Raw genomic sequence first — 113,729 nt, forward strand, 5'->3', positions numbered from 1 at the left:
TACTGCTTGGATGAGGTCTCATTATCATTCACTTTGAGGCCTTTAAAATTAAATGTAGCATATAGAGACCTAGTGAAGATGTAAATCATTCTCTTCCTTTCATTTTTAGAAAGGTTCTTGGTATATAACCCAGGCTGACCTTGAAGGGAAGAGCTTCCTGCATTAGCCATGTGCTCTCCCACTGCACCACACTCCTCACCCATAATGTAAGTTTTGATATTAGGAATCCAAACTAGGTCTGCTGGAACTCAATTACTTGTTTGTCTTTTGATGCCACCATGCTTTTCTGGTTTTGTAATTACTTTATTTCAGCCTTTCTCATGTGACATGTGATATGATGTCACCTTTGAAACTGTTGCAACATGCTGATAGTTTAATATTGTAAATTTTAGAAAGTTTCATCAAAGAAATGCAAGTTAAAACTGTTTTGAGATTCCATCTTGTCTTAGTCGGTGTTCTAGTGCTGTGAAAAGACATTATGACCATGGCAACTCTTAAAAAGGAAACTATTCCTTTGGGGCTGGCTTATAGTTTTAGAGGATTAGTCCATTGCCATCATGTGAGCATAGCGGCACATAGGCAGACATGGTGCTGGAAAAGTAGAAAGGAGTTCTACATCTAGAACCACAGGCAACAGGAAGAGAGAGAGAGAGAGAGAGAGAGAGAGAGAGAGAGAGAGAGAGAGTGAGAAAGAGAGGTTTTGGGCTTGGCTTGGGTTTCTGAAGCCCCTAACCTCACCCCCCAGTGACACACTTCCTCCGACAAGGCCATATCTAATCCATCTCAAGTAGTGCCACTCCCTAATGCCTAAGCATTCAAATATATGAGCCTATGAGAAACATTCTTATTTAATCCACCACACATCTCCCCCAGTCAGAATGGCTAACATCAAGAAATGAAAAAGCAAGGCTCTTCATCGGAGCTGCTTACAAATTGGACAAGGAAGCTCAGCAACGCAGCTTTTGCTAGAGTGGGCTTTTTGGTCACATAACTGCCTTTGCTTCCTCATGCTCTTATAAGTAACCCCTCACCTGTTCTCCTATTAGCCATGGGACATTAACTTTCTATCACTTGTCTTATTGTATATATGACCTTTCGAACTTCTGAATGACTCTCTGGGCACAACATCAGCAGAACCTCGATGTCAAAAACAAAGAGCATGCCTGAGATGGAGTGTTAAAAGGCTAGGAGGGCATAGTGTTGGGCTCTAATCCCAACAACTTGGAAGGCAGAAGCAGGCACATCCCTGTGAGTTCCAGGTCAGCCAGAAAAGAGAGAGACAACCTGTGAAAATGAGACAAAAATCTAATTGTTGCAGTAGTCAGAAATAAAACCTCAAGCAGCAAGATGAGAGCTCACATAAGCTAGATATGCAGATAGACTGATTAATTATAATGAGGATTCTCCTATAGACTGAGCCTAAATTGTGAAAATTGACTAAGAGTTTACTCCACATAAAATGAAGAAATGCTGACAATTGTGGGAAAAAAGAGGCCTTCCACTTTCAAGAGATATGGAGTGGATCTGAGATTCCTCTTAAGCTTCAAATCTTTTTCTGGGTTTTGTTGGTGTTCAAAAAAAAAAAAAATGGGAAGGAAAGATAGCATTGGTTTTCCAGTGTATCCTCAGCCTTTTGTGCTCCCAGGCTTAATAACCTCCACTGGGCATTCCTTCTACAGCTGTCATGCTGGGTCTCATGAACTCAGAGCACAGCAACCTCATTGTTTATTGCGCCTCTCCTGTATAATTCTCTACATACACATATGGGTGTAACAACAAGAAATAACAAGAGGTTATTAATCTGGAAGGAGTTGAAGGAAGAGTGGGTGGAAGTAGAGGAGATACAGTATCTGTTCTAGGGTTTCATTGCTGTGATGAAACACCATGACCATAAACAAACCTGGGAGAAAAAAAGGTTTATTTTGCACACACTTTCATTCCTTAGTTCATCAGGCAAGGCAGGCAGGGCAGAAAATCAAACAGGGCAGGAACCTAGAGGCAGGAGCTGATACAGAAGCCATGCAGGAGAGCTGCTTACTGGCTTGCTCTTTATGGATTGCTTCCTCAGCTTTTTTTTTTTTTTTTTTTTTTTTTTAGAACCCAGGGCCACCAACCAGCACAGGGATTACCACAATCACAATGAGCTGAGACCTCCCACAAAAATCACGAACTAAGAAAACACCGTCATAGGCTTGCCTACAGTCTGATCTTGAGAGGTTACTTTCTCAATTAAGGCTCCATCTTCCAAAAGCGCTCCAGCTTGTGTCAAATTGACGTAAAAACTAGCCAGCACACTGCATACATATGAAATAAACAACAACAAAACGGCTTCTTAAACTTTAAAAAGAGACAAACATTTTTATCTTGCCTTTTTCTTATTTTCTTTTTCTTTCTTTTAGCCTTTTTCCTTTTTCTCCATCCCTTTTCTTTATATCATTCACCTATTATTTTTATTTTGCCCTAAATAATTTTAAACTTCGCATCACGATCTACATAAATTCTGACATTTTCCATTAAACAGTCATTGGTGGTATATTGGTTGTCTTTAGTCAATTTAAAAAAGAAGAAAAGGGAAAACTTAAGTTTATTAGAACTAGTGGATTTGTTAAAATTCTGTCTCTGTCTCTCCCTCTGTGTGTGGGGGGTATGTATATGTCAGCGTTAGTTCTCTCTTTCCACCTTTATTTTTATTCCCAAGGTTAAACTCAGATCCCCAGGCTTTGGGGGCAATCACTTTTACCTGCTTTCTTATTTTTTCACCCTTGGTACCCTAGTAAATTATGTGTTTGTGTGCAAACACACTTAGAACTGTTTTAGCTTTTACAACAATAAAATGTGTCAGTTACTCAGGACCTCAACTTTGAGGCAATCCAGGAAAACATGCGCAAATGTTTCTTCTCACTCAGCAAGATGAAATTCTAAGATGGGTGTTTTGGAGTAGATGAGAGCGGAGGGATACGGAGTGCACGTCCAAGAAGAGACGGAAAGAGAGGAGCAATGAACCTGAACAGCCTTTAAAACATTAGAGTTTAGTATCTGCCCCCACAACATCAAGCCATTAAACGGCAGCCTAGGTTTAAGTCCTTCCCTTGAAAAGATCACAGTAGGTTTAGCTCAGATTAGAAACTTAAATGTAAAGAAAAAAGTGTGCCTAGGGTTTTGAAATAGATCTAGTAGATGTGACAGCAAACTTACCTAAGGTGGCAGGAAACACGTGTCCAGAGTTAAAAATATTTAAAATGAGATAAAATGCTTAATAAACCTGCTCAATTAAAGACCTACTTTGTCCTGTGGGTAGTGGAAAGAGTAAAGGAAAGGACAGATGACACTTCTTTGGGGAAAATCAAACAATGTCCCAGACTGCACTTTTCTTTCTTTTCCAAGGAAACTGACCCACACAAAATGTGTGCTACTCTACACAGTAATGGTACTTGTTGTTTTGGTGTCTTTGATCAAGAGCTGACTACTGCTATCCAAGGGGTTTCTGCTTGAGACTTAATTTATGTAATGCGATGTACATGTCTAACAGTGTATGGGTGCCCATGAAGGACAGTGGAGAAAAGTGGAGGCAAGGACAGGGGATCCCCTTTCCCTGGTCAGACAGGTGGGTATGAGCCACCAGCCATGGGTGCTGGAAACTGTAAGAGGCCCACAAACCTTAGCATAACTGACTCTGTTATGGAAGTACCGTTCAGGCCATAAGATTCATCAGGCAGACAGCACCACCTGCCAAAATGAAAACAAGAACCTAAACCATCAAAGTCCATAGTTTGGGAAAGTCTTTAAATGTACTAATGTTGCTTTTTTGGCGTCTGTAGTTCTGCTTCTGGCTAACTGTTCTTGTTAGCTGAAGTGTGTCAACCCAGGATATGTTTTTCGTGCTTAAAAGCTTGCCCTGAGAAAGGCTCTGTGTTAGGGATCCCTAACACCCAGTGTCATTGCCATGTAGCTAATAAAAACTTTCTGTTGGCCTAAACCCACATCAGAGAACTCCTCTCTGGTGGGGGTACCCACAACCGCTCTCTACGGCAGTAATAATCTTTTTTTTTTTTTTGAGATTGTAATTATTTCATTTTTTTTCCTTCGCTTTCGTCCTTCCAAAACTCCCACATATTCCTCCAAGCTCTCCTTAAAATCCATGTCTGTGGGTGGGGGAGCTAGACAGATGGCTCAGCAGTTAAGAGCGCTGGTTCTGTGTTGAATTCCCAGCAACTACATGGTGCCTCCTAGCTATGTATAATGGCATCCAATGCTCTCTTCAGCCTGTAGGTATTCATGTAGACAGAGTATTCATACATATTAAATAATAAATAAATAAACTTACAAATGGATGAAACTAGAAAAACTCATCCTGTGCAAGGTAATGCAGATCCAGAAAGACACACACAGTATATACTCACTTATAATTGGATATTAGCCATATAATACAGGATAAACATACTACAATCCACAGAGCCAAAGAAGCCAAGGAGGGCCCAAGGGAGAATGCTTGAATCTTACTAAGAAGAGGAAATAAAATAGAGATAGGAAGTACACAGAGGGAGAAAAGTGGGTGGGAGAGGGGGTGGGGAGGGTAACTGCTGTGGGGATCAGGCATGGGGAAAGCCAGGGGGGGAGGGGGAGGAGAGAAAGAGAGAGCAGAAATCAGTGGTTGGGGAATCTCTGGGACAAGGAAGGCTCCTAGGAGTCTATAGGGGTGACCCTAGCTGAGACGCCTAGCAGGAGGGGTTAAGAAGCCTGAAGTTACCACCTCCTGGAGCCAGGTGGGGCTGCCAGCAGAAGGAGGTGAACGCAAACCCATCCATAAATCCTTCCACCCAACATCTGTCCTGTCAACAAGAAGTGTATGGGTAAATATGGAGCAGAGATTGAGGGAATGGCCAACCAATGACTGGCCCCACTTGAGACCCACCCCACGGTAAAGAGACAACCCCTGACACTATTAATAGTATTAATAATACATTGCTATGCTTGCCAACAGGAGCCTAGCATAACTGTCTTCTGAGAGGCTCCACTCAGCAGATGATGGAAACAGATGCAGAGAACCACAACCAAACAATAGGCTGAGCGCAGTGAGTTCTGTGGATGAGTAGGAGTAAGGATAGGGGAAGCTGGAGGTGTCAAGGACACCACAAGAAGTAAACTGACCTGGACCCATCGGGGCTCATGGAGACTGAACCGAAAGCATGCATGGGCTGGACCTAGACTCCCCTATACAAACATAGCAGATGTGCAGCTTGGTCAACATGTGGGTCCCCTCACAATGACGGTAGTAGCTGTCTCTGACTCTGTTCCTTGCCTCTGGATCCCTTTCCCCCAGCTGGATGCCTTGTCAGGCGCCAGAAGAGTTAATCCTGCTGCAACTTGAGGTGCCACAGTGGGTTGACATTCCTCGTGGGCCTCCCCTTCTCTGAGAAGGAGGGGGGAGAATGCAGGGAGAGGCTGGGGGTGGGACTTGGAGGAGAGGAGGGAGGGGGCTGGGATCAGGTTGTGAAATAAACAGGTAGGTAGATAGATGAATAGATGAAAAGAAAAAAAATCCACGCCTTATTTTTTCATTTATTGTTAAGGCATGCATAATGTATATGTATCTACACACACACACACACACACACACACACACACACACTCACTCACTCACATTTGCCACTGGACAACCACTGTGTGCTCTTTCCTGGAGAAGACCACCTACCCCATCCCCAGGTTTCCCCAGTTTCCCTGGTTCTTTATGTATGTCCGAGGCCTCCTGGGCTTTTCCTTGTCCACTTTGGTATGTCCATTGGTGCTGCCTCTGTTCAGCTTGTGTTTGGGTAGTCATGTTGGGGAGATTTTACGAATCTATCTTCTGACATTACTAGAAGACAGTATCTCCCAGAAAACTTCCTGATCCTCTGGCTCTTACAGTCTTTCTGCCCATTCTTCTGCAATGTTCCCTGAGATTAAGGTGTGGGAGTGTTTTGTAGCGGTGTCTGTTGAGACTGTCTCCAGCCTTCAAAATATTTTTAAGAGAAATTTTGTTGGCCAAATAAAAAAATGGATTTTCTCAGGATCCAAAAAGACTTAATCAGAACATGATGTTTATAACAAAGATTAACAGGACCAGGCATGGAAGTTAACACTGGAGACTTTATAGATCATGAATAAGTGTAATTACTTTGACAATCTTGTTACAATATTAAATGCAAATTAAATGTTTCCTATCACCTGAAAGAGTCAAAGTGATGCATACACACATATACATATATACATATCTATCTATATATAATGTGTACACAAGTATATTAGCATACTTGTTCATTACAGCTGAAGATGAGATTTTTGGTTGTCTTTTTTACATTTAATTTCTGAATATGGTAATTTTTTTTTTTTTTTTTGAGACAAGGTCTGTCTACATAGCCCTGGCTGCCTTGGAACTCACCATGTATACCAGGCTGGCCTGGAACTCACAGATCTGCCTGCCTCTGCTGGGATGAAGGGCTCAGACAAATATTTTTACTGTTGGCTGTTAAGTCCTTTCAGTGCTTATTAACCTGAGAAATTCTAGAACAAAATTCAGGTCAGAATAAACTAATGATGGATATTAAAAATATGAAAAGCAAAAATTATTAACCAAGAAAAAGTAATTATACAATAAAATGAAACCCTATTATGCTGCTTAATTCACAAATTAGTATTTACATGATTGTAATAAGGCAAAACTTGAAGGCAAAACAAAAAAGTTGCATGACTAAGAAACTGAGGGAGACTGCACTAGTGAGAGATAAATTCCTACTTCTCACTCTAGGAGAGCAGATACTACCAGTATTTAAAAAAAAAAAAAAACAAAACAAAACAAAAATGGCCTGGGCATGCCACAACAAACACCCAGGACTGAGTAGCAGAAGCTGCTGTTTACCTATAAGCCTTCCAAAACACCTGGTTTTACCTACAGAAACGACCAGTTAGTATTAAATTTTACTTATGTTTGTTTTCATGTCTACAAAGTCACACTATTGGGCACAGGGCAGATTCTGAATAAGGCTCCTGGAGATTACTAAACTCAGCTGCTCTGCCGATGTTCATGTTGTGTGCTTTTGTTGTTTTGTTCCCAAGGACTGACAACATGCTAGGCAAACCTCAGTTGTCTGTGCTTTTATTTTTAAACTTTTATTAATTACTTTATTCACTTTGTAGCCCCCCCCCCCCGTGGCCCCCTCCTTTCTCCCTTCCCTCCCCCTTCTCCACACATGCCCTCCCCCAGTCCATTGATAGGGGAGGTCGTCTTCTCCTTCCTTCTGATCCTAGTCTATTAGGTCTCATCAGGAGTGGCTGCATTGTCATGCTCTGTGGCCTGGTAAGGTTGCTCCCCCTCATGGGGAGGTGATCAAAGAGCAGCTGCCTGTGCTTTTGAGTACTAAGTCTCAAGTCTCTCTCCCCTGCCATTCCTCCCTTCCTCTCTTCCTGTGTGTGTGCACATGTGGACTCACACAGGTTAGAAGACAGCATCTGGAGTCGGCCCTCAACCTCACCTTGTTTTGAAGTCATGACCTCCATGCAGCTGATCCCGGATTATTCATGCAGCTGATCCCGGATTATGTAGGGATTTTCCTGCCTTCACCTCCCAACCTCCCAGAGGAGCACCAGTGTCACACACACTGCTGCGTCACTGTGCCTAGCTTTACATGAGTTCTGGGGATTCAAACTCAGCTTGTGAGGCAATCGCTTTACCTGTTGAGCCATCTCCCCAGCTCCAATGTTTTTACATGAAAGCCCACTTTGCCCCCAAAGAAGGTATCTATACAGTCATAAATGACAATTGTCTCATTCCACTGCCGGTGCCATCGCTGAGGACCGGAAGGATACCACTGTTACTATTCAGCATTTCTAGAGTGCAACAGTTGAAACACATCAGTCATCAAGAAAGCCAGTGTCAATGTGTGGCTGACCTGGAGCACTGATGGATAAAATAGGTCACAGAGAGGGGGCCTTGGTAAGAAGCAGTGTGTAAGGTTTAAAAACCATGAAGCATGCATGGGACTGATCTAGGCCCTCTGCCTAAACGTTAAGCTGTGGGAGTTCATCTTCTTGTGGGATTCCTAACAAAACAGTAGGAGCAGGAGCTATCTCTGACTCTGTTGCCTGCCTTTGGGACCCTTTTCCCTTACTGGGTTGCCTTGTCTAGCCTTAGTAGAAGAGTCCAGTCTTACTCCAACTTGATATGCAATGACTGGTAGATATCCATAGATGATAGCGCTTTTCTGAAGAGAAACGAGGGGGGAGGGAGGGGACGAGACACTGGGAAGACAGGATGGAGGACAAAACTGCAGTTGGGATGTAAAAATAATTAAAAATAAAAGAATCACCATGGAAACAAAGCTTTGGGTATCTGTGAGGAGAGTTGGGTTAACTGCTAAGAGATCTCCCTCCCTAAATGTGAGCAGCACCATTCCATGGGCTGCGGTCCCAGACTGAATAAAGAGGTGAAAGCAAACTGGAAAAAATAAAATCCTCTTCCCTAAATACTGTGGAAAAACACATTCCCCCACCTTTTGGGACAAGATTCCATTGTGTAGACTTGCACTGACATGGAGTTCACTATGTAGACTAGGCTGACCTCTGACTGAAGTAAATCCTCCCACCTTTGCAGCCTCCCGCAAGTCCTGGAATATAGGTATGCAGCACCATACCTAGCTCTATAGTTCACAGAGTCATTTTTAGCGAAAATATAAAAAGTGAACTAAGAAAACATTGGCACCATCAACAATGTCAAAACCCCACGCTGAAGACATCGTTCTGTTTAGATACAAAACAGGGATACCAACTTCAACAGACCAGGAACCTCTACCTGCTGGCGAGCATGTAGTCAGGTGCTATAAAAGCTGCCAGGAAAGATTGACCCAGCACTGCAGTTTGCATGGTACCATACTGAACTCCCTAGCAAGATGTGTTCACAGGCTTAGTAATGGCATGATGGGTATGGGTACGACCAACCATGTTGGTCTCTATGAAGCTTACTCTATAGAGAATTCATGCCCGGCACTGCAAGCCAGCCACACCGTCAAACTTCCTTCTAAATATGTTCCGCTTTCAAAATTTGGGGAACATTGCAGAAAAGGGGGTGGGAAGAGAGCTGGCAGATGGGAAGAAGTGTGAAAATACTTAATTCAGGGCATGACTTGGCTGATGCACTTATCTATGCAAGTAACCTGTGATTACTTGCACAAAAGCAAAACAATCAAAATTTCAGCACAGATGAGCTCACCCTTGATATAGAAGCTATTAGCAAATGATGGCTAATGAGCCAGGAAGTCGTCCTGCTTTGAGGACATGGGGAGGGAGGTGGTGGTAGATGGATGGTAAAATACATTGTGTGAAATTTTTGAAAAATACATTTATAAAACCAATGACATTCTTACTAAACTTCCTGTGGGAGCTACTCTTCTTGCCATTATTATTATTAAACACTTGAGAAAGTCTCATGTACCCCAGATGGCCTAAAAAATCATCATGCAGTTGCTTCCACTCCAAACTGTGAAGATTACAAGGACACATCCCCTTGTTTAGATTACGTGGTACTGGAGATTGTACACATTATGTTAAAAAAAATTACCAGCTGCGCTACAGCTTCACACAATTGCTACATTAACAAATGTTAATAAAACTTAGTAAGAGTTACTAAGTTAATAATTACTAAGGAAGGCTAGAGATGTAGTTCAATGAAGAGTGCATGCCTAGCATGGACAAGGCCCCGGGTTCAATCACAGCAAGAAAAAACAAAACAGTAAAGCCCACCACTTCGCTTTGGTGACCTCAACAAGCTCCCCACAGCTACAGTCTCACACCCAGATGTCATCTCTCTCACCATGTGTAAGCTCTGACGCTCAGTAATGAATTCCAAGAGCATGATGAAACGCAGGTACGCAAGCAGAGAAGAATTTAGTGTTTCCCAGAGATGCCCTGGCACATGCTTGGTGAAAGCACTTCTCTCTGTACACTTCATGTAACAAACACAGAACGTTTCTGCTTTTCCTACCATGGGATGTTAAAAGATCCTATGTGATATGCTTTGAAATCACGTAAGACACCAAGAACTCAACATCACTCTATTTTCTTCATTATTGCTGACATTTGCAATGACTTTAGTATTTCCAGACTTCACAATTTATAAGCCCAGAGAGAATGACTCCCACCTCTAAGATGTGTATCTCCATCTTAGCCCCTGCAATGCCAGTAAATGTCAGGTTGCATAGCAGAGAGAGGTCAGAGAACACCCATTCAACTGACTTTCACATAGGAAGGCTCATTACGGTGGGCAGATGGAATCACTTGAACCTTAAAGGGTGAGGGCGCCTGAAGATGATGGGGATGGTGACATTAATTGGGCATCTCTTCTCTGTCTTTAAATACAGGAAGGTGACTATGACCTGAAATAAAGTGGCCCAAGGAGCTTCAACAGGTAAGGAAATGGATACTCCTCTAGTGATGGTTTCTCTTGGTTGCAAACTGTCTGTCACCTGAGAATTCCAAGTGCTTGTGGGAACATTCCAAGCTAACAGGACAAGAGTGCTTCCCTCTCATTCTCAGTTTTCAGAGTACAACTGCTAAACACATGGGACTGTACAAGAAAGCAGGGCTTGACTGCAACTCCAACTCTGACCCCAGCAGTCTAACCTTGGGCCATTTCCCAGGTTCCAGATTCCCAAGTTCTACGTTAACCATTCACCTACCAAGGCTGGCCAAAGTTCTCATGAACCATGAATGCTAACAGAATACTTGGCACTCAAGGACTCAGTGCAGCTAACTTTTTTCATTCAACAGCCCATTATTTTTCACTTGTACCTTTAGTCAGGTGTCCGGCCCACCCACAAAGCACACAAACCTGTAAATGTAGATTAACTGACACAGGTGGGATAAGAAACCCATTTCTTCACATTCATATAAACAGTGATTAGCTTTAGGACTGGTCTTGTATGAGGACTTTGTTTTCTCTATCAAGTTAACTTCCAAAATAAAAGTAGACCAAAGTTAAAAATACTTTTATTTAAATGAAAACCCTTCATTTTAGAACTTTCATGATGATGATGATCAATTTCAGAGGCAAAGATGGAAAAAAAGAATATTGCGATCCTTGCAATTCAGACAAAATGTTTTGACTATTTTCTCTAGTAAGAATAGCAAGGTTAATTCAGTTTCAAAAACCTGGTAATGCTCCTTTAGAAACAATTTTCTTAATTTTGTGGAGTTACTGAATTCGTCATGGGTACAAGTAGGTAAGAACAATGGTCACTCTTGACTGGGTCCCGAGTGTTAACATCATCTGGCAGCTACTGCTTTATGTTTTAAACATCAGCACAGGATGTATTTCGGGGTATAGGTAAGTTTAGATCTGAAAGAACAACAGTCTTGTGTATTTTCTATTTCAAGTCAAACTGGCATATTCAATTTTACAGTTGCCCTACAAACAAATCATTTTACAAAAAAAAAAAATTCAAAATACATTTCACTTAGAAGTTCTGCAGTTTTACAATGATTACTGAGTCGTATAACAAAGTTTGATCATATATAACTTTTCAGGAACATAATAGCAACTAAGTGCATAACTGCAAAGCTCCCTGCTGGCAGTTCTAAACACTAGCCTCTTCAGAAGAGATTCATCTAAGACTTAAAACAACCATTCTTCTCTTAGGTGATGTCTGACATTATGCCTACAATATTCTTGGCTGAGTAAAAGAATAATGTCTCAAGGAAAAGAAGCTTTCAAGAACCTTTTTTACTACTGAATTTCAAGTCACACACACAAAGTAGGTGAGAAATTCTTTTATCATATTTAGAATCAAAATATCCCTTAAAATATTTACATTTTACAGTAAAAAGGATAGCAAAACACAAGATCATGTACAAGCTTAAGTATTCAAGTTTCTGAAGAGCCAGAAAGGAAAGGATATGGCCTACCACACACTGCAGTACATGGTAAGAAATGCCTTCAATGAGTGCAGATAAAAGCAATACATGGACTCCTTGGGCTTTTGATTTGTAGTCAAGAATTGCCCCACTAAATAGTTAGTATGGTCTGATTATGAAGTCGCTTGGCGTTTTTGTTGCTCCTCTATACTTCCGTTAAAAACAGTGCAATTGAAAACAAATGTACAGAGTACAGCTTACTTTCAAATTAGTCATTATATAAAGGACATTCACTAGAGGCAGTAAATATATTCCATAGTTAACCATATTTACCAATTAAGGAATAAAACTAAAATTTCTAAGCCTTTATTGCATATTAACAAAACAAATCTTTGAATATACAGCATTGTAAAACTTTCAAAAATATTAAATTCCTGTAAGTAGAACAGTGGTGTGAGTAAGAGATGGTGGGCACTGGCGCAGAGCACTCCGCACCAGCGGTTTACTGCTGGGCAACCACCAATGGTGAAGATTTAAAAGCTGGCACAGTCCTACCAGGCAATCTTATAAAGATACATAGCATGTAACAGTTTTTAAAATGGGATGTTGAAACAGCCTGCAAGTTTCACCTTTTGCTTTTTGCTCTGTCAGTGTGGTCCCTGTCTTTGTGGTATCTCTCTCTGTCCTTCTCCCCTTCTCTATGTTTACTCTTCTCTCTCTCTTTCTCCCTTTCATGGTCTTCACCTTTAGGTCTTTCCAGCTTCTTGTCTGTGTTCTTACTTTCTCTGCTTGCTTTCCCATCTGCTGCTCGATCACTGTGTGATAGCCGCAGCCTCTCCTTATCTTTATGTCCTTCCTCTTTGCTTTTCCTGTCTCTGTCTTTCTCCTGGCTTCTGTCTCTGTGTCTGTGCCTTTCAGATTCTTGCTCCCAATCCTTGTCATGACGCTCTCTTTTCAAGTGGTGTGAATCACTGTAAAATCTCTGACGGTCCCCTTTACCTCTATTAAAAGGCCTATCTGGTTGTTGATCTTGCCTACCCCATGGATCACTATGGCGCCTTTCTGGTCTCCGAATGTCTTTGACCTGATAAAAATTTTGTGGGCCCATGTACCTTGATGTCTGTGAAAGGGGCCCCATCATACGTTGTGGCTGGCCTGGGAGATGAACAGGTGGCCAAGGAACCATGGGATTTTGAGGAAAGCTAAATCCTGGAGGGGGAAGTAATGGAGGCGGCAAATGTGGTGGAAATCCAAACACACTTTGGGGAGGGAAGTTTGGGGGTCCTGGAAATGGGAATCCAGGGGGACTAGACTTGAGGTGCTGGAGGTTGGGCTGCTGTGGCCTCACGGGGGGAAAGTTTGCACTTGCTCTGGGGCTGGTACTCCTGGAAGTAAAATTGATGCTCTTAGAAGGAAATTCTGATTGGGATGTATTTCCAACTTCAAAATGAGATGATGCTGTAGCCGATCCTCTTCTAAACTGGTGGACAGTTTCGATATTTTGTGTTAAAACACCCTCCTGTAAAGGATTGGCATGTTCTGTTTGTGAAGAATTTAAATTTTCTACAGGCAACGAGTTTTGCCCAGCCTCTGAATCATCGCTCTGCTCTACACACGTGTTCTTCTCTACAGAAGGCAACTTTCCTTCTCCACTAATTGGCTCTGCTAAGAGCTCTTTGTTCTGTGATGGACCAGGCAGAGGGTGCTTTTCTCCGTTTCGGCAGCTCTCTGAATCCTTGCTCTCTGAAGCTGTCTGCTGGTTTCGTCCTGCTGCTTGTCTGGGATCCCTTTTCAGGTTGATAAACTGTGGGGATCTCGTGTTAGCAACAAGACTTTCACTGCAGCCCACACTGCCATCTATGACTCCCTTTCCTGTGCTGGGCCTGCATGGAGAATTACTTGAAGTCCGATTATCTTGCAAACTATTCTCTTGATCCGGGAGCAGCTGTCTTTTTAATGCTCTCTCCTTGTTTTCTCCAGCTTCCTCCTGTTTTGGTGGCATTGACAAAGTTGTTAAGAATGCTTCTGTGGAAACATCTGGCGGTTTCCCTCTCAAACTAAGGCTTGCAAAAGGCCCTGGAGAAATGGAAGAGGATCCCAAAGAAGTTTCTTCTACCCCTGAGTTTTTACTTGTAGATTCTGAAATATTTTCTGCTTTAACTGTTACCTCCTGGGCTTCACCTTCAGTCACCTCGACTTTATCCATTTTCTCTACTTTTGGGTTGGCTTGATCACTTATAAAAGGAATTTCTTTAAGAGTGCTTTGTTCTACAACTGGCTGAGCCTGCTCATACACTTGACCAGTGGTACCCAAAAGGCTTTGGAGTATGTCATCCACAGGAAGAGGTTTATTTGCTAACTCCAGAGTAGAAGGTTGACTTTCCCAGCCAATTAGGACCCCAGGAAGGAATCTTAAGGGTTTTGGAGGCTCCTGCTTGGTGACTTCCATTAGAGGTTCGGCTGCTGTTGGCAGGTCTTCCTGAAGAGGCTGTGGGGGCTTGTTTCTCTGCTTGTGTAACACAGCTGTAAAGGAATTGAAAAAGTCATTCTCTTCCTCTGCTGCTTCCTCTGCAGATGACTCCATTTTCCCTTTTTTGTCAGGTGGCAAGGCTATCGGGGTGCTCTCGGGGGTCTCAGCTGTGTGACTGGAACTGGCACTAGCACTATGCTGCCGCTTCAGCTTCTGACGAATGATGAGACCCAACAACAGATTAGGTCTGTGCAGCTCAAGTCCTGAAGAAAATAAGCAAAGAGAACAGTTCTAAGCAGACAGTCCTTTTCAATCATTTCATAGAAGGGTCCAGTTTACAGGCACTTCCCTACAAGCTAGTTAATGGTGGCCAGCCCTGTCATGCACGCTATCTCTGGATCCTAAGACAGAAAGCATCCATGCCTTTTACTTTGAACCTACCCCTCCCACTTTATTTCAGTCTTATTCTATTACCAAAACATATACCTACCAGGTCCATCAAAAGGCACAAGAGGGTGTGGAATTTTATCTGCAGCACCCAAAGGAATAAGGTACATATCTTTAACCTGCTTCATGTTGTTAGCAGCTACGCCATAGCGCTTTCTGCTACTGAAGTACGCAAACAGCAAAGTGTAAGAAATTTGATCTTCTTCAGTTACTGGTGTGAAGCGAACCACACAGATTTCCTATTCAAGAGAATAATAAACAATTGCTTAAATGCAGCTTGGTTTTAAGTACAGTTTATTAACTAGCAATACTCTTATTTTGAGTTTTCTGGTGCTTACCAAATAAGCAGTTCCCCACTGAAATAGAAACTAGAATACCAAAAGGAAACAACTTCTAAGAAAAGACCTTTCCTGGTTTAATGATGGTTTTGTACTATCTGAAAACTTCCCATAACAAACTGAGACCTGCCAGGGCATATGCCTACAGACCTGTAACCCCAGTCACCTGAAAGACTGAGAAGCAGAAGGATCACAAGTTTAATGCCTGCCTGAGCTACGTAGTGACTTCAAAGTGAGTCTGGGCAATTTAGGAGAGGCTGTCTCATGATAAAAACTGTCTATGGAGATAGCTCATCAGTAAAACATTTGCCTAGTATGGGTAAGGTAGGAAGACAGGGAAGAAAGAGAGACGGGCCCAAGGCATCTATCTGGGCACAATGAAATTGTTCAAGGTTACACAATCATCAGTGGCAAAGCCAGTGTTGAAATCCAAGTCCTTTGGTATCTGCACAATTCCTGATTTCTAGGGATATAAATTCTGTGTTCTGCATACACTGAAGTAACAGTGTCCCAGACTACCACACAGCTATATCATAGAAGGTGGTTCCTTGCTTGAGAGATGGCTCACTGTTCTTCTGAAGGTCCTGAGTTCAATTACCAGAATGTCTGATACTGTTTGCTGGTGTGTAGCTGGTTCATGCAGACAAAGTATCCATTTACATAAAATAATTAAATCTAAAAGAAGGTGGTCCCTTATTGTAGGAGATGCATCCTAAGACATCTCAATAAATGCCTGAGATCACAGACAGCACTACATATATGTATATATTTTACCTATCATAAAATATAAATTATTTTATGTTTAGCATATACATATATATGTGTGTATACACACACACACACACACCCATATATATATAGCATCATTAACTTCATGCTTTGAGGGAATTATTAAATAAAACAAGATACGTAGTATGAAGGTAGCATACACAGTCTGACTGGACACAAAGGTGACCCACATCCACAACACGGAAAATATTTCTTTTATCATATATCTTACAACTGAAACCTCAGAAAGTGGAAGTAAATGATAAGAGAGGCTTAAATACACACAAACATGCAAACCTGATAACCCAGCCCATGGAACTTGGACACAGGAATAAAGCGGGCTTGGTTTTGAGAAGACTCCAAACACAAACATACAACAGATCGTAAGTTTTTAAGGTGACTGGCTAACTCAAGAAATTTCTTGCTTATCTCTGGGGTTCTTGGCTTTATTCCAAATAAAAAGAAAATCATAACTTGGTATTACTTTAGTAATTGCGATTTCTTCTTAAAGGAAGTCAGTTAAAATGAAAAAGGCCTGCTTCACAACAAAACTTAAGTTGACACAAGAACAAGAAAAATATCAGTGAGCTAAGCTATGGTTCTGCGTCCTAGATGGTACATACAGGTTTACAACTCCAATCTGAAGATTACATATGCTTTCAACTGTGAAACTTGAGAGGCCCACATCTAGGAAATCCCACACCTGTCTACGGTGGTAAGATGCAATCAAAGGCAGGTATCCTAAGAATTCTGTATGAAATTACTTTCAGTTATGTTTATAAGGTTTATGTAACCTATAAATGCCTTTCATATTTATACTTGGATCTCCATTCCCAGGGTATCATCTTATGTATATGCTAAAACTTCAAAATTCAAAAAAGTTCAAAATCTGAAATATTTCTATCACAAGCATTGTGGATAAGGGATATCCAAACTGTCTTAATAACATCATATTCCTAATATATCTAAAGCTACTATTATGTTATACATCATTTCAAGCTGAAGGCATGCTATTAAGTACACACACACACACACACACACACACACACACACACACATATAGCAGCCAACACAATAACTTTTTTTTTTCCTTGCCATGTAGACCAGACTGGCCTCAAGAGATCTGTTTTTATCTACCTCCTGAGTTCAGTAACCTTCTAACTGCTTTGAGGTAACATATATTAATTTAATTTAAAAGTTTATATTGTGGGGAAAAATCTTTATCAGTTTAAGACTCTCCCTTTTGGGAAAGAGAGTAAGACAGAGAGGAGAGAGAGAGAGAGAGAGAGAGAGGGAGGAGACAGAGAAAGATAAAGGAGAAAGAAAAGAAAGAAAGAGAAAGAAAAGAAAGGAAGGAAGGAAGGAAGGGAGGAAGGAAGGAAGGAAGAAAGGAAGAAAGGAAGAAAGGAAGAAAGGAAGAAAGGAAGAAAGGAAAAAAGAAAGAAAAGAGAAGAGAAAAACTTTTACAAAGGAAGGATTTAAATTATTCTGGTTCAGTACTATTCCCTTGAGTTTAAGAAACTACAGAAAATATATGGAGAACATGGAAGAAAAGAAATATTACTATGATGGAGGTAATGATTATCTCCCAATTTATAGTCTCCTCTTTCTCCTCTTCCTGAACCTTAATTTCAGGCTGACACATGACCACCCAGTAACAATTCCATCTTCCTGTTCCCTTGGCAGTTGCATACAGCTGTGTAAATTCTTGCCAGTTACAACTCAGGTAAAGAGATGACTGCAATTTCTGGGGTTTACCTTAAAACTTGACAAACTGCCCTTGCCCTCCCTTATCCCCATCTGTTGCTGATAAGCGAGTTTTGAATATTTTTGCCTGATGAAGGCAAGCACTCTTGGAAACGATAAAGTGAAAAGAAGCAGCCCACTTCCCAAATGATCCTACAAACCTGAGCCCTAAGCCTGGCAGCATCCTAACCAACAAAGGGGACAGGCCTCTGCAGTGTCGGGACCACTGGGGTCAGAGCTTTGAATACAACAGGTCAATCTCATACTTGATATAACACAGGTCCTTCCACAGTGTTGACAGTAGCTACAGAGGCCACACACCAAAAGGCAGAGAGTCACTGCTTTGAGTAAATGGATTTACTTCAGTTTATGTGTTCACATGTGGATTCCAGGGGTCAACCAAAACATTATTTCTAAGAAGCTGTCCACATTGTTCTAAAAAACAGTCTGTCGCTGGGACCTGGGCTCTAATTAGATTCTAAAAACATTTCACATATAAAATGTGAAATGTTTTAAAATTTTACCCACCTTGGTGCCTGATGCTTTTATTTTTTCCACATAATCCCAAACTGTCTGAGGTGATATCCTGCCACCTACTTGAATACTATCTGGTAGATCCTATGGTTAAAAAAAAAAAAAAAAAGAGCCGTTAACAAATAGAACGTCTGCATTACAATATCAATGATTCATACATGTATACCTTTGAGAGTGATTTGAATCATAATAAAAGCATGTAAACAGGGCTGAAAACATAGTAGAACATACACTCAGCACTACAACTCAAGGTTCAACCAATCCCCAGAACACACAGAAAAAACTACATCAGAAAACAAGATTCAGTAGACAGCAACTGAGCTTATCTCAAACACCAACTTCAAGTAATTAATACTGAAAATGTAGTTACTAAGGTGGGTACTGTTAGGTACAAACAGAGTCTCAACACTATGAACAAAAATCTGGTCACTCCAGGTCAGAATAGACAAGCACAAGAAAAAGAGCCACTGGCCAGCACACACAGCACAGTGTATATTCAGTAGGAGCAGCACATTAAGAAACTCAATGTCTCTACTCTGCAGTGCTTGTCTATGGCAGTGGACAGGGGCATTACTTTCGTTTTTTGAAACAGGGTCTCATGATGGGGCTCTCGCTGTCCTGGAACTCACTATGTAAACCAGGCTGGTCTTGAACTCATAGAGATCTTCCTGCCTCTCCTCCGTGTGCTGGGACTAGCAGTGTGTGTGCCACTATGCCTGGTGATTTTTTCTTAACTTTGTTTTTTTGAAGCATTCTTAATTATTAATAGCCGAAGTTCTGATTTTATGCAATTTAATTACAAAGCATATTTTTGCAAAGAAAAAATTAACTCTGTAAGAACACACAACACTTTTTCTTATGGTTTTTCAAGACAGGGTTTATCTGTGTAGTCTTGGTGTTATACACAAACACCCCCCCACACACTATACACACACACACATATATAATTAATCACAACCATTAATGATAATTAAAACTTTATTCAGGCTATTTTTTCATTTCTGTGAAGACCAAGGAAAAGTCATAAAAGTAGAATTAAGTTTATTCAATTCATTATTTGTTTTCAATATTTTGAGATTTTAGCCCCAATAAAACTAAACTAAAAAGCAGAGATGGAGTTCCAGAAAGTAACCACATTCAAACTATGGCACTGAGAAAAAAAAAATGTCTTTATTCAACGTTAAACGGTCTAAGTGTCCAAGACGTAATTATCCATGTAAAAGAAGAATTAGCTTCAAAATGATCTAAAGAAAATCTAAAAATTTTAAAGCTTTTTTTTTTTTCTTCTAAAAAGACCATCACTGGCCCATTTAATTTCTCTGTAACAATATTCACATCCCTAAATATCTGGCAAAGTCAACTGTGTAACAGTGGCATTGTGCAGTAACTAGAAACAACGGTAATGTAAAAGGCCATGACTGTAGCTTGGCCTGCGGCATGCACACAGGACCCACAGGCTGGACACCTAGAACCAACAAGGAGGAGAGGAAGAGGAAGACTGACACAGGAAAATTTCAGTCTAATCAAAAAACTCACCTTAACATTACAGAGAATGACCACGTTTTAGACTTTTTGAAATCTAAAATGAATTATTTCAACAACATTGTCTTTATGGTCAGAAGACTAAGAATAAATGAAAAAGCTAAGCTAATGTAACAAACAAACAAAAATAATGTATACAATTCACATCTACTATTTGTCTTTGGTATAGCTGTAAAATGTCACATCTGATCACTAGCCACAGTATTATGCTACTGCTGTTTGTTTTCTATCATTTAACAGTTTCTTCCTGTGGATACACAGCCAACCACAGGTCAGTGGTCTTCTGAGACTGCCAAGCTTTACTTCTCAGTCTAAACAGTGACAAAGACAGGTAGGTACTATAGGCCTTAAACATGAACAGTGTAGGAATTCCATTTCTTAACAATGAAACACCTTTTTCATAGGCTGTATTTGCCATAAACTTGCCAGTGTTTTATGTAATAAATGGGTTAAAAGATTTTTTAAAGCTATTATTAACCTTATGTCACCCTGCCCACTGTTTTCAGAAACACAGGCAAATCGATGCAAGAAAAGGCAGGAAAGTTTACAGTACCTCTGTCAAGTACTCAGGGGATCCAGAGACAGGATAGGCTTTGGTAACAAATTTTGCCACAGATGGCATATTGATAAAACCTTTCCAGATGAAGTTCAATCGAGCCAGGAAGGTTGACTCAACTTCCACAGTTCCGGGCATCTCTGGACTAGAAAAGGATACTAAAGTTAGCAACCACATCAGCCAGATGGCTCAGTAGGTATATAACTGCCACCAAGCCTGAGGACCTTGTACCCACACAAAGGTGGAAAGAGAGAATCAACTCCATAAAGTTGTCCTTTACCCTCCACAAGTGCTGTCCAACATACACGCATAAATGAACGTGAATGAATGAGTCCATTTTTTTATAGTCTTTAAAATTATTTTATGTCAAAAAAGACCATCAATAAATGGTGATAAAAATAAAAGCTATCGATCAATAAAAGGTCTGCATTTTCAATTTATAAATTTACAATCACAACCACACAGTCACGCTTTACAAAGACATCCTTCTGAACTCGCCTGAGGTAGACAAGGTTCAAAGATGTGCATGCGTCCACACAACCAGAGCTGGATGCCCTGCTTCTTGGGATCAGCACATTTAAACCCCTTGCTTCTGGTTTATTTGTAAAGATTTACTTGCTTTTATTTTATGTGTATGGAGTTTTGCCTGTGTACCGTGTGCACATCCTTGCATATGAAGGCAGAGGAAGTTGTCACATCCTCTGAAACTGGAGTTAGATTATGAGGAAGGTAGTGGATCCTCTAAAGATGGAGTCAGATGGGTATGTGCTGTCTTGTGGGAGCTGGGAATAGAACCCAGTCCTCTGGTAGAGCAGCCAATGTTCTTAAATCCTGAGCCGCCTCTGCAAATCTCTTAAATCTAAAATCCATTCCAAATAAATTAACCCTCAAAGTCCTATTCATTTATCTCAATTGGCCTAGAGTAGATTTAGTTACTTTCTCAAAAATCCCCAAGAAATGTCACTTTTCTGTAGCTGCACTTTTATAAGTACAATTAAGCAATGATTTTTAATAGAATTATGACTGAGAGGAAAGCTACCGTGGAGTAGGGGAGAATGCTGATTTGGGAGACTCTTGTTTTTCCTCCTCAAAGAATTCAGAAGCCAGAATATTTGTAGTGGAAGACAGTGCATCTGCTATACTTTCTGCTTCATTGTCTGAATGTTTACGTGCTCCTCCGACAACAACTTTCACATTTTTTGGAGAAAGATCATCTACAGGTGGTGCCATTCGACCTGAAGCCAAGAGACATCAAAATAAACTTGTTACCTGCAATTTAAAAAATTTCATTCACTTTTACTTTCTAAAGTGATCTGAATTTATCTGATTCGATTATTGAGTAACATTTCCTATAGTAATATATATCTGCAATGTTTTCTCATTGCAAGTTGTTATACCTATTCTGAGAACCAACAAGAAATTTACCAATGACAACCCTCTTTTAGAGAACTAAGCTAACTGAAAAGCACTTTACAGCACACTGTGGAGGGTTCTACCGGTACTAACTCAACACCTCTGACCATTTTATAATTATTACCAATATTTCAATAGAAAACAGAGATTGAATGCGAAGCTGATGGTGTTTGCCCTCACTTATTAATGTAAAATCAGGAAAAGATATTAACACACTAATCAGGCATGGTGTGGTGCACGCCTTTAATCTCAGCACTCAGGGAGACTGAGGCAGATCTGAGTTTGAGGTCAGCCTGGTCTACAAAGTTAGTTCCAGGACAGCCTGTTATACAGGGAAAATGCTGAATGAATGAATGAATGAATGAATGAATGAATGAACCAAAGAGAAAGAAAAAAGAGAGAGGAAGGAACGAACAAACGAACGAAAGGAAAAGGAAGAATCACAAAACCAAAAAAGAAAATGTTAACAAACTAAAATAAATCTGACTCCCTGATGAATTTTTTTTCTAAGATACTGATCAAGAATAAAAATAAAAATAAATTGTATTTTACTTGGTCCTAACTTTAAATGCATAATACAAAGTTAAGTTTCTAAACATTAAGAATACTATAACTTTTAGAAAATGACACTCATTTGGGATTATACTATCCAAGAGGAAAAAACAAACACCCAAAACCTATAATATTCTGAAAATATGCAAGTCCAGTAGTCTTCATCAATCGTTCCCATGTGCCACTGTTGAGCTTACCTTCCTGTGAACATGGAAAAGCATGGCTGTCTGCTTTTCCATTTGTAAAATGGATATACTCTTAAAACAAAGGAGTGGGTAGGTATTCCACCATCCAAACTGGGAAAATAAAACCCACCCTGGTTAAAAACACAAGTACAGAAACACCCCTTAAACAATATGCACAACATTAGATCAAGCAAAATTCCCAACCTATGCATATTTTGCAGTTCAGGTCAAAGAGATGCTGTCTGTGTTGAGCAGTGGTGTCTGTAGAGGTGGCGTCAATCTCTTCCTTTTGTTTCTCAGAACCATCTGGCTTCTCCAATGACTTACTGGCTGAAGGCTCCTAACATAAGTGAAAATAAAAATTTTCAGCCGATAAAATCTGGCATTAATATTTAAAATCAATTTGTTATTTCAAAAAAGTGAAGTCATTATATTTCTAAAGTTGTTTTTTTTTTTTACTTTCTTTTAAAAACATTAGTTGTTACTCAGAGCAAAAACTCAAAACAACTCATTCTTCCAAGCTTTTAATGAAACTTCAAGTTATTTTTTTCATTGATACTTGAAAACAAAGAAAATTGAAACACTTTCTCCACCTTGGTCTACTCATTTCTCATTTTTCTATTATTCAAGAGAAAACAAATCTGAATGTAATTAAAGAAAAGTTGCAACAGTTCTCAGATTATACTATTTACAGAGCACTGAGGAATTACCGTATCAAATCCTTCAAGCTTCTAACAAGCCTTTAACAGGCGCCTTCATATAATGTATGCGATCTACACACTGAGAAAGGCAAACACATTGGTTCTTTACCTGAATCTCCATGGCTGCTTCCTGTTCTTTCATTGGGGCATCGCTCTCAATTTCTATCTCACCTTTGTGAGTTATTTTTGTGATTGGTCGTCTTTCCACTTCTCTTTGCTCCTTCTCAATCATCTCTATGGTCTAACAGAAAATATTTTAAGAAAATTAAGTATGTGCTTTAGTTAATGAGGACCTAAATAATGAATTATAATTAAGTTGTACCTTGTCTCTCATATAAAACACAAAGACTCTTATGGGCTGACAAATCTCAAGAATTCACCTCTATGTCACAGCCATGAGAGGCTCACATTAACATTCTGCAAGGAGACAGCTGAAAGGCAATGCTCAGAATAGGGAAACACTGTATTTATACTTGAAATCTGCAAGTGCCACAAGGAACCAAGAACTAACTTCACTCATGTTCCTCATCTGATATTCTACTATAGCACTCCAATTCCAGCTTAGTCAATGATTAAAACAAAATCCAACCAGGCAGCCCTTCTACTGTCTCTGGGTCTGCTTAGAAACACTAGTAATTAACAGCCACCAGAAAGGAACTCAGCAAAAACATAAGAAAGTTAGCAAGTATAACAAGATAGAGAGAGGCAGTGTGGGTGTGTCTGTCTTTGTGTGTGTATGTGTGAAATAGAGCATGGAGGAGTAAGGACTGTTAAGGTCTGCTCATTTATCTTGTTAGTTGTAACATCCATTAAAAAAGTCAGGTAGGACCAGTGAGACTGTTCAGGGGGTAAAGGCCCTTTAGCAAACACACCTGGAACTCTGAGTCTGACCCTTAGAACCCACGGAAAGGAAGAAGAGATCTACTCACAAACTTGTCTTCGGACATCCACAAACAATGTGTCATGACACACTGCTGTTCTCCATCATTATACACTCAACACTAACAAGTAAAATTATTTCTTAAAAAAGAAATCAAGTAGATGGGAGGAGATGAGAGAGAGGAGGAGGGAGGGATTGGGAGGGGTTGAGGGTGGGGCTACAGCTGGGATACAAATCGAATAATTATAATAAATAAAAAATTATATTAAAAAATCAAGTAGAAGGTCCAAGAAAACAAGAACATGGCCTCAATTGCAAATGCAGCCAAATTTTAGAGCTCAGGCAGGGAAGTGCGTATTTGGGATGCTGAGGGAAAGATGATGCTAACGTTATCTCAAAATAAAGAGGAGGCAAGATTACATGGAATCAAGCCAAAACACTGTATTAACAGGTGTTCTACAGCACATGAAGGCCTCTGGACCTTCAGACTTCCTCTGACACAGACCAAGAAGTTTAATATCTAAGATGCAAACAAGCAGCATGCACAAAAGAATCAAGTAAATTGTTCAGGGCAATGCAAACCATACATAATTATTCCCTAAAACAGGCAGCTAATGGCTGTATCTGGCAACAAAGCTCCAAGGCTTATACTCCCTTAGTCTTGTTGGGCATGGCGGTACAAGCAGCCCATATCTAGCACACAGAGAGCACTAAAGCAAGGGAAGCACAAGTTCAAGGTCAGCCTGGGCTAGACAATGAAATTCCTTAAAAACCGAAAAAAAAAAATCAAAGAACTTTTAAATTATTCTTTAATAAAGGCACTGCAAGCTTAAATCTGCACTTAAAAATTCCTGGCAGTTGTGACTCTGAGAAATTTTTATTTTAAAAATCTTATATGGTATACATATTACAACACTCCAGTTTGATCTAAGATAGTACCATATAAATGTAACAGTATTTCTATGCATATTTACACATGGCAATTCAAGTTATCTTCCTGGCTTTCTTCAGAAATTTTGCCCATTAAACTTGACAGCAAAGGATTCTAAAGTTTTACAATGTTTTAGAATTAAACCATTTGATTCATTAAAACTTTAATGTTCATAAATGTAAACTAGCTACTAAGAGCATAGGCTGGTTAACAATTATTTTCCAATTGTTCTGATTTGCCAGTAACAAATCATAAAGTAATTCTATAATCTGATTAGAAAAAATGAAAACAAAACATGCAGAGACAAATAGAATATAAGAATTCAGGAAGCAGCGACTAAGAGGCTCAAAGGTTAGGGCATTTGCTGCTCTTACATAAAGATCTGAGTTCAATCAATGACTGGCTCTTTGACCTCCCCACCTCCCAAGGGAGGAGCAGTACTGTTAGGCCACAGAGGAGGACTTTGCAGCCAGTCCTGAAAATACCTGACAAAAGGGAGTCATATGAAAGGAGAGGAGGTCCTCCCCTATCAGTGGACTTGGAAAGGGGCAGGGAGGAGATGAGGGAGGGAGGGTGGGATTGGGGAGGGGATGAGGGATACAGCTGGGATACAGAATTAACAAAATGTAACTAATGAGAAAAATAAAATTAAAAAAAAAAAAAAAAGATTTGAGTTCAATTCTCAGGACCTGCGTTCAGTTCCCAGAACCTGTATGAAGGCTCACAATTGTTTGTAACTCTAGTTTTCTAGGATCCAAAGCTGTGCTGGCTATTTTTATATAAACTTGACACAAGCTACAGTCATCTGAGAGGAGGGAACCCCAATAGAGAAAATGCTTCCACAAGATAAGACTGTATGCAGACAAGCTTGCAGAACATTTTCTTAAGTAGTGATGGAGGGGAGAGGGCCCAGCCCCACTATAGAAACACAACATGAGGGGACACCCCTGGGCGGATGGTCCGGCGTTCTATTTGAAAGCAGGCTGACCAAGCCACAGGAGTAAGCCAGTAAGCAGTACCACTCCATGGGCTCTGCATCAGCTCCTATCCCCAGGTTCCTGCCCTGCTTGAGTTCGTGTCTTGGTTTCCCTCAATGGACTATGACTCAGGATATGTAAACCCAACAAATCCTTTCCTCCTCAAGTTGGTTTGGTCCTGGTGCTTCAGCACAGTAAGAAAATGTAAAGACCTATGCCCTCTTCTGAGGGCAAGAAGTGCACAGGAAATACACACATACAGGTAAAACATTCATGGATAAAATAAAAATAATGGAATCTTTAAAAAAAAAAAAAGTTAAGTAGTCTGCCAGTAGTCTCAGCAACTGAGAATGCTAATGTAAGATCACTTGACCCCAGCCAGAAGAGAGGGGAGAGGAAAGGAAAGGGGAGAAAAGTGGGGCTGGGTGTAGAAAATAGGCATTGAAAGAATAAAAAGCCTGCTTTACTTGCACTCTGTATTGACTGATCTTGGTATAGTTTTGTCCCCATGGTTAAAAATGCTCTGTTAGCCAAGGCGAACACAAAGTTACAGATGTCCTTACGTGTCTGTTCTCCCTTCGTCTCCACGCAGCTAACTCTTTAGAAGCTAGCTCTTCTGGACTCATCCTTATAAGATGATCAGGGGTTACTTCTCCTTTCAGTACTTTCTTAAATAGTATCTACAGGATTTAAAAATGAAAAGACACAAACATTTAGAAACAAAAGAAGGCTGTCCTCTGTGAACTTCCAATACATAAACTTTGACACCTGTTAATGAATACTTAATATAATTTATATATAACCTAGTACACACAGCCTAGCAGCTTTATATTCTGGAAGAGTAAAACATATCCTATATAAAATTCAACTTGATGGCAGCGTGGTGGTCACAGATGTAGTCCCAGCACTCTATCCTGAGACTAAGGTAAGAGGATGAATCATAAAACCAGCTATACAGTAACATCCTGTTAAGAATCTGGGCACCCCCCCAAAAAAAAAATTAACATGAAAAAGCCAGTACAATAAAATCTGTTCATTAAAAATAAACTGCATCAAGTCTACCCCAGGACAAATTATAACTACTCTACTTATAGTAAGGCACTGAATAAAAAGCTTTAATCTATATACTGATGTTTCTGATTTTAGAGATTTTTATAACTGAATCCTGCAGGATTGAGTGAAAACCACAGCAAAGAACTAACTGCAAGGAAAACAATCTTCATTTGATTACTGAGGAAAGTTTCTGGAGTATATATTTCAAAAAGTTCTCGGTTCATGAAAGACTATACAATGTAGATTTTTCTTCAATAAATAGTTGTTGAAAATACTTCAATCAAATATTGTTGCTCCTAACTGTTAGGGAAATTGGTCCCAGAAACTTCCCGAAGTATTTTAAGTCATTGAATGTTTAAACTGCCAATGATGTACTATTGTACTATATGTAATATTACATGTAGAACGATGGACTACACCATACATGATTCCATATAAAGTTGTGTGTGACATAACATTTTTGGCATCTGCTAGTCTATGCAAACAATGATATACAATTAAGATATTACTGCTTAGTGAGAGAGATGATGGTTTAGGTGCCTTGGTCTATGTAAAAATGCTCTGATGTATGCACAATGACTGTATCACCCAATGATGACTTCTTCCTGTATCAGCAATTGTTAAGTGTCATATGATAATAGCTTAAACTATTTCGATACTTAACGTATTAAGAGATGTGTACATATTTGTTATATGTAACAATGGACCTAAGTAAATATAACACACAAAAATATTTAGAACTCAAAAGTGTTCACTGTATAGCTTTTGCTTGGTATATACAGTATAGAACTTTGTGTGTAAACACACACACAAATATACATGCATGCATACATACAACACAAACACACAACTTTCAGATTTTTGCTAAGTCTAAAACAAGAAATCCTAAACAATAATTGTGAGCAATAATGTTTACTCCATAGCTAAAATAAATTTTAAAATAAAGTCCTGTTTAATTTAGTAAAAATATTTTAAAATACTTTTCTGGGGGGTAAGGAGAAAGTCTCTCTATGCTGCTCAGGCTGTCTGGGAATTCACGGCTTAAATGATCTCTCTACCTCAGATTTCACAGACTGCTGTGATATGAAGCATGTACCACCAGGCATGGATTTTTGTTTTTAGTTTATAACTAAATGTGACTTAGGTTTTGAGTGAGCACTTACACTCTTACTTACAGGTTTATATTAAAATATTAGGCTTATCAGAGATTTAAGATTACTGAGGAATGTATTTTTTATTCATTCAACTGGGCTATGCAAGAGACAGTAAAGGAAAGAAAATGCACATAAATCCAGACAAGTGGTTCAACAGACTCACTACACACTAATGTACAGGATTCAAAATTAGTAGCAAAAGATTTTATTAAAATGCTATCTTCTTGGGCTGCATATGCAGCTCAGTTGTCCAGAGACAGGTAAGTTGAGCAATGTGCTTCGAGCCTGGAATCCGGGCGCTCAGGAGTTGGAGGTATAAGAGCCATGACTTTAAAGTCATCCTGAGCTACATCTAAGTTCAAGACCCTGCTCCCCTTCCCTGCCAGTCAACAATTACGTTCTTAGTGAGAAAAAGGGCTCAGCTGTAGAGAACAAACTCTGTGACATGAGGGCCTGAGTTGAATGCCAGCACTGTAAGCAAAGTGAACACAGGATGTTGTCTGAGCTACTTAGGGGTGCTCCACATTTTCAGTGTGACACACATCATCACATTCACAGCCATTTAGAAACGTACTCAGACTATGGACCTCCTGCACAACATATTTGTGGAGTCTAAATCAGGAGGCAAATCTATAGTCTCACTCCAATTAGAAAACTGAAGAGCTATTTTATAGCATTCTTAAATCCCTATTCAGCAAAGTTGCAAGCATAAACATTTACAAGACCAGTGAGACGGCTCAGGGGGTAAAGGTGCTTGCCGGCAAGCTTGATGACCTAACTTCAATTCTCTGGACTCATGCCAGAGAGAGAAACAGCTCCTGAAAGTTGCCCTCTGACAAAAGAACCCAAGTATATGCGTGCCACATGCACACATGCACACTCTTACAAAATTAAGTGAAGTTTAAGAAAATTCACAGACAAAACAAATTACTTACATTGTTTTTAGGGTCTTTTAGATTGAACATCAAGCTTCTATATTTATTCTTATACTTGGCGTCTGTGTCTCGAAAAAAAGAGAAAAGTTCTTTTTCAATTTTTGTGGCAACCTTTGCTGCCTTTTCCTCTGGGACCTTCAAATTTGAGTCTGTAAGTCTTAAAATGAAAACAATTCAATTATTTTCAAGTACATGGAGCACATGCCATTCAACCATCCGCGATAGCAACACATTACCTTCTCATAAGAATGTCTTTTAGAGAATGCCGGACGCTCTGTCTGATCTGATCTGCAGAAGGCTTGGAAGCAGCAGCAGGGGGGTGCACATTAGGTCCGCTCTTTTCAACTTTCTTCTTTTTTGTCTCTTGCTTCTCATGAGTACCTAATTTTAAAAAGTAGCTAAACTTATTAAACTGTTTTAAAAGACACTAAGTTTAAACCAAAACAGACTAAGCACTATTTAGAAATAGTGCCAGAGCCCACAGTCCATTATTCAAATAGTCCTTGTGCTAAAGAGCTAATTAAAATGTTCAGTGATCAAAGAGTGCTTCTAAAGCCATAAACTGTATGCACTCATTTCAATACAGGTTTCATAGATACTTATTCTTCATATACTACTGCACCTTTAAAAAGCTATTGAGGAAATCTGACCCAAAATTCCTAACTCATAAGTTAATGATCTGACTGATGAGTTACAGAACAGTCTGGGCTTATGCCTTGTGTTTGACATGTTAGCTGAATGCTAACTCCCTCCATTGGTTCTTCTTTCTGACATTACTGATTTTCATACATCTTTAAAATCTCAATGTCAAACAGCCTACTACTTTGACCTAAGCTCATTTATTCTGGAATCTACTCAGCTAAATAATTTTTTTTTCTATTGGTTGCCATTCAAAATAAATAAATAAATAAATAAATAAATAGTTCCAGGTAGACTGAAATATGGCTCACTGGTTAAGAGCATGTACTGCTCTTCCAGAAGACCAGATTCTGGTATGCAGCACCCACGTCAGGCCACCCACAAATCACCTGCAACTCTGGCGTGGGGGTGGGTGGGATAATCTGACACCTCTGGCTTCCAGGGACACCTGCATTTACATGCACACAACCACACACTGACATGCACACATATACATCATTAGAAAATAATAAAAATAAGTCTTTAGAAATGAATTTGCTATACTACAACTGTCCTTATTACTGGAGCATATTGTGATGCAGATAACCACCATATAATGTATAAATCAGCTTACATGTATCTCATCATATATTCTACAGATGAACACATTTAACCATCTAATCTGGGTGTGGCGGTGCACACTTTTAATCCCAGCACTCAAGAAGGCAGAGGCAGGTAGACCTCTGTGAGTATGAAGCCAGCACGGTCTACAGTGTGAGTCTAGTACAGCCAAGACTACATAGAGAAACCCTGTTTCGAAAAGAATAAACAAACTCCTTCTAAACTTTTGAAACATACATAATTATTATCTAAAGTCATCCTCCTGTGTAAATAATATACCAGAACTCCTTACTTGTAACTCGGCCCATTTTCTGAGATTTCCCTATCCAACTCTCTCCACCCTCTGGCAACCACCAGCTGATGTAACCGTTCTTCTCCTCTTAGCTTCTGTGAAATCAACATTTTAAACTCCACAGATAAGAATAGGACTCTACTGTGTACACACCACGCACCAGCTGACAGACGCTTAGGTAGTATCACTCACCTTCAGTCCTTCCCACAGTAGCCATACCTAAAAAGTCAAACTGCATCCCACAGTGGTTTTGATTTACACTTCCTAAATGACTAGTGGTATTTTTCATGTACGCACTATTCTAACAGTTCTTAAATCCATCATTTTTACTATCTTCATAACCACATTTCCAATGAAAATCAAATTAGATTGCACACTATTTGCACGCCCTTGCATCCTTAGCACTTACTTTCTCTGTTAAACAAGTGGGGAGCTTAATTTTGTGCCCTCACCTATTTATCCCTTCCCAGGAACTCTGATATGCCTTTTGAGACACTTCAAACTCTCTTCTGTTAACAAAACATTCCCCTCTTATCTTCCAGTTTGATTTATTTTTGTCACATTTTATTAAGAAAACACTCTCAGGTAATACTTCTTTTTATCACAAAGTCACCTCTACCTATACCAGCTTTTTTCTCTTACTGCACCCAATATTCTCTACTACTGACGGAACATCCCTAATATGAAAATTTATTGGATACACGATACTCAAAAAAGGTTCAAATCTGAGGAAAAGACATCTTAACACAAAACAGAACAAAAAAGAGCTGAAATTATTGCTCTTGTAGGGGACATGATGCTGTGAAAAGAAATACATGAAACAACACACAAACAAACAAAAAACCCCAACCCTCTTAGGACCAATTAAACTGGCAAAGTTGTGCAACATGTTTGGTTTTAATTTATTTATTTTTTAATTACAGTTAATTCACTTTGTATCCCACCTGTAGCCCCCTCTCTCCTCCCCTCCCAATCCTACCCTCCCTCTTCCCCACCCATGTCCTTCCCCCAGTTCACTGATAAGGGAGGTCCTCCTCCCCTTCCCTCTGATCCTAGTCTATCAGGTCTCATCAGGACTGGCTGCACTGTCTTCCTCTGTGACCTGGTAAGTCTGCTCCCCTCTCAGGGGGAGGTGATTTAAGAGCAGGCCAATCAGTTCATGTCAGAGACAGTCCCTTTTCCCATTACTATAGAACCCACTTGGACACTGAAATGCCATGGGCTACCTCTGTGCAGGGGCAACATATGTTTTTAAATACATAACAATAATGAAATTCTTTAGAAAAAAATCAGGAAATTAACTTCATTGCTAATAGACAAAATAACATACCGACGAATAAATTTACCTAAGAGCAAATTTTAAAACTGTGATAAAAGAACTAACAATACAGAGACTATTATTAATATTAAATTAAAATTAAAATACAAGTTATTGCTTGTTTATAAACTGAAAAATACCATTAAAGTTTTCATCCTACCAAAAGCAATCTACAGTCAATGCAATTCCTATCACAATATCAAAGACATTCTCACCACAAAAATAGGAAAACTACTTCTAAAATTTATAATGAACCACAAAAGATCTCACATAGCCAAAACAATCCTGAGTTAAAAAGCTGAAATCATTACAATATTAGCCAATACAGCACACTACTGACAAAAAAGAAAATGCATTGAGAAACAGAACAGAGAACACAAATCAACAAAGACATATTTACAAACAACTGATTTTCAACCAGGAATTAAGGATACACGTTAGAGAACACACCCTGTTACTTAAGTAAAGATCCCTTAACCTACTGCCACCTTTGCTTCCTCCTACCCTAACACCCGCCACACTCCTGTCAGCACGTCTTCCAAGAGTTCCTTGCTATGAATCTCTCCCGTTCCCCACCATCACACTCTGCCCGATGGTTCTCTGCAAGTATTGTCAAGGCCATGGGTGACACCTGTACTGCTAGGTTAGAGGTTTAATACCGTATTCAGCCAGTTGCTGAGACAGGTCGTCACTTCCCTTTCAGCCCTACAGGACACTTCTCCCCAAATCACAGGCCTCCACCTCCCAAGTCACCCTTGCTGGATCCTTTCCTATTCCTACGTTTAAAACAAAAACAGACAAACAGGCTGGGATTTTAAGGACTCTGCTTCTGCCTATCCATTATCAAATTCTCTACAGCTGCTTTTTACCTGCATCTTTGACATTACAGCATAGCCATGGACTGATGGGCCACACATTCATACAACAGCCCCCAAATCATCAGCTCCATTCATCAGTTAAAGGTCTAGTCAATATCTCTGTGTGAATATCTAATGAAATTTCAGGGTTCTAATGACTGAAGCCGTATTTTTTTTCTAACGCTCCTTCTCAATTTCTTTCTCATCTCATTAAATGAAACTAAAATTCTATCCAATCATCTCATTCCTTCCTCTGCCTTTGACTAACCCATTAAAAGTTGTTAACTCTACTGTAAAAGCCATCTTAATTCGAACACTTCCCCTACATCCACTGTATCTAGGGAATAAGCTACTACCATTTCTGTTACAGGACACGGTTATGTACTCGTAATGAGTGTACTCCTTTCCTCCTATGGACTAAGAGTCTGAAACTACCAAACTTATCTATTACTCCCTTACACAAAACCCAGAGACTTCGCAGACATTCAGAATCATACGGCGCCATCTTCCGTGATTCCCTTGGACTTCCTTCTAGTGCTGCTCCCATGTTTACACTGCCCTATTCAACGCTCCTTACCTGCCATTTTCTCCACATGGATGCTCCTACCCTTAGTGCCACACCTGCTTCTGCCTGAAAGCCTTCATTCACTATGCTCCTGCTCCTAACCTAACTCTCCTTCAGAGAGTTTTGGATCTTCCAAATTTCACAAGTTACCTCCTTCCTTATCAGTCTCCCTGGCTCCCCCAACTGCAACTCCATGGCTCATTTGCACACGTTTTCTTAAAGCCTCTGATATCATTTCCTTACTTGTCAGCTTATTGCCTATCTTCCTTCACGAATATTTAAGTGCCAGGAAGACAAGGTTAAGGTCTTCTGACCCCACTAATAGTTAACTAGTATCCCCTATATTCAGAGCAATGTTTTGTTTTTTTATTACAAACACAGCCAAGTTTCACCTGTCATCACAATGTTCATTTTTTTTAAAAATTTCCAAGATACACTAACCTTCTGTGAAATAAACTAAATATATAGTACATATTTTAATTAGTCTTACTACCTGATTTTGATGCTTTTTCTACTGTGCAAGTAGGAGTTGTAGATTCTTTTGGTATTTTTTCACTTTTTTCTTCTGATGATCTCCGAGGTAAAACGGGTTGCCCCAACTTGCGAAGAGGAGCTAGTTGCCATTTTTTAATTTCATTATCTCTACTGTCGGATGAAGTTTTTCCCTCAGACTCCTGGAAAATATAATTTATTTCCATAAAATAGAAATTAGTATAAAAACAAACCTCAATAACATGTAAGTTAAAGAAATTTAATCTAATTAACATTACAATCTGTATGAAACCAAATACTTTTCAATCCACTTATACTACTTTAAGATGTGCAAAAATAAATTAGTATTATTAAAAAACAGAAGATTCACTCTTTCATTCAAAACCTATTTGTTAAGCACCTTCTGTGTACAGAACACATAATATCCTATGAAGGAGGGAAAGCAAGACAGAGCTCAGGTCAGAAGGGCCTTAGCTGGCTGTAAAATTGAAGAAAGAAGGGATTGTGGATAACTGATGTCCGCATTTGTCTGAACACTTCTAAAGGACAGATAAGTCTCATTAACAGTTAAGTTCCCAGTATGTCAGCAGGCAATTCTAGTTCCTATGAATACCATCAAAGCACTTGCTACTCCATTCCTAAATGGAAACTCACATCGAACTACTAGAAAAAGAAGATCTCTCATAGAAATTAAATCACAACACACTAATCTTAAAAAGCAGGGAGAATAACCATATACAGATACACAAAGTATCAAGATAAACATGGTAACATGTTATTTTCTTTAGTGTAAAAGTCCTCTAATTTTTCACTTATTTTTTTAGTTTTCTAACTAGACTCAACATTGAGAGTAGAAATGTGGTACGGTTTGTTTTGACTTATTTCTGTTTACTACATATAAGTGCTTTGCCAGCATGTATGTTAGTGCACCACATGCATGCCGAGTGCATATGGAGACCTGAAGAAGTGTCAGGTCCCCTAGAGTTACAGAAAACTGTGAGCTACCATGTAAGTTCAAACTGAAAACCTGCTAAACAGAGCTGAGCTCCCTCACCATCCTTCTCAAACTGAAACTTTGGCTTCTCTCCCAGAAATGTGTAGTTTAACAGATCAGAATGGCTGGACCAGGGCTTCCAGTGCTTCTTTCAACTTCTAAAATCAGTGTTTTCTTTACTTTTTAGATGACATATTTGCTTATTCTTATACACTTATTGACACTGTGTTATTTCTTCTGCAGATTCTACTACCAATCAAGGATGAGAAATATCACTGCCAATGAAAGAAAACTGAACCGAATAGGATAATGCGTCCTTTCTATTTTCCTTCTTTTAAAGACAAAATATTTTAAAACTTGTTTAGAAAATACTTTCAGAAGGTGATTTAAAACATCAGGTCAGTCCTGAGTGAGGTATCCCAGGAGCAGAAAGACACACACGGTATGTACTCACTTATAACTGGGTACTAGACCTCTAAGACAGGATAAACATACTAAAATCTGTACACCTAAAGAAGATTGAGGAGGACCCGGGGTAAGATGATCAACCTCACTTAGAAAGACAAATAGGATGGACATTGGATGTTGGAGAAAACAAGTAACAGGACAGGAGCAGAGGGCCTGTGAAAGACTCTACCTAGCAGTGTATCAAAGCAGATGCTGAGACTCATAACCAAACCTTCGGCAGAGTACAGGGAATCACATGAAAGAAGGGGGAGTTAGTATGACCTGGAGAGGACAGGAATTCCACAAGGACCAAATATCCCTGGGCACAGGGATCTTTTCTGAGACTGTTTCTCCAACCAAGGACCATGTATAGATATAACCTAGAACCCCTGCTTGGATGTAGCCCATAGTAGCTCAGTATCCAAGTGGGTATCCTAGTAAGGGGAACAGGGACTATCTCTGACATGAACTCAGTGGCTGGCTCTTTGACCTCCCCACCCCCGAGGGAGGAGCAGCCTTGATAGGCCACAGAGGAGGACACTGCAGCCAGTCCTGAGGATACCTGATAAGCTAGGGTCAGATGGAAGGGGAGGAGGACTTCCCGTATCAGTGGACTTGAAAAGGGACAGGGAGATGAGGGAGGGAGGGTGAGATTGGGAGGGAAGGAGGGAGGGGGCTATGGCTGGGATAAAAAGTAAACAACCTGTGATTAATATAGAAAAATAAAAATTATATATATGTAAAAACATCAGGTCAGGGAAAACCAATTTTAGAAGTCCACAATTCAACAGAAAAAGTAGAAGGAGTGGCTTCCAAGCAAATGAGATCAAAGGTTACAACTTTTTCTGTTAATTCTTAAAGAAAATAATACAAAATGGTTAAAGAATTAGCAGATATTTAGATTGAAAAATTTTAAAACTTAGTAAGCATATGTAGTTCATACAGCCACGTAAACACTGTCCAAAAATTCAAACCTATTACTTTTTGACAGCACGAAAAACTGCAAATGCCAACATCACCTGTTTTCGGCAAAACAGGCCTCCCCCCACCAAAAAAAAAAAAAAAAGGACCTTCAGTTCAACTCATTCGTAGGAAAAAAAATAAAAATGTACATTTTAAATAAACCAGAAGGAGAAATTTCTGAACCTCACTTGGGTCCATGCAAACTTTTTTTTTCTTTATTAATTACTTTATTCACTTTGTATCCCTCCTGTGGTTCCCTCCCTCCCTCCTCCCATCCCAATCCCTCCCTTCCTCCACTGCATGCATGCCCCTCCCCAAGTCCACTGATAGGGAAGGTCTTCTTTTCCTTCCTTCTGATCCTAGTCAATTAGGTCTCATCAGGAGTGGCTGCATTGTCCTCTTCTGTGGCCTGGTAATGCTGCTTCCCCCTCAGGGGGAGGTAATTAAAGAGCAGGCCAATCAGTTCATGTCAGAGAGTAGTCCCTGTTCCTATTACAATGGAACCCACTTGGATATTGAACTGAGAGGGCTAATATCCAGTATATATAAAGAACTAAAGAAGTTAAACTGCAAAAAAATCAAGTAATACAATTAAAAAATGGGGTACAGAGCTAAACAGAGAATTCTCTGCAGAGTATCATCGATGGCAGAGAAGCACTTAGAGAAATGCTCAACCTCATTAGCCATGCAAACTTCTTGAAGTAACAATACATTGTTTGGAAAGCTTACCCGTTTTAAAATTTTGACCTTGTGCTTTACAGTATCATCCATACATTTATTTTTATCATTGGCTACTATGTGCTTCGATGACCCGAGCTTTTCACACTCCATTGTTTTATCTTCACTGTGGGCTTCAAATGCAGTTTGGTCTTCCAAAATATCTGTGTCTAATATGTCAGTCTTTTTATCTTCTTCAGCACAGCATCTTACACAAACATATTCTTTGTCTTCCTCTCCCATTTGCTGTGCTTGAGAAAGACTTAACCCAACACAGTCACCATGAAACCAGTCATCACATCTCCCACAGCCAACCATAAACCTGGAGGAGGAAGAAAAGGGAAAAAGCATTTCTTTTAAACACTTAATCTCAACTAAAAACAGTATTTCATGTTCAGATATTGTTCATACTGTCCATGTATGCAATAGCTCAACGTGGAGCAAGTTCTCAAGGAGTATGAAAATGTAACTTTTAAATCTAGTGACTTCCCTCTCTAGCAGAAAAGAGAGAAGGCACTGTTGGTCATAGGAACGAGGACACAAGGCGGTTTTAAGTGAAGACTGGTCTCCCACCATATAAAAGTATCACAGAACAAAGCATAAAACAGAAACAGTGACAAGTGTGAGATCTTAACCACAATCCATCCAACTCAGAGGCGAGATCCTACAGAAAACTTAAGAGATTTGACTTGAACAAAATGTCAAAAGGAAAAAAATCTGAGTAAAAGTCTCACTCCTATGCGCTTATTGGAAAAAATAAAGTCTCACTCCTAGTAGCCAGTATATATGTAACCTGAATCATTCTGATCCAATGTATCACGTTGATTCAGCAAAGTAATGTTTAACTGTTGGGTGATTTTCTTAGTTAATGCCTATGTGTTTTGGGAAATAAACTCATCTGCACAATAAACACTCCATCTTAACATTAAAACCCACATCTAGGTTTTAATTCTAATCTCCTAAGAGATTCCATCTAAAAAATCACCTCATGAATCAAGCTGCGGCTCACTAAAGAGTATTTGCAACTTCTTCAGAATAAAATGGCTATTCAGACTTCAAGAATACTATCAGCTTACTTGAATATTGAGATTTCATCTCCCTTTTCCTTTTTCAGTCTGGCAATTCATGATATCTCAAGACTACGGGACACTACCAAATATGCCCTAAATTTTTAAAAACAAATGGAATGTTTAAAGTTAATAGCTGGAATGACATGGCCCTGAAGTCCTATTTTCATGTTGGAAATAGCAAGATTAGTGTTATATTTAAGAAGTGTTTTTAGAATGGTGCCAGGTCTATCTTTCCTCTATAGCAGCTCTTTGTTTTCTTCATTCTTGTGTGCATTTCTGTCTGCTCAACTACTACCGAATCTTGAAACTACAACTGGCCATTCTTTATCCTCAGGGATATGACTGTCCGTCTGCTCAACTACTGCCAAGTCTTTCGGAAACTGCAACTGGCCATTCTTTATCCTCAGGGGTATGACTGCTGCCAGTGTTGTCAGTCTTCACCTTCCTTATGACACAGTTGGCTTGAAAAATGAGAATAGGTAGTTTTTTCCTCAAGCCAAGAGAACATTTAAATAATGTAACATTTACTTATAACAAAGTTTCTGTTTGAGATTTGTGATGGTTCTGTGATGTTTCAACAACTGGGTTGTTCCAAATGCTAGGGATTGTGAAGAATACTTTCATATTTAATACTCTTCTTTCCTTGCTCCATGAGTGCACACAGTTATTTCCTGAAACCAACTGTCTAGTCCAAACAGCCTTAATATTCAGAAGGAAAACGAGTTGTCACTTCTCTTCTACAACCACAGCTGCGTTGACTTCAAAGCAAGCCTGCAATGGTTTCCGTCTTAAATGTCAGACTATGTAACACTGTAAAGTATTTACAAACTTCCATGTGGTAACGCGGCCACCTCACTGATCTATCATTATAAAATTTATCAGGAGTCATTTTATCATCTCTGATTTCAAGTTTACTTTGGAAATGCTTATACTTAATTGTTGACAGCTTTGAAAAACTAAACTGTCATATAAAGATGTCATCTTAGTACTTAAGGTTTGGTTTTTAAAACAACATATTTAGATACGACCTTCTACAAAACAATGGTAGCAAACTCCCCAGTGTCCTGGGACCAGGGGTACGGGTGAGGTCTACTTTAATATAGTCAACTACTCCTAACTATTAACATCAATTTCTACTTAAGCCAAAACTTCTAAGTACCATGAACCAAAAAACAAACAAGTAAACAGACAAAACAAACAAACAAAACCCTGTATGTTTGAAAAGACAGGAAATGAAAGAGACAAATAGGAAAGAAAAGGAAAAGAGGGGGTAGAAATGAACACAGGAAGGTCCCTACTTTCTCTCAGGCTATTAAGCTTTGAAGACATGAGGATTAGGCGGGCATAGTTAGGGAGCAGGGCACAAGATTTGCAGCAGTAGACTAGCCAACAACTATTATTCCATTTCTTGCCCTGTCCTTGAATTTCTAATAAGAGAAATTTCTTTATGAAAAAATTAGGGCTTCTATGTTAAAATAATACTGTACACAGTTTCTGAATCAGTTAACTAAAGCAAATCAGTACATTATTAGTTAAATGGAAAATGTAGCAATACTCATGTCTTTTATGATGTTAACACACAAACTGACAGAAAAAAAATTAAATTACGTCTGCTGAAAGACAACAGAAAGCATCCTATATTTCAAATCCAAATTCTTCTTGGTATGAGTCAGAAGAAATTCTTAGAAAACTTCAGTTGTTAAACTCTAAGAACACCTGCTCTTAAAAAGACATTGGCCACAAATTAGAAGATAGGCCTACAGTTCTGCTAGGTAATTGAAGTGACAGCCCAGAATGTACTGTCACTACATATAAGATTTTATTCAACATAAACACTAAATCATCTTAATAGTCAACCTAATCTTCAAAGAAAAAGTCTACAAAACTTAAAACGAGAAAACCAGAGTCACTTATTCTAACGTAGTACTTCCTCAGAATTGTTTTCTAATTCTATGAATTAATATTGCTAAACTTTGTCCAATCTACAATTAGGGTCAAGAAAATGCATTACAAATTAAATACACAAACATCTCCCTGACAAAGGAGGAAAGAGAAGCCCAAGGCAGGTAATATGAAGAGACTAAGAAAATTTCCACCCAAAATGGCTTCCAGTGAAAATGTTCAAAAATTACATTCAAGTAAAAATAAAAAGGGTCTCATTTTTTAAAGAATATTCAATAATATTGATATATATCTATCAAAAAAATAAATTAAAGAAAAAACACACTATATTAAAAGACCTACTGTCTAGGATATGTTGTCATGAAGCTCTGTAATACAAAACATAATATCCAACTGGATATATACACAAAAAAAGCTAACTCCAATTGCAATTTGTGAAAAAAAGTACTGATTAACTTTATTTTCACAAGTGCTACTAATAAGTAGCTTTCATGTGACTGGTATGTAAGAGCAAACAATTTCTATATACTTTCTTAATAGATCTGCATTTATACATATAGATCAAAACTAAAAAATTACAGATTATGTAAAAAGCATGCTTTAGGTATTTAATGAATGTTAAGACAACGTAACAAAGTCGTGGTAAGTTAATATATAAGAAAAAAACAAGCAATGACTTGGGTTTCTTTATTCACAGACTGAAAAATACTGAAGGTGTCTGAAGAGCTAATTGTTTCCAATGTACATCGCCCAGATCAATGACACAGGGTCAACACCCAGGCCCACAGCTATCACTGTAAGCTATATTCAAAGAAGAAACAGAGTCCATACTTTATAGAGCAGCCTCAAAGAGTACGTTAAAAAATATTAAACAATGTTATCTTCACTTCACAAAAGAACTGCTGAAGTTATGCAGCTGCAGTAAGCACTGTTGAGCTTGGGTAAACGCCTGAAGACTGCACCATCAGAACAGAATTTACCTATTAAAGAGCTAACAAGATCATACTGAACATGGCTTCCAACTCCACGTCACAGTTGTTCTTAAGTTCCTAACCCAGGACTCTAACCACACATCAGTGTCATCAATTTTTGAAAGATTCTAAAGTGACAAAGGGCTGGCCTTTATTAAAAGTATAATTAACAAGGAAATTTTATCTTTAAGTCTCTGAGATATTAAGAGTAAGCTTAGTAGCTTTGAAATATGTGAACTTATCATAAATGTAAAAAAAAAAACATGAAAAGTATGTGACTGGGATAAAGATAGCATTATATTTAAACACACTAGAGGGCTTGAAAACAGAAATATACTTCTTAATGGAGTGATTCCTGACACTGAAATAGGATATACAGTGAAGACTTCACCACTGTACGGTCAGAGGCAAAAGGGGCCCAAGATCAAGGACAGCACAGGTTATACCCTGAGTTTTCGAAATAGGCTCTCCTGCAGTGTATCTCAAAACAAACAAAAAATTAGAAAACCTCCACGGCACAAAATTTAGTCTAACACCCCCACACTTCCCTCTTACTCCCCAACTGCAATGCTGTGTCTCTGTCTCTAAATTCAGTTTTATGTGATCTGATAGAGGTAGGAAACGTAATGGTCATTTAACTAAACTGTGCAAGTTTTAATTCTTTTTAAGATATAATCATTGACAGAAGTCTCAACAGCAATGTGAATGTTTGATCAGCACCATCTGCAGTAACAAATGCCACTTCATCTCTTCTTTGTCCTTTCTCAAAAAAGAAAGCAAATAAAAACACACTGAGGATGGGAGGGGGGCAATGTGATAAGCTACTAAAGATGGATTCCAAAATAACCCTATAATAAAAATAGTGGTAAAGTCAACTGTACAATTTTCAAGGAGAAGAAGTCACAAATTATTTGCACTACTAAAACACTCCAAAAAGAAATACATATTTTCACTCTATTTTATAATATACACAAAATTCAGCTAGGTAATCTAACAGTTGCTTTTACTATTGAATTTACTTCCAAAATCCAGTATGTTGGCTTTGGAATGGTAGTGATTGGGTATTTCAAGTGTATCATTTAAAAAATAAGAGCTTCAAAAGAAAAATAGCCATTCCATTAAGACCTTCACACTTTATTACTACTTCTGTAGTCAAATAAATGACATATAAGCTCCAGTCCTGAGGCAGTGTAACAATTCTCATTAGCAAAAGAGTTTGGTTTTTATTAGATGCAACAACTACATTTATTTCTAACTGGTTACAATGACAAGTGTGTCCATGCATATCAGCTATTGGTCAGACTAAGCTTTTTAAAATATTCTACAATGATCTAGTTGTAAATTCAATGTTTCTGAGTTTCTATCACTTATCCAGGATTGGTAAGAGACTTTTGGACGTCTCTGCATATTAAATAATTTATTTTCAAATTACAAAGTTCTCATGATGATCTCAATCCTCATCCTTCAAGTTCCTCAAAGTACACACCCATACATACATGCACACGCACACACACCTGTTGCCATGTGGTTTTTTGCAAAACCCACACTGCTTGCTGGGAGTCCACATATATTTGCTTTCAACTGAGGAAGTCTGATCTGACCCTTCTTTTTTTATAGTAGCTATGTTGTCTGGAATGAACAATGGAGGCTCATCCAGAGAAAAACTTCTGCTGCTTCTCCTTTGGCGAGGCTGTAGATTTCTCTCAGGTTTTTTTGGCTTCAGTTTCTCCTCTTCCTTAAGATGCTCACTGCCTGGATGTTCTTGCTCATCCTTCACATGACTAGTGACCTTCACCGCTGGTGACTGTTGCTGGGGCTTATGGCTCTGTTTCTGGCTGGAATGCAGTAAGTTTCCAGTTTGTGCAGGATGATGAGGCTCCTTAGAGCAACTGGAGTGACCATGAAGCTTATCACTAAGAGAATGTGTTAAAGGTTTGGAAACTTGCACTACATTTTGATCCTGGGGTGTTTTTTTGGATACAGAATGAGCTTGGCTTTTTACAGATTTAACCCCAGAATTACAACTCTGACTCTTCAAATCTTTGTCACTTTGTTTTTTTCTCACTTTGACTGGCCTCTGAGAATCACGCTGGGCTTCTGGTCCATCAGCATTTCGCTTCACACTCTTGGCATTAGACTTAGTTCTGCTATGAACTGCTTCTTGCTTCACTGCAACAGTTTTTCGTGGGGTCTCTGAGGTCATGCTTTGCTTAGAATGAGTTACAGATTTTGTGTGTTTGGATTTTAAGTTTTTGGACTCTAAACCACTTTTATCACCCTGAAGATCTGCGGTTTCCTGAGACTCCAGTTTAATACTTTGAGTAATATTAAAATGCTTTGAATTTTGGTCAGGAACATCACAAATAGTATTTTCTAAAGTACTAGTTTCTGGTTCAAAAGCACAAGTATCAACCTCCTCCAGAGTTGATTTACTAAACTCTGTGCTCTGTAACTGAACATCATTAGACTGCATGTCCTCACAATATCCCAATGTTTCCATTTGATTTCTTTGAGGAGAGTCTTCAGCTTTATCAATAACATCTACGGTGTTCTTCAACTCCACATCACATTCAGCTGCTTCATTATTTTCTGTCTGATTTTTTTCTGTACAAGCAGAGTCAGACATATCAGAAGATTCAGGTTCCTCAGGCATCTGGTCACCTTCACAGGTTAACTTTATCTCCTCTGGTTCTTGTTCAAGTTTTCCCACTGCACTCTCTTCTTCAACAGTGTCACCCATTTCACCTGAAACAAGATCATTCTGCTCATCTTCCTTATCTGAAAACTTAAACAATGAGCTACTATCAGTCTCAGTTTTACATTCCATCAGAGCTTCATTTTTCTTCTCTTCTGTACTAGCACAAGTCTCTGAAAGAAGCGAACAATTTAACTCATGAGATGATACATTTACTTCACCCTCGTTATTACATGCATGTCTGGAATCTAGCTCAGCCTCAGCCTCATCCTTCATTTCGACACAAGATGACACTGAAGAATCAACTGAAGATGCTGAGACTTCTGGCACCACATCCACTTGTTCATCATGCCGGTTGCTCCTTCTACTCTCCTTAGGGTGTTCAGATTTCAGTGACGTATAAACTTCTTCTTTACCCTGACATCTTTCTGGTGGTTTCACCCCTAACTTAGGGGTAGATAGAGTCTTCCCAGATGGCTTTTTTGTGCTTAGAGGTGCTGCATTTGAACGCTTGGCAATAGTGCTTTGTCGTAAACTTCTTACTTGTTCTATCATAGGAGGAAAAATAAAATAAAATAACTTAGCTATTTGCTGTGTGTTTTTATTCAATAGTTTAAAATATATCACTTCCTTACTCTGACCTATCAAACTTACCTGATCATATCAATAAAAATTTACTGACAGCTATCCATGATGATCAACTATACAATATATATATATACATACACATATACTATAACATGTTAATTTATGTTTATTAGTCTCCTGAATTCTGTCAGAGGGAACAGAAGTACAAATTTCAGACTCATCTAATTTATAAGGAACATTTTTTCAACAAGTATCTTTTCTATAAGAGATGGAAATCTTTAAAGAAAGATTATCACAAATTTTAAACATCAAATATTTCTGATAATATAAAAACAAGTATAAATGCCAATAAAGTCGTAAACCAACAAAACCATGTATCCTAAGCAAGATCTGCTTCATGATATAACCTCTTAAGACCTCAATCCCCATTTCAATATATTTTCCTTTTTAACAGGTCTTCTGTTACCCAGGCTAAATTCAAACTCCAAGGAGACCTTGAAGTTGATCCTCTTGCCTCTACTTCTCACATGCTGAGACTTAAAGGCTGTTATTAAAACTAGAACCATGGTTCTGTACATTAGGTAGGCACTCTAAAACAACTGAGCTACACACATTTCCAGTCCCTATACTGTTTCTATGCAAAAATTAAAGTTTGCACCAAGAGTATCACATAGACTGCCAAATGAATCAGTAACTTTAACTACAGATATAGGGAAAATATATAAGGAAATACTCCTAACAGAGTCTACTAAATAAGGTTTTCTCCGTTTTTCCTGAGCCTGAAAAATCTTCCTGAAAGAAAAAAAAAAGTAAAAAGAACTGAAAATAAGCAAAACTTGAAAATTTCACTACCTAGAAAAGCAACTCATGAATTAAAATTCAAAATACAAGTATGAAGCTATACCTATCTTGAGTCTCTAAACCAACTTCACGTGAACATCAATTTAAAGTTACTCATTCAAATTAAAATCCAACTACACTAACACTTTCAGTATTTCCCCAACGTGTCACTTATCATCATGATGATCCTCGTATAACTAATACTAGCACTCTTACTCTTCAATATCCCACTGGAAAATAAACTTCCCAGTAACCCTATTCTTTGGGACCCTTTCCTTTCCCTCAGGCCTTGCAATCTCTGAACATCTAGGACACACTCAACACCTTTAAAAAATTATGGGCTGGGGAGATGGCTCAGTCAATAAAGTGCTTGTTACACATGCCCAAGAAACTGAGTTTAGATCCTACCACCATGCTGGAGGTAGGACAGGTACTGAGACAGGAGACCCAAGGAGCTCACTGACCACCAGCCTATTTCAATCAAGGAGCTCCAGATTCACTGAAAGATAGATACTGACTGAAAACATAAGGTAGAAGGTGACAGGAAAAGGTAACTGAAATTGATCTCTGGCACGCACACATGTGCGCAAATTGTATATACAATACACAAAGACAAAACAAATAATAAAACATTGTTTAATGAACTATAAATGGTTCATCACATGCTGTTATTTTAATTAAATTTTTATTTTTTATATTAATTACAGTTTATTTACTTTGAATCCCAGCTGAAGTCCCTACCCTCATCGCCTCCCTGCCCCTAAGTCCACTGATAGGGGCGGTCCACCTCCTCTTCCATCTGACCCTAGTTTATCAGGTCTCATCAGGACTGGCTGCAATGTCTTCCTCTGTGGCCTGGCAAGGCTGCTCCTCCCTCGAAGGGGGGTGTGGGGTGAGGGGGTGTGGGTCAAAGAGCCAGCCACTGAGTTCATGTCAGAGATAGTCCCTGTTCCCCTTACTAGAGAAGCCACTTGGTACTGAGCTGCCATTGGCTACATCTGAGGAGGGGTTCTAGGTTGTATACATGCATGGTTCTTTGTTGGAGAATCAGTCTTGGAAAAGACCCCTGTGCCCAGATATATTTGGTCCTTGTGGAGCTCCTGTCCTCTCAAGGTCTTACAAACTCCCCCTTCTTTCATATGATTCCCTCAAGTGTGCCCAATGTTTGGTTATGAGTCTCAGCATCTGCTTTGATACACTGCTGTGTAGAGTCTTTCAGAGGCCCTCTGTGGTAGGCTCCTGTCCTGTTTCTTGTCTTCTCCTACTTCAAATGTCCATCCCATTTGTCGTTCTAAGTGAGGTTTCTTGTTTATCTTCAAGTACAGATTTTACTATGTTTATCCTATCTTACACGTCTAGTACTTACTTATAAGTGAGTATATACCATATGTGTCTTTCTGCTTCTGGGATACCTCACTCAGGATGATCTTTTCTAGTCCCCACCATTTGCCTGCAAATTTTATGATTTCCTTGTTTTTAATTGCCGAGTAATATTCCATTGTGTAAATGTACCACAATTTCTGTATCCATTCCTTCGTTGAGGGACATCTGGGTTGTTTACAGGTTCTGGGTATTTCAAATAAAGCTGCAACAAACATGGTTGAGCAAATGTCCTTGTTGTGTACTTGACATGCTGTTATTTTAAAAATAATACTAAAAAAAGTTTTATTTTCATAGTTAGGTGACTTTTAAGCTCTGAACCCTATGTATTCTTGAAACCACTGATAAACAGTAAAAAAGAAACAAAAACAAAAACAAAAAAAAACCTGTTAGCGTTGAAGCAACATCAAAGCTAAAAAACAGTAAGTAACATGCAAGGTGGCTCAGGCCTTTAATCCCAGCACTTGGAAGGCAGGAGCAGGCAGATCTCAGTGAGTACTAGGCTACCCTGGTCTACAAAGTGAGTCCAGAACATCCAGGGCTATATGAAGAAACTTTGTCTCAAAAAACAAACAAACAAAAAAAGTTAAGAGTGACATGGTATTTAGCTGATGCTGAACGTATTCTGATGAAATATTATTTTCTAAAGTAATTTACTAAGCAAAGTCACCTTTGCTTAAATATTAAACTAAACTTCCTTAGACTGAAGCATCGTTTCTATAGGCAAAAAAAAAAAAAAAAAAAAAAAAGCAAACCTTTTTAATGTATTTTTGATCTTATTTCTTTAAGTCTCAAGTATACATGTGTCAAGTAACTGATTTTTAAAAGTTGATTAAAATTATGTATCAGGAAAATCATGGTAAGGACAATCTATATTCTTTTAGCCACAATAAAGGATATTTTTTTGAAAAGGTGTGTTTCCACAGAAAACGAAGAACAACAGAGGAAACTATGACACACTGTGTAATTCAAGCAAGGGACAATTAAGTAGTATCTTGAAACAAACACTAAACTGGCAAGTCACCAAATCCACCATTAACACCCTGCCCGAAGCTGGTAGCTTAGCCCCTAGAGCAGTGGTTCTCAACACAGGGGTTTCAAGCCCTTTGAGGATGAGCAACTTACTCACAGGGGTCATCTAAGACCAAAACCACAGGTATTTACAATGCGATGCACAACAGAAGCAAAATTACAGTTAGGAAGTAGCAGCAAAATGATTTTATGGTTTGGGGGTTTACACAACATAAGGATTAAACAATCACAGCATTAGGAAGGTTGGGATCCACAGCCCTAAAAAAGGTGTTTCTAGAGTAGGAGCATCACAGAGTAGCAATAAGAAACACTGATGACAGTTGTGAAGCAAAGAGAATTTAGATAACACTAATAACAGATATCTAATCAGCTTCAGGGCCTTTGTTTCCTTAAACGGGATTGACAGTCACTAGTCAAACACTTTAAGAAATCTGGCTGTGTGCTTCACTGCTCCTCTGCTTGCTCCCCTATGGAATATCAACTTCTGATTTACTGATCCCTCACAACCCTTTCTAACTGTCTCACTGTAATAGCAGGTACTTGTTCTACCCCTGAAACTAAGGATGACAACAAAATGACCATTTCAGGCTAGAAATTCCTGCCTGAATCCTAACTCACTGGCCCAAAAAAGTTCTATCATCCACTTCTGTGAACCTTGCTGGTGGCAGGGTTCTGTCATGTACAGAATCTATGCACATTTGATGTGTACTCAGCTTCTGATTTTTAAAAAATAATTCCTAAATAAAGCAATTTACAAAACGAGGGAAGGAAGCTATCTAAAATGAAAGACAAAGATCAAAACACTAATTTTTTTCTTTTAAAACAAAATGGAGAAACACAACTATTAAAGGAGAGGAAAGCTTTTTAAAACATTGAATATCTTTTAAAAAAGGTATTATAAACTTAAAGACAAAAGCCATTATACAAACACAAATGAATACATTACTATCTTCAGGGCCATTCCCCCAAACAAAATGATAAATGTTTGAGCATCAGAAATGCAAAACTTGAAAGACAGGTCAGAGAAAAATGAAATAATTTCAAAAGCTTACATAAAAAAGATAATATAGGAAAGTATAAGGAAAAATAAAACGAAAGGCCAACATATTTCTCTAGACATGAATTCCAGAACGCAACAGTTGACAAACTAATGGAGATGAATGAAGTTAATGAAAAGATCCCAGCAGTGAACAACAGTTTCTCAGACTCTAATGAATGCTAATCTTAATACATAAAATATGCCAAACACCACTGTTTCCTGTTATGAAATATTTTTCAAATTGTGGAAAACAAATTCTACAAGCTTCCAGCATATACCAATGCAAACCCCCCACCCAAATCAGAGTAAATGTCTTAATAAGTCAGTGAATGAAGTCATACTTTCAAATTCATTCCTACAGTAATTTGTCTTTGCTAAAAAAAAGACAATGTAACAAAAAGCCCACACACCAGGCAAAAGAAACCCCCTGTTAGTCAGGGTTGTCCAAGAGACTTCCAAAATACTATAGCCTATTGCTACTACCCTAGGTTATCACCAGAGGTAGAAGGTTAAGTCCCTATTGCTAAAGACACCATGTACTTCAGAAACAAAGCCTGAGGCCTCTGAAAGCCTCCTCTCTAAGGACAAGGTTTCATGGTGCCATACATGCATCCAATAGAGGAAAGAAGCAACCAACAGTCCTACCCAGCTACGACACCTATGAAACACATCAGCAACTCACACATCACAATAACCCTAAGGATGCAGTAGAGGCACACATAACTTGGCAGTAACCAACAGCTCTCCAGTTGGAATTAAGACCCAGCCAACAAGAGGAAAACGATGCCTGGTATTCAAAGTCTAGCTAGTGAAGTCATGGATCTTGCAGTAGATCCTAGAACCACTACTTTACTAATAATAAATGTGTCCTTATATCCACAGGTAAATGTGACCCCCCCTCAGCTCTCAAGTACTTCTCTTTGTTATGTAACAGAGACCACTACAAAACTGTTGGAGAAGAGTCTTATGCACTAGGTTTCCAGATGCTGATATCAGTGCCCTGAGATCTGGTTACCACCCTGTCACGGGCTTCGTTATGAATGTAGAAACATCTCCTGTAAAGAATGTTCCCCTGCTATCCCTGACTGGCTAATATAGATGCTGAAGCCTGTGACTGGGAAGACGAAGGGTAGTCAGAGATTAGGTTCCTTTCTAGTCCACGAGGACTAGAAAATCCTATGGGCTGGCAGAAAAAGAGGAAGTAATAGAGAAAGGAATAGCATGAGGCAAAATGGACAATGAGCATGTGGCCATGAGGACAGAATGATAGAGCAGAAACCACCCAGTAGTCATCAGATTGACAAGTGATTGGCTTTTTATGTGGGTTTTAAGGGCACTAGGATTAGAGCAGCTGGGAATCTGCCCAGCATAGCATCTACAGCTTAATAATAAATCAGTCTCACTGTGTCTATTACTTTGAAAGCTAGCAGGGTTAAAGAAAACTATTGCTTTATTAATTAGTATTCTACATTAGGTGCCCAATGAAGGACATGAACCCATGACTCTGGGACTGTCTACTCTCTACCAACCAATCCAGCTGGTGTGGGCAATAACTTACATAGAGTCTGAGCAGATGAGGTACACTGCATTTTTATTTTCCCCAGACTTTTCGCAGTCTGGAAGGAACAGGCTAGCTTGGCACCTGTGAACCCACGAGCCAGAGCATTTCACAGGCGCTGCTCCCAGCTGCTGCCTGAGGTCTCAACTCTCACAGGGCGGCAGCAGCTGTGGAGGGGGCGCCAAGCCATTTGGTGAACAAAGCCGGTGGAAACACACAGATTAACTCAACCTAATTCTGGTCCGCTTTTAGGATAAATCCTTGGCCAACCAGAGTTGGGGCCTATAAAACCAGTTCCCAATGACTGCAGATAGACTGCCTCACTGCCAGAGGAGCAGCAGGTTAGAGAGGCGGAACTAGGAAACCAGCAGCCTAAACTGAAGTAGGGAGAGAATTTAACTGCCTGGATTTTTAAAAAATGGAGGGATTCACACAGCCACAGTACATTTTATTCCATTTGAGTTTATTTCCCTTGGCATACAAATAGTGACAATTATAGCTCTATATATCCTTTTTAAGAAAGATCAAACTAAAACAAACTTAGAGAAAGAGAAAACTGAGAGATGGAATGTTAAATTACAAGCAATTAAGAACAGAGGAAAGAAAAGGGCTCTTCCTGATAGAAAATAAAAAATGAATAGCGGCTGGAACTCAAAAGTTCTCTGGCTCTGAGATGTTTGTCAACTATTTCTGGTAAGGGCCTGCCAATACAGTACAGCCACAACTAAATTCCAAGGAATGATGGACAAGCCTTTGCTGTAACAGCATGAGATGGCACAACTGGCCCAAGAATTTTCTTGTTTCTTTGTCTGATTTTTGTTTGAATGTTTTTAGTTTTCCATATAGTGGGAAATAAAAAGAATATTCTATTGTTTGACACTAATAAAACATAGAAATTTTTAAAAGATTTTAAGTAAAATCAGAATGAAACTATAGTCCAAATTTGTTTTCTAAAATTACAGTTACAATGATTTAAAATAGAGATGATATATTTGAACAGGGTGGTGATGGCACACACCTTTAATCCAGCATAGCACACAGGAGTCAGAGACAGGTGGCTGTCTGTGAATTCTAGACTAGCCTGGTTTTCACAATGAAGTCAGGGTGGGACACCCTCCTAATAAGATAAAGCCTCTTACATAAGACAGTCTAGTATTCAAAAGTGTTACTATGTAAGTTTTTTTCTTAATAATGGATAATAATATCCTTATTGATCTAAAGGATGGATACACATCAATATTGGGTTTATATAAGGAGAGGATGATATCAAGCTGCCCTGAGAAGCACGCCAGTCTCCTTAGGAAGCAAAGCACCCAACAGAGAACTGGTGCAAAAAGGCAATTTTGACTTAAAAAAATATATTCGGTGCCAGCACCACGCAGTTTTTATTACCGTTGTTCCATAGTACTGGCATAGAAACAGAATGGTAGATCAATGGAATTGAACAGAAGACCCAGAAATAAACCCACACACTTATGGACAACTCATTTTTGACAAAGATGCCAAAACCATACAGTGGAAAAAAGACAGCATCTTCAACAAATGGTGCTAGTCTAACTGGATGTCTACATGTAGAAAAATGCAAATAGATCCATACTTATCACCCTGCACAAAATTAAAGTCCAAGTGGATCAAAGAACTCGATATAAAAACAGACACACTAAACCTTTTAGAAGAAAAAGTAGACAGGAGAAGAGCCTTGAACTCATTGGCACAGGAAACAACTTCCTGAACAGAACACCAACAGCACAGGCTCTAAGATCAACAACCAGTAAATGGGACCTCATGAAACTGAAAAGCTTCTGTAAAGCAAAGGACATTGTTGTCAGAACAAAACAAGAGCCTACAGATTGGGAAAGGATCTTCACTAAACCTGTATCTGACAGACGGCTAATATCTAGACTATATAAAGAACTAAAAGAAGTTAAACAGCAACAAATCAAGTAATCCAATTAGAAAATGGGGTACAGAGCTAAACAGAGAATTCTAAAGAGGAATATTGAATGGCAGAGAAACAAAGAAATATTCAACATCCTTAGTCATGCAAATCAAAATGACCCTGAGATTTCACGTTACACCCATCAGAATGGCTAAGATCAAAAACTCAACAACTTGCTAGAGAGGATGTGAAGAAAGGAAAACCCTACTCCATTGCTGGTGGGAATGTAAACCTGTACAACCACTCTGGAAATGAATCTGGTGCTTTCTCAGATAATTAGGAATAGTGCACCTCAAGATCCAGCTATATCACTCCTAGGCATATATCCAAAAGATGCTCAAATATACAAGGACATTTGTTCAACCCAGCAGCTTTATTTGTAATAGCCAGAAGCTGGAAACAACCTAGATGTCCCTCGGAGGAATGGATAAAAAAATTGTGGTACATTTACACAATGGAATACTACTCAGCAATTAAAAACAAGGAAATAATGAAATTTGCAGGTAAATGGTGGGAACTGGAAAGGATCATCCTGAGTGAGGTATCAAAGAAGCAGAAATGACACACAGGGTATATACTCATTTATGAGTGGATATTAGACATATAATATAGGATAATCATACTAAAATCCATACACCCAAAGAAGCTAATCAAGAATGAGGACCTTGGGTAAGATGTTCAATCTTCATTCAGAAAGGCAAACGGGATGATCATCGGAAGAGGAAGAAAACAGGAAAACAGGACAGGAGCCTACCACAGAGGACCTCTAAAAGACTCTACCTGGCAGGGTATCAAAGCAGAGGCTGAGACTCATAGCCAAACTTTGGGCAGAGTGCAGGGAATCTTATGAAAGAAGGAGGAGATAGAAAGACCTGGAGGGCACAAGAGCTTCACAAAGAGAGCAACAAAACCAAAAAGTCTGGGCACAGGGGTCTTTTGTGAGACTGATACTCCAACCAAGGACCATTCACGGAGATAACCTAGAACGCCTGCACAGATATATATAACCCATGGCAGTTCAGTGTCCAAGTGGGTTCCCTAGTAATGGGAACAGGGACTGTCTCTGATATGCACTCAGTGGCTGGCTCTTGATTACCTCCCCCTAATGGGGGAACACCCTTATCAGTCTACAGAAGAAGACAATGCAGCCAGTCTAGATGAGACCTGATAAACTAGGGTCAGATGAAAGGGTAAGAGGACCTCCCCTACCATTGGACTGGGGGAGGGGCATAAGAGAAGAAGAGGGAGGGAGGATGGGGTTGGGAGGGGATGGGGCAGGGGGCTACAGCTGAGATACAAAGTGAATAAACTATAATTAATGAAAATTAAATAAAAATTATATTCATATATATATATTCTATTAATCAATGTAAAGACCCAAAGTTAGGCTTGGAGATGAGCATGCTGGCATGCCTCCCACAGCCAAGAACTATTGAGAGCTGACGAGGTGAAATGTCAGGCTGCTTTAGGCAGCCAACCAATGCCCATAGAGACCAATCTCCATAGAAGTAAGGCTCTTACAGAGGACGGGTAACAGTCCAACCTGGCCCAGAGGGGAACAGGAAACAACAGAGGAGGCAAAATACCCGACAGCTTAGTTAAGTCCCAAAACACACAAAGGCTACAATTCCTATGTTTGAAAGGCGAAACTGCCAGTTCCATGTGGAGAAGATGTGGAGTAAAGACAGTCCCTGCATATGTAGAAACGCAGGCCAAAACCTCTAAGTAGGTACAATCTGCCGAGAATGTACTTGAGCACTAAAGGTAGAAAGGAGTTTATTAAGTAAAGTTGATTTAAAAGGTAATGCTTTGGGGCTGCAGAAATGGTTCTGCAGTTAAAACACTGACTGCTATTCTAGAGGACCAGAGTTCAATTCCCAGCACCCACATGGCAGTTCACAGCAGTCTGTAACTACTGTTCCTGGGGATCTGACACCCTCACACAGACATACATGCATTCAAACACCAATGTATGTAAAATAAAAATAAATAACTAAAAAAAAAAAAAAAATAGGTAATACCTTTTCTATTGTTCTGGGTAGCCAGGCAGTCCTCAAGGATTCAAGGCTCTCAAAGGAAAAAGTGGCAGCTCGGCCTGCCACAATGCCACAATGGGGTCCAAGGGCCCAGAGGAGCATATTTAGATGTGATACAGTCTTGTTTTGATATTCATCATGAAAAATGATTTTATGTTTGATTTTATACATCCTCTTTAAGAAAGGTCAAAAATAAAACACACCTAAGTAAAAGAGGAACTGCTAAATTAAATCATTCTACACTTGCAATGGTTTCACAACTAGAGGACCCAGGTTATATTATTTGGGAAGGGAAGCCTTGTGTTTCTGTTATCAGGAAAAAAGGAAAAAAAATAAGTATAAATAAATAAAATGATAAGGATCAGGTTTGACAGAGGGATTTCCCCCTGAAGATCTTGGCTACACAAAAGAGGAAAGAAGTCAAGAAGACCAACAAGACAGGTAACATAAATTGCTGATCCCTCCATATGGGAACAATTCAAGACTGAGACATAAAAATGTCTCCAGCCAGGACTTCAACTGTATGTGGACAATAAACCCTTGGCTACAATATCCTCAAAACTTATCACTCTTTTAAAAGCCACTCTTTTAAATGCCACTCTTTTAAATGGCATAGGTAAATTGATTTTACAGTTTGGTTTACAATCCAGACTGATTTAAAGAAAAACCGATGCCTTTCTTCTGCTCATACAAAGAGCAGAAAACCATCTGGCATATCTCATGTATTTATATTTTTGGACTATATATTACTTATGAGAAACTATATGTTTTTCAGGACAAAAAGAATAGTGACACTGGATGAGAGCTGACAGGATTCATCGTCAGGATGTTGAGATGCTGACACATTATTCCAGTATTCTTGCTTGCTCCAGCCTCAGATTGCTTCAGTTCCTGTTCCTCCAAAGCCTACTCCCAGGACGGCTTCTAAAAAACTACTGGTTCCAGACTTTCAGACTGTTACAAATATTAACAGTCTGAAATTTCTTAACATTTAGAGACTAGTCACCAAATGTTATTGCTAGCTTAATTAACCATTTTTTCCCCAATTTTACTTGGATCCCCCCAAAGTATTACCGTCCCAAATCAGCAAGAAGCAACCTTAAGAAGGACAACATCCCATTTCCCTTAAGGTGGGGTGAGTAGATTTGGTTGTTTTCTTGGACTATGAATGCTTGTTGTCATTTAGGGGAGTTGGTTACAAGTTATTAATGGTCTTAATCAGAGAAAAAAACAAGGTATAAAAACATACTCAGGAATTTCTCTTTTCCTCTTCTCTGTATTTCTTAGGTAAGGAGAAAGTGGTTGAAAAGAAAGAAGGGAGAATATGAAAATTTCTTATAGGAATAAATAGACAAAAAGTAGATTATTCAATCTATGATTCAATTTAGTGTTTTAATTATTATTTAGCTTACAATGTTGTAATTATTGTATACTGATATAGATTTAAGGTTTTCATTGGTATAAATTTTGGTATATTGATACAAATTTAAGGTTACTTTTTGTTATACTTTTGTTATCCACACATATATACACATACACACACATTACATATAATATATTTTATATATATGTGTGTGTGTGTGTTTCTACTCTGGTATGAGTTCCTGTACACATACAATTCATTTATAAATTTTTTTTTCTTTTTTCTTTTCTTTTCTTTCTTTTGGGGTTTTTTTTAGTCAGGGTTTCTCTGTGCAGCCTTGGCTGTCCTGGACTTGATTTGTAGACCAGGCTGGCCTCGAACTCACAGAGATCTGCCTGCCTCTGCTTCCCACAGTGCTGAGATTACAGGAGTGCACCATCATGCCTAGCTACTTCTAGTCCTTTTAAAATCTGCAACTACAAACTGTTTAGTATAATTAAGTAATGCAAGTTAATAGTTGATCAACTCATGGTTATGTCAGTCACTAGTCTAATCTATCACAAAATAAACACTCTAGGTTAAACAAATAGTAAATAGCTAAAAACAAGCAACATTACCTGTTAAGATTTATGACTGATAGTGATTCTATAGATATATAAAAATAGATAAAACTCTTCAAAAACCTCAGAGACCTACAGAATGTGGCATTTAAAGATGTTTTTATTAATTTAAGACCTCTTTGACAATGAGACATGTCAACTCCTGGCAGCATCCCCAGCCTAACTCAAAGTAAGACGACGGGCATCGAAGAACCTCCGTAAGAAAATGGTTTCAAATATGGCAAGGCCCCTGGGCAAAGATATACCCTTGCTTCTATTACAGACAGATTTCTGCCTAAAATGTGCAAACTTAGATGCAGGCCAAGTCAACTGCTGAGTTCTGCCAAGACCTGGTAAGCAAGTCCTTCATAGTTCCTGTTTCATATGTCTGTCATATATACTGGGCCAGAAGGCTGAATATGATGCTTATATATAAAGAGGTAGTGAGATTCTGGGTGGCTGTTCATGCAGTGAACTGTTTCTGTTATTTCTATTATCTTGGAAGCTGCTTGCTGCACTCAGGTACAATTTCATTCCTTCTCAAGTCTCTGATGGGGTTGAAGACCAGACGGTTCTATTTTTTCAATTAAGCTTAGTTGCTTAGGAGTCAAGATGTTTTAAGGTCTAGATAGATGTTTTATGTGGATAGATATAAGATATGATAGAGATTGATTGAGGTTAAGAACTTTATATACACACCAAGATAGATGTTTTCTTCAAGGTTGCCAAATACAGATAAGCTAACCACTGTAAATTAGGACAGACTGATAGTGCAGAAGCTGTCCGGCTGTCAGATTGGCAAGTGACTGGCTTTTATGTGAATTTTAAGGGTACTATGATTAGAATAGCTCAGAATCTGCCCAGCATAGTACCTACAGCTTAATAATAAATTATAGTCTCTCTGTGCCTATTATTTTGGAAGCTAGAGGGATTAAAGAAAACTATTGTTTTATTAATTAGTATTATACAGAAAACACAACCAATCAAAATGCCAAATTGTGGAGCCCAGTTCCAATGGATACATCTACAAAAGAAATAGAGCAGCTAAGGCTCAGGAATCACTGCGGAAAAAGGGGAGGAAAGACTGTTAACAGCCAATGGATGAGGGAGTTTGCTCTAAGATTGTAACTCCTAGTAATGTCAGCAGCTACACCTATAAAGTCTCACCAACATGACTGCTTAAAAATGAGCTGAACAAGGACAACAACAACAGCCATGCTAATATGGACAGGGGAAAGCCCAGGAAGCTTCAATCTTACACAAAGAACTGTAGACAACTGAGAAATTCTGAGAAAGAAAAACAGTATTCCCCAGGAAAGAGCATACCAATTAGTTATCCAACAGAAAATGCTCAGCCCTAACAACTCCTAGAAGTAACATTACACAGACTGAGAAGGATGTATCTGTATATTCAGAAACACATACACATGTACAACACTAATTAATGAAATAAGAGGTCATAAATTTAAAAAGGACCAAGGAACGATGGTTACATGGGAGACTTGGAATGTTGGAACGGGAAGGGAGAAATGATGTAATTATTATAATCTCAAAAAATTAAAATATGTAAGTAAAAAATAAAATTTTAAAATGCTTGTAACACAAATCATATTTTGAAAAACAATCTTTTAAGTCAGATATGACTAGAATATTCCTGTAATCTTAGTACTTAGAAACTAGAGGTGACATAGTCAGTTCAAAGCCAGCCTCAGCTTCACAGGGTGTCTGAATTCAGCCTGAGATGTGAAAGCCCTATGATCCGTTGGGTGGTACATAGATAGGTGGGTGGTAGATACACAGATAACCTGCTTAGCATGTGTATAACCTAACATCCATGTTTTATGCATCTGATTTTCTAGCTTAACCTCTTGGGAAGGATTACCTTGTGCCATTAAACGAGGTGATTTTCTTGGTGATCTCACTGAATTGTCTTCTACTCTGTCCCTCAAATTCCTGTTAGGTAAAATCAATTCTTCTTCATCAATGGTATCATTACCACTTTCTTTAACAACTCCTTCATCCATAATATCGTCAAGACCAACAACTAGAAAGAGACAAAAACAAAAATTATTTAAAAAAAATATTGGGTTTGTTATAAATTTAAAAGCAGTACACGGGGAAAAAGTGTTTGAATGTGATACTGTATAGCCACTAAGTCTACTGCTAATATGTGTAATACTGTTCCTAGTAAGCACCCACATCAATTCCATTTGACAAAGGTCTGCCCTGGGAGGTAACTACTCAGAAGAATTAGCTGATTAGAAGAATCCTTGCTGATTTCACTTCATCTATTATCATCTGCTTTGACGTTGAGAATGTAACAGGCAACTATTTCTGGAATACTCAATTATCTCAATTCTAACTGAGGTAGCACACAAGTGTTCTATGATTTGAAAAGCTCCTAGTTCTAGGTTCATGCCCAAACCAAATAGTCTAATTCTTGCTACAATGCTAATTAGAGACATTATGTTTCATGTGCGGGAATGATACAGATAACTTATGGATGGTAAAATAAATAAGAAAGGACAGAAAAAAGAAAAGTGAAAGTTGTACTTCTTCCCTCAATGTTACGAAAAGCAGTGGGTATTTGCAGTTATGCAATTAAATTACTTTTCCCTAACCAGTAAGACAAAGGCATTAACTGAGGAAAGGATGAAAAGGATGTTAAAGAAAATATTAAGACAGTATTAATATTGCCACTAAGTTTATTTCTATACAAAACAAATGTCACCTTAGCAAATCAGTATGTATAAATAACCTTAAAAGCATACTTGCTGAAATCTTGTACAAAGAATGTTACTGTTTCCATTAGACGGCCTGGATGCAAATCCCTGGCAGAACACGAATGTGGTTATGCCATTTAACCTGTCTAACAGTTTCCTCTAACTCTGAAACGAGAGTAACAGTACCTGTCCTACCTACCTCACAGTGCTGTTGTGAGGATCAAGTGGGATGATGTATGAAAACTCACTCTGTAAACTTTAGAGCACTATACAAATGTTAGTTATTATCTTCATCCTAGGGGTTAGAAGGAACCTCAAGAAGTTATCTAGTCCTCATTCTTTGTATCCAAGTAGAAGAACTTCATTTAAAAGAGCTCAACAAGATAGTGGTCTATCCTAAAATTTAAAGAGAACAAAATTCTTAATAAATATACTTTCAAATGACATAATCTTTTTGAAGAGCAATTGGTCAACGAGTAGATTCACAAAACTGCTCAAACCCTTTCCCAAGATAAACCTAAAAACAGAGGAAAAAGGAACTGCAAAGAAAATGTTGACCAGAAAACTTTCTAATCTTTGATCTCAAGAAGTCATATAAATGAAATGCATATCCATGTACATTTAGACAAGAAAAAAAGCCTGACAGGATACAGATGAAAATATAACATTAACTTTGTATTAATTTTTCTCTATTAAAGGTAAGGATTTACTTTTCTTCTGTTTTCCAAATATTTTACTACCAAGCATGCACTACTCTCAAAGAGTCGATGGTCTTCACTATGCTTTGCACTACAAAATATTTCAGGAAAACTCATCAGGATTCTCTTAAGATACAAGATGATGAGAGAGAGGTGAGGCAGTCCAATGAGGCTATTCTATCACGGTCAAATATTTATGTTATTGCACAGTGAAAAAAGAAAGAAGTTTACATTAAATACTTTAAAAAGTAAATTACGACTTATTCTCTTCTTCATAAAAGCACATAAATTATGCAAGTGTGTGGGCGCACCTGCGTGCATGCATTGGGAAGATGCATAAAAAGCACAAACTGTACACAGTCAGCACCAATTATCTCGAGCAATTTAAGGTGATAACGAATAGCTATTATATGAAGTTCTTCACCTTTCATATATTTATTCTGTCAAAAAAAAATTCTACATTGTAATTTGAAAAAGGAACAATCTGGAAGAATGAAACTGTCCAACTTAAATCCACAGGCCAATGAGTTTTACATATTGTATGTGTGTGTGTGCGTGTGTGTGTGTGTGTGCGTGTGCGCATATGCCATGGTACGTAAGCATGGACAGTTTAATTCAGAAGACAACTTGCAGGAGTCTGTTCTTCCCTTCTACCGTGCCAGTCTGTGGATCTGAAGCTGAGATAGGTTGTTTACAGTCTTTTAAAAAGTCTGAATGGTGGCTCCACTGTGACCCATCTGTCTACCATCACTACTGTAAATGTGTTTGCTTTGCTTGATTCAGTGAGCCTTTGAGTAAACTTAACTGTAATGAAACTGGAAGAGGATACAAAAATAAGTATACTTAGCAGCATTACTTACATACTTATTTGTATTTAGAAACATATTTGTACCTAAAAATCATATTCACTCCAAGGAAGTTAACTTAATGCATGTAGTATACCACAACTTGATAGAGCAAAACTGACAAGTCCATATATACCTCACTGATATTCCTGCTCCCAAAACAAACACTGAGGCTGACCTCAGGCCTCCACATGCATGCACCATCCTTCACACACATGCTTGAGAGCTGAATCATAAAGGTTTTCAATTTTTTAAATTAAAAATGGAGTGACATACTACAAAGTGAGTATAGCAGAAGAACTGCCTAAAATCTGGATTCTGTGACACTCCAATATCTAGAAGTCAGTAACTAAAGCATAAAAATTAAATTGAGACAAACAAGTTAAAAAAAATAAAGATACTTGAGTAAAAAAAAAAAATTTCAAAAAAGCAAAGATCCGTTAAGTTAAATGTCACTAATGGATGAAAGAAAAGATAAATGGCCTTGATCTACTATCATGATAGCTACTGATGTGACCTTAAGAAGTGGTTAACACTGATCCAGACTCAGAAAAAAATATTTTCGGTGGAGGGACAGAAAAGTGCAATACAGATGTTAAAAAAAATAAAAAAATAAAAATACACTTTTACACTTTCGAAAAAAGGAAAGATATGTATATTCCACACCATGTAACTGCCAACTATACCCACAGAAAACGGAAGCAGAAATATAATATCAAAACACCAACTAAGTATCTAAACATAAGACATCACAGAAAGGCTAAAGAATGAACCAAGGGCAATTTCTAACCTACTAAGACACATTATGAAACTAAGGAAAACACAAAAATATGCACATATTTGATTTATAACAAATTACTTTAAGAAAAGTACTTAACAATCACCTTTTCAAATGATTTTTTTTTTGCTTATAATGTGCTTTATGCACCCCAGGTCTTCAGAAAGCTAGCCACTACATGTCTTCCCAAATACTGATACTATCTGTTGTTTATTTTTTTATGTATGCTTGAACACTGATGGGTACCTATGTGCACAGGCCAGGAAAAATTTTCAGCAATTATCTTCATTATGCTTTCAATCTTAGTATGGAGACAGTGTTATCTCACTGAAGATGGAGCTAGCCAAAACAACCAATTCTGCTAGGATGGCAGGCCAGCAATCCCTAGGGATCCTCGGTTCTGGCTCTCTAGAATTGGGATCATTGGCACACATCACTGCACACATCTTTTCAAAGAGCTATCACTTTATTTACTTGCTTTGGGGTATGCCTGGGGGGCACCATGTGCATTGCATGGCCCATATGTGGAAAGCAGAAGACAGTTTGCAGTAACCCATTCTCTCTTCCTACCAATGTGGTGTCAGGGGCCAAATTCAGGCAGTCAGCATTGGTAGCAAGCATCTTTATCCACTAAGCCACTTCAACAGCCCAAACCCAGCTTTTTATGCAAGTTCTGTGGATCTGTGGTGGTCTGAGTGAGAAAGCTTTCCATAGGTTCATGTACTTGAACCCTTGGTTCCCAAATGCTGGTTGTATCAGGAGGTGTTTGGAGGTGTACCCCTACTGCTGGAAGTATGTCAACAGAGACAGGCTATGAGGGTTTAAAGACTCTGGCCATGTTCAGTTTGCTCTATACTTTCTGCTTACATTTGAAGATATGAAACCTCACCTTGTGTTTCTGCTACCATGCCTGCCAATTCCCTAGCATGATGTACCTTCTCCTTCTGGAACGATAAGCCCAAAGCAACCCATCCTTCTGTAAGCTGTCTAGGTCATGGTGCTTCACCACAACAACAGAAAAACAGCACCTGGATCAAAGTCAGGTCTTCATGCATACATGACAAACGACTCACTTCCATAGCTGCTCTTCTTTATGGTACACGCTCAAATAACCCACGACAACTTTCGTTATATAACAGACAACTATAACCATTTATCATCTTACAACTATGCTTGTAAGCTACATGAGGGCAGGAGTGTCTATCAAATAATCACTGCATACTCCAATACAATACAGCACATGACAGATAATAGCATTTTAAAAACAAGTAAACAATACAGTATCAACCACTTTTTAGTCAAAGCAAACCTTAATTCCTTACATATAATTATGCAACTATCAAGAATATTGCTAATGCTTGGAATGTTATTTAATAAGAATTGTGTTACCATAAAATAATAGGTGTTAAATTAAAAAAAAAAAACCCTCAGCCTTTTTATAGAAACATAAACCATTTTTACTTATTAAGTGTCTCATCTCAATGAATCTCTCTGTGCTGTAACTGCTGTAGCTTGGATTGTAGATGGTCCCCTAAGATCCATGTGTCAGAGGCTGGGTCTCCAGGAAGGCTTTCATGGGAGGCAGCAGACTTGAAGAGGTGCAGCCTTGTGGAAGGTCTTCATGGAACTCTGAGTGTGTTCTTGAAAGGTGTTTAGGGATGAAGGTCCCTTCCTTACGCTACTCCTTCCCAGCCACAAACTGAGCTCTTTTGCTATACCACACATTCTAACTATGACATGCTGTTTCTCCAGACCTGAAAGTATAGGGCCAACTGATTGTGGACTGAAACCTACAAAACTGTTAACCAAAATAAACCTTTTCCTTGTGTTATTTCCTTACCTAGGCTATTTGTCACAGTGATGAAAAGTAAACTAATGTACACTGTAACATCAACAGAAGAAAACAGAGACAAACAAGAAAGCCTTCAACTTCTTAAAGGCAAGTATTCTTCCCCTACAAAGTAAAGCTTGAACATTGAACACCGCAGGAAAAATCTTTGATGGTTGTATGTACACACTACATAGAATATAAACTCTACGTGGGTAAGAATATTGTGCTTAAGCCTTCTGATATATGTCAATATCTAAACAATGGGCACAAAACAGCACAGATCCCTATTACCTACCTCAAGAACTTAGAACCTTCATGTTCAACTAATCAACTCAATCAAGAGAATTAAAATACCTCTATTAAATTAGGGAAGTAGTCTCCCCCAGAGCTCAGAGTTAGGAAGCAAACAGTTTAGAAACAGATTAGAAAGCACAGATAAATGAGGGAAAAAAATAACAAAAAGGCTGCTCCTCAAAAAAACATAATTACTATTTTTTAGAATGTATGTCTAGAAACTAAATCTTCTTAAAAACTACAATTGAAAAGATAAAAGAGAGGAGCTTTGACAAAAAACATATCCGCACTGCATTAAAGCTGGAGCAACACAAAACATTTTAAAATGTAAAAAACAAGAAAATCCTGATAACTGCAATATACTGATATGGGCCATACTTCAGGAGAAAAAGGTAAATTATTAAATGTATTTAGTTTTAAAGCAACTATCCCCATCTTGTACCATCTACATAACAGGTTTAGAAGTCTGTACTTCCTCATAACTGTAGTACTTTCTGACTTTTTATGACTGCCACAGTATTAATCCCTTACCAAATTCACCTCAGTTAAGATGCTCAATTCTACAGTGTTACATGCATATAGCTTACTTTTTTGCCTCATATTTCTGTCAATCTGTTTCTTGGCCACTCAATTAGATTAATGGATAGAATATAAAAGATGCTTGATGTTCTAAATGTTTAAAAAAATGAGAAAAGTATCATTCATGAATGATACTTTGCCCAAATACTTGTCTTGGGCTCACCTGACTGAAGGACCAGAAGCCTTACCTACTAAAGCAGTCGTTGACAGTATCACTGATAAAGAATAATGCAAAGGCACTGGGGATATAACACTTGCTTCACATGCATAAGTGTCTGGGTTCTAGCACCAGTACCACTATCACCTTGTATCTGGGAAGGGGCAAGTAATGTATTTTCTAAAACAACTAAATGAACATTTAAAAGTAAAATTTTCAATATACCACTTTTTAAAAGGATGAAAAGCTTTTATAACATACGTTTTTAAATTCAAGTTTACTGAAAATTTATGTGGAATAATTATTTCCTAAATTGTCACAAAAACATTTCTATATCAATGAACACTATTCACTCACTACTCCAGGTCATTTGACAATTTCCTTGTCACCAGTATGCATCAAACTTAGTATCAGAATCGAGCCTAATGCTAAAAAAACATACTGAGCAAACATTATCAACAACTTAATTTTTTTCTTTTTAGTTTTATTTATATATTTATTACAATTTATTCACTTTGTATTCCTGCTGCAGCCCCCTCGTCTCCTCCCAATCCCACCCATCCTCCCTCTTCTCCCCCTATGCCCTTTCTCTAGTCCCCTTCTATCTGACTCTAGCCTATCAGGACTCATCAAGGTTGGCTGCATCAACTTCCTCTGTGGCCTGGCAAGGCTGCACTCCCCAGAGGGAGGTGATCAAAGAACCAGCCACTGAGTTCATGTCAGAGACAGCCCCTGTACCCCTTATAAAGAAACCCACTTGGAAACTGAGCAGCCAATGGAATTCCTTTGAACAGGGGTGTCTAGGTCCTCTCCATTCATGGTCACTGGTTGGAGTACTGTCTCTGCAGGACCCCCTGGGCCCAGGTATTTTGGCTCTGTTGTTTTCCTTGTGGAGCTCCTGTACCCTCCAGGTCTTTTTATCTCTTTTCTTCCATAATGATTCTGGCATTCTGCCCAAAATTTGGCTATGAGTCTTAGTATCTCCTTCTATACTTTGGTGGGTAGAGTATTTCAGGTCTTATGTGGAAGGCTCCTGTCCTATTCTTTGTCTTCTCCCACTTCCGATGTCTATCCTGTTTGCCCTTCTGAATAAGGATTATGCAACTTTCCTAGCGTCCACCTCGTTTAGCTTCTTTTAGGACCATAGATTTTAATGTTTATCCTGTATCATATGGCTAATATCCACTTATAAGTGAATATATATATATATATATATATATATATATATATATCGTATGTGTCTTTCTGCTCCTGTGTTACCTCACTCAGGATGAATTTTTCCAGTTCCCACCATTTGCCTGCAAATTTCATGATTTCCTTAACAACTTAAATTTTCAAGCTAACCTCTTTTTATGAATTTGCTTTACTTTGAGAACACTGCCTATCAGGAAATCTTTCATAATGAAATCAACAGTAACCATATATAACATAAAACAGAGAAAATATATGGCTGTAGCCAAAGTGAAGACAAAGACCTCAAATTTTACAAAAAGCAAAAAAGCACTGCCTCTACAACAGTAACATATACACAGTTAAACAGTCATCTGAATATTAGACATATATCTCACTGGCTACATGTAAGATTAAAAAAAAAAATAAAAGAAAGCTGAACATCAAAACCAAAACCAAGTATGATGATGTGCTCCTATAAAGCAAGCATTAAAGTGGAGCACAGAAACATATGTTCCTGCCAAAAATGACATTCTAATACATACTTTAGATGCATGGAGCCCTTGTGACAATCAAAGGGGACAGTAGGCTCTCTGCATGGGGTTGGCTCTAACTATTTCACCAACATAAACTCTTAAACGTTGACTAAATTCTGGTTTAGTATTTAAATAAAAAAAGGTTTGTTCCTTTCAACAATCTTATCAATAAAAATGTATACTACCTTGCAGGCATTAAGGAAAACTTTAATTTTACTGGAAGAATGCCAGCAAATAAACATGAATTAAAATAATTAGAAAATAACCAATGAATGGCTTTAACTGATGCCAATGGGTACATAAAATCTGTTAGAGGAGAGACTGATGAGAACTGGAGTATTTTACACTAGCAGTTAGTTTTGCAGATGGCTTGTTATCTCAAGTGCTAAGAGATCTGTCTCCTGTCACTTCAGCCTAGTAAACAAACTTAACATAAAGAGTTCCACAATCAAACACGGTAGGATCTCTGACATCATACAATACTAACTACAAAGCTTCACCCATGAAGAATTCTTGTAAATCTGGTTAACCTTAACTCTAAATCATGCTTTTCATCAGCACTTCTAACTTGAAGGAAGTAAAGGAACAAAAGGACAAGCCAGGTGACCTCAGCAACAATTTTTAAATACCTGTAATTTAGGCCATTCTTGGGTTGGGTGGTCTTTCTGTTGTTGTTATTGGGTTTTGTCTTGTTTTGAAAGAAACAGGGTTTCTCTGTCTAGCCCTAGCTGTCCTAGAACTCTTTAGACCAGCCTGGCCTTGAACTCCAGAATTTCGATTGCCTCCCAAGTGCTGCGATTAAAGGCGTGCACCACTGCTGCCTAGTTGGAATGCGTGCTCTCACTTCTTCAAAAAGCATCAGTTTTAAGGCTAAGGGTGGATGTAGTACTTCAAATGGTAAAATTCCTGCCTAGCATGCACAAAGCTCATGATCCTAGCCTTTGGGAGGTGAAGACAGAATATTAGAAGTTCAAGATCAGTCTAGGCTAGAGACATCTCAAATAAACAAAAACGAAACAGTTATCAATAGGAAAGAGTGACTTTCAGAAATGTTATACCTGCACCCTGATTTAAATAAACCAGTTGAAAAGGATTAACTTGGAAACAAATAATAAACTAGAATCTGGATAGCTAACTAGATAATATTATATAACCATTTAGGTATAGAATTGTGCTTTAAGTCCTTCCGGTTGAAGATATTTTATGACTGGACTGGATGAAATCACAAACTTCATTCATGAGTAAAGCAAATAGAACCAAATAGTAACAATGCTGAATCCCAATGGAAGGCACATGTGTTAAAATGACAAACCTTTCTTTGTAAAAAATAAAAGGTATCCTTATTCAGTTATCTAAATAGCATATACTTGATTTCCAGTCCATTTTATTCTAAAACACATTTAAATGAACTTTTAAAAGATATGCAAGAAGATGTATTTTAAAAGAAATTTAAAAATTTGAAAAAGCTAAACAAAAGGGAAAAAATTACTAAACTAACTGATTTGGTGACACACGCCTATAATCAAGTATTTCTACTTCAAAATGGGAAGTGGAATTTGGAGCATTAACGAACAATTCACAGGCCAGCTAGCCTAGAGCCTGGAAGCAGCAGTAACAGATTCCCACCAGTTACTCTCTGACGTTTATAGGTCCACTGTGGCACAGATTTACCTATACTCACATATTCAGAAATTTCAACTAAAATCCTAAAAAGTGGTAAGAACAAAAATGTAACATGAAGGAAATACCTGAAAACAGAATGAGTTGAAACACGTACCTTCAAGACGTTTTTCATAAGGTATTAAAATATATATATCACATGCAGGCATGTTTAATCTCAGCATTTAGGAGGCTAAGGCAGGAGGACTGGCATGAGTTTGAGGCCAGTCTATCTGGTCTACAAAGTAAGAGAAGTCCTGCCCCATCATGTATACTGGGTGTGCGGGAGGTACGTCACCCAGGCAGAATGGCTCAGTAAGTGAAAGTGCGTGCCCTCGAGCCTGAGTCCCTGAATTCAATCCCTGGAACATGCAACAAGAGCTCCCAAAAGTTTTTCTCTCACCCCCATATGCACAACATGGAGTTCACACACTATCTAGCAGTATAATATATACATATACATACACATAAATCAAGACGTTTTAAAGTCAGTGGCAAGTATTTAACAGAATATAGGGGATCTATTTATCCACACAAACACAATTTATCTATTAATCGACAAATGTATATACACATCAAAACTATTAAAGGCAGTGTCCAGTATTTAGCAAAGTTCAGGGGATAACATATGAAGTCTGTATACATTAAAATCATACCCTAAATGAGAAAATGTCGGTTTTATAAAATCCCTTATATAAGATTTATTTTTAGTTCTTGTATGTAAGTGTGCTATGTGAGAATTTGTTTGTACACATGTGGGTGTCCTCGGAGACAAGATGGGCTTCAGATCCCCGGAGTTGGCGGTACAGGCAGATATGAACTGTCTGACATGGGTGCTGGTAACTGAACTCACTCGGGTCCTCTATGAGCAACCAAGTGCTCATAGCTGCTGAGCCAACTCCCTACTCCTCTATACAGCAGCTGTCAAAGTATACACAAGAAGGTATCCCCCCGACCTAGAAAAAAAACTTTGATTAATTTATCTAAAAATCTAAAACAAATTAACTTTCCCAATATTTAATCAAACTAACACTGGCACCCTTGGTGGCTCAGCCACATGATGTCTAGGGAAAAAAAACACTAAGAATCAGAACTTCCTAGAGGAGAAAATTTGATGCCTAAAAATGTTTGCCTTCAGTGTTGTACATTAAGTGTTATTAATACACAGTTCTCTATATTAAAAAAAACTTTATAAGCAGTAGATTGTTTTCACTAATAGACTGGGAAATGACCATTAAGATATATCACAGCGAGTTTCTGTATTAATTCACAGCAAGGGCTTTAAAAGAGTTCTTACATTTTATTTTACAAATGAGGCCAGTATGACAAATATAATGGTCTCTCCTTCTATGAAATGGTCTAAGCAGGAAGTCATATTGAAAAATAAATGTCCTTCATATATTCCTTCCATAAAAATGACGTTTTAATAATGCACAGCAAATGGTACATTAGTGACTGTCTCTACTCCCAACTCCCTGGAGGCAGAAGCACAAGAATCAGAACTGAAGCCTGCTAGGCCGCCACCTCAATACAAGGCCACCCTGGGCCACAGAAGACACTGGCTCAAAAGATGAAGTACACAGTAGCCAAGGAAGTTATCTGACACGGACCTCTGGTCTCTAAACACACACACACACCTCCCCATACTGACAAGTCCACGAAGAATGAAGCCTCAAATAAGCAAACAGTAATGCTGGCTCACATTATCTTTAGAATTACACACTACAATAATTCCCTTTCTCCCTAAATCATGGGGGGGGAGGGTAAATGCTTATGAGCCATTAAAAAGGTGAAAAATAAAATCAGCATAGAAAGTCTTAGACAAGTGAAGCAAGCCCACTCAGAAAACAAGCCAAGTAGTCCAAGCATGCTGGGTGACACGTGAGCGGAAGAGGCATCAGTACAAAGCACCAGTGACAGGTATGCTTGAAGCTATAGTGACTGCTCAGGGTCACTCAACCAACCTTTTGTAACTGGGTGCATGCCACTCATAGAGACCACAAAGCAGTTTATATTACTACTGATGTGATGGCTACTCTCCAGGCTGTGCTGCACAGAACTGCGATGTCAAATGTTTTCAGTCTCAGGTGAACCTAGCCCTATCTAAAACTGTGGTCAGTACTCTCTGAGTCCACATAACTTCCTAAGTCAGAACTTAGAAGTAAGTCTACAACAGCAACAGACAGGAAGGATGAAAGGCTAGGAAACAGGGTTTCTGGGGTCAGCAGGAAAGTAGGGAATGTTTTTAAGTCTGCAAAGTGGGGAATCCGGGTGTTCAATGAGGCTTTCCTTCTTTAAAAACAGGACCTGCTGCAAAGCCAATAAAGTACATTGAACACAAGAACAAAACAAATGAACCACGGGCAAGGCTCTGAAGCAAGACTCTTCCTGCACTGGAGGGTGCAATGCTGCTGGGTTGCCAGTCCTCATATCACCCTGTCTCTAAGCAAATCTCTTTTCCAGGCAGCATCCTTAAACCCTAACAGAATAAAGGACTTAAAGATTTATACAGGCATTGTTCTTCTCAACAGGAAAGAGTTAATAACTATGGACATAATTAGACCAATATTAAAAAATTTAGAAAAACATCTCATGAAGCCTTCGAATTATAAAAAAATTAAAAAAAGCAAACAAGGGCATAAATAGTTCAGCATAGAAAAACACTGAACACACAAGCATGAGGGAGTTCAATGCCAAGAACCCACAGAAGGCTGAAGGAGAAAACAGACGACCAAGTCATCTTCAACCATGACCTGTGCGTCACGGCATACACATCCACATCATACACACGCTCACAAAATAAATCACAGACTGCTTGCTGCTCTGCCCAAAAATGCCTCTTACCTGCACTCATGAACAAGTACTCTGGATTCTTTTTCAGTTCTGTGCTGGTGAGTAGTTTTATTTGGAGGAATTTTTGTTGTTTTAACTATGAAGCCCAGGCTGGCCTCTAACTTGCAGCAATCCTCTTGTCTCAGCTACCAGAGTGCTAAGGGGCACCAAGTTCAGTGTCCATACAGCTTTTTTCTTTATTACATTTATCTCATGTATGGGCACGGCAGAGTGGGTGCATGTAAAGGTCAAGGGACAACTTGTGGGCATTGTCTCTCTCCTTCTACCATGTGGGTTCCAGGGACTGAACTCTGGTCTTTAGGCTAGACTGTGAGTACCTTTACTCACTAACCCCCATAAGCCTTGTAAATTCCACATTAACATGTATAAATATAAAATTACCAAACAATTAAGTTAAAGTATTCTCTTTTAATTATACAAATAGCTCTGAATATGTGAGATATCAGTATGTTCAAAGTAGTATATGCAAGTATAAGCTTATTTAAATTCTAAGTTGAGAATAGAGTATAAAAATAAAATTGTGGGAGTTAGAGCGAGAGACCATTGGTGAAGGTCATGCACTGTTCTTCCAGAGGCCCAAGTTCAGTTCTTAGTACCACATCGGGTGCCTAACACGCACTTGTAAATCCAGCTCCAGGAAGATCAAACAGTTATGACTTCTGATGGCATCTGTGCTAACATGCAGATTCTTTTTTTTTTTAACTTTTATTAATTACACTTTATTCATTTTGTATCCCCCCAAACACCCCGCAGATTCTTATATACAGGCACATAGATACTTGCATTCATGCACACAACTCATGAAAAAAAATCAAAGAAAAGAAAAGAGAATGACGTACTAAAAGAGTTAAGGCTGTCAAAATATAATCTATATATATATATAAAACAATTTCAGTGTGTTATGTTGACTCCTCCAAACTAGCATTGGCTGTTGTCCATTTAACACAAGAGAGCACTTTTCACATTTTGTCACTGGAGTTGGCATCTATTGTCCAGAAAGGGGTTACAGGAAATTAGCTTTACCAGGAAAAGGGGGCCAACATTAATTTAGCATTCAACAATGTCATCATTTTCCATACAAAGAAGTTCATAAATGACTTCATGACAGTTTTCCTCTCCTAGCCCTGCATTTGATAACGATTACAATGCATTTAGAGCAAAACTTAAAGTCTGTAACAAAAGCATCGGAACTAGCAGAAGGAGTATCTGAGAAAGGAATGTACAGCAGAGCACCAGAAATTTCAGCTGAGAAATCCGGGAGATTCTCCAACTAATCCATAAAGATGAAAGATGAGAGTATGGGGAGACACACCAAGGAATTAAGGAACTCCAAAAGCAGGTAGGCAGCACTGTGGGGGAAATGATGGCACTCTGCAATGCTACCTTAACTGGGAAGAAAACCCCAAGGTTTTCAATCTTTGTTCAACCAAAGATTGTCAGCACAGGAATTCACTCTGTAAGTTACTACTTTAAGACTGTGTTGTAAAACAAAACTCATGACCAAGCTGCATGTCCAGTACAAGCCCATCTCCTCTTTGCCTCTCCTCTCCTGTACACATTAGAGACCCTCAGATCACTTCTTGGCCCTGTCTTTCTCAAGGACAGCACAGCAAACTCCTAGTTAAACAAACGATCCTATTAACACCTTTAAGTTTTTACAATTTCATCACTATGCACAAAAGATAACAAATAAAACATCACTGTTTTAGCACCTCCCAAGCAGTATCACATAACTTATATCTAGAAAAAGCTGTTTAAAAAATAGCTTAAAATCCATCTGGAGAACTAGGACATACTAGGTAGTCTTCATTAGTTTCACAGTACTGCCTTTTTAAAAAGCCTGTGTTAAAAATATAATAAAATCTATGTTCCCTGAAAGCGTATTGTTAAAGACTGTCACTTATTAAACATTAAAATGAAACTCTGGATAGAAATTCCAGTTTAATGTCCAAAGTAACTTTACCCAAAGCACTAGGTTTTGCACCTTTACAGGGGGTTTCAACGCTTCTGTTAGAATCTGTGGCAGGGCCAGTGGCAGCACTCCTGCTGCACCCTGCTTACTGTCTGGCCTCCTGGTCCCACACCCTCTCCTTTCTTTGGTTTATTATTTTCAAGTCAAGATTTACTAAGTGCTACTTCTCCACTGCCTGTATAAATAACATCAATAATATATACATTTATATAATATACACATTGTTCATAGAATCAAATTATTTCATTGAATTTATTGTCTTTAAATGATTTGAAGTAATCATGTAATATGGGATTAATATACATATGGGATATACATAATGTATATATAGATTAAACAAAGGAATGTTAAGTATACAGGCTCTAGGACTTGACTCTACTTTTGTACAAACAAACCAGATCACCCTGACCCATGGCTGCTGATAAAAATGCACAAGAGTACCAGGACAAAAAAAAATAAAGCATCAAGATCATGACATTAGTCGGTGCCTCTGACCTCTTCCAATTCCACATAAATAACAGACAAGTACACCTTAGCTAGATATCTGCATGCACAGTGAACTATGGGAATAAACTGGAGCAATACAGATTATTTATTGCTTTTGTAGTGACACAAAACAAATCTGTTCTTTGGAATAAAGGGTAAGATAAGGTCCTTGGCTGGCGCCTCAGTCTCTGCAGGACCACCTGGGCTCACATATTTTAGCTTTGTTGGTCTCCTTATGGGGGGGAGCTCTCCTCCTCTGCCATCTGCCCACAGCTTACCAAGTCTTATCAGGGCTGCCTGGATCCTTTTCCTCTGTGGCCTTTCAGTGAACTAGGGGAAGGGAATAGGGGAAAAAGGGAGGGAAGGTGTGACTGGGAGGAGTTGAGGGAAGGGGCTTCAACTGGAATATATAATGAATAAATTGTAAAGAAAATAAAAATTAAAAAAAAAGAAAAGATAAGGAGCCAGGCATGGTGGCATACGCCTTTGATCCCAGCACTCAGGGGGCAAAGACAAATGGATCTCTGTGAGTTAGAGACCAGCCTGCTCCCAGACAGCCAAGACCACAGAGAAACCCTATCTCAAACAAGCAAATAAAAACAAATAACAAACAAAAAAAGGATGGGATGAGGGACTTGTATTTCACCATTCAAGTCTGCTTGCTGAAATCACAATTTTGAGAACTAATTTAAGAATTCTTGGTATAACAACACAGCTCAGGAACATTTGAGCCACAGCTACACTACTCTTCCAACAAATGAATGTTAAATACAGAACTAGCCTTATGAAACATACTGAAGACAATTCACCAAAAACCGCTATTTCTGTATTAAATGCTAACTCCCTAATAACTGAGGCAAATTTTTATAGTCTGGTAAATGGCTTAACACAAAACTTACATTCAATAAATGAATGCAAATACTTCATTTTAAACAAAAATACTGTGCTTAGGAGGCTAAGGCAAGACTGTGACAGTTTCAGGGATAGCCTGGACTACACAGTGAAGACAAGGGTAGGCAAAGCTAAACCTTTATTCTTAAATACTATTTGCAAAAGGCTCTTGAAAATACATACATATATATATATATACGCACATACACACATATATATATATACATACACATGTGCATGTGTGTACGTGTGTGTGTGTGTGTGTGTGTATTATGAGGAAAGAGAATTAAGCTGTACCTGAGCAACAAATAAATGGGGGATTTTTTTTTCCTTGTAGCTAACTGAATTCTACTCTGAAATAATAGTTGCCTGACACACAATGTTTAGGAGAGTTTGCTATACTCTTTTATCCACTGGTACTTATTAACTGCATATATGTAAAAACATCTATTTGCACAGCCATCTGAATCACTAACTATTCTGTTTGTCTCTTCTCCTCCAACTCCCACTCAGTCTTAATAATTATGAGACACTGCAGACCCTAATAAATCATCCCTAAACCCAGTCTTTAAATATATATATAAACAGAGCCTCTTTATCCTTCTAAAAAACATATTTTAACACTTCATCCTAATTGAAAATAAGTCTATAAATGAAAGTTGAGAACCAGCTTTAGAGCCCTGATTACAAGAGCATTCAACTACATAAGAAGCAGAAAACTGAAGACACTATTATCATCTTAGTACTGTGGCTTTTTTAGTAATGAACTTGGGAAATTAACCAAATAGAAGCCTGTTTATAACTGCTGTGGTCAAATGAAATGCTCCCCCGACCCCCACAAAAAAAGACCTGCTGTATTTGAAGCACTGTAGTTAGAAGCACTATTCAGTTCCAGGAGGTTACAGAACCTTTACGAACCCTGGCTGGAGAAAGTCTATCAGTGGGGCAGGCTTTGAGGGTTTAAAGTCTCACCCCTGCTTCCTGAGTGCAGCCGAGGGATGATAAACCTACGCTGGCCCTCAACTGCCATGCTTTCCCTGCCATCGTGAACATCAGCACTCAACTACAAGCCAAAATAAATCTTTTCTACCTTAAATTGCTCTTGGTCCTGGCACTTTACCACAACAACAGAAATGTAACTGATACAGTTACTATGCATACTGCTACAGCTCTTAAGGTATCCTTAAGATACAATGAGATATGGCCAGAAATCTCTTCTACCCAGCACCTGGTACATTAACACAAAAGCACTAACCATCTATCAACCTCTTTCATAGACATCCTCTGTGAAAGAACTAGGGGCTTTCTTTATAAACTGCCTCTGCCTGCAAGCTCAACGTAAAAACCCTGCCTCAAAATTTCTGAGACTAAAATTACTTTCATGAACACAAATACGAAACAGTAATTTAGAAGTAAGTTAACATGTTTGCCAATTTTGGTATCTTGATATGATTAATTAATTGGCCAGGATCTGATATGTATTCAGTTAAACAAAACTGAGTGTAAGCATTCTTTTAGAGAAGATAAACATTTAAACTTTGAATAAAACAGATATCCCCCTCAACTTCATTACCTAACAAGGACTATACCCAAACACTGATTATAAGGAAATAAAAACCTTTCCCTAACCTGAAACTGGCCAGTGGGAACTAGGAGAGATACTACTTACTAGTCAACGTTTCTCAATATCCTCTTTAGTGTTTCCCCAAGTAACTGCAGACCATCTAGCCAACAACCCATTATTCCACAGTCAAACAGCACTAATTTCTCTACTACTATTATTTAAAAATAAAAATTAAAAAATAAATCAAAAGAAGTGGATGCCTAGCACAGTGGCGCATGCCTGTGATCCCAGCACTCAGGGAGGCAGAGGCAGGTGGATCTCTGAGTTCGAGGCTGGCCTGGTCTACAAAGCTAGTCCAGGAAAGCCAATGCTACAAAGAGAAACACTGAGAAAGAAAGAAAAGAAAGAAAGAAATGAAGAAATGAAAGGAAGAAAGGAAGAAAGGGAGAAAAGGAAAAAGGGAGAAAAGGAGGAAGGCAGGGAGGGAGGGAGGGAGGGAGGGAGGGAGGGAGGGAGGGAGGGAAGGAGGAAGGGCAGGAAAGGGAAGGAAAAAGGAAAGGGAAAAAAAGGAAGGGGGAGGGGAAGAAGGGAAGAAAAAGGAGAAGGGAAGGAAAGAAAAGGAAAAAGAAAAGGGAAGGGAAATGAAAGAGACAGAAGGAAGGAAGAAAGGAAGGAGGGAAGGAGGGAGGGAGGGAGAAAGGGAGGGAGGAAGGAAAGAGGCTTCTGACTGAACCGAGTATCTCAAAAGGACAAAAAGAACTGTGAACCAATCCCCTGACCGAATGGCAAATAATGAAATTTAAAAAATCCTAAACGGGAGAACTTTACCATTTCTGTAAGTGTCCTTCAGATTCTTTTGCATGTCTTAAGAGTGTATATACTATATACATATGGAAACAAAAAAATTCATTGACTACAGACCTACAATAATTACAGCCAACAAATTAATGAGAACATTTCTACTCAGAATAATTAACAAGTATTCATAAATAATCCTCAAAAATAAAGTAATTTAAGTCTTTACTTAGAAAAAAATGTTCGCTAAAACTAAAGCTTTTTTACATTAGTAAAAACAAAATCAACAAAAATTATCATTTTAAGAGATATTTCAAATAGCCAGCAGAAATACTAGGATAACTAATGAGCCAGAATTTTATAAGTAAAAATGTTAAGCAAAATCATTCTGATTCCAGACCCTTCAAAACATTATCAGTGGTAACTATAATTCCAACAAGCGCACAGGTATGAAATGTTTTTCTTCTGAACATAGACTAAACTAGCCAACAGTGTTCGGACAAGCAAAAATTACCAAAGTACTTAACAGTAAAGATATATACAACAACCCAGACACAGGCACCAAAGTAAAAAAAGAACTTGCGCAGCACATACACAAAACAATTGTAAAATTTTAGAACATTTGGTAATACAAGTAAATAAAGTGACCTATGTGATAACAACACAATATAAATCATTTCAGAGATATATCATTAATAACATGTCAATTGAAAACACTTCAGTAATAAGGAGTGATTGAAATGAGAGTCCTAGTAACCAAAGTTGAAGTCTTCAGAGCTGAGTCAACGGGAATCCAGACATTCCAAACCTTCAGTTACTATATAAATTTAAAATACTGGACAAAAAAATGTTAAAAAGAAATAGTAAATATACTGACAACATATTTCAGGAGCAGTCTAAAGGCATCAGCACATAAGCCTGTAAATTACTCCAGGAAATAGTCAGGTGTTTTCATGCCCTTTACGTTTCCCTTGACTTTGAGACAGGGTCTTCATATGTAACCGAGGCTGGCTGTGAACTTAAAAATCCTCCTGCCTCAGCTTCAGAAAGCTGGGATTATAAGCATTCAGCTTTATAGCCAATTCCAAAGACACTTCTCATTGAGAATACTTAGCATGACAAGAAGTTACTCTCCTTACTCTTTCAGCTGCTTCAGCTACAAATACTAGAATAGTGCTTTCCAACTGTTCAAGTGACATGAGAATTTCAGAAGTCTACGTAGTCACTTATATAGAGCAGCAGGCTAGACTTATACCTAGTGACGAGTTATTTGCCTGGCATGTGCAAGGCCTTGGGTTCAATCTCAGTAAATATACAATAAATAATACCAGTTAAAAAAAAAAAAAAAAAAAAAAAGGCCAGGCACAGAAATCCTCTACTCAGACAAAAGGATTGCATGAGCCCAGGAGGTAGAGGCCAGCCTAAAGCAACACTTGAGACCCAGACTCATAAAAACAACTTTGTAAAAAATACATAAAATTAATTCTCATAATTTATTTAACCAAATATCTTCAAATATCTTGCCTTATATATCTTGCCATATATTGAAGTTAATGAAATACTTTGCAATCAAATACCCAAACTTTAATGTGCATTTTACAGCACATCTCAACTAAAACTAAACTAACTTGGAGTAATAATTATGCATGGCTAGTGGTTAGTGTACAGGACAGCGTAGTCTAGAGTTCTTTGTCTGGTCTTAAGACAGACATATAAAATATCAAAGTATATGTAATTTGAGCCAAGAAAACTATGAAAGCTTAAGACAGATGTCAACTCAGCCTTCATCCCTGACTCTAGCAGGCCTGTGTGACAGTGTCCCATTTGCCAGGCAACCTCTATTTCTAGCATGAGTCCCAATATTCACATGTTAAAATGACATAATTACTAACAGCAACCCTCACAAACATCCATGTCATGTGACAAGTTACATGGTCACTGTACCTACATCCATAACATCCTTGAAAATAGCTCTATACACTGCTTGGAAGAAAATTTACATGAAATTCTCTAATACTGATGCCTGGAAAAGAGACACTAAATTTAAAGGAAAGAACCCTAAATTCACTACACTCATTTTTAAAAAAGAAGAGGAAAAAAGATGCTGCTGAAAAGTCTTTATTTTAAATTGCAGACTTAAAAAAAAAAAAAAAAAGTAAGAATTACCTGTTGAACAAGGCATCTGGAAATTGGGATCATTGCTATCCAAAACAGGCAAACAGAACTGGTTACTTGCAGATCCTAGCATAGGATCCTTATCGCTGAGCATGTTCTTCAGCGAGTCCTCTAAGACATTTTGACTTGTACTAAAATCCTCACAGACTTCATTCTCCAGGTTGGATCCTAGAAATAGGGCATCATCTAAGTGTTCAGTAGGAATTAAATGATTAAATGTATCAACTATATCCATGAAGACTTCTGTGTGTCTTTCAACCCTATAGAAAGACAAAAAAAATACCATAAGAAATAAAGCTATCAATTGAAAATCACCTAATACCAAATTATTTTAATAATTTTGAATCTAAGAACACAGTTCTGAATTTGTTTTTTAAAAAACCCTCACTGTGTTTTAGAATATACATATGGAAATGTGGAACAAATTTTTACTGAATGACCTTTATCATGCATGTAGAATATTTTTTTACCAGAAATCCTGTTAAACGTTTACTCAATTCATTTTTAGAAAAATAATTATATAGTCCGTTAACTTGACATATTTAAAAGAATTACATGGTTTAAACCATAAAACTGTATGTTTTTAGCCATAACATTTTCATAAAGAATCAAACAATGTTTTTACAATAAGTCCACACAAAATAGCTAAAATTCAGTTATTTAAATCATGGTCCCATAACTACTAAAATCTGTAGAGTAGCCTTGCTATATTTACAAAGTATTAAAATTATTCACATGTAACACAGACAGACAGTTTTGTTTCTGTGGAACCAAAGGAACTGTTAGCTAAACCCAACAGACTGTAAGTTTACACATGCACACAAAGCTGTGCACATACACACACCTCTCCCAGGGCCTTCTTTTGGGAGAAAACAAGATAAATGACAAGAAAACAGTCACATCGCATATTCAAATTTATTTCAGTGAGTTATGTGTGGTTTACACTGGCGTTCAATTAGTCTACCCAAACTGTACCTACACACTAGATAAAGATATTCCAAGGAACTGTCAAGAAGCTTCAATTATCAGAACCTGATTTATGAAAGGGCTTAGATAAAACAACCAGTTAGAAAACCACAACCTAGAATATCTGTACCCCATATTTTTCAAAGGGTACCACTCCTTTTGGTGTTTTTGTTGTTGTTTGTTTGTTTGTTTTGTTTTTTGGTTTTTTTTTTTGAGACAGGGTTTCTCTAAGTATACCCCTGGGTATCCTGAAACTTTGTAGACCAGGCTGACCTTGAACTCAGAGATCCTCCAGCCTCTGCCTCCCAAGTGCTGGGATTACAGGCCTTCCCCCACACACCCAGCTCTTCTACTGTAACTCTAATAAATCTGCCAACTTTCTTAAGTTGGTTTAAGCTCCTCCCGTTAAAAATGAGAAGGAGAGCTGGGTGTGATGCTGCACACCTATGACCCCAAAGTCAGGAGGATGAGGAGCTTGAGGACAGCCTGGGCCACCAGCTACAACACTAGCTTAAAAAAAGCAGACAATATGGAGCTCCCACATACAGCTACTGAATATATATTATACGCAATACTTGGGTAAACAGTCCATCTGCATATGTGTCACTCAATGTTAATATGCTTGCTTTACAAAGGAAGTGCACTTAAATAATGTAAAGGTTTTCCTTAAAGTCATCGGCTCCACAGTCCATGCCTAATACCTACTCACCCTCACTACTGAGCTTAGGAGCAGCAAAGACTTGACTCATTGAAGGCTACGAAAAACAATTTCCGGGCAAGTTAGTAACTGCCGGGGGCTCAAGATAAGGAAAAATGACACAAATGTACTAAATCTTAATTATTGTAATAGGTTTAGAAATACCCCATCATTCTTCAAATGGAAGATGATGATGAGTTCAAGCCTTGGCTACATAAAGAGAAGCCTGAAGCCAGACTGGGCTAATAAAACCCTGTCTCAACATACTTTCCCACGCCAAAAGTGAGCAATTAAAAATATGAAGAGAGGCAGGCAGGCAGAAATTAATCGTACTGAACTTTTTAAGATAAGCCATAATTTCCAACATGATTCTTTAATCCAAACTGTATGCTTCACTGAATTTAAAAAGGATTAGCAAGAAAAAAAAAAAAGATTCTATGATCTGAAGTTGAGAAATAGTACACAGAATAAGGTTGTATTTAACAATATTTTTTCTTTATTCAAATATTTATATGTAGCTACCACTGCATGAGACGCCTTTGCAGGCCAATAAGAATGAGACTCTCTTAAGACTGAAAACAAAAAGATTATCAAATTTATGGCTCAAAAAAAAAAAAGTAAATTCCATAGGAAATATCACAATACTAGTACTCAGTGGAACATAACGGAAGCTGATATAAATTAATGTGGCTGCTTTTTTTTTTAATGTGGGTCCTATTAGATTTGCACACAATCCAATAAGGAAAAGAGCAAAATAGTGAACAACTAACCAACAGTCAAGCTATGTTGAAAGTAACATTTACCACCACAAGTATAAAGTAATTTAAGAAATAGGCTTCAGATATTAAGTACTTAGTATCAAAAACAACTCATGCTAGAGCTAAAAGGCTAACTTTCAGCCCTTGGCTAAAATGTGCTGCGCTTTCAGAAGACACAAATTTGGTTCCCAGCACCATGTGCAGCAAGCTCCAGGGAGATGATCTCCATGAGCAGCCAAAGACTAACACAAAATTTAAAATGCACCTTAAAAAATTATTCATACTAAGTAGGAAAACAAATGTTAATTACAAAAACATTAACCAATCTGAAACAGATACATTAATCTAAGTACAATGTGGACTGACTGCAGAACAGAAAAGGTACAGTACTGGAAAAGCTGGTAAACTGAAACAGTATTACTTCAGTTAATAGCTTTCTGGTTGCTCTGAGAGAGGCACTAATCCTACATCCGAATTCAGAGATCAACGGAAATGAATTAGAACTACTACTGGGTATGCAGGAACTCTCATTCTGCTTTGCACCTTTCCTATAAATCTAGAAGTATTCCAAAATAAGACAGCTTTAAAACAAGAGAATATTGAGGATACCAAGTAAGGTAAAAGACAAGAACAAGCAGTTGTAATTAAAAAGATATTTTCAGTATCTTTGGGAATTATATAGCTGCTTGATACAAATTTCTGTCTTTTACACCAAAGTTTTACTTAAATACTTCCTTACATTTGGTATTTTAAGCAAAACACAGATCTATCATCTATTTAAAATGGCTCATGAAATACATACAATTAAATCATTGTCAGTAATTTAAGATTACACACGCTAAAATCCAAGAGGATTTCAGGGTTCAGAGTCACACCTATTATTTACAAACAACAATGTACACATAGCTGTCCCAGAATTGGATAATCTTAACTCAAACTATTCATTCATTCAATCACTCACACATTTTCTAAACATCTACAAAGCGAAACCAACCACTGTCTCAAATTTAAGGAACTCATAATCCAGGATAGATTACAAACAGACAAATACAATAAAATATAAATGTCAATAGACGTATCAACATTGGAAGGATACTAATAGGATCTACTAACAGGTGAAAACCCAGGAGATAAGAAGATGTGTAACCTGAACCCTAAAGGTTCAGAGGATAGAGCAAAAGAAGAAAAAACAGTGCTAACTATGAACATTTGAGTTGCATCTACTGAACCATTTATAAAGACTCATAATTAAAATTATAAGTACTAATGCTGTATGTGAGTAAAATTTAATCTGAACCCGAAGATATTTCCAATTATAAAATACTTAATCTAACTTTGAGAATTAGACTGCAGTTAAATTTATATTACATTAAATAATACCAAAAAATATTATTGTTTCAGATATGAACAAAATGGGAAAAAATTACAAAGTGTCAAAAATATTACTTTAAAAAAACTGACTTTATGATTTGATTTTAAGTGTCTCACTTTTAGATGAATCTAGAAGCACAGGCTAAAATCCCACCCACTTTGGCAGGCAGATGCAGCACAATTACAAGTTCAAAGCCTGCCTGGGCTAACTGTGTTCAAGACCAGCCCAGGTAACTCAGTGAGACTGTCTGGAGGTACAGGTCAGTGGTAGAGTTCTATCTCAATATCAAATATACCAAAAAAGTCTAAAACAGAAATCTCTAGGCAAACCTACATAAAATATATTCATCCTCTATTAATTTTTTTTTTAAAAACCTAGCAATATCACTAGTATCAAAGTTAAGGGACAGAGAGCTGGGTGTGCGGACATGCTTGTAATTCCAGCACTAAGAAGGAAGGGGAAAACAGAGTTCAAGGCTAGCTTTAGCTTGGAGGGCTGGAGAGATGGCTCAGAGGTTAAGAGCACTGGCTGCACCTCCAGAGGTCCTGAGTTCAATTCCCAGCAACCACATGGTGGCTCGCTAGACGTCTATAACGACATCTAGTGCCCTCTTCCCAAGTGCAGGTGTACCAGCGGACAGAACATTATATACATAATAAAAAAATAAATCTTAAAAAAAAAAAAAAGATTGGAGACTGTAACGAGCCTCCGCTGTCTCATGTAGTCTATACATGTAAGAGGAGCCATGATGTGGCTGGCTGTTTAAATGAGAATGGCCCCCAATAACGGCTTGACTGCTTGAATACCTGGTTCTCAGTTGGTTCTCCTGTGGGGCCTTGCTGAAGATGGTGTTAGTGAGGGTGGGTGGGCTTTGAGCTTTTACAAGCTCCAACCACTCCTAGTTACCTAGCTCTCTCACTCTCCGGCCACTTCCTGCTCCTGCTTTGGGATCAAGATGTCACCTCACTGCTGTTCCTGCAGCCATGTCTTGTTTCTGCCATCATGGACTCAAAAGACAAGTCAAATGCTTTATATTTCCTTGGTCAAGGTGTTTTGTCACAGCAATAAAAAAGTAACTAAAACACAAAGGCATTAAATACCTATAAAAATTTTTAAACAGTCATAATAATTAGAAAGGAGCATTTCATATGTCCATATATATATATATATACATTTTATATGTATGCATTTTATATGTCTTACTACTAAAATAACATTTTAATGAAAACCTAAAAAGAAGTAGTGATCAATTATGTATGTGAGAAATCAAGACAGACCAAGAAGAAAGCAAAGCCATAGAAAGGGACCACACTTGATACTTTCCAGCCCTAATGTAATAGTTTAAACTATTTAAATTTGACTTAAACTTTAAATCAAGCAATCTGATCAGGCATGCTTCCCCACACCTTGGGTATGAGACAAGGTGCCTTGTTAATCCTCCTGCCTCTGCCTCCCAATGCTGGGGATTCCAGCCGTGTCATCAGGATCAAATTATTCTTAACTGGAGGCAAGTATACCCACCCAAAAGAACATTTGGCTATGCTTAGGTACCATTACTGTCAGCACAGTTGGGAAGGTATCGAAAGTATCTAATAAAAACACTACAATGCATTCAAACAAGCCCACATGGGGGAGGGGCATTCAAGAGTATGGGCCAAGAAATGTTCCTCTACAGTCTTTTAACAAAATGACTCTAAAATGACTCTTAAAAAAAAATGATTAGCAAAAAAGATAAAACTGCTTGTTAAGAGTAACCAATGGAGAAAAAAAAAAGAGAGAGAGAGAGAACCCAGAGAAACAGCTCATTCAACACTCAATACTTTACCACTACTGTGTAGTTTTTGTAAAATTAAATTCGATGACTGTTTCCTACTCGGGATGCTGTAGTGAGGAGCTCACTAGCTCTATGCAGGTAAGCCTCACAGTCACACCGTCAGGCAGGTACTATGGGTATTATCAATTCACAAGAAAGGCACTACAGCTTACAAGTTACACCTAGTGTTCAGCATAAGCAGTAAAACAGTTTTAAACTCACTTGTATGACATCAAGGTCATTTCTTAAAGACTGATATAAAAGCATTAGGAGACTGCTCAGTGGTTAAGAGCAATGGCTGTTCTTCCAGAGGAGCCAGGTTCGATTCCCAGCACCCACATCCTTATTTAGAACTGTAACTCAAGTCCCAGGGGAGCTGAGGCTCTCTTCTGGCCTCTGCAGGAAGCAGGCACCCATGTGCAGACATACATGGAGAAAAAACACCCATACTATTTTAAATTATTTTAAAAGTTAAAAAAAAAAAAACAAAACTATAGATGTAAACCAAGTTATCCTAAGAAAGTTAAGGATAACTGTAAAATGTTTAGGTACAATCCTACAAGTAACTGTCCTATAGACTTCAAATTCTGTTCCAGTTTCATGAGTTAAAATCCACCAGAAAGACCTCATAAAGGAAAACAAGGATCATTAGGTCTTTGTGAATTTATTCAGTAAAAAGACTAAACAGCACCCTGCCTACAATGATACCAAAGACTAAAAACAGACCTATGAACTTAGAAAAAGAACTAGCATGTAGAAGCTGAACCTGGCAAAATTAGAACTGAACTAGGTAAAAGTAGAAAAAGAAAAAATTCATTTTAAAACTCAGTCATTGTGTACTGTAAGTAGCATTCAGCAGAATTTTGAAGTAAGCAGAGAAATATCATAGCATGAATACTAACAGTCAGAACATACAGTTGGCACTTACTATCAGACCTATAATGTACATGCAATTATTATGTCTCTTCTACAGAAGAGCAAATCAAAACTCAACAGTTATGTGATTTTCCAAAGGTCACATTACTCAATATCCTCAAATTACAATACAAGCAAGCAGCGCTTCTAAATTTTATTTTATGCACTCTCCTTACATAATTTTTGTATAACTTTAAAACACAATAAAATCTGTAAAACTGCTAAACAAGCACCCCACTTTTCTTTCAAAATAAAGCAAAGAATGTGTACTTAGCCACATTATACATATAAAAAAAGGTTCTCCTCAATATATGAACGTGTCATTTGGAGGAAAATAGACTTTCCAGCCTCACAGTGCATTTTTCACCGTTCTGTTTCACGTGTTCGCCCCACACATACTACAGTATTGCACTCGGCTCTTTATACCATCTACCAGGCCATTCAAAACCAATATGCCTACAATCACACCCACACACTAAAACCTCTGTGTGATAATCAAGTCTCCACTATTCTCTTACATCCTTTCCTCAACATGCAAATGGCTTAGGAGCCAGGTGTGGAGGTGCCAACCACCACTCTCAATACAGGCAGATCTTTGTGAGTTCAGGCCAACCACTGTATATACTGAAATTCAGATCAGCCTCGGCTGTGTAGTGAGACCTTGTTTCAAAGAATAATTATTTCTGACAAAGAACTGTCTAGGATTAAACACATAGTGAATGACACTTGGCAAGTCATAAAATGCTTGCCTTACATTTGAGTTCCCTTCTTAAATTGAAATATACTGATTTCCTATCTAATGTCTTTAAATCTTGTTTTCCAGTCAAAACTACATTCCCACAGAGCACCCTGTTTCAGGTATTTTTAATCAAACCAATGCTCTGGTGTATCCTATTACATATAATCAGACAACAAGAATTAAAGAGTATTTTTCTTTCCTTTCTCAAAACTGTAAGAGGAGCCTAAATTTTTAATACTTTACAAGTCATTTTGTAGTTTAAAAAATAAGGTCTCTTAGGTTTCTATAACTGGATCCCAGGATTCTCCAAAGATGCATGCACGGGGGGGGGGGGGCTATTAAGCCCAAGATTAGTTTATTCCAATTATTAATTTTTTAAAGCTTGCAGCCATCTGTCAACAAAAATTCTTGAAATGCAGATGAACAAACATATCCAGCACTGTAAGAAATATTAACTTCTTGAAACTGAAGTAATTACACACATAAAAAGAGAAAAAGAACACTCCAGAAAAAATTTTTGATACAAAATCCAGTGTGTCTATCTGTGTCTGTATATCTGCCTATATATGTATGAATAATTCTACAAAATCTGAGCTCTTAAGATGATTTTACAGCAATCTGTCACTTGTTGCCTTCCAACTTTTGCCAAAAATACATATATCAAAGGCTCTTAAACTTTCTTAGCTGATTCCAAAAGAGAGTAAGTTAAATTTTAATAATGTGGCTTTAAGTTATTAAAAGTTTCAATTCTCTTTCCTGAAATTATCAGTCTAATTCCCAACTCCATTTAACAGACCATTTTTCTCTTATGACATGAGAACATGCAGCACACAAGTGTGCATACATACGCCTGTCCCTACCTACCTAATTCGGTGCGATAGGTAAGCTCCCTGTTCCTTCGCTAGGTTGCAAGAGCACTGTAACAAACTAGGCAAGTGATGCTATTCTAGAAACACCTCTGAAGTGCACAGGGGTCAGGAGAAAACTTCGGCCCCACCACGGGGTATTTACCATATTGACTCGTCACTGCAACATCTATAAAATAACGCTGCACATTTCTGGTCTTAACTCTTTTTACATAGCCCACTTCACTATGCAACAAGGCACTCTGCTGCTGATGAATGACCTGAGTGTGTGGCTTCAGCACAGCAACGACGACCCCTCCACGCCCTACTTAAATTGTTTCTGTCACTGAAAACTGTCATGTCCATTTTAAAATAAGTGATAAAGGTAACGATGAAGGAATCATTGTGAACATAATGGAGAGCGGAGGGGGAAATAAGATCTAAGTATATCAAATGCTTTCTACTTGAACCAACTGGGGTTTCTCTCAACATCTGTGATCTGAAATAGCACTGCAAATTAGAAACCTAAGGATGCTACAACAGAGCAGTTCCTGTCCTTTCCTCTGTCTTTTTTCTATAACAAACACACATCATCTCCAAAACACCGAACACGAGGACTTTTCTAAAAGGCAGGAACTAAGATGCGGGCGTGGAGACTGAAAACACGAGACAAAGTTTGTGCCCGAGATACTAACTAAATAAATACAGCAATATGATTTGCTGTGATCCTTTCTCAAATGTTAGCGTAAAATACGGTAGCAAAATTCACAATGTGGGAAGTGTCCCGGTTGTTCGACCCTTTTTAAAAAGACCTGCCCGGAGGACGAAGAAGAACATGGGGTGGACATTAAAGCAGCATTGCTACTTCCCTCAAACCTCAATCACGCTCTGCTAATGATTGCTCCACAGCAGTAACAAACACACATTCGAACTGTAACGACGGTTCGAAATGCCATTTAGCTACCCAAAGGCAGGGAGAAGGGCCACCGGAGGGAAAGAGCCTCGGGCTGAACTGTCCCACGGTCCCCCACCCCGGGCCCCGTGTCAGATAATCAGTTATTTAGCACCATTAACACGTACTTATCGGCTGGTGGCTCATTACATTACCACGTCCTGTCCGCACGCAGGACTCTCCGGGCTTCCCATTTCAAAGTAGGCAGAGAAGGAGCCAGCCCACCGCCTGGGTCCCCGCACAAAAGCGCGCGTCCCCCGGGGGTCCGCAGCCTCAGAACCCCCAGACGCGAGGGCGGGGACCGGCCTGGGGCGCGGGTCGGCCTCGGCGGGGGACCCCCGGCCTGCCGCCAAGCTCCGAGAGCGGGCGGCGGCCACCGCGCCCGGCCCTGCCCGGGGTCCTGGAACCCGGCCTGGCCCGCGCCGCTCGCCCGTCCGCCCGTCCGCCCGCTCGCCCGCGCGACGCCGGCGGCGGCGGCGGAGACCCGGCAGGCTCGCGGGGCGAGAGCCGAGGCCCGGCGGCCGCGCAGAGGCCGCGCCGCCACCGCCGCTCCCGGCTCGCGGTCCAAACGGCGGGGCAGGCCGGGGCGGGGCGAGCCGGGAGGCCCCGGAGGCCGAACGGCCCGGGAGGAGCGGGCGGCCGCTGCACGAGGAGGCGACGGGGGAGGAGGACGCGGGCCGCCCGCGTGGAAGGGGGGGGAGAGGAGGCCGCCGAGGGCCCGTCCCGGCGGGCGCCGCCGCCACTCACCCGCTCCGCAGACGAGCGCTGCCACCGGCAGCCAGAGGAAGATGGAGGCCGCGGGGCCGCGGAGGAGGGGGCCGCGGAGGGGGTGCGCGCAGGGCGTCGGCGTTGCTGCCTCGGCTCGGGGCTCCCGGGGCCCGCGCCGCCGCGGTGACGACACTACGGCCGGCCTGGGCGCCGCCCTCCCCGTCCGCGCTGCAGTCGCTGCCTCCCTGAGCCCGGGGGTCGCTCGCCTCGTGGAGCCCGTGCGACGCCGCGAGAGCCCGCGGCCATCGGCGTGCGACGGCGGCGGCGCGGGAGCGGGAGCGGGCCGAGTCACGTGACGCCACTGTTTACCGTTCCGGGGGCCGCGGCTGCGTGCGCCGCGCCTGCGCGCTAGGCCCAGCGCGCAGCCGCCCGGAAGGCTCGGAGGGGCGTCCGCGGCCGGGGCCGAGGCGGACGGCGCTCGCCCGCTCGGCTCTGCGGGAGGGCGGACGGCGAAGGCGGAGTGGACCCCGCGCGCCCGCCCACTGCCCGTCCCTCCGGGGTGTGGGCTGGAAACGGAGCCCGCCGGGCCGGCGCGTCCCGGATGGCGCTGCGCCCACCCTCCGGCCGATTAGTTGGGACCATCCCCGAACTCCGTCTGCCTCATTGAAGAAACGTTCTAGGGGGCGAGGCGTGGTTTATCCCGGAGCGAGGGGCCCGGGCGGTGGGATCTTCGCGAGTTCTAGGCCAGCCAAGGCTGCGTAGCGCTACACCTTGCCCGTAACAACAACAACACAAAAGTTCCTGGATGCCCAAAGTTACTCCTGGTAAGCCGTCTTCCAAAGAGGATGGGCCGCCCTTGGAGGACCCCACTGCCCCGTTACTGTTCAGGGGCGCCTCACCCCTCCAGACAATGGCGTGTGTCAGAGTTAAATGTTTCAAATTGTCTTCGTAATTTTGTTGCAGAATCTATCAGAACGTTTGTGACACGCGCTTGCGGTTATTTTTTTTTTTATCATTTTTAATTTTCTTTTCTCAAGTTTCCCTCAATTTTTTTTTTTTAATAACGTGTAGAAGTCCAAAGAGCAAACACGGCGACTCCACCGCAGTTTGTCCAATCCATCCCACTTCACTGAAGTGCTGTGGTCTTAAGTTGCCTGTCAGTCACCGTAACCCAAACGAGCCCCTTAAAGACCACAATTGTGTTTCCTCCTCCAGAGACAATTACTAGGCTGCCACACCGCGCCGGCACTCTACCTTTTAAAACCTCCCAGCAAGCTCACCTCACTGAGATCAGCAGGAGGGAAAACAAGCCGCAGGCTAGGGGTGACCTGCTCTTTACTTTCTCTGTCCTGGGGTTACTTGGCCACCAAAAGCAAACACATTTACAAAGGTGCTTGGGCTGTCCAGATTATGGCGGAGTGCTAGAATGCCGTCCCCTGCCCTAAGTCATCAATCCCTCACTCATGTCTTTGTTTCAAAGTCTTTTTAGACGTTAAAATATTGCGGCATAGCCCTGTCACGTTCACACAAAGATTTCTGATCCAAAAACGAACGGCAACCTTAGTATTTAGCATGGTATTTGTGTTTGTTGTTTCAACCAAATATCCAAAGCTACAGCCGTCTACTACTGAGCTTTGCTTGTTGCTTCTAGAGGTAAACAGGAGTATCTGTCTTTTACCGAAGTCACGGGTCACAAGGAAAAAAGCACTGGAAGTGATTATAACTGCTCACAGGTTCTTTTAAATACTTGTGGGAAAATCAGATAACACTGGCAGCAATAGAAATTTAACTTAACTTGGGAAAAAAGAATTTAGTAGAAAAACAACGCAAAACTAATAGTGTGTGTATGTATTTCGACTGAAAATTATGGAGAAAAAAACAATGACAAGTTGGATCTTGCAAAACATGGACCAAGAAAAACAAAATCCACCGAAAATAAAACCATGGAAAACAGTATAGAATGCAAAAGTCAAAATCAGTTTTGACTGCCAAGTTAAGCAGCCCTATGGGGCTCATCAACTGCCTCCTAAACAGCTGAACTGCAGGTGGGGGACTGGGCTTGCCCAGCCTTAGGCGAGAAAAAAAAAAAAAAGGCTGTGTTTGTCTAAAACACCACTGTTGCCATAGATAGAACAAGCCGCTGCAGGTACCTGTTGGCTGTCCTGCTTGGTGTCCTGTCCTGAATGCTGGAGCTCTCTGAGGCTCTGGGGGCCAGAGGCTTGCATTACACTTGCGGTTGTGACCCTTGCTGGTCCTCCTGCCACCAAGGCTCTCATTTTCCTCTTACTGACTTATGTCCAAGGCACACTTAGGTACACAAGGGAGGCTCAGCAAGGCTGGGAACTCAGAACATTGGTTTCAGTTTTCCAGTGTCTTGGTGCCATAACACAGAAGCCATTTGGACACTCTCTGGGGCAGCTGACACTTTCCAAGGTATACCTGCACCCTGGCGGGTATCTATCACTCAGAACTACACAAAAGATCATACTAGGGGCTGGAGAGGTGGCTCAGAGGTTAAGAACACTGGCTGTTCTTCCAAAGGTTCTGAGTTCAATTCCCAGCAACCACATGGTGGCTCACAACCATCGATAATGAGATCTGGTGCCATCTTCTGGTTCACAGACACACATGCTGGCAGTTACCTGGCAGACGCTCATCAGGAAAAGCTAAACCTTGACCACCTGAGTTCAATCCCTGGTTCTCAGCCTATGGGTCACGACCCTTTGAGCAAACCTCTATCTCCAAAAACATTTAAGTCACAATTCATAACAGTAGCAAAATTACAGTTATGAAGTAGCAACAAAATAATTTTATGGTTGGCGGTCCTCTCAATATGAGCTGCATCATTAGAAAGGTTGTGCCACAGGATATTTCATTGTTGTACATAGAAACCTAATTGTTAGCAAAATATAAAAGCCTACACCGATATTGCGTTTGTCAGATGCAGTAGATGTGTTCTGAAGAAAAGCAGTTTGAGTGCACCTCCAGAGGCCTACATGGGTAAGAATACTAAAGAATGGAAAGTTCCTGCCTATTTTAAGGGAGGTTGCTTGGGAGAGATCTGGTGGTCTTTGCTCTGTGAGCCAAGGCAAAGTCTTTTGGGTAGCCTTGAGCTTCCCTAAGTGTGAAATGGTTCAGCCCCACTGACTTGGCTTGGAGACCTCCCACCATAACAGTGAAGAGGCTTCACCCTGCTAAGGGTGTAGGGGAGCAGCTGGAGACTTCTATACGCAAATGGTCCCTTTCTCCTCTCCCTCCCCATCTCTCCTTCTCTCTCTCAGCTTCAAGAGCCTTTTTAGAAGGATCTCTGGGTAAGAGATAGAGATCCTCTCTTTGGGCTTACAGAAACAACAGAGAAGCAGCTGGCAGGGCACCAGTAAAACAGAATTCTAAAAAAGATAGCTAAGAAGCCCTCTTAGGTTTGGAGCTCAAAGAAAGGCAGTCTAGCTCAGTAGAATGACAGAAAGAGAATTCTAAAGAACTTGCAGTTTGGCTGTAGAATCAGGTTGTGAATACTTTGTATATACTTTAGGAAATAAAGTTACCTCGGCCGAGCTAGTAGGTTTTTACCACAGTTTATGCCTCCTGCCTCTTTATTGGTATAAATATTAGATAATTTAAACAGTTACGAGGTTGAGAAATACTGTAGTAGAAGAAAATCAACTTCTGCAACACATGTGCCATGGCAAATATGTCTCTCCTCTTCCTGCAAAATAAGTAAATATAAAAAGTGTTTTTAAAAGTATAAGATTTGCTGGGCAGAGGTGGCGCACACCTTTGATCCCAGCACTGGGGAGGCAGAAGCAGGTGGATCTCTTTGAGTTCGAAGCCAGCCTGGTGTATAGAGTTCCAGGACAGCTAGGACTACACAGAGAAACCTTATCTTGAAGAACAAAAACAAGAGGGAGAGGGTTACAGCTGGTATACAAAATGAATAAACTAATTAATATAAAAAATAAAAATGTAATTAAAAAGAAAACAAAAAAGTATGACATTTGTGTTGTAAAGTTTTTCTAGATCTTTCTCCCATCCACACATTCACTTTTCCAAACGTGGCTTGCCCTATGTGCCTTCAGCATAATTAATGAGTAAAAGGAAATGCCCTCCTCATTCAAAAATGAATAATTGCCATTATATACCAGGGGTCAGGAGAGGGTCGATAGGAAGGCTATATATCAGATAATAAAGTAAACCTTCATCTGCCCCAGTACTTTTTAAGCCATAGGGACCTTTTTAAAGACTTCAATCACCAGGCCATCTCCTCTGCATTACTTTCCCCACCTACCCACAACTTCTCTTATTTGCTCATTTGTTCATCTAGTCATTCATATAATATATATATATATATATATATATATACACACACACACACACACACACACACACACCAGGAATGGACACAGTTACTCCCACCTGAAGTGGAAGTTTCCGGTTTCTTTGAAGACTTAGTTGAGTCATGTGATGTTTAGCTAGAAGCTGTCTTTTTAGAGGGCACATGATGTTTTGCTGTGAGCGGTCCTGTGCGAGGGCATCCGTGGGTGAACTCTGAAGAGAGGAGATACATAAAGCCCACAGACAGTGAGACATTGCTTTTTGGATCAAGATTGGTGCACTGATCTTCTTGTTTCCACACTTGACTTCCCAGAGAGAAACGTTCCAGAGAACTTCTGGGGCAATCCAACTGAGTCTTGCGGCTTTCACTGACTTGTCTCGATCTTCCGAATCATGCTGATTCCTGTTGTTGCTTGGTGCTGGCCTTTGGACTGGACTGCTGGTATCTGGACATGAAGAATGGACTCACCCCAAGGAACTATTTTTATAAAGGTCTACAACCCCCTTTAACTAATAACCTTCTTTCTCCCCTACCTCAATGGGTGGAAGGGAGGCTTTTAAGAACCCTAATTAAGATAGGTTTGGTGAAAAATCTAAGCCTACACCTACCCTGAAGGAACTCAGAAGAGTGGGAGGGAGGAGCAGTCAACACTCACATGCAGCCTGGTGTGACATTAGTTGGCACAAAAGACAAATGCTTATGTTCTCTCCACCCCGCATAATTTCTGGGACATTCTCTGGGTCTGAGGGTGAGGCTGCCCTCAAAGATGAAAAGAGAGCAGAAAAGTTGGTGTATTTCAGTAATTGTGAAAGATTTGCTCTCTAAATTGTACGAATTGTTAGCCAGTGTTCTCTAGAAGAATAGAATGAATAGAAGATATATATATATACACACGTGTGTGTGGAACTTATTAGAATGACTTGGAAGCTGTAGTCCAGCTAATCCAACAATGTCTAACCAAATAAAAGTCTAAGAATCCAGTTGTTCTCCAGTCCACAAGGCTGGATGTCTCAGCTGGTCTTCTTCAGGGATCCTGAAGAAAAAGCTCTAACACCAGTGAAGGAATGAACTGGTCAGAAGGAGTAAGGGCAACCAGGCAAGGAGCAAACACTTCCTTCTTCCTCAATGCTTTATACAGGCTACCAATAGAAGGTGTGGCCAAATTTAAGGTGGATATATATTCCCACATCAAAAAAAAAAAAAAAAAAAAAAAAAAAAAGCCAGATTTAGAGTGGGTCTTCTCACTTCAAATGATTCAACCAAAAATCATTTGAAAACAGAAACTTGAGTTTAGTTACTTCCAGATGCATCAAGTTGATTAACAAGAATAGCCGTCACAGCCACTATAAAAATAACTATTTTTTAATAAAGTGTTTTTATAATGTCCTTCTACGACAACCTCAATGATAACATTATTTCCTCCTACTTAGTTTTCCAAAACATAAAGTTCAGTGACATAAATTTCTTCGTGTTATGTCTCTGTTTTGTCTTAGAGAGACAAACATGACCTAGATTGCCCATGTTCTTTCAAATGCCATCTCTGAAGCCAATAGCTAGGCCACCTCCTGATGATGTCATCATATTATAAATCTGCTAGGGGATTGATCAGTGTCCTTAGGTCAGAGCTGTCAGAATCTAGTCTTTTACCCTAGGCAACCAGGTTTCACCACTTGATCTTTGGGGCAGCTGTTTCTGAGTGTCAAAAAAAGGAGTGCAGAAAAAGGATGTGCATAAGACCCAAGTGCTTGCTCCTTACCCTTTTGGGTATATGACATAATGGAGCATGTGATGCCAGGCAAGACACCCTTCCTGATTATATCTTGAAAGGGAGAATCTAAAATATACAACTGTGATGTACTACAAAATGAGAGCTTGAATAAGGCCAATGTCTACTCACCAGTCCCTGGGATACTGTTTCAGAGGAAGGATCAACAGCTGAGTTGCCCTCATTTATACAGTAGAAAATCTATAGTTTTTTGTTTTTTGTTTTTTGTTTTTTGTTTTTTTTTTTTTTTTTTTTTTTTTTTTTGCTGCTGTTGTTTGAAGACAGAATCCCAGGCTGGTTTTAAACTTGTGATCGTCCTGCCTGGGCTTCCCAAATTATAGGATTATAAGCAAGCATCACCATGCTGGGTGTTACAGTTAGAATCTCAAATATTTCCATAGGCAGTGGGTGGTGTGGTTTAAGTGGTTGTGGAACTTCTCTGGTGTAAGGCCTGTCTGGCAGAAGCCACTGTCTGCAGGATTATACTCTAGCCTTGCTTCCAGGCTAAACAGAACTGGTTTTGTAAGGCCTTTTCCTCCCGATTGCAACATTCCTTCCAAATTGAAACAACTCCTCCCAGAGGGAAGGAGGCTTAAAGGCTTTCTGAGCCTCTAAGAGGGAAGAAAAGGTCACATGTAAGGAAAACTTTTTTTTTTTTTTTTTTTTGAGACAGGGTCACACTAGTTAGCTCTGGCTGTCCTAGAATTCCCAGAGATCTTCCTGCCTCTGCCTCCCAAGTAAGTGCTGGGATCACAAAGGCATTTGCCACCATGCCCAGCGCTAGCTTGGAAGATCCTTGAGATCCCCTATCCTAGAGTGTAGAAAGAAATAAACAGTTGCTCAGAGACTCTGAGCATTCAAACTGCAGGATAATGATAAATCAGTGTGTAGAGAGCTGTGTTGGGGTGGGCCGTTGGGTGGTGCTGGGTGGTGCGGCTGCTTTGGGTTATCCCTGCTCCTGCTCCTTGTAAATAACCCTGTACCCATACTCCTGTATTACCAATAAAAACACTCACTGGCTCGCCAAGTTGGACACCAGTGCAACTGCAACTTTGGTCTGTCTCGGGCTCCCTTTTTGTGATGAGTACGCACTGTGCTGCTTCTCCCCATGAAGCCCGTCAGCCAACACATGAATTGAAAGCAACTACATCATGCCAGCACAGACTGAGTTGCCTCCACTGCCTTGCCTTCTCTCCTATGACTGACTGAATTCCCCTAAAACATTTAGCAAAAAAAAAAAAAAAAAGAAAAGAAAAGAAAAAAGAATCCTCCTCACTTGAGTTGTCTCTGATGCTATCTTGTCAAAGGTGTTGAGAAAAGTCACGAATATTATGCATTGGATTTCCTTGGGTACCCTTCAGCTTTTTCCTGGCTCTGCCTACTCGTAGTTACTTAGCTACCCAGGCATAAATGAATTACTTAATGATTTTATTTTGTTATAACTTGTAAACTTCATGGCCTGTGAGTTGGCTTAGCAAGTGAGATATTTCCCACCAAGCCTGATAATGTAAAGTTGAACCCTGAGACTCACATGGTGGAAGGCAAGAACAGACGCTCAGAATTATCCTCTGACCTCTACACACAGGCTATGGCACCCTTCCCCCCGCCATGTTAGTATTCATATAAAAACAATGCCATGCACACAACAGATCCGAAATGAAAGAGTTTATTGGTTGGAGATACAAATAAAGAGGAAAGGAAAGAGAGACATGGGGGTGAGAGTGGGGCAACCTGACAGACAAAGGGGAGAGAGAGAAAGGGAAATAAGAGGCAGGGGTCCTTTTATCCCTGGCCCCTGGCACCAGCCAACAATCACAGGTGGGTAAGCAACCTAGGAGTGGGCTAGTGCAACAGCTTGTGAACTAATACCACCCCACATAATCAGTCAATAGTCATCAATCAATAAAGCTATATGCTCTAAAACAGCACAGATCATGGATTTTTTTTTCAAGCTTTTATCCCAAGAACCCATTATGACACATGGCTCCACAAAAACTCAATAAACATTCATTGTCTTGATGACCTACATTCGCCAATAATGGATTTGCTAGAGGACTTTAGCCTCTAGGAAAAAACTTGTACTGTACTTCAAAGAATGGAGGCTGAAAAGCATAATGGATTTGCTCCAACATTTGATGGGCAGAAGCCCCAATTTATGTTCACTGAAAGACTTCATTAAACATGAAGATACAAAACACTGCACTTCTGATACTCAGAAGGCTGAGAATGTCTACAGAACTCAGACAGTGGTAGGAAGTACCAGGAGTATGTTGTTGGTTCCTGTCTTAGTTAGGGTTTCTATTGCATTGATGTCACACCACAGCCAAAAGCAGCATTATTTCAGCTTACAACTGTCAGGTCACAATCCACAGATGAGGAAGGCCAGGGCAGGAACTCATAGTGGGAACCTAAAGTCGGGGACTGAAGTAGAGACCATAGAGGAGTGCTGTGTACGGACTTGCTTACTCATGGCTTGCTTTCTTGTAGCACCTAGGAGTGGCACCACCACAATAGACTGGACCCTGCCACATTAACTACTAAGAAAATGAATTACGTACTACTTTCATACAAGCCAATCTCATGGAGACATTTTTCAAATGAGAGTTCTCCTTCTCAAACAACTCTAGTGACATTAAAATGAACCCACCCAGAATACAACCTCAGGAGTTGACAGCTCTAAAGAGACATGATAGTTCAGTCTAGCCATCACAACAATACTCTTTCTACACACACACACACACACACACACACACACACACGAGAGAGAGAGAGAGAGAGAGAGAGAGAGGAGATTGATTTAGTAATTGCTGACCATATGGGAGAAAAACTGGAATAGAATAACCCAAGCAGAATTTGAGTTCATGAGAAATAGTAATCTTCCAATTAAGGAACACATGGAAACAATTTTTAATATTGATACTCTTTATGTGATCTTTGGAGTAATCCCCCCTTTTTACCATAGAGATGTCAGAAGGAATGTTTGGCTTTAAAATGGTAGCGCTGGCCTGAAATCAAATTTCCATATGTTAAAACTGATGCAGATAGTGTCTCTCTGCCTTTTAGTTAGTTTGGCTAAGGATTTCTCTATCTTGTTGATTTTCTCAAAGAACCAGCTCTTGGTTTCATTGATTCTTTGAATTGTTTTATTTGTTTCTAATTTATTGATTTCAGCCCTGAGTTTGATTATTTCCAGCCATCTACTCCTCTTTGGTGTGTCTGCTTCTTTTTCTGTAGGGCTTTTAGGTGAGCCATTAAGTTGCTTGAATGAGATGTTTCAAATTTCTTCTTGAAGGTACTTAGTGCTATGAACTTTCCTCTTAGCACTGCTTTCATCATGTCCCGTAAGTTTGGGTATGTTGTGCATTGAATTCCTTGAAGACTTTAATTTATTTCTTTATTTCTTCCCTGACCCAGCTGTCTAAATCAGCAAAATCAGAAATGAAAAGGGGGACATAACAACAGACACTGAGGAAATCCAAACAATCATTAGGACTTACTTCAAAAGTGTATGTGCCACAAAATTTGAAGATCTAAATGAAATGGACAATTTTCTTGATCGATTCCACTTACCAAACCTGAATCAAGACCAGGTAAATCAATTAAATAATTCTATATCCCCTAAGGAAATAGAAGCGGTCATCAAAAGTCTCCCATCCAAAAACAGCCCAGGGTCAGATGGTTTTAGCACAGAATTCTACCAGACCGTCAAAGAAGAGCTAACTCCAATTCTCTTCAAACTATTCCACAAAACAGAAACAGAAGGAACACTACCGAACTCATTCTGTGAAGCCACCTTGGTACCTAATCCTCACAAAGACCTAACAAAGAAAGAGAATTTCAGGCCAATCTCCCTTAGGAACACTGATGCAAAAATATTCAACAAAATACTTGCAAATCGAATACAAGAACACATCAAAGATATCATCCACTGTGACCAAGTAGGCTTCATCCCAGGTATGCAGGGTGGCTCAATATATGGAAATCCATCAATGTGATTCACCATATTAACAAACTGAAAGAAAAAAAAAAACAACACATGATAATCTCCTTAGATGCTGAAAAAGCATTTAACAAAATCCAACATCCATTCATGTTTAAAGTCCTGGAGAGATCAGGGATACAAGGCACATATCTAAACATAGTAAAGGCGATATACAGCAAGCCTATAGCCAACATCAAACTGAACGGAGAGAAACTTAAAGCAATCCCACTGAAATCAGGGACAAGACAAGGCTGCCCACTCTCTCCATATCTCTTCAACGTAGTTCTTGAAGTCCTTGTTAAAGCAAAGTTCCTGAGAGGAGGCTAGAGGAATTGCCTGTGTTTTGACAGAAATATTATTGATAAAAGGAAATTTAAAACACTCATGATATTGGACATGCTGTCATACACCTACAGTCTCATCACTTTGGAGGTGAAGGCAGAAGATTAGCCTCAGCTATATGACTCCCTATTTCAAACCAATGAACCAACCAAACAGAAGACCAAACTACTATTGAGGTGAGAGCTAATTTTAGTTTACAACTTGACCCAAAATGAAGCCAGAAATGGTGACTCACACCTGTAATTCCAGCCTTTGGAAGGCTGGATTTCATTCAGCAAGTTAGAAAACCAATAACTGAACAACTTGATAACTATACAATGATATTTTAAGACAATCACTTTCAAAAACAGAGCCAGACTATTAATAATATTTTATAGTTTTTGTTAGTGTGATAAGAATTGGGGTTTTTTAAATCAAATTTAGGGGCTGGAGAGATTGCATAGCAGTTAAGAGCACTTGTACTTGCAGAGGACTCTTGTTCTGTTTCTAGCACCCACATAGATGCTCACAACCATCTGCAACCCCAGTTTCAGGGTATAGGAGACTGTCTTCTGACCTTTACAGGCACCAGGCATGCACACGTTGCACGTACATACATGTAAAATAAAATGTCTTCGGGTTTATTGCTATTGAGAGACTCCACAGCAACTCTTATAAAGAAAAACATTTAATTGGGGCTGGCTTACAGTTTCATAGGTTTAGTCTACAAGCATCATGGTGTCTATAAGCCAGACATGGTTCTGGGGAAGGAGCTTGAGGGTTCTACTTCTTGGTCCCCAGGCAACAGGAAGAGAGGAAGCCTCTGGGCTTGACTTGGGTATTTGAAACCCTAAAACCCACACTTCTCCAACAAGGCCACACCTGCTGGGGACCATTCTTTTGGTTTTCATTGTTTGTCTGTTTGTTTTTTCTGAGACAGGGTCTCTCTGTGTAGCATTGGCTGTCCTGTGTACTCGCTTTGTAGACCAGGCTGGCCTCGAAGTCAGAGAGATTCATCTGCCTCTGCCTCCCAAGTGCTGCTGGGGGCCATCCTTATTCAAATCACTACAAAAGCAAAACAGTAATACACATGAAATAAAAAAAAACTAAAAGTATTTTATAATCTAATTTAAACATACACATAGAAATGCATATGACTTAAACTATGACATCTGGAAATTAGTTTAAACAATTCCAGAAAAGCTAAATAAATTTAAAATTAAGGGGTGGAGAGAGATGATTAAAGAATGTTGTGTGGTAGCTAAAGAAATTCTATTTTGTGTTCGGTATCCATTCTCATACCTAATAGCTGTTTGTTTCTGACTCAAGTTCCTGAAAGACAGTTCTCCATAGTCCCCTTCTCCACATACTCCCCTCCCCAAGTCCACTGGTAGGGGAGGGTTTCTTTTTCTTCCTTCTGATCCTAGTCTGTTAGGTCTCATCAGGAGTGGCTGCATTGTCTTCCTTTGTGACCTGGTAAGGCTGCTCCCCCCTCAGGGGGAGGTGATCAAAGAGCAGGCCAATCAGTTCATGTCAGAAGCAGTCTCTGTTCCCATTACTATGGAACCCACTTGGACCCTGAACTGCCCTGGGCTACATCTGTACAGGGGTTCTAGGTTATCTCTATGCATGGTACTTGGTTGGAGTATGACTCAATTTTTTTGGTTCTGTTGCTCTCCTTGTGGAGCTCCTGTCCTCTCCAGCTCTCACTATACACAAACTTTAAAAAATTTATTTAGATGTAATGTACACATGCACACATACACTCAACTTCTTGGTTTTTGTTTGTTTGTTTGTTTGTTTGTTTGTTTGAAGCTAGATCTTATCAGGTATTCCAGGGCCTCAAATCTCTATCCTCCCGAGTTTTTAGGTGTGCACAACTACACCTAGATTTACATAGCTTTATTTATACAGTTGGAATATAGTAAAAATTGAGAGTCTGCTTCATTATCAATCATATTCCGAGCCCTAAGGGACCATTACCTCTCCTGTCAGACTCTCCAGAATAAAAGGCCGCCACGTCCTTTCCTATACTAGCCATTACTTTTCATAATCTTCTGTTTTCTGAAGACATTCTCAGTCTTGTCATTTACATTTTAAGTGGTCAGCCTAGTGTTTTTAAAACCTGAATTTGGTAATTCGCTATGTAATGTCTCCAAGAGTCTGCTTTTTGCTCATGGAACCTCATTTGAGGGAGTAACTGAATATCTGTTTACTAGCCATTATTATTATTATTATTTTAATGAAATTCTTTGAAGATAGAGAAGCCCCTCAGTTTGTAACAGAATTATGTCACAAAAATCTATCATAAATTGAAAACATCACAAATCAAAATGCAGGTTACTTGTCAAATACTGGTAATAGTTTGGCTATAAAGTAAGTACCATCCCAGATTCATACACAAAGGCCTCTATGTTGAAAATTAGGTTTCCAGCTGATGGATTCAAACCCCCTAGGAGTTGATTGTACTTTGCTGGGTTGTCATGGCACACACCTTATATATCAATACTCAGATAGGCAGATCTCTATGAGTTGGAGGCCAGGCTGGTCTACAGAGTGAGTTCCAGGACAGCCAAGGCTACACAGAGAAACCCTGTCTCTAAAAACAAACTATAAAGAAACAAAAGAAGTGCTTGAACCATGAAGAGATTGACATCATCACTACATTAATGTATGTGAGAGTGGAAGAACTAGACCACTGGGAATGTGTTTGGCAGAGGTATACATTGTCCGGGGCCCCATCTTTGGCTGTCTGCTTCCTTGCTGCCCTAAGGAGAGCAAGCGTATGTGTTCTACCACATCCTTCCTCTGTGATGTTCTGCCTTACCATAGGCACAGAAACAGTGCAGCCAGCCAGCTGTGGCCTATAACCCTCAAAGCTGTAAACCCTAATAAGCATGCCCTCTACTTATTCAGTTATTTTTAATTTGAGATACAGTTTTACTACATAGCCTTAGCTGGCCCTAAGTTTGTGATCCTCCTGACTCAGCCTCTCAAGAAGTGGGATTATAATCATGTACCACCACCATGAACAGTGCCTTTCTCCCTTTAAGATTCTCTGCTACACATACTTATCACAGCAAGCAACACGGACTAGCACATATATCATCTGGCTGCATAGTGCACTGGAGAACATCTGTTGTTTACCCTTAGGAGCTCCTGGCTGGCTGAAGCTGCAGCTCGTGACTGTGCCAGGCACCTTGAAAGAGTTTCGTAGTACGGATCATTAGCATAGCAAAAGATAAGAATTCAAAGTGCTGTTTATGCTGAATATGTGTCCCATTAGTGTCGTCATAAAACTGAAAAACTAAGTTGTTGGCCATCTGTATTTACCCGCAGAAAGGATTCATGTTGGTATCTGAGGCTGTTAAAGTCGTGGACAGCAGAAAACCAAATTCAAGTCTTGGGTTTCTATAGCTAGTCCAAGAATCAGTTGGCTATAATTCTACATAGGTCATTTCATTTCCAAGTCATTCTTAGTTTATTGCAGAACATATTAACAACCCGTGTTTAAGATATGAGCTGATGCATCTCCTCTATAGTTCATAAATATGCCAAAATCAGCAATATCCTTAACCAATGGGAACTTGTCATTAGCCAAAAGCAGAACTAATATCAGGGCAATTCTCTAAGCCCTTTTCTCTCCTTACAAGTGGTTTAGTAATTCTTTAATATGTTATGGTCTGCTCCCTGCTCTTGAAAGTATGAGCAAGCCAAATCAGAAGGAAGAGGGGGACTGAGAGAACATGAGAGCCTTAGGCAGAAGTGTAGGAGGAAGAGTTTAACTTCTGGCTGGCACTCTGCTCCATACGTTTCTCCTCCTGCACAGGTGTGTCAAGGGTCTGAAATCCAAGACCACGAGTCTTACATATGTGAAATAAAAAGAAAAAAAGTAGCATTGCAAATACCTCCATTCTTAGAATGGGGTATTTCCAAAGGCACAGAAGAAATCTTTCTAAAGACTTTCCAATAGGCTTAAGGTTTTACTGTAAAAATTATGTCCAGAGTGATCGATTCTGTGGTTCTCCTGATTACCATCTCGCTCTTGGCCAGAGCAAAGCTTGCACAAGGTTAGTTATCCAGTCCATGTTCTTGCTTATTTGTTGCTTCCGGACTTGGAAAATAACAAAGTAGTTGTTCCCAAGCCAGATGGAGTTAGTAGGGCACTGTCCGTACTCCAAACATCTCTCAGGGAGCCCGTCAGGAGTGTAGCTAGCTCCCTACCCAAATCAAGCTTGGGCCTACTCAACTCCACAGAGAGCTTATATATATAAAATATTATATATATAAATGATGAAGAAGACAAAGTTGGAGGCATCTGGGAAGAGTTACAGGGAAGAGTGAGTGATAGATACAATCTAAACACATTGGATTCATGCATGAAATTACCAAAGAATATATTGAAATGCTGTAAGAAGTCTCCTAGACCAAAGAAGGGAAGGGTGAAAGGGAAGGTGGAAAGCATGGAAGGGATGGTGGTAGGTATACTGAGGCTCAGTCTAAGATTTCAATATTTAACAGGTAACAGGCATTTCAAAGGTGGAGACTTAAAGAGATAGAGGAGAGGAGATTACTAAGGAGAAAACTTCCTTAGGAGATCAGAGTAGGTGTTTTATTTTTTGTTTGTTTAACAAGTTTTTGAAGACTTAAAAACACTGATAAGGAATTAGGCCATTCGATATATAAAACAATATGCTACATACATGCATTCCCTTTGTCTCTCAGTCTTCCAAGGCTAAATGTAAATTATAAATGCATAATCTGGGAATGGGGTGCATCCCTGTGACCCCAGTACTTGGGAATCGGAAGCAGGAGGATCAAAACCCAATAACAACATGGCAAAAGCATGTTAGAAAAGTCTAAAGTTTATTTTCTCAACCTGTGGGTCGTGACCTGAGGTCAAATGATCCCTTCATAGGGATCGCATATCGGATATCCTGAATATCATATATTTATGTTACAGTTCATAAGAACAGCAAATTTATAGTTATGATGTAGCAACAAAAATAATTTTATGGTTGGGAGTCCCCATAACATGAGGAATTGTATTAAAGATCCACAGCATTAAGAAAGTTGAGAACAGAAACGCTGGCCTAAAAGCTTTGAGATAGAAAAATCCAATTCACTTTCAGAGAAATGAGAGCTTATTTAACATCAGTTTACTATATAGCAATATTGGGTATGAGACTATAATGAAATAAGTGTATCTATAATAATTTTGTTTTGTTTTGTTTTTAAAGATAGGCCTCTAGGCTGACCTAATCTCACTGTGATGCTCACCCTTGCTTCGAGCCACAGCAATACTACTCTGTCATCCTCCCAAGGGCTGGAATTAAAGAATGAGCGGCCACATGTGTATTTTATAAACTTTTAAGGGAAATAATTGTGAGCTTAGTATTTTATGCCTGGCTAGAATAACAGTTATGAGAATAGAGGAATATATATATATATATATATATATATATATATTTATATGACCTTTTCATGTCTTTTTTTATTAATTACACTTTATTTACTTTGTATCCTCCCTCTAGTTACCTCCCTCCTTCCCCTCTCAATCCCTCCTTTCCTCCGCCTTCTCCATGCATGCCCCTCCCCAAGTCCACAGGTAGGGGAGGGCTTCTTTTCCTTCCTTCTGATCCTAGTCTGTTAGGTCTCTCATCAAGAGTGGCTGCATTGTCATCTTCTATGGCCTGGTAAGGCTGCTCCCCGCTCAGGGGGAAGTGATCAGAGAGCAGGCCAATCAGTTCATGTCAGAGACAGTCCCTGTTCCCATTACTGTTGAACCCACTTGGAGACTGAACTGTCATGGGCTAAATCTGTGCAGGGGTTCTAGGTTATCTCCATGCATGCTACTTGGTTGGAGTATCAGTCTCAGGGAAGATGATCCTGAGTGAGCTATCCCAGAAGCAGAAAAACACACATGGTATATACTCACTCATATAGACATATAATATAGGATAAACCTACTAAAATCTGTACACCTAAAGAAACTAATCAAGAGGGAGGACTCTGGCTAAAATGCTCAATCCTCATCCAGAAAGGCAAAGAGGATGGACATCAGAAGAAGGAAAAAACAGGGAACAAGTTAGGAGCCTGCCACAGTGGGCCTCTGAAAGGCTCTGCCCTGCAGACTATCAAAGCAGATGCTGAGACTTATGGCCAAAGTTTGGGCAGAGTGTAGGGAATCTTATGAAAGAAGAGGGAAATAATAGTAAGATCTGGAGAGGACAGGAGCACCACAAGGAGAGAAACAGAACAAAAAAAAATCTGAACACAGAGGAATATATTTTTAAGCATACAAGAATTGATCTTTCCTGAGAACATTGTTTAAGTAGGTAGTTTGACAAAACATGGAATACAGCTGTAAACAATGAATGAGTGTATGGTAACGATTCAGCTAAGCCAGGGGACAAAGTTTGTCCAGATCGAAGCAAGATCCAGACTGTCTGGGAAAATATGACAACAGATAGTAACATGCAGGCTGGATACTTTTCAGCATATCCTAAAAGTCTGTGGTTCTCTTATCAGTGAAATGAAGGAGCAATAGCCACAAATATCTACAAGCAATAAAGGTTTGTGACAAATGATGGCTTAAATTAAAGCAAACTCAATAGAGAATGATTTTTTTAAACAATTGAATGGATATTAAAAAGGAAGGCATTTGCCAGGTGCAGTGACACACACCTGTAATCCCAGCACTGAGGGAGGCAGAGGCAGGCAGATGTCTGTGAATTGGTCTAAAAAGCGAGGCCAGGACAGTCAAGTCTACACAGGGAAACCCTGACTAAAAAACAAACAAACAAACAAAAAAAAAGAGAATGAGGGAGGGAACTACAGCAGGGATACTGAAATTAATATAAAAATTATAAAAAATTAAGAAAAAAGGAAGGCATTTTTACTTGATGTTTGGAATATTGACCTTTGTCTGGTATAGGGTCATAAAGTTCAGTTAGTTTATAACAAAGTGTAATGTTACTTGACTTCACTTCATACTATACAATATTAACAATCATATATTCTTTAGAACAAAATTATAAAAATCATTCTACACAAAATGTCTCCAAATTAATTTCATTATACAATGGATTAAGTGATTTTTATTTAATGAATTAATTTTATTAAGTTATTTATTTTCCATGTTAGGAGTTGAAAGACTGGGAGGAAATAAGAACAAAAATGCAAAGGTAGCTTGCTGACTAGGAAGCCATTATAGTCTATTTAGCCTTGTGGAAGAATATATTCACTTACAAATGTAATCATTTGGAGGAAAACAACACTAGTGGTTTTGAGTGCCTAGTGCTAGTTACCTCCCACATGTTACATACTTAGTCCTTACAACAGTCCTCCAAAATGCTGGCCCCTTTTCATTGGAGAGACAGAAATATTAGGCCACAAAGAGTTAAGTACCTTGTCTGTTTCCATATGTATGAGTGGTGGCTAATGGTTAAAACTCAAAGACAGCAATTCTTTTAGAATATATGGGTACAAAATGAAGAAAATATGAAAACAAGTTCAGATTAATATCAGCATGTAGTATATAATATCTCAAATTTGTAAATCTATAAATTATAAGCTACTTAGAGGCTGGAGAGATGGCTCAGTGGTTAAGAGCACCGTCTGTTCTTCCAGAGGTCCTGAGTTCAATTTCCAGCATGACATGGTGGCTCACACTCATCTGTAATGGGATCTGATAATCTCTTCTGTCAAGCGGGCGTACATGCAAATAGAGTGCTCATATGTGTAAATATATTTAAGAAGTATAAGCTGCTTAGACTTATGCAGCTACCGTAGTCATTACGAGGGAAATGAGACCAAGGAGGCTGAGCTGCCATGTATTGGCTGAAGGCAGGGTCACTTTCGGAGATTGCTTGGCTAGGCAGCTTCATCTGTGTGTAAACATTACAGTGTCTTGTCTTTATCTGGGTCATTACCAATTCCTCTGTATTTGCTATGGGCACTTCCAGGATTTTGGTTATGTTCTCTAATGGAGCAGATCCCGGAACACATTGCACATGTGCATGCTTGCTCTATATGATTGTAACGTGCTGGATTGGCAGGCAATAACCAGCACTGATTCTTTTTCACCTTTGTGGTTTTCAGCCATCTTAAATTTTCTGTCCAGGTGTGACCCTTCTTACTTTCAATATTAACAGTAGATTGTGTCTGTTCAGAAGCTATGCCAAGAAAAAAGAACAGATTAAATTAAACATTAGAGAAAACAAAACAAAGTCATGGTCAGCAAAATTTGAGGCTGTTTTTGAATAGTGCAGCATATTGTTTCCAGTAAACATTCAAAACCTTATTTTATCTGATTTATTCTTATTCAGAAAAAACAGAGGATATAAACCTTGTTTTAACACATTCATTAAAAGCATTCCTTTGTATTTATGTACATTGGTGCATTGCTTGCATGTGTGTCCAGGCACGTGTACATACAGAGCTCCCATAGGCAAGAAGGCGTTGGACTCCCTAAAACTACAGTTACAGATGTTTGCGAGCTACATGTAGGTGCTGGGAACCAAACCTGAGTCCTGGAAAAGACACCAGTGTTCTGAAATCTATTATATCATATATATATAGATATCAATATATTACGTCATATAAAGATATGATGATATAACATATGTGATATAATATATGAGCCATTTCTCCAGCCCACTTAGCTTTATCTGAAGCCAGAAACCCAGAGTAAACTCAAGACTGAAAAACAAGTGTCATGCTGGTAGTCTATAACCTGACAGATTGGGGTAACAGCAACCAAAGAACTAAACATCTCCCCAACAAAGGCAAGACCAATTATTCACACCAAGAAATACAAGTGCTCTAACTCCAGATGTCTAGAACACAGTGCAAAAAACACAAACATGAACAACCATGAAAGTATGCTTCCTCCAGAAATAATTACACTTATAATATTTCTTAGAAAAATAATTTAGCTGAAGAACAAGACAAAGACTTCAAAATGATAATTATGAGTTCTAGGACCTTAAAGAGGATATGAAGACCATGAAAACATGAATGGTTGAATAAAATGTTGAAAACAATTCAAGATATGAAAATAGAATCTAACAAAGAAATAAAATCACCAAAGAAAAGCCAAATTGAAATAAAGGTCAAAATGAAAACTTCAGAAGGTCAAACAAAAAGCTCAGAGGAAAAACCTCACAAAAAGATTGAATGATATAAGAGAAAACTTCAGGTCTTGAAGGTAAGAGTAGAAAAACTGAATATCACAGTCAAATGAAATGTTAATTCTAAAAAAAAAAAAAAAAAAAAAATCTGGAAATCTAGGACACCATGGAAAGACCAAACCTACAAATAATAAGCATAGGAAGGAGAAGACATCAGATCAACAGTAGAGAAAATATTCGTAATAAAAATCAAAGAAGAAAACTTTTCAAATCTTAAAGAGAGAGAGATACCAATCAAAGTGCAAGAACCATAGAGAACACCAAATACTCTGGACCAGAAAAGAAACTCCTGTGACATAAAATAATTAAAATACAAATTAGAATAGAGAAAAGATATTAAAAGCTGAAAGTGTGTATTAGTCACTGTTTTCTAGAAAAACAGAATTTATAGAATGAACTTTCCCCCTCTCTCTCTATAATATATATGTGATTTATTGGAATGACTTACAGGCTGCAGTCCGACGAATCTACTAATGGCTAGTATGAATGGGAAAGTTTAAGAATTCAGTAGTTGGGGGCTGGAGAGATGGCTCAGAGGTTAAGAGCACTGGCTGCTTTTCAGTTCCCAGCAACCATATGGTGGCTTACAACCATCTATAATGAGACCTGGTGCCCTCTGCTGGCGAGCAGGTGTACATGCAGACAGAACATTGTATACATAATAAATAAATAAATCTTAAAACCAAAAAAAAAAAAAAAGAAAAAAAAGAATTCAGTAGTTGCTCAGTCCACAAAGTTGGATGTCTCAGCCAATCTTCAGCTTGTGCTGGAATCCCAAAGAAGTAGGTTCCAATGCCAGTGAGGGAATGAATGGGCTAGCAAGGCTAGAGCAAGAAGGCAAAGAGCAAAATCTTCGTTCTCTCCGTCCTTATAGAGACTTCTATGTCTTTACATAGACTTCCAGTGTCTTCCCACTTCAAGACCCAGACTAAAGATGTGTGTCTTCCTACCTCAAAGGCCTGGAATAGAAGTGTATTAACCCATACACCTCTTCCACCGATTCTAGTATTTTAGAGGGTCCTCTGAAGGGTGCCTTCAATCACCCAATAGGGGATCAAAGCAGATGCTGAGACTCATGGCAAAACTTTGGGCAGAGCACAGGGAGTCTTATGGAAGAAGAGAGGGGTGGGAATAGAGGGACATTGAGGGGACAGGAGTCTCACAAGGAGACCAACAAAACTAAAAGATCTGAGCCCAGGGGGTCCTGCAGAGACTGATAAACCAACAGAGGACCATGTATGAAGAAAACCTAGACCCCTTGCTCACATGTGGCTGATTGGCAGTTCAGTCCCCATGTGGATCTTTGAGTGAGGGGAGCAGGGGCTGCCTCTATCATGAACTCAGTTGAATGCTCTTTGATCACTTGCCCGTGAAGATGTAGCCAGGCCACAGAGGAAGAGGATCCAGGCTGTCCTGATGAGACTTAACAAGCTAAGGGCAGATGGCAATAGTGGAGAACTCCCCATTTCAGTGGACTAGGGGAAGGGGATAGGAGGAAGAGGGAGGGAGAGTGGGACTGGGTAGAACTGAGGGAGGGGGCTTCAATAGGGAAATGTAATGAATAAATTGTGAAAAAAAAATAAAAGTGTACAGACCCACATCAGACCAGACCGAGAGAGAGAGAGAGAGAAGAAAAAAAAGAAAAGAAAACTCTTGTAGGTATTGCATTTCTGGATTGCAGTTTATAACAGATATAGTCAAGTTGACAAAGAATAACAGTCATCATGGGGGGATAAAATCAAGTCAGACCCCTTAGAAAAGCACCTGCCAAAGAAGACTTTGAAAGCCAGAGCACCAGGCCAGAGGTTCTGAAAGCTCTGAAAGATCATAGACACCATTCCAGACTACTATACCAGAAAAACTATACATCACAGTCAAAAGAGAAAGAAAACCATCTATAGAATAAATTAAAACAACTTCTGTCTACAAAATCTACTCTTCAGAAGACACTAGAAGAAAAGCTTCAGTCTTCAGGTTAACTACATGCCAGGCACAGTGGGGCTCACCTGTAATCCTAGCACTCAGGCAGGCAGAGACAGGTAGATTGCTGTCAGTTCAAATTCAAGGCCAGCCTGGTCTACAAAGTGAATCCAGGACAGCCAAGGGACCAGAACTAGAAATCTGAACCCTTAATATAAATTCATAGTTTAGTTAAGAGAAGTTGTTTTGTGTAGTTTAGAGTTCAAGTCTGTGTAGACCCCTTAGGACATGAGTTAATTGGTCCCTCCACCCCACCTTTCTGTCAAATCAGCAGCTCCAGCCTCTAACTGTCACAAAAGCTATCTCCAGCCCTTCATTGATTTATGCAATTTTAGGTGAAAAATCTAAACAAAAAACCCACCAATCCCTAAGCTCCCCCAAGCTCAGGACCTGAAATCCCACCAATCCTCACTCTGGAAATCTCTGCCCCTAGAAAGCTCCACCCCCTAAAGACCCCCTATATAAATGCTGTGTTTGCCCAGTTCTCTTTTATCTTTAGCTGGGAGCAGAGGCAGCCACTCCTGGGTTCATCCCTCCTCTCCAGGACTTATTGTTCTTTTGGTTTATTGCCTTTCTCATTGGAAGAAACCCAGAAGCCCAGAAGAGAAGAAGTGAAGAAGGAGTGGAGCTCAGGCTCCTAAAGCTCCCCAGCATATCAAGGATTGGGATAACTCTCCCCTGGGGGCTCCAACTGCTGGAGGATTGGGACACAGGCTGCTAAGCTTCTTGGGGGTTGTGGTAACCCTACTCTGGGAGCTGCAGCATCTCTGCTGAGAAGGCCTCCTCTCAGAGCTGTGTGGTTCCTGGGCTCCTGTGTCTGAGCTTACCCTTTAGGACACTGTTCTACCTCAGAGCTAGGAAACCTTCCCAGACCTTAGAGTTGTGGCTTTCCTGGACACCTTTCCACCTGATCAGGAAGGCCAACACTTACAAACTGGGTTAGAAAACAGGGTCCATCTTTCTGCTCCCTCAAGAAATAGACCTTACCATGAAGGACAGATATCATGTTGGGGTAAAATAATGGAAAGGTATTCCAAGCAAACAGAACCAGGAAATAAGCAGACAGAGAAGACTTCAGACTAAAACCAATCAGAAGAGGAAAGAACACTGCATAGTCATTAAAGGGAAATAAAAACCACGAAGAGGATATTACAAGTTGAAAATTTATGTACCATATGCAAGAGCACCTAGCTTCATAAAGGAATTACTAAAACACCGAAAATTTCATATTGTTAGTGATACAATGATGGTGGATGAGGTTAGTGTTGCACTTTTACCAGCAGACAGGTCACCCAGACAAAAAGTAAACTGAGAAACTCTAGAGGCAAACAACATCACAAGCTAAAGGGACCTAACAGACATCTGCAGCATTTCCACCCCAACTCTAAAGGATACTCTTTCTCCTCAGCACACAAATTAAATGACCACGGAGAAACAACACATCAAAACCTTCGGGATACAATACAGGCAGTTCAAAGAAAAGTTCATAGCACTACATAAAAACTGAAATACTGTCAAAGCTTCCTAATATATGGATATATATACATATACATACATGCTGTATATATATGTATACATGCATGTATGTATACATATATGTGTGCATTTACATCTATATACATATATGCACATACATGTATGTATATGTGTATACATACATATATACATACATATATGTATTCATGTATACATATATACATTAACATGTATATATATATAGGCATACATACATAAAATAAACTTAAATGGAATTACCATATAATGGAGAAAGAAACACCCACAGATATACCATGAAATAAAATCAAATATACCATGAAATAAAATCTTCAGTACCAGGAATGGATTATACCTTGCTGATTTCATCAGAAGGGTCCCAGAGACCCTCCAAACATTACAGGCTCTTGCCGAGACTTTTGTTTACCCTTCACAATCTGATGGTAAGATCCTATTGCTGAAGACAGCACTAACTTAAGTCCTCAAGCATGGAGAAATCAAGCTGGTGCTCCACTAGAAGATTTCCCCTCACTGATTAGTATTTATAATGCTGGAAGGTACTATAAGTACAATCAGAGGAGAAAAGTAATTTTCAATATCACAGAGCTGTAAACCCTACGAAATATACTCATTCATGAAATAGTGGCAAAAGCGTTATGGGAGTTACCAAACACTATTGAAATTTGGAGGTAAGGCTCATTCCATGAGATAGAGCCAATATCAAGATAAGGTTAAAAACACGAGACTAGGTACTCACCGGCCCTAGGGGAAAACTTACTAGTATTATTCTGCAACTGCTAATGACATACTGCTATATCCATCCATCAGTGCATTGTTTATTTCTCATCATAGACATTCCTCTTGCAGTACAAGGTAATTAAAACACCACTGGACATTGTACAGATAATGAAAGTCTTCAGCTCACTTGGCCCTGAGCACATGGGCTATCTTTATTACATCTTTTACCTCAATGTTGGCTGGAGAAAGTAAGAGCACCTCAGAAGCTCAGCATGTTTACCACATAGAATTGAGCAGAGAGGTGGAATTATTGCATACAGTAAATAAGGAGGTAAGGTTTATTATAAGGTTATTATATATCTGTATATAAGGTTATTATATACAGATATATAAGGTGCAGGATGTATATTATCCAGCTTGATCCTTTAGCTAATCTTGAGAGGAGAAATCTCTGGAAATGGACAACTTTCACACTGTAAACATCCAGGAGAAGGAAACTCTGGTGGCTATTTCCTGCACACATCGTCAACATCCACACTTGGACCAGAGAAAGGTTTTGCCATGCCTCTGAGCATCACCGTAAGGCAGGAGGCTTTTCCATTCCTCTCTGGGTCTGAGGCTCTGGGTTTCTTGACACAACACCCATTCACTCTGGACTTCACTCATGCAGGGCTGCCTCCACTCCCAACCATAAATATTTTAATCAAAGTCGCAGAATGCTTAATTAACATCAAAAGTGGTAGCCTTCCTATATATAAAGGGGAAACACAATGAGAAAGAAACTAGGGTAAAATATCTCACTCACAAAAGCCTCAAAAATACCTTGGAATAATTCAAACCAATAAAATGAAAACTTTAAAATGCTGAGAAAAGAAATTGAGGAATACTCTAGAAGATAGAAAGACCTTCCATTTTCATGGATTAGAAGAATCAATATTGTGACAATCACCATCCTAACAAAAGCAGTCTACAGATTCAATGCAATTCCAGTAGAAATTCCAGCACCACCAGAAACAGGAAAAAAAATTTTAAGATTCATATGGAAGCACACACACACACACACACACAAATCTCAGATAATCCAAGCAACTCTTAGCAAGAAGAACTATACTAGACAAATTATCATACCCCATTATAATCTATGCTACAATAAGGAGGGGGGAGGCTATAGTAAAAGCTAGCACAGTAGTGACATAAAAACAGATGTGTAGATCAATCAAATGGAGTAGAGGACCAAGAGACAAGTCCATACAACCTCAGCCTCCTATTTTTTTTTTCTTAGAAAAAACATGTAATTTTTATTTGTGTGTGTATATGTGTGTGTTTGCATGTGTAGTGTTCAGAGAAGCCAAATGTGACATGAGAGTCTCTGGAACTAAAGTTGCAAGTTGAGAGATGGCTGCAAACTTAGCTCTAGTCCTCTGAAAGAGCAGAAAGTGCTGTTCACCACCGAGCAGCCTCTCCGCTCCCAGCCACCCCAGCAAAAATGCCAGTCATCGCTGGTCAACTTGCCACAAGCTAGAGTGTGTGGGAAGAGGGATCCTCAGTTGACGAAACCCCTCCACCAAAGTGGCCTGTCTGCAGGTCTGAGAGGGCATTTTCTTGATGAATGATTGATGTGGGAGGGCCCAGCCCATTGTTGATGGGGCTACCTTTGAGAAAGTGGTATTCGGGTGTATAAAAATGCAAGCTGAGTGAGCCAGGAGGAGGCAGCATTGCTCCATGGCCTCTGCTTCCAGGTCCTGCCTTGACTTTCTGTTCTTACTTCCCTTTGATGATGGACTATGGCTGTAAGCCAAATAAACCCTTTCCTCTTTGTGCTGATTTCAATGAGATGTCCCTCATATTCTCTGGCATTTTAATACTTGATCCCAGTTGTTGACACTGTTTGGGTATGTTTAAGAGTCATGGTCTTGCTGGAGGAAGTATGTCACTGAGGGCTGACTTCAGGATTTCAAAAGCTGTGCCCCATTTCCAGTATGAACTCTGCTTCATGTTTGTGGTTTGAAAGGAGCCCTCAGAGCTCAGCTTCAAGCTCCAGTTACATGTCTCCTGCTGTCATGCTGTCTCCTTCATTATGACCTTAACCTTTTGGAAATATAAGCCTCAAATAAACCCTTCATTCTGTTAGTTGCCTTGGTTGTTCTATCTGACCAATAGAAAAAGGTAACTAATACACTTCCAAGTTACTTT

General features: G+C 39.3%; 1 protein-coding gene and 1 long non-coding RNA gene across 10 annotated transcripts; one reads left to right on the forward strand and one right to left on the reverse strand.

The window, feature by feature from the left end:
- Positions 1-10,999: 10,999 nt before the first annotated feature.
- Phf3 (PHD finger protein 3) lies at positions 11,000-88,093 on the reverse strand. 9 transcript variants are annotated; one of them, XM_021649828.2, is made up of 16 exons: positions 87,769-88,093; positions 77,956-78,224; positions 57,841-58,002; positions 42,404-44,132; positions 36,959-37,268; positions 33,827-34,007; positions 29,299-29,443; positions 29,063-29,219; positions 26,484-26,600; positions 23,242-23,373; positions 22,636-22,771; positions 21,321-21,516; positions 20,279-20,426; positions 18,178-18,267; positions 14,841-15,036; positions 11,000-14,613 (listed from the first exon to the last, which is right to left on the reverse strand). In XM_021649828.2, the coding sequence occupies exons 2-16, from the start codon at positions 78,197-78,199 to the stop codon at positions 12,506-12,508; spliced, it is 6,051 nt and encodes a 2,016-aa protein (XP_021505503.1). In that variant the 5' UTR covers positions 78,200-78,224; positions 87,769-88,093; the 3' UTR covers positions 11,000-12,505. The 9 variants fall into 9 exon arrangements, with proteins under 9 accessions (XP_021505503.1, XP_021505504.1, XP_021505506.1 ...); XM_021649829.2 differs by lacking the exon at positions 87,769-88,093 and adding an exon at positions 87,150-87,288; XM_021649831.2 differs by lacking the exon at positions 57,841-58,002.
- Positions 88,094-88,176: 83 nt separating this feature from the next.
- LOC132648390 (uncharacterized) lies at positions 88,177-94,881 on the forward strand. The gene is made up of 2 exons (XR_009586800.1): positions 88,177-88,553; positions 92,375-94,881. It is a non-coding gene; the product is annotated as an uncharacterized LOC132648390 (long non-coding RNA).
- Positions 94,882-113,729: the final 18,848 nt, after the last annotated feature.

The sequence above is a fragment of the Meriones unguiculatus genome, chromosome 16 (assembly GCF_030254825.1).
Source record: "Meriones unguiculatus strain TT.TT164.6M chromosome 16, Bangor_MerUng_6.1, whole genome shotgun sequence".
In the NCBI taxonomy this organism is placed as follows: Eukaryota; Metazoa; Chordata; class Mammalia; order Rodentia; family Muridae; genus Meriones; species Meriones unguiculatus.

What these genes read in the sequence shown, in the direction of transcription:
- Phf3 (XM_021649828.2), bottom strand. Translation starts at nt 78,199, where the DNA reads ATGGATATAGTTGATACATTTAATCATTTAATTCCTACTGAACACTTA. An exon ending in AAGCAGCCATGGAGATTCAG is followed by an intron (nt 22,772 to 23,241) that starts GTAAAGAACCAA and finishes CACTTATGTTAG; the next exon opens with GAGCCTTCAGCCAGTAAGTC. An exon ending in TGTGCCTTTTGATGGACCTG is followed by an intron (nt 14,614 to 14,840) that starts GTAGGTATATGT and finishes TATTTTCTTCAG; the next exon opens with GACTTGAGCTGCACAGACCT.